Source organism: Bufo bufo, chromosome 4 (genome assembly GCF_905171765.1).
Source record: "Bufo bufo chromosome 4, aBufBuf1.1, whole genome shotgun sequence".
Classification (NCBI taxonomy): Eukaryota; Metazoa; Chordata; class Amphibia; order Anura; family Bufonidae; genus Bufo; species Bufo bufo.
In genome coordinates, this window is record NC_053392.1 from 553,196,646 (window position 1) to 553,332,868 (window position 136,223).

At 43.0% G+C, this 136,223-nt stretch overlaps 1 protein-coding gene across 2 annotated transcripts; it reads left to right on the plus strand.

Annotated features, from left to right (window-relative positions):
- The first annotated feature begins 26,665 nt into the window (after window positions 1-26,665).
- Window positions 26,666-116,165, plus strand: SERTAD2 (SERTA domain containing 2). Of its 2 annotated transcripts, none has more exons than XR_005778516.1 (2): window positions 26,666-26,908; window positions 28,115-28,719. XR_005778516.1 is itself a non-coding variant. In XM_040430116.1 (2 exons), exon 2 carries the CDS (start codon window positions 108,930-108,932, stop codon window positions 109,872-109,874), a length of 945 nt encoding a protein of 314 aa, XP_040286050.1. In that variant the 5' UTR covers window positions 26,666-26,908; window positions 108,926-108,929; the 3' UTR covers window positions 109,875-116,165. The 2 variants fall into 2 exon arrangements, 1 of the variants encoding a protein (XP_040286050.1); XM_040430116.1 differs by lacking the exon at window positions 28,115-28,719 and adding an exon at window positions 108,926-116,165.
- The last annotated feature ends 20,058 nt before the right edge of the window (window positions 116,166-136,223 follow it).

Here is a 136,223-nt window from a genome sequence, read left to right on the forward strand (position 1 = left end):
ACCATTCATTTCAATGGTTCCGCAAAAAAACGGAATGTACTCCGTATGCATTCCGTTTCCGTATTTCCATTTTTCCGTTCCGTTTAAAGATAGAACATGTCCTAATTTTGCCCGCAAATCACATTCCATGGCTCTATTCAAGTCAATGGGTCCGCAAAAAAACGGAACACATACGGAAATGCATCCGTATGTCTTCCGTTTCTGTTCGGTTTTTTGCGGAACCATCTATTGAAAATGTTATGCCCAGCCCAATTTTATCTATGTAATTACTGTATACTGTATATGCCATACGGAAAAACGGAACAGAAACGGAAACACAACGGAAACAAAAAACGGAAAAACTGATCCGTGAAAAATGGACCGCAAAACACTGAAAAAGCCATACGGTCGTGTGCAGGAGGCCTAATAATGTATATAGTGGTCTCACAGTACAAGGATAATAAATACAGTGATGTAACACTAAAATGGATGTGATGTCACAGTATAGTATTCATACACATAGTGACATCACAGTAGATGGATTATACAGTGATGTCAGTACAGAAATAATACACACAGTGATGTCACAGTACAAGGATAATAAACAGTGATGTCACAATACAGTATTCATACACATAGTGATGTCACAGCAGATGGATTATACGGTGATGTCACAGTACAGTGATAATACACCCAGTGATGTCACAGTACAAGGATAATAAACAGTGAGGTCAAGGTAATGGGATAATACACAGTGATATTACAGAACAGGTGTAATACACACAGTGATGTCACAGTACAGTAATAGAAAACACAGTGATGTCACATATATTTACACATACAAATAATTCAGCCTACAGAGGAGGCCACTGATTGGCTCGATGTAATGTCATCATGCAGCCAAGTAAACAAAGTACCAGAACCGCAGTGCTGTGATATCTTTTAATAATTTATCTCATTTCCATCCCCTTGAGCAAATTTTGCCCATTCTTGGAAAAAAATGATTTGTACGCACAAGACACAGAATAAAGCCCCCATGCAGCATATTAGTTTTGCAGGTTTTGCAGTCTGCTAATCGCGCATATGCATTTTTTGCGGACCCGTTGACTTGAATGGGTCCACAGTTCAAATTTTGCAGACATGGAATATCATTGTGCTTTCTGCAACTGTATGTCCGTTCTGCAAAACTATATCCACATAATGTGGACCACAGACCACTTGTAAACAATAGGTCTGCAAAGAAAATGTGGACAGCACATGGATTGCATCCATTTTTTGTGGATCTACGATTTGTGGACCGCAAAACAGATATAATCATGTGCATGGGACCAGGAGTGCACCACTAATGAGGCGAGGTGAGGCAATTGCCTTAGGCAACACCAGGTGGGGGCAAGAAGGGGGCAAGAAGGGGGCAGCGGAAGGGGGATTATCTGTTTCTGCAGTATAGTATTGGGAAGCACAGTGGGCACAGTATGTGATGCTGTTTTGTAGCTCTCTATGTAATGTTTTCCAAATATGTCTTTAAGGGCTTATGCACATGGCCATTGCCCGGCCGTGGCCGTATTGCGGGCCTCTTACAGCGGGTCCGCAATACACGGGCACCGGCCGTGTGCACACCGCATCACGGCTGCGGACCCGTTCACTTGAAAGGGTCCGCAATCCGTGAGATGCAGTGCGGTGCGGAACGAAGGCACGGATCGGAAGCCCACGGAAGCACTACGGAGTGCTTCTGTCGGTTTTCTGTCTGTGCCTTCGCACCGCAAAAAAAAAGTAGTGCATGCACTACTCTTTTGCGGTGCGGGCCGTTGGATGTGGATCGTGAACCCCATTCAAGTGAATGGGTCCGCGATCCGCATGCGGCAGCCCCACGGTCGGTGCCACAGCACGGGCCCAGCCGGCACACGGTTGTGTGCATGAGCCCTAACAGTAGGGCTGGAGGGAAGGGGTTAGGTTAAGAACTTGGCATTGGGGCGTTGGGGCGCCGTTTCCGTTTTCGCCTCAGGGAGCAGAAAGGCTAGGTGCACCCCTGCATGGGGCTTAACATAAAGAAAAACAGTGCCTAATGTATATAATCAATGTATATTATCTTTAGGCTTGTATTAAAAGTATGTGTACGTAATATGTGTACATCATAGCAGCCCCATAAGAGTGTATCTATGTGATTACAAAGAAACCCCAGGAACTGCCTGCATACTGTACATTATCACTGTGTTAAGCAATCATAATATACAGCTGCCGGTTTATTTCTTTTTTGACTTACAGAATTTTTATAAAACCGGAGCTGTCTGCATTTGCACCTCCTGTCCTTCGCTCGAGGTGGCTGTCCCCGCTGAATTCCATGCTGACATCACCTTGGACACTGTTGCTGCTAAAGCATCAGCAAATGTAGCTGACTTGGTCAGTAAATACCTGTGCTGCAACACACTCTGATAATGACATAAGAACTTGGTTGCAAGTGATGTATGTAGACGAAAGGGGGACCCATGGCAAGAATCAAATTGGAGTCCCCCATTATGGTACAGGGAGTATAGTCATGTCCAAGAAAAAATACATACGGAGCAAGTGAATACATAAATTCTTGTGATGTCATAGTACAGGGATATTAAAAAGTGTGATGTTGCAGCATGTGGATAATGTGATGACATCACCATGCCCTCCCTGCATGATGACGTAGTGACGTCATCACGCAGCGCACGTGAGAATTGGCACGGTTTGTTTTCAATCAAGAAGGACGCAACAGCCTCGCCACTATCAAATGGATGAGGTGAGTTTGTATTTTTCTGTTTTAACCCCTGATTAACCCCCTGATAGGCTGAATGTGACTCTCAGACGCTGCGACCAACAATGAATGCGGCATCTGATGGGTTAAATCTCCATTCCCCGTCATTGCGCCCACTCCATACAATGGAATGAGATTCATTACAAAGTAAGGCCTCTTTCACACGACCATTTTTTTTCCCGTTTACGAGCCGTTTTTTGGGTTCCGTATATGGTCCGTATACGGAACCATTCATTTCAATGGGTCCGCAAAAAAAACAAAACGGAATGTACTCCGTATGCATTCCGTTTCCGTATATTTCAGTTTTTTCCGTTCCGTTGAAAGATAGAACATGTGCTATTATTGCCCGCAAATCACGTTCCGTGGCTACATTCAAGTCAATGGGTCCGCAAAAAAAAAAACTGAACACATACGGATATGCATCCCTATGTCTTCTGTATCCGTTCAGTTTTTGCGGAACCATCTATTAAGAATTTTTGTAATGTAATTACTGTATACTGTATATGCCATACGGAAAAACAGAACGGACAAACTGAACAGAAACGGAAACACAACGGAAACAAAAAACGGAACAACGGATCCGTGGAAAACTGACCGCAAAACACTGAAAAAGCCATACGGTCGTGTGAAAGAGGCCTAAGGGTACTTTCACACTATCGTTTTTCATTTCCGGCGCTGAGTACCGTCCTAGGGGCTCAAATCCGGAAAAGAACTGATCAGTTTTATCCCCATGCATTCTGAATGGAGAACAATCCGTTCAGGATGCATCAGGATGCATCCAGTTCAGTCTTTTTTACTGATCAGGCTTTTCAGCAAACCGTAGCATGTTGTATTTTTACCTCCGGGCAAAAATCCGGAACACTTTGACTGAACGCTGGATTCTGCATTTTTCCCATTGACTTGCATTAATGCCGGATCCGGCTCCGTGTGTTCCGTCAAAACTGATCCATTTTTTCCAATGCATTTTTTCATTGTGATCAGAATCCTGATCAGGATTCAAATGTAATCCGTTTTCGCACGTTTTTCTATTACACTTTGATTCTCAAATTGGGGTGAATAAGCTGTCTATAACTACTCTTATTGGGGTGTCCATCTTAATTCATAGATAAGCAATTCCATTAGGCCTTGATTCTCAAATTGGGGTGAATAAGCTGTGCAATTTAACTGTTATTGGGGTGTCCACCTTGTTAAATAGATAAGCAATTCTATTCTGCCTTGATTCTCAAATTGGAGTGAATAAGCTGTCTAATACTATTATTATTGGGGTGTCCACCTTGTTTAATAGATAAGCAATTCCATTAGGAAATTAATGGTTGTTTAATAGATAAGAAATTCCATTAGGTCTTGATTCTCAAATTGGGGTGAATAAGCTATCTAAAATACTGCTGTTATTGGGGTGTCCACATTGACATTGAATACATTATTTTACATATACTGTTACTGTACAGTATGTCCAATAAAGAGGTGTCAGGGCCCTCCAAAGGAACGGGCAGTGGCAAAAATGTTGCTGGAGCCGGCAGAAGTAGCAGCAGAAGAAGGGGGGGGGGGGTGGTAGCAGCAGCTGCAACAACAGGCCAAAGCTGCCACTGTCATCCATCGGTCGTGTTTTGATCAATCCCGCTGTCCTGGAATGGTTGACTTGGTATCAACTGATATCAGACACCCACAGCCAGGAGTCGCTGGGTTCCTCTGACACCACACTTAGTTGGCAAATTCTGTTCCCTCACCTGTCCTGAACCTGACCCTTTCCTTTGCTGCTCCTTCTGCCAGGCAAGTGATGTATGCCGCTGGCTCTTCTCCGCTTTTCAGTGAGGACAGTCAGCAGCTACTGCACAGGCCAGTTTGGAGGAGAGCTCCACTGCTTCCTCCTGTAGGCGTGCAAGTAGCGACAATGACGGTCAGGGACGCAGCCATGAGACTGGTGAGGGTGACATAAGTGAGGAGCAGACAATAGTGGATGATGATGTAGCCAATCGCACGTGGGAGCCGGGTGAAGAGGGGGCTTCATCATCATCAGGGGGTGAGTGTGGCAGCTTGCCCATGAGACAGCGGCAGAGTGGCAGGGTGCGTCTGAGCCAGCAGGTTGCAAGCGTAGATGTGAGCCAGCAGGGTAGCAGCAGTTTGAGATCTGGAGCCAAACTTGCCCAAGGTAGACGGTCTGCTACTCAAGAGCCTACCTGTCACGGAAACAACTAGCGGTACACGGCTTCATAGAGGCAGCAGCAGGCGTTCATCAAGCAGTGGTGTGGGCAAAATGCCATACGTCAGCGTGGCCGTATGTAGGATCTGTGGGCAGAAGGTGATTTCAGCCAGGGTGTCAATGTTGGCACAACAGCCCTGCGTCAACACATGGAGTGGCCTAAGAAAGTGGCCTGCGAAAACCACGGCGCTAATGTAGTGGTACAGCCTGATGCATCTTCCAGCGGGCGGCACCCCTTCTCCAGCAGTCAGGGCTTCACCACCGCAGCAGAAGGGAGCTGTGTTTTCTTCCAATCGTCTACTGGTCCTGATGATCCTCCTACTCCTCGTTAAATGTTTTACCAGCAATTGCTCATAAGGCGATTGCAAAAAGACAACAGTAGACGTGCACTCATTCAATAACGCAAAAGCTAAACATGCTACTGCCCAAGTTGCTGGTACTACAGTCCCTCCCTTTCCATGTGGTTGACTCTGCACATTTCCGATAACTGATGAATTGTCCCAACCCGTCACTACTTCTCTAAAAAAGCTGTACCAGCCCTGCATACGTACGTAGAATAGAAAGCAAGCCAGTCCTTGAGCCTGTCGGTGTCTGGTACAGTTCATGGAAGTGCCGACGTGTGGAGATGTAACTATGGTCAAGGACAATATATGTCCTTTACGGCCCACTGGGTAAATGTGGTTCCTGCCCAGGCACACAGCAACTTGGCCAGGTGATAGTATTGCCGTCTCCGTGGTCTCATGCTGTGATTCTGATGCCAATATCCTCCTCCTGACTATTCATCCTCCACTTTTTCCTTAGCCACTACTGTAGGCAGATTTCGGAGTGGTCCTCCAGCATTCCACCTATGCAGAGCATGGCGCTGTCACGCTGTTCTGCACCTGGTCAGCCTGGGCATACGCCGTCACACGGGGAGGAACTGCTCCACGTCATCAACCAAGAAATTGAATCCTGGCTGTCTCCTCACCAACTTAAGATCGGAACCATGGTCACCGATAATGGGAAGAACATTCTGTTAGTGTTGCATCAAGGGGGACTGACCCGTGCGCCCTGCAAGGAGCACCTCTTGACTGAAGAAACAACCGAGCAGCAGGACATGGAACAGAACTTGAACCAGCAGGTGATGGCATACTTGGACTGCACCCAGATTCAAGATCGTCTGCACTACTGGAAAGCCAAACTTGATTTGTGGCTGCAACTGGCCAAGTTTGCCCTAGACAAGCTTTCCTTCTCGGCCAGTAGTGTGGCATCAGAGCGGATGTTTAGTGCAACGGGGGGCATAGTTACCCCAAAGAGAACTCATCTTTCAACACAAAATGTTGAGAGATATGAGATTAACCTTTATAAAGATGAATCAGGAGTGGATCAGCTAGGATTTCCAAACACGGTGCCTGATGGAACAGGCTAGATCATTCTGGCAATAATGTTATGACTGCAGTGCACTGCCACACCAGAACATTGTGAAAAATTGTCCGTTACTTCTGGTCACGTACTTCCACCACTATTCTGATGCTGTGTGTGTCCTCATCCGTAGTTCCGTTCCGCGGCCCCACAAAAAATATAGAGCATGTCCTATTCTTGTCCACATCTTTCTATGATAGCGGCCGCCATGTGTGGTCTGCAAATTGTGGAACGCACACAGCTTTTTATTCATTAACAGCATTTACCATATGGGATAAATACATTTATATTTTAATAGTATGGGAGTTTTGGAACATACAGCGATGCCTATGATGTTTATTTTTTATTATTTATTGTTATTATGAGAAAATTAATAGATTAGATTTGAATTGCTATATTTTTAATTTTTTTATATTTCCAAAAACTTTTTTTCTTAAACTTTTTTAAGTCCTCCTAGGGGACTTGAACATGTGATCTTCAGACTGCTTCTCCTTTCGACTGCTAGCGGGCAGAAGTTGTTAAGCAGGCAGAAGAAAGTAAAAATGGCAATACCTATGAAGGACACTAGTGAACTAAAAATGATTTCTCAGGGACCCTCCAGCAAGGGAAAGTGCCTTAAGTATCCCTGGGTAGCCAGCAAGTGATATGGGAAGAATAGGATGCTTGCTGGCCCTTTAAAAGCAACCAGCAGTCTGCAAGGTGGAACAGAGCTACTCTGACAGCCTGGCCCGCCAGGAAGAAGGAGACAGAGGCCGGGCCAGGAGCCACAGGGCTGGTGAGCAAAGTGGCTGTAATATTGCTGCATTCAAAGACACAGAACATTTATATTTTTCCATTGATGGCGCTGTGTGAGGGCTTGCTTTTTGTATGATCTTAGTTTTTATTAGTACCATAGAATAGCAAGTTTCGGATTTTATTTTTTAAACAATATTAAACATATGGCATAAAAATTTGATAATTTTACTCTAGCAGTGTAAAAACATAAACAAAAAAGTCCACTGCTAATATCAGGGGTCCACAGGGGTGAAAATGGGGGTAACCCATTTAAGTATATATATTTTATTTTGCAATTCTTTAATGTAAATAAATTTGTTTGCTACTAAATAGATTTTTTATTTTTTTTTCACTAGATTTTTTAAAGGCGTTTTCTGGGTGTTTAATATTTATGACCTATCCTCAGGTGGTGGCTCGGGCTCAAGATCTGTGCTTGTGCAATCAATTGCAGGTGCAAACTGTATTATACAACTGGCATACTTCTCTTACTGCTGGGATTGGAATTAACCTTGGTATATGCTGACTGGTGCATCTATTGCTTAGAGAGAGGAAGGGGAATCCCTCCCTTACCCCATTGGCTAGTGCCGAGGGTCAGCTATAGTACCTGAGGCCTAATGATGGTCGAATAGGCATTATGTCAGTTTTTACAGTGATTGACATAATACATAGCAATACAAACGTATTGCAGCGTATTACACGGGCGACCAGAAGATAACATGTTCTCTAGTATACAATCCAAATAGTAGCAGTCGGCACTCCGTTTAGTTAGATGGCGTGGTGCACGTGTCCAGGGTTGGCGTCCTGCAATATATCATTGAAGAAAGAACAGGTACTTCACGTATGGCTTATTCTTTTATTGTAGACAGAAACATAGAATGTGTCGGCAGATAAGAACCATTTGGCCCATCTAGTCTGCCCAATATACTGAATACTATGAATAGCCCCTGGCCCTATCTTATATGAAGGATGGCCTTATGCCTATCCCATGCATGCTTAAACTCCTTCACTGTATTTGCAGCTACCACTTCTGCAGGAAGGCTATTCCATGCATCCACTACTCTCTCAGTAAAGTAATACTTCCTGATATTACTTGTAAACCTTTGCCCCTCTAATTTAAAACTATGTCCTCTTGTAGCAGTTTTTCTTCTTTTAAATATTCTCTCCTCTTTTACCTTGTTGTTTCCCTTTATGTATTTAAAAGTTTCTATCATATCCCCTCTGTCTCGTCTTTCTTCCAAGCTATACATGTTAAGGTCCTTTAATCTTTCCTGGTAAGTTTTATCCTGCAATCCATGTATTAGTTTAGTAGCTCTTCTCTGAACTCTCTCCAAAGTATTAATATTCTTCTGGAGATATGGTCTCCAGTACTGCGCACAATACTCCAAATTAGGTCTCACTAGTGCTCTGTAGAGCGGCATGAGCATTTCCCTCTTTCTACTAGTAATGCCTCTCCCTATACACCCAAGCATTCTGCTAGCATTTCCTGCTGCTCTATGACATTGTCTGCCTACCTTTAAGTCTTCTGAAATAATGACCCCTAAATCCCTTTCCTCAGATAATGAGGTTAGGACTGTATCACTGATTTTATATTCTGCTCTTGGGTTTTTACGCCCTAGGTGAATTATCTTGCACTTATCAACATAAAATTTTAGTTGCCAGATTTTTGAGCATTTCTCTAGTTTTCCTATATCCTTTTCTATTTGGTGTATCCATCCAGGAACATCAACCCTGTTACAAATCTTTGTGTCATCAGCAAAAAGACACACCTTACCATTGAGGCCTTCTGCAATTTCGCTGATAAAGATATTAAACAATATGGGTCTCAGACCATGGTCTGAATTTACCCCATTGACTACAACCCTCTGTTGTCTGTCCCTCAGCCACTGCCTAATCCATTCAACAATATGGGAGTCCAAGCTCAAAGACTACAGTTTATTGATAAGCCTTCTATGTGGGCCAGTATCAAAAGCCTTACTAAAGTCTAGATGAATGATGTCTACTGCACCTCCGCCATCTATAATTTTAGTCACCCAATCAAAGAAATCAATAAGATTAGTTTGACATGCTCTCCCTGAAGTAAACCCATGCTGTTTTTCATCTTTCAATCCATGGGATTTTAGATGTTCCACAATCCTCTCCTTAAGTATGGTTTCCATTAATTTCCCCACTATTGATGTCAGGCTTACTGGCCTATAGTTGCATGATTCCTCCCTACTACCTTTCTTGTGAATGGGCACAACATTTGCTAATTTCCAATCTTTTGGGACGACTCCTGTTACCAGTGATTGGTTAAATAAATCTGTTAATGGTTTTGTTAGTACACAGTTAAGCTCTTTAAATAGCTTTGGGTGTATTCCATCAGGCCCCTGTGACTTATTTGTATTAATTTTAGACAGCTGACCTAGAACCTCTTCCTCTGTAAAGACACATGCATCAAAAGATTCATTAGTCTTTGTCCCTAACTGAGGTCCTTTTCCTTCATTTCCCTTTGTAAAAACTGAACAGAAGTATTCATTGAGGCAGTCAGCTAGTTCTTTATCTTCTTGCATATACCTTCCTTCTTTTGTTTTTAATTTGGTAATTCCTTGTTTTAGTTTCCTTTTTTTCATTTATGTATCTGAAGAATGTCTTATCACCTTCTTTCACTGACTGAGTTAATTTCTCTTCTGCCTGTGCTTTAGAAGCTCTTATAACTTGCTTGGCCTCTCTGTGCCTAATCTTATAAATTTCCCTGTCATCCTAGTTTTTTATTTTTTATATAATTACTAAATGCTATCTTTTTGTTTTTAATGATTTTGGCCACTTCTGCTGAGTACCACAGTGGTCTCTTCCTATTTTTGCTTTTACTGACAAGCCTAATGCAATTATCTGTTGCCTTTAATAGTGCCACTTTTAAGTAGTCCCATTTCTCCTGGACTCCATTGAAACTGTTCCAATCTCATAGGGACTCATATGCCACTAATCTAATTTTAGAAAAGTCAGTTTTTCTAAAATCTAAAACTTTTGTTTTTGTGTGGTGTGACTCAGTCACTGTGCTTATAGTAAACCACACTGACTGGTGATCACTAGATCCCAAGCTTTCCTCTACAGTAATATCAGATACCAAATTCCCATTTGTGAATACTAAATATAAAATGGTCTCCTTCAGGGTTGGCTCCTCAACTACTTGCTGTAGAGATAATCCCAATAGGGAATTTAAAATATCTGTACTCGTGGCAGAACTAGCTATTTTGGTTTTCCAGTTTATATCAGGAAGATTAAAGGCTCCCATAATGATAACTTCCACTTTTAATGTCATTTTAGCTATTTCCTCAACTAGTAGATCATCTAATTCTTTGACTTGGCCAGGTGCTCTATATATCACACCTACATGAGTTACCTTATGATTATCAAGCTGCAACGTAACCCAAACTGACTTTAAATTGGTCTCGCTAACTTGTATTAGATTAGATTTTATGCTATCTTTCACATACAGGGCCACCCCTCCCCCTTTCTTGCCTTCTCAGTCTTTCCTTTATAGAGAGAACCCTGGTATTGTTATATCCCAGTCATTACGCTCAATGAACCATGTCTCAGTAACAGCCACTAAATCTATATTCTCAGATGCCATTATAGACTCAAGTTCAATGATCTTATTCCCTAAACTGCAAGCATTTGTAGACAAGACACTGAGCTTGTCATTTCTTAACCTATGTGCTACTGGCATCTTCTGGCCTTGTTCCGGGGGGCAGTCAGACTGCAGGATTATCACTCTTTTGCCCCCCTTTCCTAGTTTAAATGCTTCTTAGCAAATACTTTGAACTGTTCACTGATGACATTCGTTCCCTTGAGAGAAAGATGCAAACCGTCTTTCTTGTACAGTTCTTTTCCATTCCAAATAAAGCTAACATGAGACACAAAGCCAAACCCTTGGTTCAGACACCATTCACCAAGCCATACATTGAATTACTTAATGCGCATCTGCCTGTCATGCTGAAGGTTATGCACAGGCAAAACTGCAGAGAATGAAACAGTCGATGCAACCTCCCGTATATCATTACCAAGTGTGTGAAAAGTTTCCTTCAACTTTGAAACCTCATTGCAAGCCAGATCATTTGTCCCAAGATGGACAATAACATCCACCTCCCTTTCCTGCTTTGCTTGCATAACAATTATAAGGATACCTCGTCTGTCCCTGCTAGCGGTAGCACCAGGGAGACATCTCACAAAACAATTTTCCTCAAACTTCACACCTTTTATGATAGATTCGCCCACCAACAGCTGCTTACTATCAGTCCTCACCTTATCCTTTTTGTCTTTGGCTGCAGTCTTGCATACTTTAGGCATAGGAGATGATTGTTCCTCACTCACTGTGCCTGAGCCATCCTCCATGATGCTCTTGCGCTCTGAAAGTGCTGCAAATGAATTATGGAGAGCCACAGACTGTGGGACATGTCTTTTATCAACAACTCTCAGTCTACCAGAACCTGCAGTAACCCATCTTCCATTTCTAGGTGGCCTCTGTGGCAGGGGCATTGCAACGTTACCAGCCTGAGTTTGTTTAACAGTTAATTTACAAATCTCAGATTTCAAAAGTGCCATTTCCTTCGGCATTACGGAGAGCTGTCTACAGATCAGACAGCATCCAAACCTTCGAAGAGTGGAACATGAAAAAAAAGTACAACAATTACTGCACAGAACCAGGTCTGCCATTTTAAAGAGGGGAAAGATTTTAAACAAACAAATCTTACTTTTTTAGATTGTATCCACCTCCAGATTAGCTCTTGAGTATCTCCTGAATATCTCAAGTGCACTTAGAAATGCTGCACTTTGACAATGATGCAAGCTATATGACACATAAGACTGTATATATTATATTGTCACATAAGACTGTATAAATGGGACGCGTTTCGGCTCAGGCACAAGCCTTTTTTTAAACAGGTTTGAAAAAGGCTTGTGCCTGAGCCAAAACGCGTCACATTTATACAGTCTTATGTGAAAATAAAAGAATAAGCCATCCAACTCAGTGAAGTGCCGCTCCTTTCTTAAATGATGTTCTCTAGTGTGACATAGAAAAAATACATAAAAAAGGTTTGGCAAAATTAAAGGGGTTGCCTGAGTGTTTAACCCCTTAAGGACTCGGCCCTATTTCACCTTACGGACTTGGCAATTTTTAGCAAATCTGACCAGTGTCACTTTAAGTGCTGATAACTTTAAAACGCTTTGACTTATCCAGGCCATTCTGAGATAGTTTTTTCATTACATATTGTACTTCATGACGCTGGTAAAATGAAGTAAAAAAAATTCATTTTTATTTATAAAAGAATACCAAATTTACCAAAAATTTGTAAAAAATTGCGAATTTCCAAGTTTCAATTTCTCTACTTCTATAATACATAGTAATACCTCCAAAATAGTTATTACTTTACATTCCCCATATGCCTACTTCATGTTTGGATCATTTTGGGAATGATATTTTATTTTTTGGGGATGTTACAAGGCTTAGAAGTTTAGAAGCAAATCTTGAACTTTTTCAGAAATTTTCAAAAACCCAATTTTTAGGGACCAGTTCAGGTCTGAAGTCACTTTGTGAGGTTTATTTAATAGAAACCACCCAAAAATTACCCCATTCTATAAACTACACCCCTCAAGGTATTCAAAACTGATTTTACAAACTTTGTTAACCCTTTAGGTGTTCCACAAGAATTAATGGAATATAGAGATACAATTTAAAAATTTCACTTTTTTGGCAGATTTTCCATTTTAATAATTTTTTTCCAGTTACAAAGCAAGGGTTAACAGCCAAACCAAACTCAATATTTATGGCCCTGATTCTGTAGTTTACAGAAACACCCCATATAAGGTCGTAAACTACTGTACGGGCACACGGCACGGCGCAGAAGGAAATGAATGCCATACGGTTTTTGGAAGGCAGATTTTGCTGGACTGTTTTTTTTTGACACCATGTCCCATTTGAAGACCCCCTGATGCACCCCTAGAGTAGAAACTCCATAAAAGTGACCCCATCTAAGAAACTACACCCCTCAAGGTATTCAAAATTGATTTTACAAACGTCGCTAACGCTTTAGGTGTTGCACAAGAATTAATGGAAAATAGAGATACAATTTCAAAATTTCACTTTTTTGGCAAATTTTCCATTTTAATATTTTTTTTACTTTTACACAGCAAGGGTTAACAGCCAAACAAAACTCAATATTTATGGCCCTGATTCTGTATTCTACAGAAACTACTGTACGGGCACACGGCAGGGCGCAGAAGGAAAGGAATGCCCTACGGTTTTTGGAAGGCAGATTTTGCTGGACGCGTTTTTTTGACACCATGTCCCATTTGAAGCCCCGCTAATGCACCCCTAGAGTAGAAACTCCAAAAAAGTGGCCCCAATTTAGAAACTATGGGATAGGGTGGCAGTATTGTTGGTACTAGTTTAGGGTACATATGATTTTTTTTATACTTGTTGTGAGGCAAGATAACAAGAAAGAGCTGTTTTGGCACAGTTTTTATTTTTTGTTATTTACAACATTCATCTGACAGGTTAGATCATGTGATATTTTTATAAACCAGGTTGTCACGGATGCGGCGATACCTAATATGTATACTTTTTTTTATTTATGTAAGTTTTACACAATGATTTATTTTTTGAAGCAAACAAATCATGTTTTAGTGTTTCCATAGTCTGAGAGCCATAATTTTTTCAGTTTTTGGGCGATTACCTTGGGTAGGGTATGATTTTTGCGGGATGAGATGACGGTTTTATTGGCACTATTTTGGGGTGCGTGTGACTTTTTGATCGCTTGCTATTACACTTTTTGTGATGTAAGGTGACAAAAAATGGTTTATTTAGTACAGTTTTTATTTAAATTTTTTACGGTGTTCATCTGAGGGGTTAGGTCATGTGATATTTTTATGGAGCCGGTCGATACGGACGCAGCGATACATAATATGTATACCTTTTTTTTATTTATGTAAGTTTTACACAATAATAACATTTTTGAAACAAAAAAAAAATCATGTTTTAGTGTCTCCATATTCTGAGAGCCATAATTTTTTTCAGTTTTTGGGCGATTATCTTAGGTAGGGTCTAATTTTTTGCGGGATGAGATGACGGTTTGATTGGCACTATTTTGGGGTGCATATGACTTTTTGATCGCTTGCTATTACACTTTTTGTGATGTAAGGTGACATAAAATGGTTTATTTAGCACAGTTTTTCTTTTTTCTTTTTACGGTGTTAATCTGAGGGGTTAGGTCATGTGATATTTTTATAGAGCCGGTCGATACGAACGCGGCGATACTAAATATGTATATTTATGTAAATTTTACACAATAACAGCTTTTTTAAAACAAAAAAAATCATGTTTTAGTGTCTCCATATTCTGAGCCATAGTTTTTTTATTTTTTGGGCGATTGTCTCAGGTAGGGGCTCATTTTTTGCGGGATGAGGTGACGGTTACATTGGTACTATTTTGGTGGGCAAACGCCTTTTTGATCGCTTGCTGTTGTACTTTTTGTGATGTAAGGTGACAAAAAATTTTTTATTTAGCACAGTTTTAATTTTTTTATTTTTACGGTGTTTATCTGAGGAGTTAGGTCATGTGATATGTTTATAGAGCCAGTTGATATGGACATGGCGATACCTAATATGTATACTTTTTTTTCCCTATTTTTTACCAATTTTTTTTTACTTTATTTGGGGAAAATGACGTTTTTGTTTATTTTTACTTGAAACTTTTAATTTTTGGGGGGAAAACTTAATTTTTTCAACTTTTTTTTCACTTAATTTTTTGTCCCACTTTGGGACTTGAACTTTTGGGGGTATAATCCTTTACAATGCATTCCAATACTTCTGTATTGGAATGCATTGTCTGTATGCGTAATACTGTGTGTATTACTCATACAGCTTCCGGCCTGTTAGATCCAGGGGGCTGGATCTCACAGGCACGTCACAGGAAGGCAGCGGCGATGCCTCAGGAAGGCATTGCGCTGCCTTCCATGCCATCGGGTCCCCCCTACAGCCCCATGGGGACCCGATGGCACCACCGCCGCCGCACCAGGTAAAAGCCGCAAACCGCAGGTCTGAATTGACCTGCGGTTTGCAGGGATCGCCGACACAGGGGGGATCACGGGACCCCCCCGCGTATTTAGCCAAGGTGCCTGCTCAACAATTTGAGCAGGCACCGGGTTCCGATCACCACCCGTTCCGATCGGAACTATACATGACGTACCGGTACGTCATGGGTCCTTAAGGACTCGGGAACCTAAGGGGTTAATAATGATGACCTTTCCTCAGAATAGGTCATCCATATCAGATCGGCAGAGGTCCAACACCTGACACCCCCACCATCAATTGTTTGAAGAGGCCAAAGTGCTGGTACGGTAGCTTACAAAGCACAGAGCTATCCACTAGATAACAGCTGTGCTTGGTGTTGCAGCTCAGCCCCATTCACTTGAATGGGACTTAGCTGCGCCTAGGCAACAAGACTGATGAACGCAATGTCAATGGCCTAGGAAGAGGCTGCCACACTCACTGGAGTGCCACGGTCTCTTCAAAAAGCTGATTGGCAGTGGTGCCAGGAGTAGGACACCTGCCTATCTGATATCGATGACCTATCCTGAGGAAAGGTCATCATTATTAAACACTCAGACAGCCTGACACCCAGCACTCCCACCGATCAGCTGTAGGAAGGGAAGGTGCACGCAGTGCGCATGTGCCGTCTCCCTTCTCTCTTCCTGCTCGCTGCTACTATATCTATGGCAAGCAGGAAGAGAAAAAAGAGGCGGCACGTGCCGTCATAAAGCCGGAGAACCGCTTTAATAATATGGCACAGGGCAGGAAGGGATTTTTATTTTTATTTCCACTACTGTGGATGGGGGTTTGTGTGGAATTGCAGATATTGAATGTTTTCTATGTTTTCCTTTTCTTTGTAATGTTCGTTACTTGTAATGTGATTATAATTATTAGTAGTGTTGAGCGAATCAAAGTATCTGAAGTGGACTTCGATCCGAATTTCAGGATAAATTCGATTTGCTGTGAAGTCGAATTTCCTCGTGCTTCGTGGTAACAAATCAATTTCCTGAAATGGCATAAAAAAAAACATACTTACCTCATCCGTTTAAGCATAAAGAGGCCGCCGCCGCCATCTTGATTGAAGATCTAGCACAAAATCTTGTGGGCATTGACGTTTGAAGTCACCACACCGGCCAGCATGATAACGTCATGGCACAGTGCGAGATTTCGCGTGGGATCTTTAATCAAGATGTCTGTGGATGAGGTGAGTATTATTATTTTTTTACCCCTGAAAGGCCTCCATTCTTACATAAGATGTAGCGATCAGCGATAGACGTGGCATCTGAGGGTTTCAATGACGGGGGGGGGGGGGGGGGCGCAGGCGCCATTCCCCATCATTGCGCACACTACTTACAAAGAAATGTACTTAGTGGCAAAGTTATTTGTCACAAAGCAAATTTCTTTGTGAAATTCGGCGAAGCAGCCGAATCGAAGTTTTCATAACTTTGCTCATCACTAGCCTTTTTATATATTTAATTCAGTCTTGTTAATTTAAATCAGTTAACTTGATGTTTCTGTTGCTTTTTTATCTTTTTTCCCTTTTTCCCTCTCAAGTAGGGTGGTTTCTGGGTGGGTTGGGTACAATATCTGTATTAGGCTTCTTTCACATCTGCTTTAGACCTTTATGGATCCGGCATAGCTTCGCTGTTTGCCGTATGGGAAAAATATTTTTAAATTTTAATAGTATGGGCATTGATGTGTATTTTTTTATTGTTTAAATTTTTTTTACATTTTGGGGAACGGGGGTGATTTGAATTTTTACATTTTTTACATGATTTAAAAAGTAGCTCCTTTTCTGATGACACATTCCCTTTAAAAATTGTTTTATCAGCTGTGGCTACGAAAAAATTAATTTAAGCATTCTGGAACTGATTAGTACCATTTATTATTTTTTTTTTACAGGTATTTTCAGAATTTATATTGCCACCCACCAGCCTAAGGCCTCATGCACATGGCTGTATTACAGCTTTACACAAGTTGTACAAATCCATACCATGGCACAGAAAGCTATGGACCTAGACCGTACGTCTCTCTGTGCACCTCTAGTTTTTTATATAGAGGTATTTTCTCTAGGCCTAGGGGATACTCTAGGGCAGGCATGCTCAACCTGCGGCCCTCCAGCTGTTGTAAAACTACAACTCCCACAATGCCCTGCTGTAGTCTGATAGATGTAGGCTGTTCGGGCATGCTGGGAGTTGTAGTTTTGCAACAGCTGGAGGGCCGCTGGTTGAGTATGCCTGCTCTAGGCAATATGTCTAGGGAAGAATTAATATGGTGCCATAGGAGGCATCATACGGGACATCCTAAAACATTTAATGTGAAAATAGCTTAATGTACAATAATGTGCCTAAACCTTAATCAATTGCCTTGAAACGTTGCACAACCTAAGATCTCAGCTTCCCAAATCTATCCTGGAAGTTTCACGGATTTCAGTTAACCACAAGGCAAATGAGTGACTTCAAAAGGGTTCTGCAGGTTTTTTAAACTGATGATCATCAGCATGGATAGATCATCAGCATCTGATCGGTGGGGTCCGACACCCGGGACCCCCGCCGATCAGCTGTTTGAGAAGGCAGCGGCGCTGGCAGCAGCACCGCAGCCATATCATTGTTTACCGCAGGCCCAGTGATGTCACGACTAGTATCAATGGCCTGGGTGGGGCTAAGCTCTGTTAACTTGAATGGAGCTTAGCCCCGCCCAGGCCATTGATACTAGTCGTGACGTGACTGGGCCTGCGGTAAACAGCGAGAAGGCCGTGGCGCTACTGCCATCGCTGCTGCCTTCTCAAACAGCTGATCGACAGGGGTCCCGGGTGTCGGACCCCCACCGATCAGATGCTGATGATCTATCCAGAGGATAGATCATCAGTTTAAAAAAACTGCAGAACCCCTTTAAGCTTGGTTTTTGGGGAGCTTAATGTGGCTTAACGTACAAAAAACAACTTAGATGTTAAACAATTTCCACCAAACTTCCCATCCTACTAGATTCTTTCTATGCCAACATATTCTGAAAATTTGGGGTCATTTGATAAAACATACCAAAAGTTATTCACATTAAACTATTTTATTCCTTTTCGAAAACATTTAGCTTAATGTAAAAAGAGCTCAATGTACCATAATGTGCCTAAACCTCAATCAATTGCCTTGAAACTTCGTACAACCTAAGTTCCCATCTTCCCAAACTTATCCTGGAAGTTTCATGGATTTTGGCTACCCACAAGGCAAATTAATGACATTAAGGTTGTTTTTTGGGTCGCTTAATGTGGCTTAACGTACAAAAAACAACTTAGATGTTAACCAATTTCCCCCAAACATCCTATCCTACTAGAGTCTCTCTATGCCAACATATTCTGAAGATTTTGGGTCATTTGATAAAACATACCAAAAGTTATTCACATTAAACTATTTTATTCCTTGACTGGACGTGGTCACACATTTTAATGTAATCCCGCCCAGTTTTTTGGCGGTGGAATGTGTGACCGCCACTAGGTCAAGCATTCCAACACTTTGTGAGCTGTTCCAGGGGAAGATCGCTATTGCAAATTGTATGTGCAGGAGAACTGATCTGCCCTTGAACAGCTGTTTGGTTCTGAAATTTCCACAACCCACTTTTTAAGGACCAGTTCAGGTCTGAAGTCACTTTGTGAGGCTTACATAATAGAAACCACCCAAAAATTACCCCATTTTAGAAACTACACCCCTCAAGGTATTCAAGACTGATTTTACTAACTTTGTTAACCCTTTAGGTGTTCCGCAAGAATTTATGGAAAATGTAAATTTCAGAATTTCACTTTTTTGGCAGATTTTCCATTTTAAGTCCTCTTTCACACTACCGTTTTTTTTTCCGTTTTGCGGTCCGTTTTTTGCGGTCCGTATACGGTCCGTATACGGAACCATTCATTTCAATGGTTCCGCAAAAAAAAAACGGAATGTGTTCCGTATGCATTCCGTTTCCGTATTTCCGTTTTTTCGTTCCGTTGAAAGATAGAACATGTCCTATATTTGGCTGCAAATCACGTTCCGTGGCTCCATTAAAGTCAATGGGTCCGCAAAAAAAACGGAACACATACGGAAATGCATCCGTATGTGTTCCGTTTCCGTTCCGTTTTTTTCTGAACCATCTATTGAAAATGTTATGCCCAGCCCAATTTTCTCTATGTAATTACTGTATACTGTATATGCCATACGGAAAAACGGAACGGAAAAACGGAACCGAAACAGAAACACAACGGAAACAAAAAACGGAAAAACGGATCCGTGAAAAACGGAATGCAAAACACTGAAATGGACATACTGTAGTGTGAAAGAGGCCTAATCAATTTTTTGCCACTAACAAAGCAAGGGTTAACAGCCAAAAAAACTCAATATTTATTGCCCTGATTCAGTAGTTTACAGAAACATACTATATGTGGTCATAAACTGCTGTACAGGCACACGGCATTGCACAGAAGGAAAGGAACGCTATATGGTTTTTGGAAAGCAGATTTCACTGGGATAATTTTAACCTGCCATGTCACATTTGAAGACCCCCTAATGCACCCCTAGAGTAGAAACTCCAAAAAAGTGACCCCATTTTAGAAACTACACCCCTCAAGGTATACAAAACTGATTTTACAAACTTTGTTATCCCTTTAGGTGTTCAACAAGAATTAATGGAAAATAGATATGAAATTTCTGAATTTGACTTTTTTGGCAGATTTTCCATTTTAATCCATTTTTTCCAGTTACAAAGCAAGGGTTAACAGCCAAACAAAACTCAATATTTATGGCCCTGATTCTGTAGTTTACAGAAACACCCCATATATGGTCGTAAACTGCTGTACGGGCACACAGCATTGCGCAGAATGAAAGGAATGCCATATGGTTTTTGGAAGGCAGATTTTGCTGGACTGGTTTTTTGACACCATGTCCCATTTGAAGCCCCCCTGATGCGCCCCTAGAGTAGAAATTTCAAAAAAGTGACCACATTTTGGAAACTACGGGATAAGTTGGCAGTTTTGTTGGTACTATTTTAGGGTATATGTGATTTTTGGTTGCTCTATATTACACTTTTTGTGAGGCAAGGTAACAAAAAATAGCTGTTTTGGCACTGTTTTTTTCTTTTTAGTTATTTACAACATTCATCTGACAGGTTAAATCATGTGGTATTTTTATAGAGCAGGTTTTTATGGATGCAAAAATACCAAATATGATCTTTTTGTGTCTCCACATTCTGAAAGCCGTAGTTTTATTTATTTTTTTGGCGACTGCCTTGTGTAGGGGCTAATTTTTTTCGGGATGAGATGACGGTTTGATTGGTACTATTATAGGGTGCATATTACTTTTTTATTGCTTGCTATTGCACTTTTTGTGATGTAAGGTGACAAAAAATGACTTTTATATTTATTTTTTTATTTTACGGTATTAACCTGAGGGGTTAGGTCATGTGATATTTTTATAGAGTTATTATGGACACAGCGATACCTAATATATATACTTTTATTTATGTTAGTTTTACACATTGATATCATTTTTTAAACAAAAAAATCATGTTTTAGTGTCTCCATAGTCTGAGAGCCATAGTTTTTTCAGTTTTTAGGCGATTGTCTTAGGTAGCGTATCAGTTTTGCGGGATGAGATGATGGTTTGATTGGCACTATTTTGGGGTGCCTATGACTTTTTGATCGCTTGCTACTACACTTTTTTTTACGGTATTCACCTGAGGGGTTAGGTCATGTGATATTTTTATAGAGCAGGTTATTACGGACGCGGCGATACTTGATATGTCAACTTTTTTTTATTTATGTAAGTTTTACACAATAATATCATTTTTGAAACAAAAAAAAATCATGTTTTAGTATCTCCATAGTCTGAGAGCAATAGTTTTTTCAGTTTTTTGGCGATTGTCTTAGGTAGGGTCTCATTTTTGAGGGATGAGATGACGGTTTGATTGGCACTATTTTGGGGTGCATATGACTTTTTGATCGCTTGCTATTACACTTTTTGTGATGTAAGGTGACAAAAATGGCTTTTTTGACACCGTTTTTTACTTTATTTTTACGGCATTCACCTGAGGGGTTAGGTCATGTGATATTTTTATAGAGCAGGTTCTTACAGACACGGCGATACCTAATATGTTTACTTATTTTTACTTATGTAAGTTTTACACAATAATACATATTCTGAAGATTTTGGGTCATTTGAGAAAATATACTAAAAGTTATTCACATTAAACTATTTTATTCCAATCCTAAAACATTTAATGTGAACAGCCTAATGTAAAGAGAGCTTAAAGAGGACCTTTCATCGGTCCAAACATTGTAAGATAACTATCAGGCTGTGTAGAGCGGCGCCCCTGGGATCTCACTGCACTTACTATTATTCTGGGGCTCCATTCTCCCGCTTTGTCCCCCGGTATTTTCGCTGACTTGGTTATACTGGGAGGAGTCTGCCCTTTTTCTCCCTAGACGTTCCTTCTCCCAGGCTGTAGGTCTTTTTTCTCCCTGGCCATGACGCTCTGCGTTGTGATTGGACAGCGCTACAGCCAGGGAGAAGGAACGCCCAGGGAGGAACAGGGCAGACTCCTCCTAGTATAACCAAGTCAGCGAAAATACCGGGGGACATAGCGGGAGAACGGAGCAGCGCCCCGGAATAATAGTAAGTGCAGCCACTCTACACAGCCTGATAGTTATCTTACAATGTTTGGACCGATGAAAGGTCCTCTTTAAGCTCTTTTTACATTAAGCTGTTCACATTAAATGTTTTAGGATTGGAATAAAATAGTTTAATGTGAATAACTTTTAGTATGTTTTCTCAAATGACCCAAAATCTTTAGAATATGTTGGCATAGAGAGAATCTAGCAGGATGGGGAGTTTGGGGGAAATCGGTTAACATCTAAGTTGTTTTTTGTACGTTAAGCCACATTAAGCTCCCCAAAAAACAAGCTTAATGTCACTCATTTGCCTTGTGGGTAGCCAAAATCCATGAAACTTCCAGGATAGGTTTGGGAAGCTGAGATCTTAGGTTGCGCAAAGTTTCAAGGCAATTGATTGAGGTTTAGACACATTATGGTACATTAAGCTACATTAAGCCATTTTCACATTGAACGATCATACAGCGAACACATTCACTATCCCAATAACCTACACAACCTACTTCAGTTTCAAGGATACAATTTTTTTTTTTTTTTGTTATTAGCGCACTGGGCAGTATTTGTATAGTTCAAAAATCACTGACAACCCTGCTCAGTACAGGGGCCTTGTACTGTACAGGACGGGGAATAATTGGATCCTGCAAGTAGCAAACAGAAGAATTTATTTGATTCAGTGCTTGGCACAAGATATGCAATTCATATTTGAAGCTATATTTGCACTGCAAAAGTTCTGTGATGGGACTGGACCCCACAACAGAAGATGCATGTATGTTCACACATGACTGAAAATACTGTGGAATAATCTGCTGCTGTTTTTGACACAGTTCCATGGACAAAAAAGACAACGGGCACATCAAAAAATTGTCAAGGGTGAAATCCGCATCGGAGATCTGCAGCATATATTGCACGACTGCACGCTTCAAATCCGCACTGCAGGTCAGTTTACACTGTGTTTTTAATTTTTTTACATTGATGAAATTTCTTAAAATATCGTATCCACTTTGCAGCATTTTGTCACTTGTGTACGTAGCCTTATACCTTTTGTATTGCTTTGGGTAAAAACCACATGAATTCCAGAATAAATCTACAAAAGAAAGGACGAGCTGTAGATCTGAAAATAAGCAAGTAAAGATGAGCAAAACGATTTAAATTTGTGATACGTTTCCAGAAAAAAATTCTGATTCTGGAGAACCCAAAATGTTTGCGATTCGTTACAAATTGATAAAAACTGCAGCCACTATTTTACAGGTCAGAAGAAAGAGAAGAAGTCATCTGCCACCCAAAACTAGATAATTTGTGGACATTCTCTCAGTTCAGTGTGTTTGTGACCACTCACTATCATCCATTTACCTATAGGGACATACCGTATGTCACTGTCACTTTGTCGATACTAATGCTGTCTTGGAGTTAAAGAGGTTGAAAGGGATTGGATTCAGTCCAGAGTATCATACTTGAATTTTCAAGGGAAATGGGGCACTTTCAATTCGCATCAAATTTATTCAGAACCAAATCAAATTTGGCAACCAATTCATGTGAATTTGACCCAAAATAAATTTCAAGAAAGGCAGCAAGCCTTCAGATCTGCCCCTATTTTTTCTGCTGCATGTGAACTACATGTATTGTAAAGTACGTTGTATTAGTGTGAAAAAAGCAACAAATACGCCACATGCAAACATGACATAAAGAGATTTTCTAGAGGGTATTCTTAATACAGAATATTTTGCATAATGCTACAATATCTCATGACATTTTTACCAGTGGGGGCAGGCTTGGACTGACCCACAGGGGAACAGGTGCATCCCCCGATGAGCCCCTGAGCAAGATGGGCCCCTAGTGCCCCATCCTTGCATACGTAGCGCATGATACAGTAGACTGACTGCACTACAAATAGGCAGCATACAGCATCTCAACCTACCCCTATTAATATGAAAAACTGGGTAAATTTATTTAGCTAACTGCCCAGTTTATTATTGTAGATGCATCAAGTAGCTGAGATGACTTCTAGATCTCGATGACTTCTAGATATAGAGGCAAGCCGGCCAGGGTTGACTTCCTGAAGAGAAGGAGAGCGAAGGGGCTTCCCCGGGGTAGCAGCAAGGCCCAATCATCAGCACTAGGGATGAGCGAATGAACTTCGGATGAAACATGCGAAGTTGATTCGCTTAAAACTTCGTTCCGATACTGTACGGAGCAGGAGATCCGTACAGTATTAAAAGGTATTGGCTCCGATGATCCGAAGTTATTACTTTGCGGGTAATAACTTCAGAAATGAATTTGTACTGTAAAAAAATATTTCCCGAACTCGGGTTCGGTTCCAAGGTACCACTTCGCAAAGTAATAACTTCGGCTCATCGGAGCCAATACATTCTAATACTGTACAGAGCTACTGCTCCGTACAGTATTGGAACAAAGTTTTATGCGAATCGACTTCAGATGTTTCAGCACACATCCTTAGTTAGATTTAGGTATACACCACAATATCATAACTCCAGGTTCCCTAATATCATACTCCCCCTCAATTATGGATGCATGAGTCCCCAGGGACCTGCTTTCTAGAAGTCGCTGCAGGGACCTTCATAGTCATAGTCATCTTGCATGTAGCTGTACAGTGGGCCCCCTGAATGAACTTTACTGGTGGGCCCTAGTCATCCCAGTCCAACACTGAGCAGGGTTCCAACAACTAGGACCCCCACTGATCTGGTAATGGCCCAGCAGAGCTCCCCACAACCAGTTTTGAATAGGGTTGTGCTGCAGTCCCTGCCCATCAGGTGCCCACTATGCTGGGAATGCCTTCATTCTCACGATTGTTCTCCCCCCCCCCCCCCCAATGAATAGTCATGGTGCATCCTAGGAACATCTCATCATTACTATGATACGGACCCCAAGGGGTTGTCTGCTTTTTACTATTGATGACCTATTCTTAGGATAGGTCATCAATATCAGATTGGAAGGGGTTCGACTCCCTATCAGCTGTTCGAAGAAAAGACAGCTCTCGTATGAGCGCTGCCTTCTCAGCTATGTTTACCTGCTCAGCGCAACAATTGCAGTGGTGAGCACTGTGATTACAAGTATGACGTCCCCATTCACTTCTATGGGACGGCTCCGGGGGATAGGTCATCAATAGTAAAAAGTGGACAACCCCTTTTAGACTACCTGCACACGTGTGCGGGCTGTCTTGTAGAAATTCTGCACCAATTTCCGTCCAAGTTTTTGTGCATTTCCACACCAAAAGCCGTTGTGGTTTTTGGTGTGGATTTGATGCGGTTTTGCTGCAGAACTCACCCCTGCATTTGAAAGCGTGAATCCGCACAAAACTGTACAAAATTGACAGGTTGCAGATTTCAAAAGTCAATTTCCTGCAGTTTTTTCTGCATGAGAATCCACGCAGAAAAACTGTGCGTAATCTGTGCGTAGTCTGTCATATACAATCGAAGGCTGCCATATGGGGCCTCCGTAAGAGACTTAATTGCTTCTAGCATGCGGAATCCATCAGAATTTTTTTTTTTATTAGGGTTCTTGCAAATTGCGCTCCCCAAAGCACGGGCCCCAACCGTGTGGTTCCCCAGATGGATGCAGACCCATTCAACCTGAATGTGTCCCTGATCGGTCCGCACCGGAAAAAAAATAGAACTTTTTTTTTGCGGTGCGGAGGCACGGACAGAAAACCACGGAAGCACTCCATAGTGCTTCCCTGGGGTTCCGTGCCTCCGTTCCGCACTTTCCGGATTGTGGATCCATTCAAGTGAATGGGTCTGCATCCGTGATACGGTGCAGAAACGTCCGGTGCCCGTATATTGCGCACCCGCAGTACGGGTCCGGCTGGCACGCGTTTGTGTGCATGAGCCCTTAAAACAAAAGAGGCATAACGCAACGCTATGAAGGTCACCCCTGCAATCCACCTAAAGCGTGATTCACATGACGAATTTTTCTGTCCCTGTCCTATCCGTGTGCCCTGAGAGGACGCGCACAATGGTCAATGGTCAGCGCTGAGAAGCTCGCAGCTCGCGCTATTCTTGTCCATCTACTGAGTCTCCTTCATTTAAAAAAAAATAGATAAAAACACAGACTCACGTAGACGCATCCACATGGAATGACATACGCCCGTTGTTTGGTGACATAAATCAGGGTGACTGTCTGAATAAGGGGCCCCTAACACATCTGGCTGGCCCCTTATTAAAGTCACACAAGCCGTGACGGACCCTGGGATTTACAATAGAAAATACAACCCCCCTCCCCTCCAAATTTCTCATTAGAATGGCTATTTTTTTTCACCTAGCCCATGACAGTGATGGGGTATAATGAGAACACCGTGTATTGGGCGAAGAGAACTGCACCTTACCCATGAATAATACAACAAGAATGAAGCTGCCTTCTCCCAAAATAACAGCAGTAGTGGATGAGGAGAAGTTGCTGAAGCAAAAATAAACCTCACCATTTCTTATCCCCCCCCCCCATACATTGCAGCAGATGAGGGAGAGGGAGATTTGACAGGTCAGCATGGAGGGTGCACCTCTGTATGCAGCACTCTCACACTGCCTTGCAGCAGATTTGCATTAACATATCTTCATCTCTTGGGACAAAGACACATGTAAGTGATATGTGAGAGGCCTCCCCTCAGCCATTGGACAGTCCCTCCAAGTGGGGCATGTGCTAGGCTGTGGCTGGGAGCTGCTACTTTCTAGCCTCCTAGTCTAGAGCTGCAGATCAGAGGCTGAAGGGAGGAGGAGGAGGAGGGGGAGGGGAAGGGAGACAACACAAGGAGGGAGGGTGACAAGAGAGAGCAGCTATGAGGAGGGAGTTCTGCCAGGGACATAGGAGGAGCTTTGACGTGAGCTACAGGGCAAGGAGCTTGCAAGAGCTTTTACTTCACGTCATATTGTTTCATGGCAAGTGCTGGGAGCACAGGCAGCCTCACAGCCAGTGGCTTCTTCTCCTCCTCTCCCTCCCCACCTCCTCCATTGTATCATGCAGAAAGCACTGGCTTCATAATCGTGCAGCACCAGCGACCTATGGATCTGCTGCTGGATTAGGTGACAGTGGCCATCCTGATGCTTTTAGACCTCAGGCGCAACTGCATGTGGTAAGTTCCCAAGTCATTTCATACCTGGTCTGGCTGCTTTTTTTTTTTTTTTTATTCTTTTTATTTTTTAGGAGGGATCTGAGCAAACTCCTGTGGGTGCAACCCCCTGGCACAGGCTGGGTGCAGGAGATCGGTAAAGTTCCATCACTTGCCTTTTTGGCTACATTTGGGAGGTTTGAGTTTGTTGCAAGTGTTTGGTGGAGCTGTTACATTGGTTCTTTCTGTGTTATAGCTGTACTTTACTGGAAGTCCTTATATAATTATCCATTATGTGTACTGTGGAGGGGGGGCATGGGAAATAAGATCCAAATATTGACATTTACATAAATAAATAAACAAACAGAGCTTACTGTCAATCAAATATCTATAATATCTATCTAATATCTACATCTATCTAATATCTATATTTAATATCTATCTAATATCTATATTTAATATCTATCTCCAATATCTACATCTATCTAATATCTATATTTAATATCTATCTCCAATATCTACATCTATCTAATATCTGTTTAATATCTATCTTTAATATCTATATTTAATATCTGTCTAATATCTATATTTAATATCTAATATCTATCTATTATCTATATTTAATATCTAACTAATATCTATATTTAATAGATATATATACCGGTGTATATATAAAATCTCTCATCGTTGCTCCCACTGCATGATCAGGAAGCAGCAATCTAACATCCAGATGACCTGCTGTATGGGTGCCACATTCCTAAGGGAGACAATTCTCATTGAACGAAGCGAGAGGATTTTTGCAGTTGTCGTTGACAGACAAGACATAGGAAAATGTCAGATGACACCCTCGGTGGTAGCTGTGTGACCGTGTCAGCTATCCCGTGCTACTTTAGGCACTTCCCTTGAGTTACAGGGTTGACTCTCAACAATTTCTAGGTCCAGCTACTCCAGTCGGTTGTTAGACAGTTGCTAAAAGTTTCTCTTTCTAACATGCCTATTATACCCGTGGAGACTGATGTTTTTTATTTTTTTTCCCCTCTTTTTCAACTAGGCTTTTCCGTGTATTGCAGGCATCAGTGCATTAAGAGTTAATGCAGTGTCAGCTATGCACTTTGCAGCTGTAGGTGGACACAAGGGTTAATAAAGCGTACACCGTCTCCAGCTAAAGGCTGTATATTAACATAATCTTGAATTTTTTAAATCTATTTTATTTATTTTTTTCGCTTTCAGATGTGGAATTCTCCTTCCCTGGGTTTGTACATAGCAGGAAAAGCCATCCTTGTAGTGGTGTGTTTCATGTTTGGACGGCGGACAAGCCCCGGGTATCTGCAGCTGTAGACAGATGGCCAGAAATCCACAATGTGTTCCTGGACCTTTTGTCTCCAGTTAGGATTCTCTAGACAATCACCAGCGTGTAGGCTTCAGCAGTATGCCTCCATGTTTTCTTTTGCCTTCTTCTGAGTATCTTATGTATTTCTTAACTGTAGGGTCTGTCTTGGTAGTTATTTGTCAAAAGACTTTGCCGTCACCCCAGTATCTACATGTTTGAAGACCATAAAACAGGTGGGAATGTTGTTTAACTTGACGGAGCAAGTGTTTGAATTTTTCCATAGAACACTTTATTGAGAGAGATTATTGTACATTGATATCTTTTTGATTTACTCCGATTTTTTTTTTTTCTTTCCTTTTCTGTGGTTGTTTAGCTATATGTTAATTTGGAGGTTTATCTCATCCCCCAAACTTTGTGTGCAATCACAGTACAATGCGATGAGGATGTTTTTGGAATTAGTTATCGTCTCCTGTAAGATGCTTTCAATTCTTCAGCCCGGTGATTAATAAAAAGTCTTCAGGGCATCTTTTATCCATCTTTTAGACTTCATTGGTTTGTTTTATTAGTCTCCAGTTTGTTGAAAGAATGAGTGTAATGAACAATTTGAAATAGTTGTAAAGTTTTTCTTTTATTTTATTAACTGCGCATAAAATATGCTCTTTTTTTTGTATAGAGTCAGCATATATCTCAATACTGAACACAGATCGTATATTAGGCTTGGCAAATGGTACGTTAGGTCGCTTGTATGAATGATCTGACCATCAAGATGCCAGACTAAACTGGAAGATCAGGGACAAAGGGGGGAATTTAGCATTTTGCCCCCCTCCCGTTATCTGGCTTAAAAAAGTTGCAAACACAGGGATTGCAACTTTTAAACACCATTGCGTCTAAATCTAGGGCCAAGTGACGTTTCGCCACTCTTCAGGAAAGGGGGTGAGGGGGTCGAGGCTTGTGGGCCTAGCACATTTATCTTGTTTTCGCTAGTTTTCTGGCGTAAATGAAGAAATAAATCTAAGGCAGTCCGAATCCTAGAGATGCAGTCACTGATGCTTATACATACAAGTTCTCTTAGGCTTCTTTCACATTAGCGGTAGGATTGTCCGGCAGGCTGTTCCAACACCTAACGCTAGTACACTTGTTCTGCCGGAAGTCCGCCCCGGCCCCATTCAATATGATGGGGACGGGTTGGAGATGCGGCCGCAGCCTGTCAAACATGGCAAGAGGCGGCCGGACAAAAACCGCAGCACGCTGCCGGACAAAAACCGCAGCACGCTGCCGGACAAAAACTGCCGCACGCTGCCGGAACTATGATTGTTGCTAGTTATGGCGTGTGTCCTAGTGTCAATTCACACTGCATTTGCAGGTTACCTTGGAGGTATACAACAGGTATACTTCTGATGTATGACATTGTGTAGTCATACTTTGGCACACGTCGCCCTTAGGCCGGGGTCACACGTGACTGATTAGCTGCGGATTTGCTGTTGCGGATTTTTGTGCAGCAAATTCGACAGCTTTGTACTGTTTCAGAATTCTCATCCACGTGCTGCGTAAAAAAAAAAAAATAATGCAGCAGAAAAACTGCGGTTATGAAATGCGCAACATGTCAATTTATCCAGCGGATTTCGATTGCAGATTTCACCCTTCTCAATGGAGAGGGTAAAATCTGGTGGTTTTTCCGCAGTGAAAAACGCATGTAATACATGCGGTTTTGCTGTAGTTTTTTGTGCTGTTTTATCTACTGGATTTTCCATCACGTAGGTTCCTGGCCTTAGGCTTCTACATTGAACACTTTGCAGTGCTAATGCATGTGACGCATGCGCCAGGAACTTTCCTGACTCGTATGGCAAACACATACTGCAGTGCAAATGTAGGCTAAAGGCCAATTTACATGGGCTGACTGAGCAAGCAATTATCAGGAAGGAACCATTCATTCCCAGTAACTGCCTTCTCATCATAGAAGTTGAGAGCTACATTTACATGCAGCAATCGCCTCCAGTGTATGGGAACCAGGGATTGCTCCTCCCCATACAGATTCATTGTTTCTGGGCAGCAGATCCCTGTTTACACAGCACAATCTGCTGCAAAGAATTGATGATTTTGGTGCCCACAACAATAATGCTTTCACCTGTTTGCGTGTTCCTCGACTGATTGGCAGCACTTTTAGGGTGCCCTTACACATTGCAGAATGTTCTGCAACAAAATCCGTAACATAAAGACATCCCCTATGTTAACCTATGTGGATAAAAAGTGTCAATACCTGTATTCTTTTCCGCTGCAGGATATTATTCTCGTAACGCAATAGAATGCACACAAATGTTTTGTTGCGGATTTCACGTAGCTGAATGTCTTCATTCATTTCAATGGAGATGTAATCCGCACAGAAATCCGTGACATAAATCACAAAGAAAATACCCATCTTGTTCCGTTGTGGAACAATCTGTAATATAATCCACAGCGTAAACCGCAACTTTATAAAATCTGCACCTGTGGATTTAGTTGCAGAAAACTCTGCCATGTGTGTGGGCTTCCTTAGGCTACTTTCCGGTTTTGGGATCCGGCAGAGGATTGCAAAAACGCTTCAGTTCAATTTAATACATCCAGATGCATCCGTTCCGTTTGGATGCGGTTGTATTAAATCGAAACTGAACAAACCGGATCCGGCACAAAAAAACATCGTAAGTCAATGGTGCCGGATCAGTTTTTTTTGGGATAAAAAAAAAACAGATCCGGCACCATTGACTTACATAGTTTTTAGTGCTGGATCCAGTTCATTCAGTTCTGCAGAGCGGACACAAAACTGCAGCTTGCATTGGTTTTGTGTCCGGTCAAAATCTGAACAAACCGGGGTTTTGAACCCCATTGACAATTAATGGGGACAACACAGAAGCATTTTGCCCCGGTTTTGAGCCTTACATGGGCCGAATATTCCAAATTTGACAATTGTCTTAACCAATATTTTTGGCTTTGTAGGGTGAATAGTTTATAAAAAGTGCAATCGCGAATTCCCCCGCCCGATTTGTTTAAGTCTGAAGATAGTTGTTTCTTTAGTGCGTGGAGCTATGTGAGAATTTACTTGGATACAGAACCTTTTCTGTTCTTGGATGTCTGACACTTGGGAATGACCAGCTCATTCCGAGGTAAATTTCATGACTAGGAGTGTTTAGCTCAAAACGTAGAAGTGGGAATAAAGATGGAGTATTATACCGTTCTTATTCTGGATATTCAACCTTCTCCGATCCTGGGCTGTGCACACTTTATACTGTAGAGATTTGTGTATCAGCTGCACATGGAATAGACAGTTAGGCTACTTTCACACTAGCGTTTTTGCTGGATCCGGCAGGGTTTAGCAAAAACGATTCCGTTACTGATAATACAACCGTCTGCATCTGTTATGAATGGATCCGGTTGTATTATCTTTAACTTTGCCAAGACGGATCCGTCATGAACTCCATTGAAAGTCTCATGGAGGACGGATTCGTTTTTCTATTTGTGGCAGATTGTGTCAGAGAAAACGGATCCGTCCCCATTGACTTGCATTGGGGGTCATGCCGGATCCGTCTTGCTCCGCATCCCCAGGACGGAAAGCAAAATACAACATGTTGCGGTTTGCTCTCTGGTCTGGGAACACAACTAAACGGAATAGAATGCATTTTGGAGCATTCCGTTCTGTTCAGTTACGTTTTGTCCCCGTTGATAATGAATGGGGACAAAATGGAAGCGTTTTTTTCCGGTACTGAGCCCCTAAGACGGATCTCAATACCGGAAAACTAAAACTCTAGTGTGAAAGTAGCCTTTAGTTGTGTGTTGCTGACACAAGAAAACATGTAGTAGATGGAAAACATTTTATTTGATTTCCTTCTCCATAAAGTAGGAACTGCAACTTAGTTTATTTTTTATGTAAACATAGAAAATGATCTGTATAAAGATTTTATAATGTGCCGTTACACCAGTGCTTTAGCTCTCCTCCATTGTCAAGTTGTAATAATTCAGTCTTAGCTTCTGAGAAAGTTGCCTTACCACCTATATAGCCGCTATGAACACAGCTCCTATAGCTCTCCTAACCCCCCTGAATAGCAAATGTACACTGCTCAAAAAAATAAAGGGAACACTTAAACAACACAATGTAACTCCAAGTCACTGAGTGACAATCAATTTCACATGCTGTTGTGCAAATGGGATAGACAACAGGTGGAAATTATAGGCAATTAGTAAGACACCCCCAATAAATGAGTGGTTCTGCAGGTGGTGACCACAGACCACTTCTCAGTTCCTATGCTTCCTGGCTAATGTTTGGGTCACTTTTGAATGCTGGCGGTGCTTTCACTCTAGTGGTAGCATGAGACGGAGTCTACAACCCACACAAGTGGCTCAGGTAGTGCAGCTTATCCAGGATGGCACATCAATGCGAGCTGTGGCAGGAAGGTTTGCTGTGTCTGTCAGCGTAGTGTCCAGAGCATGGAGGCGCTACCAGGAGACAGGCCAGTACATCAGGAGACGTGGAGGAGGCCGTAGGAGGGCAACAACCCAGCAGCAGGACCGCTACCTCCGCCTTTGTGCAAGGAGGAACAGGAGGAGCACTGCCAGAGCCCTTCAAAATGACCTCCAGCAGGCCACAAATGTGCATGTGTCTGCTCAAACGGTCAGAAACAGACTCCATGAGGGTGATATGAGGGCCCGACGTCCACAGATGGGGGTTGTGCTTACAGCCCAACACCGTGCAGGACGTTTGGCATTTGCCAGAGAACACCAAGATTGGCAAATTCACCACTGGCGCCCTGTGCTCTTCACAGATGAAAGCAGGTTCACACTGAGCACATGTGACAGACGTGACAGAGTCTGGAGACGCCGTGGAGAACGTTCTGCTGCCTGCAACATCCTCCAGCATGACCGGTTTGGCATTGGGTCAGTAATGGTGTGGGGTGGCATTTCTTTGGAGGGCCGCACAGCCCTCCATGTGCTCGCCAGAGGTAGCCTGACTGCCAATAGGTACCGAGATGAGATCCTCAGACCCCTTGTGAGACCATATGCTGGTGCGGTTGGTCCTGGGTTCCTCCTAATGCAAGACAATGCCAGACCTTATGTGGCTGGAGTGTGTCAGCAGTTCCTGCAAGACGAAGGCATTGATGCTATGGACTGGCCCGCTCGTTCCCCAGACCTGAATCCAATTGAGCACATCTGGGACATCATGTCTCGCTCTATTCACCAACGTCACGTTGCACCACAGACTGTCCAGGAGTTGGCAGATGCTTTAGTCCAGGTCTGGGAGGAGATCCCTCAGGAGACCGTCTGCCACCTTATCAGGAGCATGCACAGGCGTTGTAGGGAGGTCATACAGGCACGTGGAGGCCACACACACTACTGAGCCTCATTTTGACTTGTTTTAAGGACATTACATCAAAGTTGGATCAGCCTGTAGTGTGTTTTTCCACTTTAATTTTGAGTGTGACTCCAAATCCAGACCTCCATGGGTTGAAAAATTTGATTTCTATTTTTTTATTTTTGTGTGATTTTGTTGTCAGCACATTCAACTATGTAAAGAACAAAGTATTTCAGAAGAATATTTAATTAACTCAGATCTAGGATGTGTTTTTTTTGTGTTCCCTTTATTTTTTTGTGCAGTGTACATCTTCTGATATACCCCATGAGTATGAAATGGTGACCGTGAGAGCTGTCATTCAGAAGTTCTGGAAAGTTGAATAGGGCTGACGTGCGCCTAGGTCATGTGACCGATGAGCGTGACACTACTGGCCTAGGAGAAGCTGTGAGAAGGCCACGGCGCTCACAGGAGTGCAGGTGCCTCCTCAAATAGCTGACCAGTCATCAGTTAAAATGTCTCAAAAAACCTCTTTCATTTCTATGGGACTGCTGATTACAGCACTCGGCGGTCTCTAATGGTCCCAGGAAAGTGAATGGAGTGGTGGTCACACATGCACACCACTGCTCTATTCACACAGGGAACTTAGAGGCCCCCCTTCTGTCCTGTGAATAGGTGATAAATGTTGTCAATAGGAAAACCCCTTCAATAATGTAATCTAAGATCCGGCCATCAATATTTATATTCCAGAAAACCGCTTTAACAGCTTGTCACCTCCGACGGGGTTTGTCACCTCAGCCACTGAATGGCAAATTTACCTTATAATACAACAGCACAGCAGTGGGATTTTTGTGTATCGGGAAAATGGTTCCTTTTTTTCCCTTAATGACTGGAGATATCATTTTGGAAACGTTTCAACTTAAAAAAAAAAACTTTCGCTATTTGAGGTTGTCCAGCTGTCAGTCCATAATTCACATAGGCTGGATGTTTTATATCAGCCTCATTCTCTCTGCGAACGATGCTGCTCAGTAATGCCATATTTGCGGCCTGTGAAAAAGTTGGAAAGTACTTCAAAAACAGCTGGCTTGGCAAAGAAAACCCGTCATCGTTAGAATGAAGTGCTCGCAACGTAGCAGCGACCATATGTATAATTCATACACTTAAAAGGGAAGAGACCATGCAAAATTCTATAGAATTATATAATCTGTAATACTACCGCTACCGTCCTAGTAATGTTTTCTGCAACAAATGACATTAGTTAACAATGCAAAGTTTTCCTTACTGATCCTATTGCCAGTTTGGAAAAAACAACATTCTGGTCTAGAACAGACTCAAAACGGCACGCGGAACTAGGGCCTCATGCACACGACTGTAGTTTCGGTCTACGTCCAATCTGCATTTCTTGCGGATCGGATGCGGACCCGTTCATTTTAGTGGGGCCCGCAAAAAATGACAGCTCTCCATATGCTGTCCGCGTCTGTATGTCTGTTCCGAGGCCCCGCAAAAAAAATAGAACATGTCCTATTCTTGTCCGTTTTGCAGGACGCACACAGCCAGCGTCTGTGTTTTGCACACTGCAAAAACACATACCGTCGCGTGCATGAGGCTTAAGGCTAGATTTACTTCTGCGGCTGGAGCTCTCTGGTTCGGGCATTGCCAGTCGGTACCGCAATGCCTGCCGGCCCCATTATGTATAATGGATCCAGTAGAGATCCAGCCGCTACCCTGCAAAAATGCTGGGATTCAGCCGGAAATAAAAACACTATGCCGGAACAGCCTGCTGGAAGGTGGAACTTTATATGTGAAAGTCTTATGTGGTATTAAAACAGGAACTGATAAATGTACTAATATATGTAATCTAATAAATGTAAAATAACACTGCAACACAAAAAAACCTGCCATGCGTGGCACTAAGGAAGGTTATATAACTTCCCATTTCAGAGATGACTTATTATCACGTTGAAGAGCCTCTACTATACCTGGGCCTAGAGTACGACCACGTGATCACACATACTAGTAAGGGTACCACCACGCTGTGGCGAGTACCGCGCAACCGTACGGCTGCAGCAGGCTTTAATTAAGCTAATGAAGACCGCACGGTTTGGTCTGTATTTTTAATGGCCATATGACACCTTAAGTCGGTCTGCACTGTTAATGGCCGCACGCTACTAAACAGGTCTCGTTAATTTAATTAAGGCCTGTGCGGAGCATGGTACCCAACTGCAGCACTGTAGCGGTACGACTGTGCCGTATGGCTGTAACGTTATTCTGGACACCAGGGTATTTTAATTATTACAGTATTTTGGCCCCCTTCCTTAATCTCAGAAACACTCCTACAGTGGTCTGGAAATAGAAGCACATGGACAGGTAGCTGCGTAACACATGAGCCCTCATCACCTTGGGTGAAAAGTGCATGCAAGTCAATACAAAGCTGCTGTAAAAGAATATTCCCATCCATAGAATATACCATAAATGGCACCTCTGGGACCAGTACCGACCTCCGATCTCCCTGTTCTGCCTAGCTAAGCAGCCTGGTGCCACTGCCACCAGGAGGAGAATGAATGGAGAAGTAGCCGTCCATGTCCCTCTCCATTCACGCCTATGGGAGTTACAAAAACAGCCAAGCAAAATTTTAAGTGTGTGCTTGCATAAGCCTCAAAAAATCTCCTAACTAAATCCTTTATGGCGAATCCACTCGGAAAAGCTGAGCTGATTACCAGCCTGATAGTTTGGATTACATCATAGTAAATCACGTTGGAGCCCCTACTACCCTGCACTTTAGGGTAAATGGAATATCTGCTGATTGTCATATCGTCACTGGCATGAATCTTGGCAGAAGGCTGTTCAGTCTGTCCGAGGTTGCCAGGATTCCTTTTCTCAAATGGAATGATGTCACTACCTTTTTCAGACCTATTACATCACGTTCTTCTATCGCTGCCTGTGAGTTAGGCTGGTCCGATGCTGTAATGGAATGCTTGTATTTGTAGTTCCACCGCAGCTGGAAAGCTTTAGCACTAGACAATCTCCTTGGACCACATTTCAGTTTGCACATCCCAGACCTGGGCCAGCTCCAGGTCTGTGTGGGCCATAGGTGACAGCGTGAAAGTGGGACACCTGGTTCCCCTGCCGATCAGCTGTTTGAGATGGCACCGGTGCTCACGCTAGCACTGTGGTCTTCTCTTTGCTCACCAAGCACATTGCCATTCAGTTGATAGCAGCCGTGCTTGGTATCGCAGCTTTGTCCCATTCACTTAAATTGCGCCAAGGTCATGTGACCAATGAACGTGATGTCATATGGCCTAGGGAAAGCTCTGAGAAGGTCACGGCGCCACTGTTATCCACGGTGCCATCTCAAAGAGATGATTGGCGGGGGCCCCGTTGTCTGATCCCCACTGATCAGATACTGATGACCTTTCCCTATGGAAATCCCTTCCGATAACCAAGATCACGGTGATCATATCAGGATTTTTTTCTCCTGTAGCTCACACAATGATCAGATCCACCAGATATATCCCTACAGTTGACCACTAAAATCTGACTATTCTGGCCAGATCATGGTACTTCAAATGTGTTGAGACAAATTATTCAAAGGGTTAAAGGAACGCCACATTTGATGCCATCTACTGCTCTGTGTTATCAGCCATTTCAGGCTGGCAAAGGACTGACTGTAGAGTTCTTCAATGGTTTGATAATCTTGTACTTTCATAAGATTATTTAATGGTCCTTCTGTAAATTTAAAGTAAGCCATGCCGAATGGTCGATGATGATGCGAATTTGCTTGCGGCTGGTATGATAAAAAACTTTGCAGATTGTGTAGCAACATTGCAGATTGAATATTTCGTAGAAATATATTTTATTTCAATCCTAATCCGTGTATACTTTAAGGATATTTAATGTGCAAGTGACCTCTGAGCCTGGTAAGGCGAGCTTTCATTGTAGGACTAGCCTGGGTGTCATTAATGGAGGACATGCATGGTCACATTGTATGGCAGATTATAAATAATGGCTGCAGTGATTCTTTGCAGCTCTGCCGCTCTGTTTTCTGTGTGCTGGACACAAGAGGCGATGGCTCCAGTTGCAACAGCACTTGGCAATAGAGAGAGAAGAGCGTAGTAGAGAAAACTGGCTCATTACCGAGTCCAAAGATCGCAAGCTGCACTTCACCGGGAGCCAGAAGAAAAGGGGCAAGGTCCATTTAAATGTAGACCGGCTGCCTGCATTATGTGCAGTATCCAGTGCACCGTGCTCTCCCTCTGGGCTGTCTGTAACACTTTGCTTGCCAGAAGATCTAGAATTTCCTTTCACTGTATGTCTCCTAGTGTTAAAGGGAGAGCTCATTTACTCAGTTGCTTTGGTACTTTTATTAAATGGAATAAATGCTGCAGACCAGAATGGACTGGTGGCCATTGTACACTGCAGTTCATTCTCAGTGGGAGCAGCTATTATAGAAATGGTGCCTTTTCTCCTACAGAATGGCCATGGCTGTAATGCCAGTATATGGGGTCACACTGATGGGCTCATTGGTGTACCATGGCTGGTCCCAAATTGCGCTGGTTGTGGGGAGCATGACATAGATGACAGCTGCACATGATACGTGGTGTACACTGCATTCAGTCTGTGCATATGGCCAGAGTTGTATGAAGAAGAGTTCCTCTACACATCAAATGTTTGCAGCGCGACAGCTGTGATAGCATGAAGCTGATGGAAAGTAGCTTGACATTTTCACCAGTTGTTGAGTAACTCATTGGTTAACAGCGAGAGGGAACCACACTACTAGGCTGGAGAAGAGCTCTGACCAAAACGTGTCTACCTTACCTTGTGAATCCCTGATGACGTAAAGTTCATTTATTAAATGCAAGAAGGACTATAGTGCGTTTCCCTCTCTCTGGTCTTTTGGCAATACTGACCAGAATTAGCTCATAGTACCTAGTAACAAGCTCAGTATGTGGCCATTAAATACTTCTGGAGGAGTACCTCAAACTTATTCTTGAAAGTTGCAACATGCATCTTGAGGCACGGTGTATTTGTGCACCCAGGAAAAGTTGAGGAGCAATGAGAAGAGAGTGAGAGAATTTATCTTGGAAGAGGTTTCCCACTGTGGACAATAAGATCTGGTTCAACCACTGGGCCCCCCATCACTTGTGAGGATTGGAGAGCCTTGGAACTCTTCCTGGCAGAGAATTGGCTATACTTGCATGATCACTTTCCATTATAGACTCTGCGAGATGTCTTCTCTTGACTTGTATTTTTCTTTATGCCTCATTCTCTATAAATGGGGAATGACCAGGCGTACACAGTCCCTTCACTGTGACAAACACTGACCAGGAACTCCCATCATAGAGATTGCGGGGTCCCAGAGGTGACTTCTCCACCATCTTCATACCTTAGCAAGTTCTCAGTGATATCTCATCACTCACATTGATGGTCTTTGTAGTTTAGCTGCACTGCACCTGCTAATGGCAAACCGCTTGCCTTCCAGACATGGCTGTCGCAGGGGTTATGTATTATTTAGATTGCAGTCATCGTGGTTGCCACAAACCACCAGACCTTGAGTTACTCCTGTCTTGGTTAAAGGGAATCTGTCACCAGTGATCTCCCTATCAAAATGTTTGCATAGACACATAGCTGTGGTTCACCTCATTCAAATGCCGTTATGATACTTTGTCTTTATATGTAAATTAGGCCTTTGGTGCATTGAGGGTGTCACCGTTGCTCTTGTTTCACCAAAGCTCCACTCCTTTCTGTGGCCAGCCTCTCCTTTACTGCTTTGATTGACAGGGCATGGTAATGGGGGAAGGGGCTGGCCAAAGAAAGGAGTGGAACTTGGGTGCAACAAGAGCAATGGCGATGCCCTCATTAAGAAAAAGTATCATAACTCGGGAACGGCGTCCCAGATCATCAAAAGAAAAACAGCATTTTAATCAGGTGAAGCACAGCTATGTGTCTATGCAAACATTTGGAGAGGTAAATCGATTTGGCAAACGTGAGACTTGCTGTATGGAAATTATTGCTACGGAACTTATTATAATGTCTATTAAAATAATATATTCTGGAACCCACCATTAAAAAGGATTGCTGTGGCTTAGCTCAATGCGTTGCCGCTTATCTGATAAGTGAATATTCCCTGTTTGACTACAGTAAATGCTTTTGGTCCATGATTAATAGAGGCCCAACGTGATAAATTATGAAACATTCCGGATTATCAGACAGCCATAGGAAAAAAAATGTAAATCTTACCTATAACTAACTGGTGACTTATAATTTGATTCTGTGTCTTTAGGAGATTCCAGATTACCTTGGAGTTTTATGATTTCCAGGCAAAGCTATGTCACCTGAAATCTGTTCCTCAAGTGAGGTCGTGATTTCTGGATATGATTATTGTCAGGGCATCTTTCTATGAATGAATATCTGTAACCTGTTGGGGGTTCTTGAGAACTGGAGGTGAGAACAGCTGCTGTAGATATCCTTAAAGGGCATCTGTCAGCAGATTTGTACCTATGACACTGGCTGACCTGTTACATGTGCGCTTGGCAGCTGAAGACATCTGTGTTGGTCCCATGTTCCTATGTGCCCGCATTGCTGAGAGAAATTATGTTTTAATATATGCAAATGAGCAATGGGGGCGTTACCATTACACCTAGAGGCTCTGCTCTCTCTGCAACTGCTGCGTCCTCTGCACTTTGACAGGGCTAGGCAGTGACCATGTCATCACCCCTTGCCCTCTAGGTGTAATAGTAACGCCCCCGTTGCTCCCAGAAGATCATTTTCCAATATTAAAACATAATGTTTCTCAGCAATGCCTGCACATGTGAATATGGGACCAACACAGATGTCTTCAGCTGCCGAGCGCACATGTAACAGGTCAGCCAGTGTCATAGGTACAAATCTGCTGACAGATGCCCCTTAAATGAGACTTATGCTTCATTTCTCTTGAGCTTCTTCTGCAGCCCCTATAGGTGCCCTGAAAAACTATTACCGGTAATTTCCTGTGATCTAGAGTTTCAATGAAATGCCGGATCACTCTGCTGCAAGTGTGAAAGTAGCCTTAGACAAACAACATATCATCTGGTGACTGCGTCTTGCGTACCGTGTTAGATCAGGACTCCCCTTTTTTGCATATGATGCAGGGAAGTTTCCTGGAGTGTTTGCTAACCACTGAGGTTAGTCCCACTCCGAGTATGGACCTGTCATATACTAGTAAATGTAGATTACAGACCATTCTGCTCAGGATGTAAGATGCCTTTCTTGGCTAGTTTGCAGGTGATTCATTTGGGGAAGAACAAATAACTGATTCATAAGTGTGAGTCACGTGTTTATTACTGGAGATGCACACCCCTGCCTCTTACTGTAATTAAATGGTGAAATTCTGCAGTGTTTTTAGGTGGCCATTGTTGGATCCTGAGATTTCATGTTCCTTTTCCACTATTGTAGCTGCGCTAGCAGTAAGGAGCCGGCAGCCAGCTCAAGGAGGAGGACTGTTACTTCTCCTTCCAGTAAGTACATCATGTTCTCTCTCTGCTATCTGTAGTCACAGACTGCGACTTTCAGGGAGACTGAGGACACCCCAAAATAGAACTGGGTCACAAGTCTATAGTTAATCTTTGCTTATGTGTTAGTGAATAGCAGTTACACAGCACTCCGCTTATATACCCTAATAATATATTAAAGGCAAACCCACATTTTTTTAACCCGCTATGTGAAAAAATTCCAATCTGCGGCCAGCTTCTTAGACAGCAGAATGATACATAGTGTTTTGGGAACATTCTGTATAATTTGCCATTTGTTGATCTAAACCTCTGCCCATTTTTGGGATTAGGAGTCCAGTGGGCGGCCCTGCTCAGTCTCTGTGTAGAAACTCATACAGGGAATGTTGTCAGTCATTGACACAGACCGCCCACTGGACTCCTTAGACCCAAATTAGCGGTTTTAGGTCAATAAATGGCAAGTTATACTGAATCTTTTTACACAATACTAAATATCAATCTGCTCAGCTCCTCCTGCTCTATGTTCAACATGACAGGTCCCTTTTATGTAGGAGCAGAGTTTGGTTAATAGCAAGAAATTGACATTTCTTACGGCTTCTCTTTAGCAAACTACGGCTGCTGTTTGCAGAGCCTGCATTCTGTTGACAGTGGGAGGAGGGCGCACGGAGCAGATATGAATATGTTGTAAATCCCGGGGCAATCCTGCTTTTGCACTTGGGAAATGATGCGTGTTTAAATTTTGGTCCAAGTGCTGATCTGGGGGATTCCGCTGATGCAAGGTGAGACATGACTTATTTGCGTGATTCTCACATGTATATGTGACATGTTTGTGTGGCAATCCATGTAAACCCCTCCACCACTTGTTCATGGATCCAGTGTAATACTGAAATCTTAAATTAAGCACGTTTTATGATGTCACCTGCTGTAGAAGGGCAGAGTGACATGCGCAAGCTTTGTTGTGATAAATTCTTTACACTGAATGGGGTTGTTTTAGCTGCAGGCTCATGGATTTCGGGAAGCTGGGTTCAGGTGAATGGGACAGTTGCAGAAACGTCTGGATCTGCTGCGTGTAAATATACCCGTTAGGAAAAGGCGGTGCACAAGTGAATTGCCCGTCAAGGGTGTATGTGTTGGAGGTGCAGTCCCATCTAGGCCCTAATGCTACATGTGAGAATAAGTAGAAGATGTTACTTGGAAGAGGGCTCTAGTTTATGTTTACTTTTTATTTTATTTATTTTATGCACTTATATAGCGTTGCTATATTTCACATCACGCTGTCCCCAATGGGGCTCACAATCTATATTCCCAACCAGTATGTTTTTGGGAGGAAATCAGAGAACCCAGAGGAAACCCCCTGCAAACATAGGGAGAACATACAAACTCCACGCAGATGTCGTCCTTGGTCAGATTTGAACCCAGGAACCCAGCACTGCAAGACACCAGTGCTAACCACTGAGCCACCATGCTGTGATAGGCGTACACACTGTGGCTCCTAAAACCATGACTGTAGTCATTAGCACCCACCACTGACCTGACTCCTGCACTGGTGCCCCAGTACACCTAGGATAGTGGGGCGGATTTACAAAGGCCTTCACCCCTCAGTAACTTCCATCAGTGACTATGAGCCAAAACCAGGTGCGGGTCAGAAACACAGAACAAGTGCAACTCTTTGCATTACACCTTATCTCTGTGTAGGCTCCACTCATGGTTTTGGATAACAATCACTGACTGTGTGAAGAAGGCCTAAAGCCTCCTGCACACGACCGTATGGTTTTGCGGTCCGTTTTAAACTGATCCGTTTTTCCGATTTTTGTTTCAGTAGTGTTTCCATTTCCGTTCCGTTTGTGATCTGTTTTTTGCGGATCGGAAACGGAAGCATACAATAATGTTTAAACAGTAAGTACGTTGAAAAATTGAGCTGGACATTACATTTTCAATAAATGGTTCCGCAAAAACGGAACGGATACGGAAGACATAGGGATTCAGTTTTTTTTTGTGGACCCTTTTGACTTGAATGGAGCAACGGAACGTGATTTGCGGGCAATAATAGGACATGTTCTATGATTGAACGGAAATATGGAAACGGAAGGCATACGGAGTACCTTCCGTTTTTTGTGTGGATCCATCTAAATGAATGGGTCCGTATACGGAATGCAAAAAACAGAACGTAAATGGAAAAAAAATGTTTGTGTGCAGGAGGCCTTAGCCTGTAGATGGTGTACACTTAGGAAGGCTGTCTGGACATGCACCAGAATAATCGCAGTAGGTTCTGCTGGATGATAAATGTGGTGCACAGCTAGTCTCTTTTGGTTCCATAAAGCCGTACCCCTCTTCCAGTAAGCCATGCACTTTTTTTTGTACTAGGTGGAGAAACTTTCTCTAAACCTAGATGCACCAAATTGTAGGTGCACTCACCTGGGCCCTCTGACTTGTATAATGTTCAGACCCACACATAGTGGGAGTAGTTCCGTGGTCATCCCCATTGGGTGTACTGTAATTCCAATCACTTTCAAGGTGTTAGTGCTCATGCACATGGCAAATCTCAGATCTGCAAAACACAGATCCCGGGGGCGAGTGCATTCCACCATTCATTTTTTTAACTTCTGTAGAAATCTCTTACCCTTGTCCGCAAAACAGACAAAAGGACAATTTGAATATTATATATTTTTTTTTAATGAATGGGTCTGCATTCAATTTGCAAAAATCAAATGCGGACAGAAACTACATTTGTGGGCATGAAGCCTTAGGCCTCTTTCACACGGGCGTGTGCGCCGCGTGCTTATGCTGCGGCCCGCAAAATGCTGGCAGCAATGCACGAGCACAGTCCGTGGGGCAGCCGCAGCGGAATGGGTCCGCGATCCGGCCGTTCCGCAAAAAGATAGGACATGTTCTATCTTTTTGCGGAACGGAAGTACGGGACGAAACCCCACTGAAGCACTCCGTAGTGCTTCCGTATGGTTCCGTTCCGTGCTTCCGTTCCGCACCATTCCGCATCTCCGGATTTGCGGACCCATTCAAGTGAATGGGTCCGCATCCGTGATGCGGAATGCCCACGGAACGGCACCCATGTATTGCCTATCCGCAAATGCGGTCCGCAAGACGGCGACGGGGCGCACATGCCCGTGTGAAAGAGGCCTTATACAGTAGTTTGCCCTGCACACACCACTCTTGATAGAAGTAATATGGCAGCTGTACTACTTTTTAGATACTGTTGCATATGTCATTTTTCATGCACTTTTCCCATCTCTTAGCCTCACCAGATATACTAGCGCCTCCGATGTTGGTGTCTCTGAATTCATCTGATCAGGTTAGCATATCCTTGATCATTATTCATAGATTTCACGCTGGCCCCTGGCTGTAGGTTTTTCTGTGAGCATGTGCATGTCTATAGTCTGAAAATGATCAGAATCTGGCAAGTGCAGGGAAATATTGCCATGCTCCTGGATAATGTACTGCACAGTTTGCTCCGGTATGCTTTATGTTGCTATCTCAGCCTGGGGAATATCAGGAAAAGTAACGGCACTGGATAATGTGTAGACCTGGCTATACCAGACAATGGACACCAGAATAGACTGCCCTTCAGAGGGGACAAGTGAACAGGGCTGCCCGTTCAGTCATTACGGCTGCTCTAAAATACTAAAGCGGACAGGTTGGGGTAGTATAAAGGTGCATTCTTGGGGCGTCTTCTTCTCATAGTTGTCATCTCTTTGTCCTGACGGGCAGAGTGCCTGATCTCATGGCCAGTGGCTTTGATGCGTTCGCAATTGCGTACAGGATCACAACGATCAGAATACCCACATATGAATGTAACTTATTGTACCTAAACTTTACAAAAATGTTATTAAAACCTATTCTAAGGCCTCATGCACAGGACCGTATCTGTTTTCTTATCCGCAAAATACAGATGCGCTCAGTGTGCTATCCGCTTTTTTTGCGGACTCGTTGATTTCAGTGGGTCTGTACTCTGCCTTTTGCAGACAGTCTATTTTTTTTTTTGGGCGGAATGGATATACGGATACAGAAAGCAATCAGATGGTCCGTATGTCCATTTTGCAAAAAGACAGAACATGTCATGTACTGTACTTGACCACAAAATGTGGACCACGGATTCGTTGAAGTCAAAGGACCACAAAATACATGCGGTCGTGTGCATGAGGCCTAAATTTAATTTTAAAATTTTTTGTAATATACTTTATACTTTATCATTTTATATTTTTTTATTTTTTACTTGCTAAATAGGCATATGATGTTCAGGCGTCCGTACACTCACACACAACTGACACGTCAAGACGGGGGAAAAAAGAACGGACAAGGACAAAAAATAAGTTTGTGTGCATGAGCCCTAAGTGTGGGTATACCTGTGGTACCCTGAATGTGGCTATCCATTACGCAGGCCCCGTTTATGTTACGATAGCAGCATTTTATCTACCGTAACGTTTCTTTCTTAAAAATGTGGTTGTCATGGTAAGCATTGCTGCCTCTTATACTCTAGCACAGGGGTCAGCAACCTCTGGCACTCCAGCTGTTGTGAAAATACATTTCCCAGCATGCTCCATTCGTTTCTATGAGAGTTCTTGGAAGAGCAGAGCAAGTATGCATGCTGGGAGTTGTAGTTTAAAAACGGCTGGAGTGTCGGAGGTTGCCTACCCTTGTCTATATACACTCCCTTTGTTCAACTGGATTTACTACCTTAATCCCCATAAAATAATTGTCGATTAATTTGCAGCCAGTAAGACCTCGTCCACTTTTCCGTGTCAGTGACACGTCCGTGGAAAAAAAAAAGCGTACGTTTTTCATCCGTGAAGATGTCCATGAAGGATCCATGGTTGGTCCGTGTTTACTGACCCACGGTCAGTAAAAAGATACTGAAATGTGAACAGACCCATTTAAATCAATGGGTACGTGTGCTGTCCTTGGAAAATGCATACGTCAGTGAAAAGCGGAAATGTGGACGAGGCCTAAGATTGGTGTGCCTGTGGTTGTGAGTGATTTGTTAGGCTATGTTCACACTGGCGTCATAGCTTCCATTTATAACAACTGCTGTTCTGGACCCCAATGACTTATAATGGGGTCCATCAAGGTTTCCATTGTTTTGACAGCAAGAATAGCATTTAATGCTGCGCCGTTTTTGCTATGAAAGTGGCGCCAAATGGAGGCCCTGGTGTGCCAATGTACATAGCGCCTTCGCACCACAATATTACATTTAAAGTGAATAAATACACAGTCTCTGGGCCATCAATATCTGATTGGTGGGGATCCGACTCCCGGCATTCCCAACGATCGGCTGTTTGAAGCGGCTGCAGTCATCCAGTGAGCGCTGCGGCCTCTTCCTAGGTAAATTGCATCATGTTCATTGCCTATGTGCAGCTCGGCGAATGGGCCTGGGTTGCAATACCAAGCACGGCCACTATGCCATGTACGGTGCTGTGTTTAATATACTGAGAGGAGGCTGCGGCAGATGGGCAGGAATGTCGGGAGTCAGAGCCCCACCAATCTGATGTTGATGACCCCTTTAAATGCTATGATTTGATATCTTAATAAAATATTCATTTTTCTCATTTGAATGCCTGATTTTTCACTTTCTTGGGGCCCTATATAGTCCGCTATGGTCATCACCCTGCTGGGGAATCTGAATCTTAACATTTTCACCTGTCTTAGCGTTGTCCTCAGCGTTTCTTTCTCATTCAGCAAGCTGCAGCAGTATAGGAACCCCAGTGACTGGAAGTGACCTCTGCAGATCACTGTGGGCGGACGCTGGAAAACTGTGGACGCTACTTCTTTCTCTCTCTCTTTCTATTTCACTATCCCTCTCGTTTTCTGGAGTGCGACACAAGCTTGCCACAGCAGGTCTGACTAGTTTTAATTACCTTCAGGGAGATTTGCAAAGAGTTGCTAGGCTGAAGTATTTCTACCTACTCCATAGAGAAAAAAACACCATCTCTTTCTTAGGCCTCATGCATACGACCATTTTTGTGGTCCGCATCCGATCTGCATTTTTTGCGGCTCAGGTGCGGACCCATTCACTTCAATGGGGCCGCAAAAGACTCCAAAAAAAATATAACATGTCCTAATCGTGTCCGTTTTGCGGACAAGAATAGGCATTTATACAATGGACCTCCCGTTCCGTAAATTGCGGAAGGCACATGGGCGGCTTCCGTTTTTTGCGGATCTGCATTTTACAGTCGTGTGCATGAGGCCTTAGGCTGCAGACCTGGTATATTTTATATTACAAAAGATCGTAAGAGAATTCAATCTAAGATAATTTTATTACGGGTGATCACACACAAATGTAATAATCAGCAAAGGCGTGCGGCTTCGTTGCCTGTCTGCCCGATTTCTCATATCCGATGCATAAGAGGTTACTACTCTTAGGGAAGGGCGCCATCACACAGTGTTTTGGGGCTCTTTTTTGTCTTTTAAAAAATGCCATGAAGTTCATGCATTTCAAGATTTAAATTATTATTTTTTTTTTTTTGGGGGGGGGGGGATTTTTCAGACTTTAATATATATATGCAGTACAGACCAAAAGTTTGGACACACCTTCTCATTCAAAGAGGTTTTTTTTATTTTCATGACTATGAAGGCATCAAAACTATGAATTAACACATGTGGAATTATATACATAACAAACAAGTGTGAAACAACTGAAAATATGTCATATTCTAGGTTCTTCAAAGTAGCCACCTTTTGCTTTGATTACTGCTTTGCACACTCTTGGCATTCTCTTGATGAGCTTCAAGAGGTAGTCCCCTGAAATGATCTTCCAACAGTCTTGAAGGAGTTCCCAGAGATGCTTAGCACTTGTTGGCCCTTTTGCCTTCACTCTGCGGACCAGCTAACCCCAAACCATGTCGATTGGTTTCAGGTTCGGTGACTGTGGAGGCCAGGTCATCTGGCGCAGCACTCCATCACTCTCCTTCATGGTCAAATAGCCCTTACTGACTGACTGACCTTCATTTCTTAAAGTAATGATGGCCACTCGTTTTTCTTTACTTAGCTGCTTTTTTCTTGCCATAATACAAATTCTAACAGTCTATTCAGTAGGACTAGCAGCTGTGTATCCACCTGACTTCTCCTCAACGCCACTGATGGTCCCAACCCCATTTACAAGGCAAGAAATCCCACTTATTAAACCTGACAGGGCACACCTGTGAAGTGAAAACCATTTCAGGGGACTACCTCTTGAAGCTCATCAAGAGAATGCCAAGAGTGTGCAAAGCAGTAATCAAAGCAAAAGGTGGCTACTTTGAAGAACCTAGAATATGACATATTTTCAGTTGTTTCACACTTGTTTGCTATGAATATAATTCCACATGTGTTAATTCATAGTTTTGATGCCTTCAGTGTGAATCTACAATTTTCATAGTCATGAAAATAAAGAAAACTCTTTGAATGAGAAGGTGTGTCCAAACTTTTGGTCTGTACTGTGTGTATATATATATATATATATATATATATATTTGGCTCATACACACGGCTGTGCCCGTATTGCGGCCTGCAAACAGCGGGGTCCACAATTTACGGGCATCGGCCGTTTGTTCACCACATTACAGATGCAGATCAATTTCGTGGGGTTTCTGTCCGTGCCTCCGCACCACAAAAAAGTAATGCATGCACCCCACTTTTTTGTGGTGTGGACCGCCAGATGTGGATTGCGGACCCCATTCAAGTGATCCGCATAAGGTGGCCCTGCGGTCAGTGCCCATGCATTGCGGCAATTTGCAGGACACAGCACGAACCCCGCCGGCCCTCATTCGTGTGCATGAGCCCAAATAGAGAGAGAAAGATGGGAAAACGCCTGGAAAAAAAAAACTCCAAACCTAGAGCATTCAGTGATTTGGAAAAAAATGGCAATGGACCAAAAATCACTAGGAAACGGTGTTAGAACACCACTGCAAAAAAAGCATAGCTTGTAGGGCGTTTTATACTTTCCCACTGGCTAGCTTGTGACCTCTGGCCACGGTGGGTTTTACTTAAAAAAACAAATAAAAAAAATAAAAGTAGAATGAAGAGAAATAATATCTTTTGGACCTAAATGGCTTCAGTTCTCATTATATATTTATATATTAGTCTACATGTTATGTGCTGTGCAATCATAAAGGCCTCATGCACACGGCCGTATGAATTTAGCGGTCCGCAAACGGCAGACACTGACGGCATATCCTAACAAACGTGCCATCAATGTCCCAGATGGGAATTCCCCTTTTAAAGATAGCAATTTTTAATTACATAAAAGTACACCTCAAGGACTTATGGACTTAAAATATGTGGAATAAAATATAATACCATGTAAAACTTTTTTTTTTAAACGTTATTATTATTTTTTTTACCCCTTCAAGGAACCCACCTTCTGATGCAGCCATCACTGTCCCTCGTGTGCTCCATTGTCTCATTGCAGTACAGTGCTCTCCTATTACAGAGAACTACAAAGCGGGTGTAATCAAACACACTCACCTCTGTGTCCGCAGCACGGGGCAGCTAAGTGTCCGTTTAACTACCTTCTACCTTTCCTTCTTCCAATCACCCATATCATCGTATGAGGAACAGTAGATTTTTTTATTTTATTTTTTTAGTGCCTAAGAAATGGATTGTCGAAATGTATGTACGTACATCTCATTCATTCTGTCTTGCTTCATTGATACGTACATACCCTATTCACACAGAGCAGTCTTATGGATAAAATACGCAGAAGTTGATGGAGTGTAAAAGGTGTTTAAGACAATTTTTTTCTTATTTTTAGGCCCCATTCACATGACCGTATTTTTGCTCTGCATCCGATCCACGTTTTTTGTGGAAGGGACGGAGACCCATTCATTTCAAAAGGGTTGCAAAAAATGCAGGCAGCACACCATGTGCTGTCCATATCCGTATGTGGTTCCGCAAAAAAAAAAAAACGGATACAACACGGACGTCATACGGACATCATCTATATTTTTGGCGGATCTGTGAATTCTCCCTTAGGCCTAGTTCACACGAACGTATGGATTTTAGAGCTTTTTGCAGTCCGTTATTCACGGATCCGTTGTTCAGTTTTTTGTTTCCGTTGTGTTTCCGTTTCTGTTGCGTTTTTCCATTCCGTTTTTCCATATGGCATATACAGTATACAGTAATTACATAGAAAAAATTGGGCTGAGCATAACATTTTCAATAGATGGTTCTGCAAAAAACGGAACGGATACGGAAGACATACGGATGCATTTCCGTATGTGTTCTGTTTTTTTTGCGGACCCATTGACTTGAATGGAGCCACGGAACGTGATTTGCGGGCAATAATAGGACATGTTCTATCTTTCAAAGGAACGGAAATACAGAAACTGAATGCATACGGAGTACATTCCATTTTTTTTGCGGAACCATTGAAATGAATGGTACCGTATACAAAACACAAAAAAATTGCCCGTTTAGTTTTCTTTCTTCTCAGATTTAGGCTACATGCACACGATCGTATGTGTTTTGCAGTCCGCAAAAAAAACGGATGACGACCCGTATGGCATCAGTTTTTTTTGCGGATCCGTTTATTTTGCGGATCCATTGTAATAATGCCTATCCTTGTCCGCAAACTAGAAAAAAATAGGACATGCACTATTTTTTTTGCGGAGCAACGGAACGGACATACTGATGCGGACAGCACACGGTGTGCTGTCCGCGTTTTTTGCGGACCCATTGAAATGAATGGGTCCGCATCCTATCCGCAAAAAAAACGGATCGGACACAGAAACAAAATACGGTCGTGTGCATGAGGCCTTACTTTCTGAAAGACCAGTGGCTGCATAGGTTCAGTGATTCTGTGATAGTCTGCTCTGTATGTATAGATGCGCGGTCAGATCACGCCTGCACAAGTCATATTTTTAAGAGCCGTATGGTGTTTTGCCATCCCGCCATTTTATCTCTACATCACTGAATTAGTCATATTTTCCCTAAAAACTAAAATAAAATAAAAAATACTGCATTCATGAAAGGGAAATTGGGCGTCTGTCAGCAGGATCAACCTTATGAAACCAGTCATAATGCCTGACCCTGCCTGATCCTGCTGATTAACAACATAAAGTATATTTCTTCGCCCAATCCGTGTTTCTATTAAGTCTTTCTTGCAAATTAGGGCTTAAGTGCACAAGGGAGGGCCCTAGCCACTCAGCGTCTTAAAGGGGTTCTCCCACCCATTACCAGCGGTGACCGATCCTAAGGATAGGCGATCACTATCTGATTGGCAGCAGTCCGATAGCTCGTACCCCCGCCGATCAGCTGTTCTTAACTACCAGTACACAGCTCCGGCAGTTGTGCAGCGGCCAGGGCTCATTATGGCGGTAATTCTCCCATTAAAGTGGAGGTGAGCAGGGATGTGGAGTGTCAGAGGATAGCTCGTCACTTGTGAAGGCTTGGACCTCCCCTTTAAGTCCACCATGCTTCTTCCCTGGGCCCCCCCCCCCCCTCGTCTACCTAGATGCCTGGCCATCGGGGGAAGAAATGTATGTTCTTAATCAGCAGGGTCAGCCCTACCAGGTATTATGGCTGGTTTAGGCCCCATTCACACGACTGTATTTTTGGTCTGCATCTGATCTGCGGTTTTTGAGGTTTTGAGGATTGGATGCAAACCCATTCATTTCAATAGGCCGCAAAAATAAAAAATCACAGAAAACGATAAAAAAAAAATCCTGCACGATGTAATGAATGAATATGCGGATGTGCATGGCTACATTTATAAAAGAAAAATCTGGCAGGCGGGCGCAAATGTGTTTTGATCAAAAATATATTGGCTGAGAGTCTGAGATTTTATTATTAGAGTGAGGGCTTAGTCCATACATCATTTTTGCATCTATTGTGCATTAGAGGCCGCAAAAATTGCGGACAGCACACCGTGTAATGTCCGCATCCGTATAGAAGTTCCAGAGTCCCGCAAACAAGATAGAATATGTCCGATCCTTGTCCATTTTGCGGAAAAGAATAGGTATTGTTACAATGAGTCTGGATGCAACACGGACGTCACCGTCACGCAGGCGTCATCTGTATTTTTTGAGGATATGTGTTTTTGCGGACCACAAAATGCATACCATAAGCTTGATCCTGCTGACAGATGCCCTTTCACCAAATTTATTTATGTATTTAATCTGTCTGTCTGTCTATTGTGATTTACATGGGTTTACACAGCCTTTCTACTGAACGCTACAGACTTTCATAAGCTACTTTATCACTAGCGGAACAACCTTCCGGTTCCGTACTAACGCTTACTAAAGCATGCTGCGGTATTTGTCTGGCAGCCTCTCGGCATGTTCGCGGTGCTGCGGCCGCATCTAACGCCCGTCCCCATTATAGTGAATGGGGACGGGATTCCAGCAGCACACCTGTGCAAGCGTTAGTATGGATCCAGCACTCTGTTCCCCTGCCGGACAAACTAACGCTATTGTGAAAGTAGCCTTGGCCCTTCTGCACACAAACGTGTGCGCCCTGTGGCCGTGCTGCGGGCCGCAATGCACGAACACCAACCGTGGGGCAGCCGCAGCAGAACGGAAGTACGGGATGAAACCCCACGGAAGCTCTCCGTAGTGCTTCCGTAGGGTTCCGTTCTTCCGTTCTGCACCATTCCGCATCTCCGGATTTGCGGACCCATTCAAGTTAATGGCTCCTCATCCGTGATGCGGAATGCCCACGGAACGGCGCCCGTGTATTGCAGATGCGCACAATACAGCCACAGAGCGCACACGTTCGTGTGAAAGAGGCCTTATTAGACCTTCAAGACTCGCAGGATTTTTTTTTAAAGGGACAAGAGTGGTGAGAAATTGCAAAAAGTTAGAAATTTTTGTGCAAACATTTGTGACTTCTGTAAACCAGAAAATTGGCATACAGCCAATGATAAATTCCCCCATTATTTTATAGAATTATGTACATTTTACTTTGTTTATTCTTTTAAACTTCTTACTTGACCATCCGATAATCCAGAATGTACTAATCCGGAGACCGTGGATAGATGTTTTAAAAGTAATTATTTATGTATTTGAGATAATAAATAAAGAAAGTATTACACTAGATAGATAGCAGAGTCTGGGCTCTTTACTGAAGGTTGTTTACCCTTTCAAGTGAATTTGATGTACTTTTCTTGGTCCATTTGATCATCCAGAATATTTGCTAATCCAATTCCTGTTGACATCTATGGTACTAGATAAAAGTAATTATATTGTATACATATCATCCTTGATTATTTATGAAGCGTGAATGTTTTCTGTGGTACAATACAGCTGTAAACATACTAGTAATAATGTACAGTAGGAGACAGTCCTGCACGTATGAGCTTGCAATCTACGTTTATCTATAGCACAGAGACAACATGAGCCCTGCTGTGTTCCCCATAGTGTGAACTGCCCTACATACACCACTATGGTGCACATATGAGAATAAAAATATTTTCGCCCCTTTCCAAAGCTTTTAAGAACGCGGCGCACATCTGCCAATTCCTGCTTAAGCCAAATAAAAATAGGAAATATCAATAGTTCTTTCTTCTTTAGGAATTTTTGTAAAGGCAAGAACAAGGCGACTTTGTATTTAGTGTTTGGCTGTATGTACATTTCGGAGAACATTTAAGCTTTTTAAAAGTGTACCCTTCCCCTGCAGACAGTCATTTTTTGGGGTCGTCCCAGTACACTGCAGTACACTTTCATCCACTTATTAAACTACATTGGTGACGTTGGGGACCACTTTTCAGTGTGATAATTCAATATTTCCTTTAGGAATATTTGTAAAGCCAACATAATGACTGCTTTCCCACATTCAGGTGTGGGGCTGAGAGTGATCTGGGACCCTGAGCATTTAGGCTCCATTCACACGTCCGCAAAATGTGTCCGCATCCTTTCCGCAATTTTGCGGAAAGGGTGCGGACCCATTCATTCTCTATGGGGACGGAATGGATGCGGACAGCACACAGTGTGCTGTCTGCAGCCGCATCTGCGGAGCGCGGCCCCGATTTTGGGTCCGCAGCTCTGCAAAAAGATAGAGCATGTCCTATTCTTGTCCACAGCTTGCGGACAAGAATAGGCATTTCTATAGGGGGTGACGGGCTGGTGTGTTGCGGACCCGCAATTTGCGGGTCCGCAACACACCACGGACGTGTGAATTAAGCCTTAAGGTCATAAGCTCCAACTCAGCCACCCTTATTGTTCCTTTGAATTAATTTTTTGCAGGCCCGGAGAGCAATGTCATTGGGCCATTGTCATCGGCACTGCCCTTGCAGACATAAGTTACAGGAGGAGAACCTAGTTTTGCACCAGGTCCCATGGACATCAATTGACTCTTCAGCATAAATGCAAAGTCCTAATGTCACATTGCACACGCACTATTTATGAGGTTACATGGCATTGCATGCATACTTGCGATGTGAGGTTTCCATGATTTTACAATTGCATAAAATCCTGCAGTCTTACCATTATTGCTTGTATCTCTTAGGCTTCGTTTACATCACCGTTCAGCCTTTCCGTTTAGGAGCAGGAGAATGGAAAAGACGGCACATAACTGAGCCTAACGGAACCTAAGGACCCCCATAGACTATAATGTGATCCGTTAGGTTTCCGCTCAGAGGACAAAAGTCCTGCATGCACAACTTTTGACTCCGCTCCAAAATCATCTTCCGAGCGGAAACCTAACGGACCCCATTATAGTCTATGGGGTCCTTAGGTTCCGTTCGGCTCAGTTATGTGCCAAATCCGTCCTAAACGGAGCAGGAGAACGGAACGGATGAACGGTGATGTGAACAAAGCCTTAGACGTGACCATAAAAAGATGCAGAGTAGAGGTAAATATATGACAGTTTTTATCAGTTCCAATGTGTAGATTCCCCCTTGCGCCAACAAAACCGCTCTAACCTGTCAATGCTTGGTCTCCCCTCTCTGTAGTTGTCTTGTGGTGGCTGGCACCAAAGGGGTCATTAACAAAGATCCATCCTGTACTCCCCCTATGCACTGCATCATAAACTAGGCGCACATTCAGCAGTACGTGCAGCTGGCGGAAAAACTAGGCCAGCCCATTACTGGAATAGATTTTCGCCAACATTTACGCCTGTTTCCAGGCCCAGCCCCCAGCACACTCCTCACTACACCCTCTATACTCCTTTGTGCAAATGACCGTGCAACACAATATTGTCACACAGGCATTCGAAAGTGGCTAAAAGGGGATCATGTGATTTTATTTTATTTTTTGCAGCAAAAACATTTTTACACCTAAAATCATCATAAATGACCAAGACTTTAGCTGCAGATCCTTTAAAGGGACTCCTTATGTAAAAAAACTGCCACTTATTTCTTCTTTAAAATCTCAGACAGTACAGTGGCTACATGAGAACCATGCTTTTTCCGGTCCATTGAATTTGTTTTTACCATATCGAGAGAGGAGTCGTGTGCTGCTTTTTAATGATCTATAAGGCTCCTTTCAGACAAGCTAGTGTCACGCTCCAGACTGGCAGTGAAGCACCCGTCCTGACCTCCCAGCACTGATGGGGTCGTATTGCATTATATGGATTTATGATGCTATGTAACCCTTAGAGGTCTGGAATGTATTGTATAACACTGACAACATTATGTCAGTGTTATCTAATACATTCCAGAACTGAAAGGGCTGTTTCACATGAGCGAGTCCATTGCGGGAATCACGCTCCGTGTGAGAGTGTGATCCTCCGCTCTGGACTTGCAGGAGCGCACGGCATTATCACGGAGCGTGATTCCCGGAATGGACTCGCTCGTGTAAAACAGCCCTAAGGGTTTCATAGCATCATAAAATAAATATAATGCAATGCGACCCAGTCAGTGCTGGGAGGTCAGGATGGGAGCTGCCTTATACTGACGCTGCCAGTACGATGCGTGGAACTCGCTCGTCTGAAAGGGGCCTAGGTGAAGGTGTGAGTGTACTTATAGGACCGGAAGAAGTGCAGTGGTGCACAGAGACCAAAGTGGTGCATGTCTCTGTGGTTGAAAACCACGGATTTGTGAACAAACACATTAAAATCAATAGGTTTCCTTTTTCCATGGATAGCACACGTCCATGATTCACTGAAGTGTTAACAAGGCCTTAAAGGGGTGGTTCATTTTTTTTGTTACTTTTTAAAGTTTCGACCCCACCTGTGGAACTTGCTCTCCACCGCTCCATCCTGGCTCACTTCTTTGGTCTTCTGGTCCCTGTCTATAAATTTCCAGATTGATGGGGTCCTATGCACTGCTGCAGTCAGTGAGTGGCATCAGTGGTGACATGTCCCCAAGTATCACATAACCCAGCAGTGATGTGCCACTTGGGGACAAGTCACCATTCATTGGCTGCAGTGGCACACAAGACCTTGTCCATCTGGAAGTTTACAAGCGGGCATCAGAAGACCAGTGAAGGGAGTCTGGGAGCTGGAGCAGAGCAACGCGGAGCAGATGAATAGGGATTTTTCCACAGGTACAGCAGGCTGGGGTTGCAATTAAAAAAGTAAAGCTGTACAACCCCTTTAAAGCCTCATTCACACGTCCGTGCTCAAATCCGTGAGCAGGGGGTCAGTGGTGCATCCGTGAAGCTGTCCGTGGAGCATCCAGGTTGGGTCTGTGTGTCCGTTTTTTGCTGTCTGTGTTGCATTCTTGTTTCACTGACACTGAACAGCTGAAAAATAATTTTCAAAGCATCTCTTCCTAATGATCCGTGAAACACGGATGGCATCCTTGTTGCATCCGTGGTTTCCACTGACCCATAGACTATAATGGACGTGATAGATCCGTGAACACGGACAAAATAGAGCATGCATCTGTGCTAAAAACACTGACCCACGGACCGTGCTAAAACACTGGTGTCTGAATACACACATTAAAATGAATAGGGACGTTTACTGTCCGTGGAGAACACGTACAGCACACGTCCGTGAAACACTGATGTATGAATGATATATCTTGTGAGATGGGGGCTCTATGGATCTGACCTGTTTTTTTCAGCACATCCCACAGATGCTCAATTGGATTGAGATCTTGGGATTTTGGAGGCCAAGTCAACTCTCCAAACTTTTTCATGTTCCTCAAACCATTTCTGAACCGTATTTGCAGTGTGGCAGGTGTATTATCCTTCTGATGGAGGCCAATGCTTTTGAGAAATACTGTAGCCATGGTGAGACGTACTTGGTCTGTAACAATGTTTAGTAAGGCGGTATGTGTGAAAGTAACATCCACATGTATGTCAGGACCCAAGGTTTCCCAGAAGAACATTGCCTATTCCATCACACTGCCTCTGCCGGCTTGCCACCTAACCCTTGGGCATCCTAATGCTATTTGTTCCCCCATCGACAAGCTAGCCTTCGCTTGCCATGTGCATTAGTGATCATTGGGCGTTCCTTGCACCTACCATCCCACGAGAAATGCCATTTTGGAGACGCTCTGACCCACTCATCTAGACATCAGAATTTGGCTCTTATAATGTCTTATTTCGTTACACTTGCCCATTTCTCCTGCTTCCATCACATCAGCTTCAGGAACTGACTGTTTACCTGCTGCCTGGTGTTACTTACTTCACCTGTCCACGGTTTTAATGTTACGTCTGATGGGTGTGTATATAATTTTTTACTGTTCCAGGTGACAGCAATGACACCGTATATAACTCCAGTAGCCGATATAGTGTGTAATATAAAATAATGCTATGAATAATGGAAGTGCTATCTAGGTGGAGCTCTTCCGATGCATGTACGGCGTACAGTCAAGTAGAAGGCATTTAAAGCAACATCACCTGTTCTACAGGAAGTGATTGTTAGTGCACAGAGGATAAAAATAACCTGACTTCAGACTTATAATTATAGTCTATGAGCTTTCTGTTGTAAACCATGCAATGCCATAGAGCATGTCAACCTAAAAGCAAAAATATCACTGTAATTAATTGCTGATTTTCCTTCCCTGCTGTTTTTTTTTTTTTTTAACATCTTTATTCATTTTTTTGTTTTATAATAACAAATCGGCAAAAACAACGTAACAATGTTCAACCGTTCTGTTGTTAAAGGGGTTGTGCAGTGACTAAAGGGGTTTTCTGAGACTTCAGTATGTGATCAGTGGGGGTCTGACACCCAGGACCCTCCGCTGATCAGCTTTTTGAGAAGGCACCGTCACTCGCAGTAGTGCCACGGCCTTCTTGTAGCTTGGCCTAGGTCAGTGATGTCACTTTCATTGGTCACATGGCCTAGGCACAGCTCAGCCTCATTGAAGTGAATGGGGAGGGACTGCGATTCCAACCACAGCCCCAGCCACTATACAATGTACGGCACTGAGCCTGGTGAGCTGCGAGAAGGCCGCAAAGGGTTACGAGAGCGGCGGTACTTTCTCAAAAAGATGATTGGCGGGGGTCTTAGGTGTGTCACCCCCACAACCAGATATTGATGACCTATCCAGAGGGTATAAATGTCTCAGAAAACTTCTTTAAATAGTGATGACCTATCTAATATCAGATCAGCAGGGGTCTAACTTCTGGCACACTTGCCGATCATCTCATGCACTCGGCCGTAAGTGTTTTGCGGTCCAATTGCATGCCACCCCTTTTTGTTTTCCCTGCAGAAATGTCCTATTCTTGTGCTGTCCGCATCTTTTGTGACCCCATTATAATGAATGGGTCCGCATCCAATCCGCAAAAAACGTGGAGCAGATGTGGACTTAAACTATGGCCGCGTGTATGAGCCCTTAGGGTCCATTCACACGTCTGTAATTTGGGTCCGCATTCGTGCCGCAATTTGCGGACCTATTAACTTTCAATGGGGCTGGAACGGATTCGAATCCGCATTTTTCGGGATCCGCATTTTCGGGATCCGCATCCATTTTTTTGGGATCCGCAGTTCCATTCCTGAAAAAAATAGCGGACCAGAAAAGGCATTTTCTTTTATAGTGTCTGTGATGTGTGGTCCGCAGATTGCGGATCGCACATTGCAGGTGTCTGTATTTTGCGGATCCGCAATTTTGCTGCAGTAGGGGCAGAAATGACACCCATATTGGTTGTCACTCAGTTTTTATATAGATACAATTAAAGGCTATGTACACCTTTTGGGGCAATTTTTTTTTATTACTGCATTATACTTATTTTGAACTAAAAATATAATTGGTCTTTATTAAAAATATGGCATTCATTTTTCTGTACAGAGCTGACATGCTCTATTAGCATCCTCTGGATTTTCTGTCTTTTCCATCAGACCAGGAGCAGATGGACTCCTTATCTCTGCTCTCTGACACTATAAACACTTATTATAGCTCAGTTCATATCTTACTGATAAGAATTAGTTTAAATGAGTGTTTATGACCTCTTGGTAGTTTAGAGATAAGGTTTATTAGATCACAGGTACAAAGTGAAAATGAAAGTAGCAGTCACACAGCTAGAAAAACAGTCCTTTGTGACAGAACAGCTCAATATTTTTAATAAAGACCAAGTAAAAAAAAAGATTTTTAGCCAGAAATTCATAACATGCAGTCATAAAAAAAATTCCCTCCGAAGGTGTACATAGCCTTCAAAGGGGTTGCCCGGGTTCAGAGCTGAACCCGGACATCCCTCCATTTTCACCCCGGCAGCCCCCCTGACATGAGCATCGGAGCAGTTCATGCTCCGATGCTCTCCTTTGCCCTGCGCTAAATTGCACAGGGCAAAGGCATTTTTAGGAGTTCCGGTGACGTACCGGGGCTCTCCATGGGGCTGACAGGAACCCCGGTGACATCACCGGCACTGATGGGCAGGATTTAGCTCCGCCCGGCAGTGTGTTATTGAAAACAAAAAAGCCTGTGCCCTGTGCGATTTAGCGCAGGGCACGGGAGCGCATTGGAGCATGAGATGCTCCGATGCCAGACTCAGGGGGCTGCCTGGGTGAAAAAAAGGGTATGTCCGGGTTCAGCTCTGAACCCGGACAACCCCTTTGGGTAACTGATAAAAAGAATTGGAAAGGGGTTCTCTGGCCTTCAGCTAACCCGTCGAGAGCACTTTCAGCAGTACTTACTCTTTGGTTACTCCACCGATTCCGCGATCCCATCTTGGGTCACGGGATCTGACGTTGCGACTAGATGTGCTCCTCTTTCTTCCTGTTCAGCTGCATAATATACATGCTGCCAAACAGGAAGAAACAGGAGCACATCTGGTGGTGATGTCAGATTAGGAGCCCACAGGCAGTCAGGCAGTCAGTCCAGCCAGGATGGCAGAATCACGGAGCGAAAGTGTATTCTGTCCACAGGTTAGCAGAAAGGACCATTTTAAGTACAGGCCTGGAAAACCCTTTGAATTAAAAGGGTGCAGATTAAAAATGCAGGGGTCATACACCCAGTAGTATTACTGCTCAGTTTTAGGCCTCTTGCACACAACCATATACGTATTTTGATTCGCAAAACATGGATCCGCAAAATACGGATACCCTCAATGTGCATTCCTCATTTTTCACACTCCCATCAATAGAAATGCCTATTTGCGCCCGCAAAACGGTCCAGAATAGGACATGTTCTATAATTTGCAGAACGGCCACACAGATCCGCAAAAAATGGAGATGGGTGCATAGCTCCATAGGGATTAATAGGTCACTGTGCTATCCTCAAAAAATACGGATAGCACACTGAAGAAAAATAAGGTCATGTGCAAGAGCCCTTCTGCAGACCAGTCCAGGCCGTAGAGGTACAGGGGGGCCTCTATCCTGCATCTCCAGTTTTATGTAAAGGCATATAAACGTTTTTTTTCTGCCAGACTGCACAAAAATCCTGGAAAAATTGTGTTGTGCGCCATTGGACAGGTATTGTCCCCTAGTAGCATTGCTTCAAGAGGAGCATATCTCAGTATATACTGCTAATCAGCCCATGCACAGGGCCCTGCTGTGAGCACGAGACAAAGCCTTGTCTGTTTTCTGTGTCCAGTTTTGGAAACATTGACATACATACGGTAGGTGCGAATTCTAATAGCAACACTCATATTCTGCACGCTTACATCCGGCCCACTTACGTTGGTGCAGAGCAGCTTTTTGTGCTTGCTAATGCTTTCAGCAGCTGTCTCCCCTAGCGTCTGGTCACTATTTGCAGAGAAAATCTTCCTGCGAGTCAGAGGACTTCCTTCCTCTTTCGCCCACTTTCCTCCGTCTCTTCTGCAAACTATGCAGTATTCATCTGGAAGTGCACAATTTGTGAGCTTTTTTTGTTGTTGCATTAATATTCCTCTTATATGGTGATGCAAACATTTGCATGTAAAGAGATTATTAAATAGGATGCTCAATTGTACCCCACTGGAATATAACTGAAGTACCACTATGCTTTGGCACATGTAGAAGTAATAGAGCATCAGATAATATATCTACACTGAACAAAAATATAAATGCAACACTTTCAGTTTTTCTCCCATTTTGCATGAGCTGAACTCAAAGATCTGAAACATTTTCTACATACACAAAAGACCCATTACTCTCAAATATTGTTCACAAATCTGTCTAAATCTGTGTTAGTGAGCACTTCTCCTTTGCCGAGATAATCCATCCCACCTCACAGATCTGGCACATCAAGGTGCTGACTAGACAGCATGAATATTTCACAGGTGTGCCTTAGACTGCCCACAATAAAAGGCCACTCTGAAATGTGCACAGTTTTGCCTTACCGGGGGGTGTATCTGGTGTGGCCACCATTTGCCTCACGCAGTGCAATACATCTCCGTCGCATAGAGTTGATCAGGTTGTGATTGTGGCCTGTGGAGTGTTGGTCCGCTCTTCAATAGCTGTGCGAAGTTGCAGAATATTGTCAAGAACTGGAACACACTGTCGTATACGCCGATCCAGAGCATCCCAAACATACTCAATGGGTGACATGTCCGGTGAGTATGCTGGCCATGCAAGAACTGGGATGTTTTCAGCTTCCAGGAATTGTGTACAGATCCTTGCAATATGGGGCCGTGCATTATCATGCTGCAACATGAGGTGATGGTCGTGGATGAATGGCACAACAATGGGCCTCAGGATCTCATCACAGTATCTCTGTGCATTCAAAATGCCATCAATAAAATGCACCTGTGTTCGTTGTCCATAACATACGCCTGCCCATTCCATAACCCCACCGCCACCATGGGCCACTAGATCCACAACGTTGACGTCAGCAAAATGCTCCCCCACACGACGCCACACACTCTGTCTGCCATCTGCCCTGAACAGTGAAAACCGGGACTCATCCGTGAACAGAACGCCTCTCCAACGTGCCAGACGCCATTGAATGTGAGCATTTGCCCACTCAAGTCGGTTACGACGACGAACTGCAGTCAGGTCCAGACCCCGATGAGGACGATGAGCATGCAGATGAGCTTCGCTGAGACGGTTTCTGACCGTTTGTGCAGAAATTCTTTGGTTATGCAAACCGATTGTTGCTGCAGCTGTCCGGGTGGCTGGTCTCAGACGATCATGAAGGTGAACATGCTGGATGTGGAGGTCCTGGGCTGGTGTGGTTACACGTGGTCTGCGGTTGTGAGGCCGGTTGGATGTACTGCCAAATTCTCTGAAACGTCTTTGGAGACGGCTTATGGTAGAGAAATAAGCATTCATTGCACGGACAACAGCTCTGGTAGACATTCCTGCAGTCAGCATGCCAATTGCACGCTCCCTCAAACGATGCGACATCTGTGGCATTGTGCTGTGTGATCAAACTGCACATTTCAGAGTGGTCTTTTATTGTGGGCAGTCTAAGGCACACCTGTGCAATATTCATGCTGTCTAATCAGCACCTTGATATGCCACACCTGTGAGGTGGGATGGATTATCTCGGCAAAGGAGAAGTGCTCACTAACACAGATTTAGACAGATTTGTGAACAATATTTGAGAGTAATGGGTCTTTTGTGTATGTAGAAAATGTTTCAGATCTTTGAGTTCAGCTCATGCAAAATGGGAGCAAAACCGAAAGTGTTGCGTTTATATTTTTTTTCTGTGTAGATACTAATCATAACTAAGCAATACTTAGTTTCACCTTATTCATACCTTTTAAGATCTCTGCTTGCTGTCAGTAAACATGTAGAACTAATAGGGCATCAGATAATATAACTAGATACTAATCATAACAACTAAACAATACTTTGTTTAAACTTATTCACCCTTTTCAAGATATCTGCTTGCTGTCAGTAATTGTAAACATTCCTCTTTATATTCAGAGGCTGAAAACCTGTCCAGAGTATGTCCAGCTGGCGCAGGTGAGAAGCTTGTTACGAGAGAGAGAGCTCTAATACAGTTAAAGGGGGTGTCTAAGATTAAAAAATTTTTAATTGGAGAAGAGCAGAAAACTGTTAGGAAAAAAAAGGTTCCCATTGGTCCATCAGCGATGACATCACATTCATCATTCACGTTACCGCTACAGCCAAACACTGGCCTTGGCAGTTACATGTCCATGACTGTTGAGGCCAGTGATTGGCTGCAGTGGTCACCTGAATTATGTATGTGACTTCAACGTTGCAGGAGCAGCAGGGACAAAAGCACTAGCGGGGACCAAAGCAGCAGTGACTTTTAAAGGGGTTGTCTCATCTTATACATTGGTGGCACATCGCTAGGATATGCCACCAATGTCAGACTCTGGGACCTGCACCTATCCCCAAAAGTTAAGGAGAGTACACCGCACAGGCGTGGCATGCTCTTCTTTCATTTCTATGGGAATTCCAAAAATATCTGAGCAAGCACGCTTGGCTATTTTCGAAAGTCCCACTGAAATGAATGGAGCGTGCACCGCGCAAGTCATGTACTTATGTCATAGGACATTATCAGTCCAGGTTTTCAACTGCTAGATGTAAACCATGTGTTTCAGTTCTCTGACGGCAAGCAGAGATCTTGAGGAATTGAAACAGAAACTTTTCATTCATGCCATAATTATTCTCTCTGTGCATGAAGCAGACAATACCTTTTAAAAAAACAATAGAGAGTATCGCTGAGCTGCAGGGAATTTCACGTTGCTTGGATGTTTTAAAAAAATAGGGAACAAAGATAGTGGAGGGGATGCCCACTGTTACCAGTCTGGTTGTGGCATTCATTTACAAACCTACCTTAAAGGGATATTTATTATAAATCCATTATTGTGGTCCGTTGATACAAGCAAGCAGCTCATTAATATGACTGTACTAAAATTGTTGCCCAGGGTAGCTTTTGGAAAAAATGCACAGCCTTATGTACACAATACATGGCTGCTTACATGCGTGTAGTGATGTCTCGTGACCACATCATCCAGTGGTTGCAGTGCATACACACTGGCCATACAGTATATGGCCTTAGGCCTCATGCACACGACAGTATTTTTTTTGTGGTGCGCAAAAAGCTGTTCCGTGATCCGTTTCCGTTTTTGTTTCCGTGCCTTCCTTGATTTTTGGAGGATCACCAGACATGAAAAGTGAAAAGAAAAATCTAAGTCAAGTTTGCCTTGCAAATGATAGGAAAAAAACGGACGCGGATGACAATCGTGTGTGCCTCCATGTTTTTTCACAGACCCATTGACTTGAATAGGTCCGCAAACCGTTGTCCGTGAAAAAAATAGGACAGGTCATATTTTTTGGACGGACTGGAAACACGGATCACGGACGCGGATGACAAACGGTGCATTATCCGAGTTTTCAACTGACCCATTGAAAGTCAATGGGTCCACAGAAAATCACGGAAAACGGAACAACGGACACGGAACACAAAAACGGTCGTGTGCATGAGGCCTTACTCACACGGCAGTGATTTCTATCAGTGATTCTGAGCCAAAACCAGGTGCGGCTCTAAACACAGAACAGGTGCAGATCTTTCCCTTATACCTCATGTCTGTGGAGGCTCCAATCCTGGTTTTGGCTCACAATCACTGACGTGTGAATGAGGCCTATCTATGTATATTTATATGGGTGTATACAGTGGGGCCTGAATTTGTATGGAAACCACGGGGAATTTGAACTTTCTACAGCACAGCAATTTCTAGTTAGAATGGAAATTGACCAGAAACTAAGGGGGTCATTTATTAAGCTGAAATATGCTATTATTAGGCGTATTTCAGGTCCAGCTCGGAAGCGGTCTTACATTTAGAACTGGCCAAGGGGCCGACGCCTCTTCGTCTAAAACGCCAGTTTTAATAAATGTGCCCCTCAATCTGCAGCAAAATCTGTAATAAATACATGACAAAATCTGTACTTTTTTTGCGGATTTGTCGAAGATTTCACCCAGTGCATTCCAAAGGGTAGAATCCGCAATATAAAGTGAAGTGCTGCAGATTAAAAGTCCTCACCGCATGTGGTTTCACCAAAGGATTAGGTCCTATGTAATAAAATGTTTTGTCCTGTTGCAGACAGTACACAGCAGGGAGGCTCCTGCTCCAGCCAGCTGTCCTAAAGGAGGAGGGAGGACATGGATGTCCTCTTGAGACACAGAGATTTCTTTATATATTTCTCAGTTTACAATGTAAGGCCCCCTGCACACGAACGTGTGCTTCCCGTTGCCGTATTGCGGACCCGCAATACACGGGTGCCGTTCCGTGGGCATTCTGCATCACGGATGCGGACCCATTCACTTGAATGGGTCCGCAAATCCGGAGATGCGGAATGGAAGCACGGAACTGAACCCTACAGAAGCACTACAGAGTGCTTCCGTGGGATTTCGTCCCGTACTTCCGTTTCGCAAAAAGATAGGACATGTCCTATCTTTTTGCGGAACGGCTGGATCGCGGACCCATTAAAGTGAATGGGTCCGCGATCCGCTGCGGCTGCCCCACGGACTGTGTTCGTGCATTGCGGCCCGCATTTTGCGGGCTGTAGCACGACCACAGGGTGCACACGTTCGTGTGCAGGGGGCCTAACACACAGGACCAAAGGCAAGGAGGAGATGATGGGAAGAAGTGTTTTTTGTCTTTTTGTGTGTGCTTAGTACATTAGTAGATCTGCACTTGCAGATTGGTGGGAACTCGAGGGTCCAACCCCCGGAAACCACCACCATTTCCTGGAACACATGGCCACATGGCACTCTGGAGTATCGCGGCTCCTGTATTCTTCTATGCACAGTAGATAGGTACTAAAACTTGGTCCCATTTACTTGAATAGGCCTGAGCTTCAGATCCCTACAGTGTGCCTGGGCAGAAGCAGTACCATACTACGGTAGGAAAGAGCTGAAGGCGCCCGCACCAATCAGCAACGTCTTAGGCCCCTTTCACACGAGGGAGTTTTTCGCGTGGGTGCAATGCGTGGCGTGAACGCATAGCACCCGCACTGAATGCTAACCCATTCATTTCAATGGGTCTGTGTACATGAGCGTTTGTTTTTTTTACGCATCAGTTCTGCGTTGCGTGAAAAACGCAGCATGTTTTATATTCTGCGTTTTTCACAGAGCCCTGGCCCCATAGGAGTGAATGGGGCTTCAGTGAAAAACGCTTTGCATCCGGAAGCAAGCGCGGGTGCAATGCGTTTTTAACTGATGTTTGCCTAGAGATGTTTGTAAACCTTCCGTTTTTTATCATGCGCGTGAAAAACTCATCGAAATGCATTGCACTCGCGTGGAAAAAACGGAAGAACTGAACGCAATCGCAAACAAAACTGACTGAACTTGCTTGCAAAATGGTGCGAGTTTCATTGAACGCACCCTGATCGCATCCGGACCTAATCTGCCACACTCGTGTGAAAGAGGCCTTACCCTTTTTGATGGAACAATGCTTCTTTAAAATTAGCATAATGCATTTCATAAATGTGGAATTATCTTATATCACTTTGCATACAGTAACAAGTAATTTAGGTGACCCTGTCTTACTATTTTGGCAAAAATTGTTGAAACCAGATCATCGGTTAACAAAAATAGAAACTCATTGCCGCACATGTGTGAAAGCAGCTGTTTACCTTGTCAGAATGTTGATCCTGGTTTACTACCCTTATGTATCGTTTTTCTCCCTAAAGATAACTTGTTTTTCCCAATACATTGCTGAACGTAAACTAAAAATCCAAAAAAAGACATATGCAGAAATCCGGGCCAAAACACGCAGTCTTTGTATTATTCTACTATCTTACCAATTATTTGTTTTACCTGCTTCCATTTCTTTCTTTTTAGGGGCTGTTCACATCTCATTTTGGCTGTACATCAGGCGGATAAGTTTAGACATACAATACAAAAAGTATACAAACGTATCCAATTTTGTGGTTATCAATCCTTTTTTATGTTTGTGTTTGTTTTTTTAACAAAACACGTACACTCACCTAAAGAATTATTAGGAACACCATACTAATACGGTGTTGGACCCCCTTTTGCCTTCAGAACTGCCTTAATTCTACGTGGCATTGATTCAACAAGGTGCTGATAGCATTCTTTAGAAATGTTGGCCCATATTGATAGGATAGCATCTTGCAGTTGATGGAGATTGGAGGGATGCACATCCAGGGCATGAAGCTCCCGTTCCACCACATCCCAAAGATGCTCTATTGGGTTGAGATCTGGTGACTGTGGGGGCCATTTTAGTACAGCGAACTCATTGTCATGTTCAAGAAACCAATTTGAAATGATTCGAGCTTTGTGACATGGTGCATTATCCTGCTGGAAGTAGCCATCAGAGGATGGATACATGTTCTCATTCTGTTTACGCCAAATTCGGACTCTACCATTTGAATGTCTCAACAGAAATCGAGACTCATCAGACCAGGCAACATTTTTCCAGTCTTCAACAGTCCAATTTTGGTGAGCTCGTGCAAATTGTAGCCTCTTTTTCCTATTTGTAGTGGAGATGAGTGGTACCCGGTGGGGTCTTCTGCTGTTGTAGTCCATCCGCCTCAAGGTTGTGCATGTTGTGGCTTCACAAATGCTTTGCTGCATACCTCGGTTGTAACGAGTGGTTATTTCAGTCTACGTTGCTCTTCTATCAGCTTGAATCAGTCGGCCCATTCTCCTCTGACCTCTAGCATCCACAAGGCATTTTTGCCCACAGGACTGCCGGATACTGGATGTTTTTCCCTTTTCACACCATTCTTTGTAAACCCTAGAAATGGTTGTGCGTGAAAATCCCAGTAACTGAGCAGATTGTGAAATACTCAGACCGGCCCGTCTGGCACCAACAACCATGCCACGCTCAAAATTGCATAAATCACCTTTCTTTCCCATTCTGACATTCAGTTTGGAGTTCAGGAGATTGTCTTGACCAGGATCACCCCACCTTAATCTACTTTCTTGCGCAGCCCGGCATCTCTTCTGTCTTCATTTTAGCTGTGTGCAGAAAAAGGACCTGTGGTGACGTCACTCCGGTCATCACATGATCCATCACCATGGTAAAAGATCATGTGACGGACCATGTGATGACCGTTCTAGGGGCTCTATACCGGATAAAAACTGATCAGTTTTATCCCCATGCATTCTGAATGGAGAGCAATCCGTTCAGGATATATCAGGATGTCTTCAGTTCAGTCTTTTTGACATTTCAGGATGGAGATAATACCGCAGCATGCTACGGTTTTATCTCCGGCCAAAAAAACTGAACACTTGACTGATTACCGGATCCGGCATTTTTTTCCATAGGAATGTATTGGTGCCGGAATGCCGGATCCGTCCTTCCGGTCTACGCATGCGCAGACAGAAAAGAATTAGAAAAAAAATAAATGCCGGATCCGTTTTTCCAGATGACACTGGAAAGACTGATCCGGCATTTCAATGCATTTGTAAGACAGATCAGGATCCTGATCAGTCTTACAAATGCCATCAGTTGGCATACATTTTGACGGATCCGGCAGGCAGTTCCGGCGACGGAACTGCTTGCCGGATCACTCTGCCGCAAGTGTGAAAGTACCCTTAAGGCAACCTGCACATGTTGCAGAATAAGTGCATTTTTTACAAGCGGATTCACATGCAGAAAAACAACAGCGTCATTTCTTCCGTGCAGAAATTGACCTGCTGTGTGGATTTCGAAATCTGCGGCATGTCAATTATGTTTCCAATGGAAAGGTAAGATCTGCACCAAAAACCTCAATTAATACGTGTGGATTTAGGTGCAGAAATCTCCATATGGAGATCCGGCAGGCTGCTCTGGCACAGAGTAGCCTGTCACATTCTCGACTTCACCGCCAGATCCTCATTGACTGTAATGAGGTCCGGAAGTGATCGTTTTGTGCCTCCGGCAGCCGTCATTAGCGCTGGATCAGGCAGCTGAATCTCTGTAAAATGTGAACAAGGCCTTACCCGCACACGTGTGCAGGTACCCTAAAAGTGAATGGGAGTCACAGGCACCACCAAGTAAAATGGGCAGAGATAGCTATGGCAGCTTGCCTCTGTATGTGAAGAGTTGTTGCCCATGGTGTCATTCTTCTCCTCCCTCCAGTGCTACTCGATGTGAAACAAGTTTTGGTAAAAGTTTTTGAAGCAGGAACATTTCCAGACTGCAAGGCAAATTTTAGCAAAGCTTCACCATCTTATCATCCGTTTGAGGCCAATGTGGGGGAGTCCTCTACAAACTGATTTATATCTGAAGGCTTTTACTTGTGTTTCCTAGGCCGGGTGTGGCATCAGAAAGTAGTACATTTTCTTAACTTTTTTTTTTTCTGTTCCATTATACTTTTTCCCCCCAGATATTTGGGTACCTGTTCTCAGTCACACTGTGGGCTACAAGCCTGTAACAGGACTCTGTTATTGACATGATTCCCCGTTGATGAAAACGCCCACTTCAGTCTGGTAAACTGTGTGACAGGACATGTGCTTATCTATGTCTGTCTCCGAAGCACGGTATGAGAGAGTTCTCCTTTCTACAAGTAACCATACCTCTCTCAGAACAAACTTAAAACCGTTTATTTTCTCAGTCCTCGCCGTGACGTCATAGGAAGCTTTTCGTCTGTTCTTCGCTTAAGCTTCCAGAACTTATCCAGGGATTTCACAAAACCAGATGTGGTGATCCAACATGTGCAAGGCCGGGTTTACATGGGTGATTGCCCTCTGCCCCATGACAAGTGGGACATCTAGATAACTATTACGTTTTTCGTGTAGAGCAAAGAAGTTTTACCAAAAGGGGATAAGACATCTTGCTGCCCCCTATTTTATCGGAATTACTTTTGATCTGCTACTATACTAGTGACCCGAAAACTGGTCCGAAGAAATGTTCTTGTTGGTCAGAGGATTCTGATCTTTATGACCATTTGGTGACTATGGTTGCATGTGTGACCACAGCCAAGTCATAGACATGGTCTTGTTCTCCACAGGGTACTCTGCTTTACTTCCACACTCCAGAGATATACTTCTTGGTCTATTGGCCTCCTATGAAGAGGCTCTTGTGTGTACAGTATGCTTATGTTCCTGAGATAAGGAAATACGATTGTGGGTCCCACTGGGGACAGGGCCTGAATTCATTCTGTGTGTAGAGCTGTAGAGTACGTTATCCAAAAAACCAGCGAAATAAATAGACATGTTAAAATCGCCTTTGCATTTGCATACATGTGTTGACATGGACTAAAATCACACAGCCCATGTTGAAGACCTTATTGCTGTTCAGTTGGTGCAAAGTCACCCATTTAGTCTTCCTGTTTTTTTGTATTTTTTTTTTGCCTTTTTAAATCTTCTGGTATTTTAGTGGCATTCTTAATTTAGCGTAATTGTGTACTTTGTTATTCTCTTATTTAAAGCGGTGGCCTTATAGTAGGCCGTATGCACAGCATAAGGATTCATGCACATGGCCGTTAGTGTTTTGTGGTCTGCAAAACACGGATCCCGGCTGAGTGCATATCACCATTTATTTTTTAACTTCTGTAGAAATGTCCTATCCTTGTCCTCGAAACGGACAAGAAAACGACATGTTCTATCTTTTTTGAAGGGCCGCGGAACGGAGGTGCAGATGTTGACAGTACACCGTGTGCTGTCCGCATCTTATAAAGCCCCATTGAAATTAATGGGTCCGCATCCAATCCACCCCAAAAAAATCGGATGCGGATCAAACATACGGTCATGTGCATGATCCCTAATGCTGAGGCTTCACTGCTCTGGACTCCACTCTATGGGGGGTAATTTGACAGGCTCTGTACTCCAGTCTTCTGTCTTCAATGGGCGTGTTTGGTCCGCATCACGGTCCAAAGTAATGTATGTCTCCATGATTTTTCCGCTGGCCCGCGGTCAGTAGAAAACCACGGATGTGTGACAAACACATTAAAATCAATGAGTATTATATGTGCTGAAAAATGGAAATGTGAACGAGGCCTGAGTCTGATGGGAAGAGTCTCCTGCTCTGGCTGACTCAGCCCATCCATGTATTGCATGGTCAGTCATGTATTTAAATGGCCTCCATGTAATATTTTATGTCCCTTGCTGCGACCTTTCCTGAAGCCAAACAAACTTTCCCCCTGGAGATGACGGGTGGTCACTGGGGGGGTCCCGAACCAGTTAGAGAAGTGGTTGTCTTCATGAGGCAATATGAGAGGTTTAGTAATTTTATATAGATGGCTTTCAAATAAGACAAGAACTGATGTTGGACCCAGGAGACATATGATCCTGGTTAACTAGCAGATAACCTGTCTTTGTTGCCCATGGTAACCAATCAGAGCTCAGCTTTTAATATTTACAGATCAGTTTAAGAAATGAAAGCAGTGCTGTGATTGGTTGCTATGGGCAACTAAGATGTACTGTTAGCCTTAATAAAAAGGCCCTACAGTATCATTTTGTTTATACATGTCCAGTCTGTAGTACCACGGCATTTGAGGAGCAGATGCCATATGGGCATAATATAGAGAATCTATCACAAAGATTTGCCAGCCCCTTACCCTCCCTATAAGCTGGCAGTGCCCCTTAACACACAGCGGATCAGCAGCCTGTGCCATACTAGTTAGGGCTTATGCACACGAACATATTTTTCTGATCTGCGTTTTTTTCGGGTCGGATATAGATCCATTTTTCTTCAGCGGGTCAGCAAAAGATGCCGACGGCACAATGTCCGCATCTATATGTCCACCACGGCCCTCAAAAAAATAGAACATGTCCTATTCTTATTCGTATTACGGACAAGGATAGGACAGTTCTATGGAGGGTCGGACATTTGCATGAGCGCTTAGGATGTATGCACGATACAATAATGCCAAAATGAAAAACCAATTCTTGAGGACATTTTACAGTAAATTGGAATTTCCCTTCCACTACTACTTGCTTTTGCCCTGCACGCTGGTGTCTTTAAGTTTCCTGTACCAAAATTGTTCCAGCGGAAATGGCTTTGATGCCCATAGCAACCAATTTGTTTTATTTTCCCTGGTTGCTATACGAAATAAGGCGAACTGTTCTCTCTACATAGGATCAATTGTCTCCATTTGCTGACCTGTCTGAGAGGGTAAATTACACTGGGGCAGTTTTACTAATCCTGTAGATGGCGCTGGGACCCCCACTGATCATGAGAACAGGGACCCTGTACCCTGTGGAGCCCCCTTGAAATGGACGGAGTGGGTGGTCGGAAAAGCGTGCCGCTGCTTCATTCATTTCTATGGCAGCGCCAGAGATAGCAGAGGACAGCCCTCCTACTGCTGGGCCCCCCATCCATCTGATGGTTGTTATATGTAACTTGTTAGAAACGGAATACCCCTTTAAAGCCCTGATACACGTCAGTGTATTGTTGGCTGAACCCACCGTTCTATGTGTGTGGAGAGCTCCCGACTACCCCGGGCCGAATATGTGTATGGGGAGTCGGGAGAAATGGCTGACAAACACAGAATGTGTATAGCCGCCCATAGGCGTCTTTTTTGCCATGGAACTTTGGCACGGACACCGATACTCAAATATTGCCAACGGCTGCGTTGTCTCTGCAGTGGTGAGGATTGCGGAGTGACAGCTTAAAGCCACAGCCGTGCCGAGAAGGGACATGTCTGTTCTCGGTGCTTCCACGGCTTGAAGCCACCACTCTCCAATCCTCAGCGCTGCCTCCCATTGAAATGTATGGGAGGCAGAAAGAATGCGGCTGCTGGCAGGATTTTGCCAAAATTTTCGGTGTGGCTGTCTTTGGCAAAATTCCTATTTGAATAGCCCCTTAGACCGGCTGCCTTAGACCTGCACCAGATTTATCACAGGGGATGAGGCTGGATGATGTGTTGTAGGGACAGACACTTTTCTCTGACTCTGTACCAACTATTGGTTGGCTTAGGCCTCTTGCACACGACCGTATGTATTTTGCAGTCCGCAAAAAATACGGATGACATCCGTGTGCATTCCGTATTTTGCGGAACGGAACAGTTGGCCCTTCATAGAACAGTCCTATCCTTGTCCGTAATGCAGACAATAATAGGACATGTTCTATTTTTTTGCGGAACAGAAATACGGATATACGGCAACGGAATGCACACAGAGTAACTTCCTTTTTTTTCCCCGGACCCATTGAAGTGAATGGTTCCGCATATGGCCCACAAAAAAGACGGAACGGACACGGAAAGAAAATACGTTCGTGTGCAAGAGGCCTTAGGCCTCTTGCACACAAACGTATTTTATTTTCGTTCCGTTTTTGCGGTTTCCACTTGCAGTCCGTATGCGGAACCATTCATTTCAATGGTTCCGCAAAAAAAACTGAATGTACTCCGTGTGCATTCCATTTCCGTATATCCGTTCCGCTAAAAGATAGAAACTTGTCCTATTATTGTCCACATAATGGACAAGGATAGTACTGTTCTATTAGGGGCCAAAATTCCGTATTTCTTGCAGATCCGTTTTTTGCGGACCGCAAAATACATACGGTCGTGTGCAAGAGGCCTTAGTTTGAGTCAGAATATTACGTCAGAATTGTGGCACAATTTGGGCGATAAATGTTGCATATTAGTTCACGCCCTTTCTGCGAAGCGACACACTTTTTCATTAATTTACACCCCCTTATCCGTCTAGGCACAGATAATTTCTCTAAATCTAAATTAGCAGAGTTGCACAACATTTGAGCCATGTATACGGGGCATGTACAGCGGCACGCAAAGGTTTAGGCACTTCACGTTTATCCATATACTATCGCCATATGGTACCGTATGAGATACTTGCTTCTAGGGTACTTTCACACTAGCGTTTTTGTTTTCCGGTATTGAGTTCCGTCCTAGGGGCTCAATACCGGAAAAAAACTGATCAGTTTTATCCTAATGCATTCTGAATGGTGAGCAAACCGTTCAGGATGCATCAGTTCAGTCCCTCTTACGTTTTTAGGCATGCTGCAGTTTTCTCTCCGGCCAAAAATCCTGAACATTTGCCGGAATGCTGGATTCCATTGAAATGCATTAATGCCGGATCCGACCCCAAGTGTTCCGGCAAAACGGATCCGGTTTTGCGGTCTGCGCATGCGCAGACCTTTAAAAATGCAACAAAAAAAAATATACCGGATCCGTTTTTCCGGATGACAACCGGAGAGACGGATCTGGTATTGCAATGCATTTGTGATACAGATCCGCATCCGGATCTGTCTCACAAATGCATCAGTTTGCGTCCGGATTGCCGTAACGGCAGGCAGTTCCGGCGACGGAACTGCCTGCCGGAATCCTCTGCTGCAAGTATGAAAGTAGCCTTAGAAAATGCTCCTCTGTAAGTACTTGAAGACGCACAGAGGTTTATACGGACGCTGTATTGCAACACCATTCACATTGGAAAACTTGCACATACTCCCAATAAATCGTGTTCAGATTCATTTTATATCATTGCCTGGTCACAAATATGGGTTAAATCATTTAAATAGGACAGGCTGCCTAAAGTTTCACGCTCCATTGATATCTATAGGTAAAGTGCCAAGCAGAGAACAATAGAATGGCGGTAAATGAAAATATGACGGTGCGAGTAGCTGCATCGACTGACATGAGCACGGTTGGCGCTCAGGAACTAATAATATACCGACATAAAGAACATTATTGGAATGAGGCCTAATACCGCCCTCTAATACACCTAAACACTTGGGACAGTGGAATTGGACTCTTGCCATATCGAGAGACACTACAGCAAATTGCCGTTTCATTTATTTATCGTGCCCTTTAAGGCCATTTCTCAGGCTCCCATTAACCCCTTCAGCAGTGAACCGTCCGAATCGAAGTCCACGCGGATGGACTGGCGTGGGTTGGTGTGCGGTGTAAACCCAGTGTCTGAACCTTAATAAACAGCAAGAGCAGGCTCTGCCCTCTGGGCTCCAAATAGTACAGCATGCAACAAGGGAGAGGGACGCCAGCGCGAGGTGGAAACAGTAGTATCGGATTACAGTTTCAAAATATGGCTGAACACATTAGCTGTCTCTACGCTATTAACTCCATTTATAATTACATAGCTTATTTGTTAAAGAAGGTCTTGTCTTCCAATTAACATGGATGTCACTTCTGGGACTGAGCTACTAGGAAACATGTGGCGCTGCTTTAAATTCAGATAATTATACTTAATTCCTGAAAAGTTCTTTATAGACTTGCAGAATGTCCGCTGCACCGAGCGAGCGGCTTCTTCTTCTTGTTTGTTACGTCGCTGTTAGAATTTCTTCTTCATGCTGGATCAGTATTTGATGCAGCGTTTTATTTAATGCAGAATTTTTCCATTTTGGACCAGGGGATCTCTACCGTCTAGAATCCAGGGATGCTCAACCTGCGGCCCTCCAGCTGTTGTAAAACTACAACTCCCAGCATGCCCTCCTGTAGGCTGATAGCTGTAGGCTGTCCGGGCATGCTAGGAGTTGTAGTTTTACAACAGCTGGAGGGCCGCAGGTTGGGCATCCCTGGTAGAGAGTCCTGCAGTGCACATGTTAGAGGTTCTCCCTGCCTGCTGCTCTCTCTCTCTCTGGTTAATGACACCCTCCGCAACGTGTCTGGTATTCCGTATAATGAAATACGCCCTCTGCTGGATGCTGTAGTGTCTAGCACAAGGGATCATGTCATATGAGGATAGGGCGGACAATGACACAGCTTTCGTGCAGGTATTCCTGGTGTCAAGAACCTGAGGAATGTCAGATGTTGCTGCATCAGAGCTCCACCGGGTCAGGAAGGTTTCTGGAGTGTGATGTGGTAGAATATGCATCTTTGCCCAAATGATAAAACGTGGATGAGCTCAGAAGCAGAGGTGGGAAGTCTACTGTATGTGGAGATAGGAACTTTCTACCATAGGGCGATGGAGTCTTCTGCTCAACTGTGGACGTCACCCACAAATGGTCAAATATACACAATCGCCTACCTGTTTCCTCCCTCAGCCATACGTTTGAAAGGTATAGTGTAGACTGCTGTATTATTTTTCACAGTGCTTTAATTTAATTTTTTTTTTTACAACAGAATCCAAACATATGACATCCCAGGGGCGTAGCTATAGGGGGTGCAGAGGTCGCAGTCGATACCAGGCCCAGGAACCCGAGGGGGCCCAAAGACCCTTGTGGTACATAAGACGACACTGGTATTATAGAAAGTGCATGCAGGTCAAGTTACACCTCTGGCTGGAGGGAAGGAGTTAGGTCAAGAATTTGGCAGGGGGAAGGGGAGGTGACGTTTCAATTTTTGCCTCAGGCAGCACGAAGGCTATGTGCTCCCCTACCCCTGGCCACAAAGCACTGAAGGAAGGGGGCCAAAGCTGAACTCTTGCACCAGGGCCCATGAGCCTTTAGCTACGTCCCCGTGACATCTGTCTCCATATCTGTGAACATTTCTAATGTGGATAGTTAGATCTGCAATACCATAATGCTGCACAGAATACCACAGGGCAGCACAAGATACTGCAACCCCTGCTTCAACTATATCACTTTCCTGAGGTCAACAATACAGTTGAATTCAGTAGGGCACCTGTCCTATGAAACGAAGGCAGTGTGATATTCTGCTGGGAAACTTTGAGGCCTAGCATTCATGTGGATGTTTATTTGATACCTACCATCTACCTTAACATTGTTGCAGCCCAAGTATACCTACCTTATCAGGGCAGTGGTGCTCTCTAATGGTAATGTCCTCTTTCAGCAGAATAATGCTTCCTAACACGCTAAAATTGTTCAGGAATGGTTTGAGGAAATGATGAAGAATTCAAGCTGATGACCTCCAGATTCCTTAGATCTCAATCGCATTGAGCATCTGTGAGATGTGTTAGAAAGACAAGCCTGATCCATGGAGGACGTACCTCGCGCTTACAGGACCACTAGACACCTTCAGAGGTCTTGTGCGGTCCATTAATGGAAAGGTCAGAGATGTTTTGGCGGCACAAGGGGGATCTACACAATATTAGGCTGGTGTTTCATTGGTGCAGTGGTATATCATGCATAGAGCGCAATCATAGTTTTACTTATGTTGCTGTTGATTTATTGCGTCTATTACATCATAGACTATTATATATTGTTGAGTGTGAACATGTGGAGCTAATGAGAAAAAAAAGACAATATTAAAAACTGTAATCATGAAATTTAGTCTACATAGAAAATTGTGCTGCTATGCTGAATGCTCATGATGGACAGGTCTGACATTTGATAGAGGTCTCACTACTCCCTTCAGTAGAAGGCCTTGTTCACAATAGTATTTTTGATTCCTTCTTAAAAGAAGCGGATCCGTAAACCATTTGAGTGGGTTCCAAACTGGACTTGCTACTCTGATCGTTGTGCCCTTCTGATTTTAGGAGATACTAGGATTTCCAAGCTCTGTTAACAGGTTTTCTGTTGAAATCAATGGTACTGTAACGTAATGGTAAGGAAGGGTCTAACTTTACCACCATGAGCACATAGGCTCTGAAAAATTTCATTATGATACTTGCCAACATTATAGTTGGTAAATTTGGGGCATGTAAACTCCACCCCCAGAACCGCCTGGGCAGAGCATATGAAAGCCCCACCCATTGTCAGGACAGTCCCTGCAAATTTGGGACTGTTGGCAGTTAGATATTACAGCTGTATAACCTATACTTTAAATGCTAGGTGCAGAGTTTGTACAGTAAGTCCAATGTAAATACAGCTTAACCACCTCAGCCCCCAGTGCTTAAACACCCTGAAAGACCAGGCCACTTTTTACACTTCTGACCTACACTACTTTCACCGTTTATTGCTCGGTCATGCAACTTACCACCCAAATGAATTTTACCTCCTTTTCTTCTCACTAATAGAGCTTTCATTTGGTGGTATTTCATTGCTGCTGCCATTTTTACTTTTTTTGTTATTAATCGAAATTTAACTATTTTTTTGCAAAAAAATGAAATTTTTCACTTTCAGTTGCAAAATTTTGCAAAAAAAAACGAGATCCATATATAAATTTTGCTCAAAATTTATTGTTCTACATGTCTTTGATAAAAAAAAAATGTTTGGGTAAAAAAAAAAATGGTTTGGGTAAAAGTTATAGCGTTTACAAACTATGGTACAAAAATGTGAATTTCCGCTTTTTGAAGCAGCTCTGACTTTCTGAGCACCTGTCATGTTTCCTGAGGTTCTACAATGGCCAGACAGTACAAACACCCCACAAATGACCCCATTTCGGAAAGTACACACCCTAAGGTATTCGCTGATGGGCATAGTGAGTTCGAATAACTTTTTATTTTTTGTCACAAGTTAGCGGAAAATGATGATTTTTTTTTTTTTTTTTCTTACAAAGTCTCATATTCCACTAACTTGTGACAAAAAATAAAAACTTCAATGAACTCACTATGCCCATCAGCGAATACCTTGGGGTGTCTTCTTTCCAAAATGGGGTCACTTGTGGGGTAGTTATACTGCCCTGGCATTCTAGGGGCCCAAATGTGTGGTAAGGAGTTTGAAATCAAATTCTGTAAAAAATAACCAGTGAAATCCGAAAGGTGCTCTTTGGAATATGGGCCCCTTTGCCCACCTAGGCTGCAAAAAAGTGTCACACATCTGGTATCTCCGTATTCAGAAGAAGTTGGGGAATGTGTTTTGGGGTGTCATTTTACATATACCCATGCTGGGTGAGATAAATATCTTGGCCAAATGCCAACTTTGTATAAAAAAAATGGGAAAAGTTGTCTTTTGCCAAGATATTTCTCTCACCCAGCATGGGTATATGTAAAATGACACCCCAAAACACATTCCCCAACTTCTCCTGAATACGGAGATACCAGATGTGTGACACTTTTTTGCAGCCTAGGTGGGCAAAGGGGCCCATATTCCAAAGAGCACCTTTCGGATTTCACTGGTCATTTTTTACAGAATTTGATTTCAAACTCCTTACCACACATTTGGGCCCCTAGAATGCCAGGGCAGAATAACTACCCCACAAGTGACCCCATTTTGGAAAGAAGACACCCCAAGGTATTCGCTGATGGGCATAGTGAGTTCATGGAAGTTTTGATTTTTTGTCACAAGTTAGTGGAATATGAGACTTTGTAAGAAAAAAATAAATAAATAAATCATCATTTTCCACTAACTTGTGACAAAAAATAAAAAATTCTAGGAACTCGCCATGCCCCTCATGGAATACCTTAGGGTGTCTTCTTTCCAAAATGGGGTCACTTGTGGGGTAGTTATACTGCCCTGGCATTCTAGGGGCCCAAATATGTGGTAAGTAGGTAAATGACCTGTGAAATCCAAAAGGTGCTCTTTGGAATATGGGCCCCTTTGCCCACCTAGGCTGCAAAAAAGTGTCACACATCTGGTATCTCCGTATTCAGGAAAAGTTGGGGAATGTGTTTTGGGGTGTCATTTTACATATACCCATGCTGGGTGAGAGAAATATCTTGGCAAAAGACAACTTTTCCCATTTTTTTATACAAAGTTGGCATTTGACCAAGATATTTATCTCGCCAAGCATGGGTATATGTAAAATGACACCCCAAAACACATTCCCCAACTTCTCCTGAATACGGAGATACCACATGTGTGACACTTTTTTGCAGCCTAGGTGGGCAAAGGGGCCCAAATTCCTTTTAGGAGGGCATTTTTAGACATTTGGATACCAGACTTCTTCTCACGCTTTGGGGCCCCTAAAATGCCAGGGCAGTATAAATACCCCACAAGTGACCCCATTTTGGAAAGAAGACACCCCAAGGTATTCAATGAGGGGCATGGCGAGTTCATATAAAAAAAATTTTTTGGGCACAAGTTAGCGGAAATTGATATTTATTTATTTTTTCTCACAAAGTCTTCCTTTCCGCTAACTTGGGACAAAAATTTCAATCTTTCATGGACTCAATAAGCCCCTCAGCAAATACCTTGGGGTGTCTTCTTTCCAAATTGGGGTCATTTGTGGGGTGTTTGTACTGCCCTGGCATTTGAGGGTCTCCGCAATCATTACATGTATGCCCAGCATTAGGAGTTTCTGCTATTCTCCTTATATTGAGCATACGGTAATGAGATTTTTTTTTTCCGTTCAGCCTCTGGGCTGAAAGAAAAAAATGAACGGCACAGATTTTTTCATTCGCATCGATCAATGTGGATGAAAAAATCTCTGCCAAAAAAAGAAAAAGGAGGGGAAAGGCGTCTGCCAGGACATAGGAGCTCCGCCCAACATCCATACCCACTTAGCTCGTATGCCCTGGCAAACCCGATTTCTCCATTCACATCAATCGATGTGGATGAATAAATCATTGCCGGGATTTTTTTTTTTATATATACAAAGTGTTTGCCAAAGTATATGAACACCGCCACCTCCTCAGCTCATATGCCTCGGCAAACGTATCTTTTACTGCAGAGGAGAAATCTCGTCTTGCAGCGCCGCATACACCGACTTGCGTGTAATCTGACAGCAGCGCAATGCTTCTGTCCGAATGCACATCAGTGCTGCAGCTAGTCGATCGGTTGGTCCACCTGGAAGGTAAAAAAAAAAAAAAAAAAAAACAGGCCGCAACGCAATAAATTTATTAACTTCAGAACAGAACATATTAACTTTTTTTTAACTTTTTTAACTTTTTTACTTACCGGTAATTTTTTTTTTGTTTCGTTTTTTTTACCTTTATAGAACAAACCTCTCCTTCCCCATGGGACAATGTGCAAAGCGCAAATCGCCCAAAGATGTGGCGAAGTACGTTATGCACTTTATCCCAGGTGAAAGGAGAGGTTTGCAGCAGCTGTGAGTAAAAGGGCCCTAATAGCCCTGTGTGCCTGTCCTGTGAGATGCAATCCCTATGCTAGGTGTACCTGTGTGTGGTACTTCCGGAAACACTCTCCTAAGCATAGGGCAGGGTGGTCAGGGCAGTCAGGACAGAAATAGCGGGTGTCACGCCTTATTCCACTCCTGCTACAGACACAACATTTTTTTCGGGGTGGCGGTTGGGTTGAGGTACCAGCAACGACACTGGGGAAATGTCGCTCGTGTAGACGGCTAACTACACTGGTGGATGGGGCCACGGAACCTTCTGGATACAGGAGGTTCTCGATGATCTCTTCCTGGAATTTGAGGAAGGATCGTGTTCTCCCAGCCTTACTGTAGAGAACAAAACTATTATACAGCGCCAATTGAATTAAATATACAGACACCTTCTTATACCAGCGTCTGGTTCTGCGGGAAACTAAATAGGGAGCCAACATCTGGTCATTGAAGTCCACCCCTCCCATGAGCGCATTATAGTCGTGGACTGAGAGGGGCTTTTCAATGACACGGGTTGCCCTTTCAATTTGGATTGTCGTGTCTGCGTGAATGGAGGAGAGCATGTAAACGTCACGCTTGTCTCTCCATTTCACCGCGAGCAGTTCATTACACAAGGCAGCCCTCTCCCCCCTTGCAAGACGGGTGGTAACGAGCCGTTGGGGGAAGCCCACGCGACTAGTTCGCGCGGTGCCACAGGCGCAAATCCGTTCTAGAAACAAATGCCTAAAGAGGGCCACACTTGTGTAAAAATTGTCCACATAAAGATGGTACCCCTTGCCGAATAAGGGTGACACCAAGTCCCAGACTGTCTTCCCACTGCTCCCCAGGAAGTCAGGGCAACCGACCGGCTCCAGGGTCTGATCTTTTCCCTCATAGATCCGAAATTTGTGGGTATAGCCTGTGGCCCTTTCACAGAGCTTATACAATTTGACCCCATACCGGGCACGCTTGCTTGGGATGTATTGTTTGAAGCCAAGGCGCCCGGTAAAATGTATTGGGGACTCGTCTACGCAGATGTTTTGCTCAGGGGTATACAAATCTGCAAATTTCTGGTTGAAATGGTCTATGAGGGGCCGAATTTTGTGGAGCCGGTCAAAAGCTGGGTGGCCTCTGGGACGGGAGGTGGTGTTGTCGCTAAAATGCAGAAAACGCAGGATGGTCTCAAATCGTGTCCTGGACATAGCAGCAGAGAACATGGGCATGTGATGAATTGGGTTCGTGGACCAATATGACCGCAATTCATGCTTTTTTTGTCAGGCCCATGTTGAGGAGAAGGCCCAGAAAAATTTTAAGTTCGGAAACTTGGACTGGTTTCCACCGGAAAGGCTGGGCATAATAGCTTCCCGGGTTTGCGGTTATAAATTGTGTGGCATACCGGTTTGTCTCTGCCACGACTAAGTCCAAGAGCTCCGCAGTCAAGAACAGCTCAAAAAATCCCAGGGCCGAACCGATTTGAGCCATCTCAACCCGAACTCCAGACTGGGCGGTGAAAGGGGGAACTACAGGTGCGGCTGAAGTTGGTGACTGCCAATCAGGGTTTGCCAGCACCTCAGGGATTCTAGGGGCTCTACGGGCCTGTCTGCGCGGTGGCTGCGACGGGGTAACTACTGCACGTGCCACCGTACCAGCTTCAACTGCCCTTCTGGTGCTCGCTACTTCACCATGTTGTACGGCAGTGCTGGTACTAGGTCCAGGGAGGGCTGCGCTGCTGGTGTATGCCTCACCACGTGATCCGACAGCGACAGCCCCACTCTGCTGCTCTTGAAGCGGATCCTGCGTAACCTGTGGTCTAGCGACACGGGGCCTGGTACGCCTGGTGCTATCAGGGACCTCCACCTCCTCGTCCGAACTTTGGGTCAGAGAGCCACTGCTTTCTACAGGTTCATATTCTGACCCGCTAGATTCGTCAGATGAGGGTTCCCATTCCTCATCCGACTGGGTCAGAATCCTGTAGGCCTCTTCAGAAGAATACCCCCTGTTTGACATTTTGGACTACTAAATTTAGGCGTATTCCCTGAGACTACCCAAGAAAAAAAGCAAGCCTGTCTTACAAATGGGAGGCTAGCGAAGTACCAGAGGCCGCTGCGGTTGATAAAAAATATCAAAACTGATTTTTTTATCGCCGCAGTGCGTGTAAAGTGAATGTGCAGTGATCAAAAAATAATAATTTTTTGTCACTGCGGTGGGGCGGGCGTGGGTGAACGCACGTGTGGGCCACCGATCAGGCCTGATCGGGCAAACACTGCGTTTTGGGTGGAGGGCGAGCTAAGGTGACACTAATACAATTATAGATCTGACCGTGATCAGTTTTGATCACTTACAGATACTATAAAAGTACAAATGCTGATTAGCGATACGCTAATCAGCGAATAAAAGTGACTGCGGTGCGGTGGGGTGGGCGCTAACTGACGCTAACTACCTAACCAAGGGGCCTAAACTATCCCTAAAACCTAACAGCCAATACTAGTGAAAAAAAAAAAGTGACAGTTTACACTGATCACTTTTTGTCTTTCACTAGTGATTGACAGGGGCGATCAAAGGGGTGATCAAAGGGTTAATTGGGGTTCAGGGGGGTGATCTGGGGCTAAGGTGTAGTGTTTGGTGCTACTCACAGTTCAGTCTCCTCCTCTGCTGGATCCAACCGACGAAAAGGACCAGCAGAGGAGCAGAGAAGCCATATAACAGATCATATTTACTAATATGATCTGTTATCTGGCTTGTGATTTGATTTTTTTAAAAATCAGCAACCTGCCAGCGACGATCATTGGCTGGCAGGTTGCTGATGCAATTGTCCTCGAACTTTTGCCGGCCCGCGATGCGCATGCGTGGGCCGGCTGTGACCGAAATCTCGCGTCTCGCGAGAGGACACGCCGGCGCGTCCACTCGGAATGAAACAACCACCTCCAGGACGCGTCTGTGGGTACAGCGGTCCGGAGGTGGTTAAAGGGGTTGTGTCACTTCAGCAATTATTATGTAGAGAAAGTTAATACAAGGCGCTTACTAATGTATTGTGATTGTCCATGTTGCTTCCTTTGCTGGCTGGATTCATTTTCCCATCACATTACACACTGCTCGTTTCCATGGTTACGACCACACAGCAGTTCAGCAATGTGGCCATGCTTGCATACTGTACGATAAAAAAAAAAAAGCACCAGCCTATGTGTGCTCCCACAGTCCCGGTCACCATAGAGACCAGCGCTTTTTCCTATAGTGTGCAAGCACGACCACCGCTGATGGATTGCAGGGTGGTAGTAACTATGGAAACGAGCAGTGTATAATTTGATGGAAAAATAAATCCAGCCAGCAAAGGAAGCAATATGAAGAATCACAATACATTAGTAAGTGGCTTGTATTAACTTTCTCTACATGACCAATGTCACTTGCTGAAATGACACAACCCCTTTAAGCAAGGCCAACATTTTACTTATTTTATTGGATCTTTCCTTTCCTTAAGTGGCACTAAGGAACATACCGTAGCTAGGTTCAAGTCCATTTATGACTGTCCCAAATAAGGCTACTTTCACACTAACGTTTCTATTTTCCAGTATTGAGATCGTCATAGGATCTCAATACCGGAGAAAAATGCTTCGGTTTTGTTCCCATTCATTGTCAATGGGGACAAAACGTAACTGAACAGAACAGAATGCTCCAAAATGCATTCTGTTTCATTTGGTTGCGTTCGCATACCGGAGAGCAAACCGCAGCAAGCTGCTGTTTTCTTTCCGTCATGGGATGACAAGCAAAACGGATACGTCCCCATTGACTTGCAATGGAGTTCATGACGGATCCGTCTTGGCTATATAAGACATAATAATCTTGTTCCATGGTAGTCTTATGTCTTGGCGTATGTCACATGTGGATGTATCTGCGCGGCATCCTACAGGATTTTCTTTTTCTATAACATAGGAAGCTTGTATAAGCCCTGTGTGTAATCCCAGACCAAATGTTTTTGCCTGGAATTGAAGTACCATGTTACATATTAGCAATTCAAGCTTCTAGTCAAGCCAAAACTGACTAAGCATTTGCATCATGATGATCAACTCGGTCTGAAGGGCAAAGTTTCTACCTGTTCAGTTAAATGGAATCTGTCCCGATTTTTATGTGGCCCTATCTGCATAAGCTGTTTACAGAGACCCTGATTCGGATGCTGGGTCACCTATTTGTTTTCACCCAATCTTTTTTTTTATTTTTTTTATCCCTATTGAGCAAATCCAGCGCGAGTCAAGTCCGCTCAATGTAGTCCACAAGCTCAGGGTCCCATTTTCATGAGTTCCTGCCCCCCACCCCTCACCTCTCAATTACAGCGTTTTTACCTATGCACAGTATAGGAAGAGAGCTGTCCACCACCCGTGTGTGGATGGGAGCACCCACAACCCTCGAATGTTGGGACTCCAGTTTATGACTTGCGGATCTTAGGGTTCCTACTATAGCCACAAGACCCAGACCTCCCATGGTTTTGCTGAACGAACGTAAAGCACTCTAGGTTCAGTAGTAGCATGGATGTCAGGGTCTTGTGGCTGCATGTCAGACATTAAAGGGGTTGTCCAGTTTCAGGAGGAAACTTGACAAAACAGGATCTGCCCGTAATAAAAAGTGATCATCACTTACCTGGCAGATCCTGCACAGTTGCTCCAGTCCTCCCAGCTGGGAATAGTTTACCTGGCTCCAGCAGTGACATCACTTTGACGCCTATAGAGGCCAGTGATAGGCTGCAGCCGTTACATCATGTTGGCATGTTAACAGATCCCAGCTGGGAAAACCCAAGTGCCTGCACGGGATCTGACAGGTTAGTAATCATCACTTTATTAATGCAGGCAGATCTCCTTTGTTGCCTGGTATCCGCCACATACTAGTCAACCCCTTTAAACTGCATGTTAAACAAGCCAAGCTGAATAGGTCTAAGGGCCTCTTCCATTGCGCTTATACAATAATATTGGACCTATTTCAGGGCAAATTATAACCAACAAATGTACAAGTAATTGCATGCAATAATCTGAATTGCGTATGTCTGTGCACTTTTTCAGCCATTTGCTTTTTTTTACCCTAAAAAAAATCTCTATCTATACATGAAGAGAAACCCGTTCTTGGAAAATGACGACAACTTCATGAAAGTTTTTTTGCAAAGTGGAAAAAAAAGAAAGAAATTGACCTTTTGCCCATATGTACTCATGAATAGGCTCTTGTGCTCCCTTTTAAAGCGACGGCCCTGCTTATTAAACAACAGCCCTGGAACACTTCAGTCAGTCCGCACAGTATGTTCATTCAGACTCTGAAAAGAAAAATGGAGCTGGAATTTAAACCTAGTAATTAATTATAAAGGTAACATAGAATGTATTTTCTAGATAGAAGATCACTGCCATTAAGTATGGGATAAGCAGTCGGGAAAGCAGTGAGAATAGTAGTGATATGGGAATCATCGGGATAAGCAGCTGTATGAGATCATATCATAACATGGATATGCAGAATGCAGAGGGATACGTATCTGTAATGTCACCCCCAGTCCTTCGACCCTCTCTACCGCAGTTTCCCCCTGGAAAATTCAAGTTTCGTCTATTTGCTGGAAGTAGGTTGTTCATTATTTAGTTTTTTACTTATTTAACTCATTTAATCTTTATATCTAGTCATGATGAAGATTTACCGTACTACAGACAGTCAGGCGTCCCCATTCAGTTTGCATACTGTCAGCAGCACATCCCCCGGGAGATGTGCTGCTGACCAACAAGGATTTGTGTGCCCACATAAAAGATCTGATCAGCCGTTCTCGTTTTGTGGCTGATCGCTGCCCTGTTTACACGGGGCAATGATAGGGAATGAGCATATATACACTGCTCAAAAAAATAAAGGGAACACCAAAATAACACATCCTAGATCTGAATTAATTAAATATTCTTCTGAAATACTTTGTTCTTTACATAGTTGAATGTGCTGACAAAAAAAATCACACAAAAATAAAAAAATGGAAATCAAATTTTTCAACCCATGGAGGTCTGGATTTGGAGTCACACTCAAAATTAGGGTCCATTCACACGTCCGTTTTTTCTTTCCTGATCTGTTTCGTTTTATGCGGAACAGATCTGGACCAGTTCTGTACCCATTCATTTTCAATGGGTCCTGGAAAAAATGTGTGCTGTCCGTTTCCGTTCCGCATGTCCGAAAAAATATAAAACTTGTCCTATTCTTTTCCGCAAAAATCGGATCCTGGAACAATACAAAGTCAATGGATCCGCAAAAAACGGAAGACATTCGTATGTCATTACGTATATGTCATTCGTTTTATGCGGATTCCGTTCCTGGAAATTAAATGGCACCTGAGGTAACACATACCTAGACTTTTATTCACTTTTTTTTTTTTTTTTTAATTTTTCAAAGAAATCCAAACAACTTTATTTGCTTATTGAAATTTATACATGTTTCCGCTTTTTGCGGATCCGCAAAAAACAGATGACATACGGATGACATACGGAAACATTTTCAGGAACAACGGATCCGCAAAAAACGGACCGAAAATCGGGATATAGAAAAATACTGACTTGTGAATGTAGCCTTAAAGTGGAAAAACACACTACAGGCTGATCCAACTTTGATGTAATGTCCCTAAAACAAGTCAAAATGAGGCTCAGTAGTGTGTGTGGCCTCCACGTGCCTGTATGACCTCCCTACAACGCCTGTGCATGCTCCTGATGAGGTGGCGGACGGTCTCCTGAGGGATCTCCTCCCAGACCTGGACTAAAGCATCTGCCAACTCCTTGACAGTCTGTGGTGGATAGAGCGAGACATGATGTCCCAGATCTGCTCAATTAGATTCAGGTCTGGGGAACGGGCGGGCCAGTCCATAGCATCAATGCCTTCGTCTTGCAGGAACTGCTGACACACTTCAGCCACATGAGGTCTAGCATTGTCTTGCATTAGGAGGAACCCAGGGCCAACCGCACCAGCATATGGTCTCACAAGGAGTCTGAGGATCTCATCTCGGTACCTAATGGCAGTCAGGCTACCTCTGGCGAGCACATGGAGGGCTGTGCAGCCCTCCAAAGAAATGCCACCCCACACCATTACTGACCCAATGCCAAACTGGTCATGCTGGAGGATGTTGCAGGCAGCAGAACGTTCTCCACGGCGTCTCAAGACTCTGTCACGTCTGTCACATGTGCTCAGTGTGAACTTGCTTTCATCTGTGAAGAGCACAGGGCGCCAGTGGCGAATTTGCCAATCTTGGTGTTCTCTGGCAAATGCCAAACGTCCTGCACGGTGTTGGGCTGTAAGCACAACCCCCACCTGTGGACGTCGGGCCCTCATATCACCCTCATGGAGTCTGTTTCTGACCGTTTGAGCAGACACATGCACATTTGTGGACTGCTGGAGGTCATTTTGCAGGGCTCTGGCAGTGCTCCTCCTGTTCCTCCTTGCACAAAGGCAGAGGTAGCGGTCCTGCTGCTGGGTTGTTGCCCTCCTACGGCCTCCTCCACGTCTGATGATGTACTGGCCTGTCTCCTGGTAGCGCCTCCATGCTCTGGACACTACGCTGACAGACACAGCAAACCTTCTTGCCACAGCTCGCATTGATGTGCCATCCTGGATAAGCTGCACTACCTGAGCCACTTGTGTGGGTTGTAGACTCCGTCTCATGCTACCACTAGAGTGAAAGCACCGCCAGCATTCAAAAGTGACCAAAACATCAGCCAGGAAGCATAGGAACTGAGAAGTGGTCTGTGGTCACCACCTGCAGAACCTCTCCTTTATTGGGGGTGTCTTGCTAATTGCCTATAATTTCCACCTGTTGTCTATCTCATTTGCACAACAGCATGTGAAATTGATTGTCACTCAGTGTTGCTTCCTAAGTGGACAGTTTGATTTCACAGAAGTGTGATTGACTTGGAGTTACAATGTGTTGTTTAAGTGTTCCCTTTATTTTTTTGAGCAGTGTATATATAAACACTCATTTGGACAATCATTGCTTGATATAAAAGGGCACTTAGATTGTAAATTTTAGTTACATAGTTAATACGGTTGAAAAAAAGACATAAGTCCATCAAGTTCAACCAAGGAATAGGTGGGGATGCGAATCCTAAGTAAGTGAGATTCAGTTTTCTACACATTTTCATAAGCATTAATGTCATTTACTTTTAAGAATTCATCTAAACCCTTTTTAAAACTGTCCACTGTTCCTGCTGTGACCACGTCCTGAGGAAGTCTATTCCACAGATTCACAGTTCTTACAGCAAAGAAGTTTTGACGCTTCTGGAGTCTGAACTTTTTCTTCTCCAGTCGGAGGCAGTGCCCCCTTGTCTTTTGAGGGGATTTTACATGGAACAGTTTTTCATCATATTTGTTTGTACAGCCCATTCATATATTTGTATAAGTTAATCATGTCCCCCCTTATTAGACGTCTCTTCTCAAGACTAAATAAATTTACCGTATTTTTCGACCCATAAGACGCACGAAAGCTTGGGGGGAAAGGCCCCTGCATCTTATGGGGCGAATGCTGACATTTTTACTCCGCTAACACTGATACATCGCTGGCTGCTATGTATCAGCTGGGAGGGAGGAGGGGCTGGAGGCTGGCAACTCGCGGCTGGGCCCAGTGCAGTCACTGTACTCTATTACACGGGGCCCCGCACACACCAGTATTCATATGTAAACTGTAGGCAATCCATATGTAAACTGTAGGCAATCCATATGTATACTGCAAGGTAACACAATCCACGTAGTACTGGCTATGAAACGCCCGGACTAGCAGCCAGGCTGGCCAGTCACTTACTTCCCCCATAACAGTGCCATCCACAGATCCCCCCATAACAGTGCCATCCACAGATCCCCCCCATAACAGTGCCATCCACAGATCCCCCCCCATAACAGTGTCATCCACAGATCCCCCATAACAGTGCATCATCCACAGATCCCCCCATAATAGTATGAAAGTAGTGATGTGGAGTCGCACTCACCAGATCTTGCGGTCATCCGGAATGCAGCAGCCTGCCTGGAGCCCTAGATCCATAAAGGCTCCTATATATATATAGTCCAATAAATGATGATGGAGGCAGCACGTGTTTGATAAAGGCTATGTGTTAGCCGAAACGTAACAAAAATTTTTACACGTTGGTTCATGTAAGCAGCTCCCAATAAAGGGATTTTTTCACCAGACATGCTGCCTCCATCATCATTTATTGGACCCCCCATAATAGTGTCATCCACAGACCACCATTAGTTCAAAAGAACACCTTTTGGTTCAAATTTTTTCTTTTCTTATTTTCCTCCTCAAAAACCGAGGTGCGTCTTATGGGGCGAAAAGTAATTATTTTAATCTTTCTTCATAACTAAGACCCTCCATGCCCCTTATCAGTTTAAGTCACTCTCCTCTGTACTTTTCCAGTTCCAGGGCAACCTTTCTATGGGCTGGTGTCCAGAACTGAACTGCATATTCCAGATGAGGCCGCACCAACGCTTTGTAAAGTGGTAATATTACATCCCTGCCCCACGAGTCCATGCCTCGTTTAATGCATGACAATATCCTGGTAGCCTTAGAAGCAGCTGATTGATATTGTATGCTGTAATTTAATCTACAATCCACAAGGACACCCAAATCTTTCTCCATAAGTGACTCTGCCAGCGCTACATCACCTAGGACATATGATGCACGGAGATTATTACTACCAAGACGCATAACTTTACATTTATCCACATTTAACCTCATTTGCCAAGTAGATGCCAAATCACTCAGTGTTCAAGCCAGCTTGTATTTTATGGACATCTTCCATAGACTGCACAGTACTACACAGCTTAGTGTCATCTGAAAAAATAGAAATGGTGCTATTAATCCCGTCCTCGATATCATTAATAAATTAAATAATAGAGGACCCAGCACTGAATCTTGGGGTACACTACTTATAACCCAGGACCATTCTGAATAGGAATCATTGACCACAACTCTCTGGACACGGTCCTTCAGCCAGTTTTCAATCCAATTACAAACTATACTTTCCAATACCGTAAGAGTGACTGAATTGAAGATTTCCTGATGCATACCGAACGGATTGCTCTCCATTCAGAATGCATTAGGATAAAACTGATCAGTTTTTTTCTGGTATTGAGCCTCTAGGACGGAACTGAATACCGGAAAGGTATAACGCTAGTGTGAAAGTACCCTTAAGTCTGACAACTTCTGTCCTTGGTAAACCCATGTTGGTTATCACTTATAATATTATTTACAATCACATACTCCTGTATATAGTCCCTTAAGAGTCCTACAAACATTTTTCCCACAACAGAAGTTAAACTAACTGGTCTATAATTACCTGTGGAGGACCTAGATCCTTTTTTGAATATGGGCACCACATTTGCCCTGTACCAATCACTTGGCGCTGTACCAGTAACTAGAGAATCTTTAAAAATTATAAACAGGGCCACATAAATGATTGAACTGAGCTCTTTAAGAACTCTTGGGTGTGAGCCTTGTTCACATTTACCTTATTTAACTTGGCTTGGACTATATCTACAGTTAGTACATCCAGTAATATACTCAATTGGCTAACAGCCCCAGCACCACAGATATCAGCTCCTTTCTCTTCTTTTATATATACAGAGCTAAAAAAAAAACCATTTAGTAACTCTGACTTTTCCTCATCTTCAGTGACTAACCCCCCTTTACCATTATTTAGGGGACCTACCTGCTCAGACCTTGGTTTTTTAGCATTTATATATTTAAAGAATTTTTGGGCATTTGTTTTGCTCTCTTTTGCCACCTGCTGTATGTTTTGTATTTTTGCAAATTTTATCTCCTTTTTACAGATTTCGTTAAGCCCTTGTAAACTCATGTAGGCCATGAGTGCTACATTTCCTGCACTTATAGGGGGAATTTATTAAACCCCCCTACGGCAGTTTTCTGGCACCAAAAAGTTGCAAATTGACACAACGGTGCAACCTTTTGCGCCACGCTCGCTAGTTAAAAAAACAAAGGGGTGGAGAATGGGTAGAATGGACCTGGGTATTAATAAATTCTCCACCCTAAATCTTTATTATCTCATCATCTACATGAGCTCTGAACCCGGACAACCCCTTTAAACGAGCAACAATCAACATACTGTTTCATCGATCAGAAATCTACCCCTGTTAAAGGATCCGCAGGCTACCTGCACAGATTGTTCATGTGGATTTTCATGCGTTTCCACACCAAATCTGCACAAAAATCTGCATGTGTTACAGATTTCTTGGGGGATTTTACCCAATCTCGCACCCGCAATAAAAGCTTAGGCCTCATGCACACGACTGTTTACGTTTTGCGGTCCATCAACCTTTTTATAATACGGATGTGGTCCGTGTGCATGCCGCATTTTGTTGCTGACCCATTGACGTCAGTAGGTCCGCACATTGTGGACAAGTATAGGACATGTTCTAGCACTTGTGGACACACAAATGCGGAAAACACACGGAAGTCACCTGTATTTGCAGGTCTGCAGTTTGCAGTCCTGCGCCTAAGGCCTTAGACACACAACATTAAGATATTTTTTATCCTGACTCTTAGCAAAGATAGATTTAGTGGAACACTAAACGTGGTTGCAGAGATTTCTATGGCCTTTAGAGCCCTTTCTCTTCTGAAGCACATGGCTCTCAGGCTCGCCATTTCCTCTAGAACAGGTGGATTCTGCGTGGAGACAGCAAGTTGATGTAAGCACCTCCCGGGATTGTCTAGTCAGCTGCTTTTTGCTTCAGTTTAACTCTTGCTAACCTCTAGGTAATTTCCATCTGTATCACTCTACTGAAGAATTCTTTTTACGTATTCCATATTGAGGAGCGCTTCTCTGACCTGTTAGGTTTAGACTACATCTTGTCACATAGATTTATGAATCCATTTATTGGATGTATGTGTGGGGATTAATATCGCCAGAAACTGTAGGTGAGCTGGTGAATACTGTATTGATCAGTCTCTGCTGTTCATTCCAGGGATAAGTGCATTGTGACACTGGCTTGTAGTAATTGCATTAGGACCATTACTAAATAAGCATGCCGAGAAGGACCTGGAATAGGAGGGGGATGCAACGACTCCTGGACATTATATGTATTCTTTTATCCCAATGTTATTTGATGGTGTGCACATATGGCAGAATTTCAGGGGCATGTGGCCTACTAATGCTGTACTTTGGGTACTATGAAACCATTGGAGATGAGAGGACAAGCCCACGTTGGCTCTATTGTCTTTTCATTTTGGGCAGTGGAGACCTGCACACAGTTCTGCTCACTACTCATTCCACAGTCAGAGAGGTAACTTGAAGGTCCTTAGTCCCAGGAACCCAACTACCATGTGTAATTTCTAGTACCGGTCTCCTCATTTGGGACATGGGGATTTTGAGCCACCTCGTACTCCAGGGCCAATGTTCAAGCTACCCCTGCACCCACCACAGTTATACCCACGACCACAGTCTTCACACACAAGGGGGGGTCAAACATTTCCAAAGAAAGGCCTCCTTCTCCTTATGAGGGACACGTAGGGCATAAAAAGGCATTAAAGGAGTTTTCTAGGAGGATAGGTCAACAGTATCTGATCAGTGGGTGTCTGACTCCCAACACCTGATCAGTGGGGCTGCAGAGCTCCTGCGAGTGCTACAGCCCCTTCCTAGGCTTGTGACATCAAATCCGTCTTTCACATAGCCTTTCTGCTGCGCACTCCAATTCAAGTGAATGGGATTAAGCTGCAATACCAAGCATAGCCACTGTACAATGTATGGCGCTGTGCTTGGTAGGCTGTGAAGAGGCTCTTCCGAGTGCCGTGGTCTCTTTAAATAGCTGATTGGTGTGGGCGCCGGGAACAAAGCCTTCATTGATCTGATATTGATGACCTATTTTGGGGATAGAGTAATAGTAAAACCGCAGCACTCTCTTGTCTCTTAAATCCCTTTATTTCATCAAATTCATGCGACGTTTCGACCTGTACGGTCTTTTTCAACCCTTTCAAAGGCTTGAAAAAGACTGTACAGGTCGAAACGTCGCATGAATTTGATGAAATAAAGGGATTTAAGAGACAAGAGAGTGCTGCGGTTTTACTATTACTGGATACTTGGAGGGACGCTACGGACTGACGTTCAACACCGCGTGCACCACCACATCAAGGCCGGTATACCCTGAGTGCTGCTACAATACCTATCCTATTTTGGGGATAGGTCACCAGTATTTTAAGAGGTTTTTTTACCATGTCACTTGTCTTGGACCCGCTCCTATTTCCAGAACGGGGACCCCTGAACTAAAGGAGAGCTCACCACGCATGTACGGTGTCCTCTCCCTTCACTTCTATGGGACTCCCAAAAAAAGACGAGCGAGCACCCTCCGCTATGTCCGGAATTCCCATAGCAGTGGATGGAGAGCAAGCCATGCAAGCATGGCCCCCTCTCCTTTCACCGCGGTGAAAAAAATATAGGGGGTTGAGTCCGCACAACCTGCCTGCAGGTGCACATCACTATGGCGAAATACATACACAAACGGAAAATGCAAATGTGATCGCACACTGCATCTAGCACTCTGCCCTCCATGCTGGATGAGACATTGGTTTATATTTTGGCCAAAGCATAGTAAGCCACTCACCGCGTCAAGGTTGTCTTAATTGAGTGGTCCCTAACTCTTGTTCCTACCTGTTTATGGGCCATGACAGCCACACAAAGTCCAGGGAATGCAGGTCAGCATGCAAGCCAAGTACACTTTGCTTGTAACCCCGTCCGGTGCCATTACAGCTTTCATCGGATCCAGGGATGCAAGTACCAACATGCATGCTGAACCCACCATATACTTCTCCTGGAGCCAGATGGCTAATGGTAGGTTCTATATAAGCAGACTCAGTTTTATACTGACTTTAAAACCAGCCGAGGTGGGACTGCCGGAAACAGTCAAGCCAGTGCTCAGCTATTTTCCGAACTCAAAGAGGTGAATGGTGAATAGGCTGCGCTTGCATGGCTGCTCTCTCTTCTCTTTGGGGGCCCTGGTAGGTGGGATATGCCACAAATCTAGAAAACCACTTTAACCGAGGGTGTAGCTATAGGTGAAGCGGCTGCTTTGGGGCCCAAACTCAGAAAGGGCCACCCAGGAGGAGGGCTAAAAGATTTTATTGTCAGGGCCCCCTCAACCGTATTATACAATTACATTCTATACAAAGACACTGTGGGAAACGGACGGAGCGGCTGCTGGACCTCATCTGGGAGAGCGATCTTGACGAGCCACAGGAGTGGGTGTTGCAAAGAAGTTGCTGGGGGGAGGGGGGCGGCCTGTTCAAAAAATTTCTGTGGGGCCCATTCATTTTTGGTTACGCCACTGCCTTTAATTTCTAGAAGACCCCTTTAATGTTGCCTGCAGTTTGTGGGGCTATGGTCTGTAGGCCCTAATTCATCTAGGCTAATATACCATGGAGAAGTGGGGTGCAAAGAACCCAGAAGCCAGCGGCCTAAACATTCTGGTCTTTTTATATGAGAATTCAGACACAGTGCCATTTTTTCCTATACACTGATGCAGAGACTGTAACGATTTCCTATAGGTAAGTTGCTGTCTCGTGCCATTTCCTATAAGCGGGAGCTACCCTTACAGAGTAATTGCTGAGATTCTCATTGCCTACCCCTCCCACTACCATCTCTTCCAAGCAGCTACAGCATGTCAGATGTGCACTATTAGGTTTAGTAATGCATACTGTTACATGGTGTCACATACTATATGTATATTATACAGCTGTTATTTGTATTATAAATATATCGCTGTGGGGCATGCGTGCACCACCTGAACACTGCACAGTACTCCTTACTGTACTTTCAATGGATTCTTCACATTTGATTAGCTTTGAAAATGTAGGAGTCATGTGTAAAAGTGTGGCATCTTTCTAATATATCTTCAGCTCTGTTTTCATTGGAACCCATCAACAAGCAGGTTAGCTCCTAATTACAGAGATTTGTTTTATGATGGCTTTGGCCTGTCTAAATACCCAGGACAACATACAGTAGTAACTCATCAACATGCAAATAACTCTTATGTAATTCTTCTGATCAGCTAATGACTGGTTTCAGGAGTACTGACCGGATCAGGCCACAAAGTACAGTAAATAGAGACACACGCTAAAAATAGCAGATCTGTCAACAGCAGCTTGTTGGTGGATTTGAAGCAAGAAAAGTTCTATATTGTAAATAGAAATGAAACAAAAGTGAAAACTGCAGGAACAGGAAGGAAGGCGTATTACAAAGATGCAAGGTTTTGCATTTCTAGTATATCTTATAGGGGTTGTATCAATTCGTAATATATCTTTGTAGGGATCTTATTGAAATACAAAGCTCTAAATTCCCTGCATAGACACAATTTTGAAAGGTAACATTCTTGCTACCTGCAGCCACCACTAGGTGGTGCTTAGGAGGTAACTACCGTATTTAATGGTATATATTGAATGCGGGTATGGTCATCGATATTCTGTTACACATTTGCTTCCAGAAAACATGCAGCATATTGCGGTTCTAGCAAAATCTCATCCACGTGCTGTTGAAATATATATAAAAAAAGAAGCAAACTGACCTGAGCTCCAGATTTTAAAGTCACATTTCAGTTTAGGCTGTGATGATGTAACTCCTGTATGGACGTAGCCCAATAAAAACCATATTCTGTACGCACCTAAGTTTTCTCTACAGCAGGGATCAGCAACCTTCAGCACTCCAGATGCTGTGAAACTACAACTCACAGCATGCTAACATACTCTGCTGTTCTTCTAACTACCATAGAAGTGAATGGAGCACTCTGGGAGTTGTAGTTCCAGAACAGCTGGAGTGTCAGAGGGTGCTGATCTCTGCACTAGTGGCAGCGGGAGACAGTCAGGATATTGTCTTTTAAATTTATATTCATCCAGGGTATTTGGAGCTCTGATTGCATTGCAGATATTAGAAATTATTCGGCACTCATTGTGTAGTGATCGTTCTTGGTATTGCAGCTCATGCACTTGAATGAGACTGAGCCGTACAAAGCCCACGTGACCAATGGTAACAGGCCTAGGACATCTTAATACAGCTGATTGTCGAGGGTGCAGGATCTCCGACTCCCACCAATGAGATATTGATGACCTTGATCTTGATGATAGGTCATCAATATTCATGTCCTGGTCAACCCCTTTAAGGCCTGTTTCATACTGGCCTTGTTATTTTCCGGTATTGAGATCCGGCAAAGGATCTCAATACCAGAAAAAAGCTTGTCCGTTTAGTCCTCATGCATTCTGAAAGGAAAGAGATGTGTTCAGGATACAATATGCCACATGCTGCTCAGATGAGAACACATTGCTGGCGGCACGACGCTGGATGGAGATCTAAGTTGGGAGTATCAGTATCTTGTGTCGGATTATTGGGTTAACTGCATTGGATGATAGTGCTATCTGCACCAACTGAAGCAGCGCAGTCCCAAATTAACGCATAGGATACATCAGGATGTGTTCTATTCCGTAAGCATTCTGTTTTGTGACCGGACACAAAATGGGAAAAAATTGTTCCGTCACAGAAAACAATGTTCGTAGAAGCCTAAAAAAACGGATCCGTCACCCATTGACTTTGAATGTATTTAGTGACAGATCCAGTTGTATTTCCCTTTTGAATTCCCACAACCGCATCCTAACGGAATGGATGCTTCCTGATGTGCAAAATCAAATTGGATCCGTTTAATTCCGGTTTTGAGATCCTCTGCCGGATCTCAATACCGGAATTAACAACGCAAGTGTTAAAGCAGTCTAAGATGAATTTCTGTGGGTTCTCAACTTTCAGAGGACATAACTGAAAATGAATGAATCCTTTCTGTTTGATCTTGATTAGATAATCCTGGCTACGTTTTATTGGGATCCTAACCTTTACATGCTGAAGTCAGTCTGTTGAAAATCTTTATTCCTTAGTCTTAAGATCGCAAGGGGAGGCACGCTTCAGTGCAAATGGTAAATGACCATCCGCTCAAAATTTATAGGGCAAATAAACAGTATAAGGGAGCGTTAGTGAGAGAAACCTGGAGGAAAGGATGGAAAAAATAGTTTCCATGTAAAATGGCCCTTGATTGGAGGCCATTAAACACCAGTATAGTCCTGGCGCCACTTTATTTTCTGCTGAACTTCAGTAAAACACTTGACCTTTCTGTCTGACAGTTACAATGGTGTCGCTTTAGAGCGATGTGTCGTCTTCCGCAGTGATTATGCACACATGAATTGTTTTTCCATTATTTAATTTGCTTGAACAAGATGAACAGGATTAAATGATTGTCTCGTTATACATAATTCATACCACACCGCCATATACACTATACAGACAGGTCATTCACACCAATCACCTCTCCATTGGTGTCCATAGCCTCTTGCTAATTGGAGGGGTGTCTTCTCTAATTCATATCTGTGCAGTATAGTCCCAGAAGATAAATACAGCTGGGGTGGAATGGCCATACAGCCTACAGGGAAACTTCCCAGTGGGCCAATGCCTAGAAGGCCACCTGAGACCTCCTCAAGACAGCCAGCCAGGTAAGTTATCATCTGACGCGCCCCTCCTGACTCTTGAATTCAACTGTATTGCCCTCCTGAGGCAACTGGAGTAGGAGGACAGAAGGTGGCAGCTGGTGCTGGCCACCACAGAGGGGCAGTTACTGGGGAAGTATTTAGTTCTTCTGGGGCATTATTTTGTGATGCACTGTGGTATTGGGTTGTGCTGGGGTGGTATTATGTGCCACAATATGGTAATGCTTGCCCCACCTACTTGTGTTGGCCTTGCTTTCTCCCAGTTTGGGCCTGCGGACAACATTGGGCCACATTTAGTTATTTTTCTAGGGCCAGTTTAAGCTCCTGACTATAATGATCTATCATCACCGCGGTGGACACTTATTTATCACTCTATCCCTTCATTTTGTATTTGGGCTTTTGAAAATCCTTTACTTCATGGTTTCTACTATCTGTAAGCAGGAGCGGATTTGGCATTTCTGAGGCGCCAAGCAAAGTTATGGCAGGGGGCTCCTATCACACCACTAAGCTTTTCCTGGTAACACTGCTTAGCTCCACCCCATTACATTGCTAATATCATAATCCCGTATGTTCCCCCACATGGTATAATGCCACCTTACGTGCCCCTCACACAGTTTGGTGCCTCTCGCTTACCCCTAAAACAAAATATGGTGCTCCCCTTACACAACATAGTGTCTTCAAAATGAATACTCATGGCCATGTTGTTCACATCTGCCTTAGGCATTCCCTTCTTATGTTCTATCATAGCAACGGCAAAATGGGAAAGCAAGCCAAAAGACAGATCTGTCACATGACCGGCACCAAACGCACCCAATGGAAGCCACACTGACTACAAGGAGGTCCGTTCTATCATGGTGTCCATCATTATACTCTGCAAAATAGTGCAGAATGATACATTTATGATGGCGCCTGCAAGGAGCCTCCATTGCAGATTTTAATGAAGCCTCAAGGGTACCTCCTGTGCTGTAAAGTACCAGTAACTATAGGAATTAATGTATGCAATGTTTGATCTAATATTTGCTTTTATTCTAAGAAAAAAACCTGCTATATACTTATTGCAGTAGTTTAGCAGGCTCGTTGTTCTATATAGCAACGAAGAAAAGCCTCCAGATGTTAACCTGTCGGTGGTATGTCAGAAAGGCAGCATTTTGGCATTTGGCCCATGGAAATTTGTGGTTATGTCAAAGTAGACTTTTTTATTATGTGATTTGAAGGCTTGTATACTTTGAGACAATTTTTAATCTGGTAATTCCCAACTTCATTGCGAAAGTGGAGCCCATGCAAATTGTTTCCCCTCTTGGGGAACTTATACAGCTATCCCATCAATGCCGTAAAAGTGATCAGTGTTGTATTCTTGAGAACGCCTGACCACACAACCCTGGCTGAGGAAACCATCCTCGTCAAATATAATTTTAGGCACTCTCTTGCTGGTGAACTGTCAAACTCTATAGTATCTATCCATGCAAGAAAAAAAGATCCATTGTTTGATCATAGACTAGCCGTCATGATCGCTGCCTTTGGCATGCAGGGAACACAACGAATGTCTTCTATGTACCTCTAAAACATCTGCTTTGGTAAGCAGAATCCCTAATGTAGTCATTTGTGATATTCTTCATTGACTGAAAACCTTAAATGTTATTTAATCTCAAATAGTGTTAATAAACTGATCACACAGTGCGGCCCCTGCTGGGACCCCCAGTGGTCAGCTATAATCTGTGGCTGTTTAATTTCCCTGCAGCACTAAATATACAAAGTGCTCAGACAACCTTTACCACCGGGACTTCTTATATGAGCCTTCTCTAACCCACAAATGACAGTCCATTATATATTTTTTTGCATATTAGATTAATTTCCCTGCAGCGCCACCGCAGGGAAAATTAAGTATTATTACAGTGTTTATTCAAGTCTGTGGTCCAGAATTATGGCGCAATTTGCACAAAAGAAAAATAAAAAAAATGTACATATTGCACCACATTTATTAACTATTTGACACAAGGGGACATTGCATAGTGGAAAGGGAGTGTGGCTTCATGGGAAAAGGGTGTCTTTTTTTAAAGGGTCATTAACTTTTCAAAAAAGTTTTCGTATGTTGTAGAGACATGTCAAAAGTTTAGATCGGTGGGTGTCTGAGCGCTGAGACCCCCACCAATCCCTAGAACGAGGGGATAGAAGCGTGCTCTCACTGCAAGAGACGGGCTCAATAAAAAAGGCATGGGCCTGTCGATTCTGTCCTCAGCAGCGAAGAGAGAGAGCTACGCTATTCTCTCCCCTAGTTCTAAGGATCATGGGGGGGGTTTGAATGCTGAGACCCCCACTGATCTAAACGTTATTTTTTTTTGGTCCAAAGCATTTTTATTGGTATTTTTGCATTAAAGGGTTTCTATCACTTCGTATGACATAATTAGTTGTCAGACACTAGCGATCTGCTAGTGTCTGCTCTGGCCAACCATCCTACTATAATCACTTGTGGGGCAGCGGTTTTGCTAAAAAACTAACTTTTATAAATATGCTAATGAGCCTCTAGGTGCTATGTGGGCGTCATTAGCACCTAGAGGCTCCGTCTACCTTCATACACAGCCGCCGCCCAGCGCGTCCCTCCAGCCCGCCCATGTCCTCCTCCGTGTGACGCAGCGGACGAGTTCTCGCGCATGCGCCGTGCGCGGCTGTATTCGGCGCATTTGAGATCTCAGCTCGGAGCGGTCAGACATTCAATGCGCATGCGCCGAATACAGCCGCGCATGCGCATTGAATGTCTGACCGCTCCGAGCTGAGATCTCAAATGCGCCGAATACAGCCGCGCACGGCGCATGCGCGAGAACTCGTCCGCTGCGTCACACGGAGGATGACATGGGCGGGCTGGAGGGACGCGCTGGGCGGCGGCTGTGTATGAAGGTAGACGGAGCCTCTAGGTGCTAATGACGCCCACATAGCACCTAGAGGCTCATTAGCATATTTATAAAAGTTAGTTTTTTAGCAAAACCGCTGCCCCACAAGTGATTATAGTAGGATGGTTGGCCAGAGCAGACACTAGCAGATCGCTAGTGTCTGACAACTAATTATGTCATACGAAGTGATAGAAACCCTTTAAAAGCAACAGTACAAAACCTATAGTACACTGACTCCCACCCTTCCCTCCCTTCTCCGTGCAGTGTCCTCCTCTCCCACAGCAAACTTCTATACCTCCATCCCCTCAGAAGGCATCCACTCTACACTCAACCATTACACCCAAGGGTCATCTACTGGTGTTCCTTCCTCTCCGAGCAGAACTACAGTGGGATGCGAAAGTTTGGGCAACCTTGTTAATAGTCATGATTTTCCTGTATAAATAATTGGTTGTTACGATAAAAAATGTCAGTTAAATATATCATATAGGAGACACACGCAGCGATATTTGAGAAGTGAAATGAAGTTTATTGGATTTACACAAAGTGTGCTATAATTGTTTAAACAAAATTAGGCGGTGCATAAATTTGGGCACCACAAAAAAGAAATGAAATCAATATTTAGTAGATCCTCCTTTTGCAGAAATTACAGCCTCTAAACGCTTCCTGTAGGTTCCAATGAGAATCTGGATTCTGGTTGAAAGTATTTTGGACCATTCCTCTTTACAAAACATCTTTAGTTCATTCAGGTTTGATGGCTTCCGAGCATGGACAGCTCTCTTTAAGTCACACCACAGATTTTCAATTATATTCAGGTCTGGGGACTGAGATGGCCATTCCAGAACGTTGTACTTGTTCCTCTGCATAAATGCCTTAGTGGATTTTGAGCAGTGTTTAGGGTCGTTGTCTTGTTGAAAGATCCATCCCCGGCGCAGCTTCAGCTTTGTCACTGATTCCTGCACATTGGTCTCCAGAATCTGCTGATACTGAGTGGAATCCATGCGTCCCTCAACTTTGACAAGATTCCCAGTCCCTGCACTGGCCACACAGCCCCACAGCATGATGGAACCACCACCATATTTTACTGTAGGTAGCAGGTGTTTTTCTTGGAATGCTGTGTTCTTTTTCCTCCATGCATAACGCCCCTTGTTATGGCCAAATAACTCAATTTTAGTTTCATCAGTCCACAGCAACTTATTCCAAAATGAAGCTGGCTTGTCCAAATGTGCTCTAGCCCACCTCAAGCGGCACTTTTTGTGCTGTGGGCGGAGAAAAGGCTTCCTCTGCATCACTCTCGCATAGAGCATCTCCTTGTGTAAAGTGCGCCGAATGGTTGAACGATGCACAGTGACTCCATCTGCAACAAGATGGTGTTGTAGGTCTTTGGTGCTGGTCTGTGGGTTGACTCTGACTGTTCTCACCATTCGTCGCTTCTGTCTATCCGAGATTTTTCTTGGTCTGCCACTTCGAGCCTTAACTTGAACTGAGCCTGTGGTCTTCCATTTCCTCAATATGTTCCTAACTGTGGAAACAGACAGCTGAAATCTCTGAGACAGCTTTCTGTATCCTTCCCCTAAACCATGATGGTGAACAATCTTTGTCTTCAGGTCATTTGAGAGTTGTTTTGAGACCCCCATGTTTCTACTCTTCAGAGAAAATTAAAAGAGGAGGGAAACTTACAATTGACCCCCTTAAATACTCTTTCTCATAATTGGATTCACCTGTGTATGTAGGTCAGGGGTCACTGAGCTTACCAAGCCAATTTGAGTTCCAATAATTAGCTCTAAAGGTTTTGGAATCAATAAAATGACAACAGTGCCCAAATCTATGCACCTGCCTAATTTTGTTTAAACAATTATATCACACTTTCTGTGAATCCAATAAACTTCATTTCACTTCTCAAATATCACTGTGTGTGTCTCCTATATGATATATTTAACTGACATTTTTTATTGTAACAACCAACGATTTATACAGGAAAATCATGACGATTAACAAGGTTGCCCAAACTTTCGCATCCCACTGTAGATATTCTCATGGTATCCACTAGCCATATTCTCGTCAATTCCTGGAAGGCCGAACCAGAGTGTAGAATTCAAGTCTCCCATTGTTTCTGGAATTTAGTGAGTGTTCCCATTTTCAAATAAATCCCCCTTTCCGTGCCATCTGATTTATAACCAAGTTCCTGCTTGTTCGGACCGACAGATTGAATCCAGTACTTTGCAATCAGTTTCCTACTGGAGTACAGAAGATGCGGCTAGCATACTGTGTGCTGCCAGGCTCCACAAAAAAAATAGAACATGTTTTATTCTTGTCCGTTTTTCGGTCAAGGATAGGACATTTGTGTAGGAGTGAAAAAAAAATGGCAGCAGGCTCTCGGTTGGTATCCGTGTTTTGTGGATCTGCAATTTGCAGACTGCAAAAAATGGCTGCTAAAGCTGGCCGACATCCTGAAGCTGTTGGCCGAACGATCGAAAACTCTCTTTCCTGACTCCCTCATACATATACACGTCCAGTTCAACCAAGCGTGTATGTGTTAGCAGTGGGTAGAGAGGAGAAAGTTGCTACCAGATACTTGTGGCCACGGCTTTTTTTTCTGGGATAACCAAATTATCATGTGAAAATAGTCACTTCACCCAGTACTTCTCTCCCCCGACATTATCTGTTAGGCGGGAGTCTAGAGCTCCCCATACACATTAGGTTGTCAGCTGACAATGCGCTAATGTATATGGGAGCCCTAACTCTGTGGTTACCTCCCATACTTGCTGTGACCTTTTGCATTTGCTAAAGTATAGCAGTAGGCATTTTGCAGTTTAGGAGAAATTTGCATCCAGTGATTGTTGGACTGTGTAGCTATGAAAATATATAACCTTAATGTCACATTCTGAGATGTAAATGTGAAGCTATTGTGCATTAGGGCTAGAAAACACCGCTGTGCTGACTAGGACTGAATGTGTCCTTGATGGAGACTGTTATGTCTACTGAAGATACTAGTCTCTTCTTTACTCAACATTTCCTTTTTAACCTCGTACCTCCCAGATGTTTGTGCAGTAGTCACTCTTTAAAGCAAATTTCAATAGAAATGATTAAAGGGAGTGGAGCCAAGGGAATTAAAGGGCATCTGTCAGCAGTTTTGTACCTGTGACACTAGCTGACCTGTTAGATGTGCCTTTGGCAGCTGATGGCATCTGTGTTGGTCCCATGTTCATATGTGCCCGCATTGCTGAGAAAAATGCAAATGAGCCTCTAAGAGCAACGGGGGCGTTGCCATTACACCTAGAGGCTCCGCTCTCTCGGCAACTTTCACACCATCTCTACTTTGATTGACGGGGCCAGACAGTGGAAACATCATTCCTGGTCCTGTCAATCAAAGTGCAGATGACGTGGCAGTTGCAGAGAGAGCAGAGCCTCAAGGTGTAAAGACAACGCCCCCGTTGCTCTTAGAGGATCATTTCCATATATTAAAACCGCATTTTTCTCAGCAATGCGGGCACATATGAACATGGGACCAACACAGATGCCTTCAGCTGCCAAGTGCACATGTAACAGGTCAGCCAGTGTCCTAGGTACAAATGTGATGATAGATGCCAGGCACAATACCTTGTGGGGCTAGCTCCTCTAAATGCCATGATACCTTTAAGGGTACTTTCACACTTGCGGCAGAGGAACTGCCTGCCGGATCCGTCAAAACTTATGCAAACTGATAGCATTTGTCAGACGGATCAGGATCTTGATCCGTATGACAAATGCATTGAAATGCCGGATCCGTCTCTCCGGTGTCATCTGGAAAAACGGATCCGGCATTTATTTATTTTTTCCAATTTTTTTGCGGTCTGAGCATGCGCAGACAGCAATGCCGGATCTGTTTTGCCGAAACACTCAGGCATCAATGCATTTCAATAGGAAAAAATGTGCAAGTGTCCCAGAATTTTGGACGGAGCATGCTGCGGTATTATCTCCGTTCTGAAAAGGCAAAAAGACTGAACTGAAAACATCCTGATGCATCCTGAACGGAATGCTCTCCATTCAGAATGCATTAGGATAAAACTGATCAGTTCTTTTCCGGTATTGAGCCCCTAGGACGGAACTCAATGCCGGAAAAGAATAACGCTAGTGTGAAAGTACCCCTACTTGGCAATCTGTGGCTTCATTCTGGAGAAAAAGTACTTTGAATCCATATGCAAGTGCACCGAGGGCCTAAGCCACTCTGTGCACCCTTGCTCCTCCACCTTGCTCTGCCACCCATTCCTCTCCTTGACTGACAGCACCGATGGCTATGCAGGAACCCACTGATGACCAAAAATCTACAGCAATCTAATAAAGTTGATTGTTACGGAAGAGACAGTAAAACTGTTGCTAGACAATGTGGTATAAAGCTTAGAACCACAACTTCCGAACGCCAGAAAATTGTCTTTATTGTTAGTTTATATTTTAGTAGAATAGTTGTCGGGTTGATTTACAAATAACCTTTAAAGAGGACCTTTCACCGATTATTACACTATGAACTAACTATACAGACATGTAGAGCGGCGCCCGGGGATCTCACTGCACTTACTATTATCCCCGGGCGCCGCTCCGTTCTCCCGCTATGCCCTCCGGTATCTCCGTTCACTAAGTTATGGTAGGCGGAGTCTGCCCTTGTTCTGCTGTAGCGCTGGCCAATCGCATTGCAGAGCTCACAGCCTGGGAGAAAATAACCTCCCAGGCTGTGAGCTCTGCGCTGTGATTGGCCAGCGCTAGAGCAGAACAAGGGCAGACTCCGCCTACCATAACTTAGTGATTGGAATCTCCGCCTACTATAACTTAGTGAGCGGAGATACCGGAGGGCATAGCGGGAGAACGGAGCGGCGCCCAGGGATAATAGTAAGTGCAGTGAGATCCCCGGGCGCCGCTCTACATGTCTGTATACTTAGTTCATAGTGTAATAATCGGTGAAAGGTCCTCTTTAAGACCTTATTAATATGTTCCGTATGTGCTCACGGTTTGTATAGATGGAGGAGGGACCCCAAGAATAATTTCTTCTTATTGGACCAAGAAACCCCAGTCACACACTGGTTGCAGGGTCGCCAACCAGAATTTTTCTTTTTTTCTGGACAACTTATCCCAAAATCATGGACAGCCAACGTTTTTTACGGACAAATTGGAAAACCATAATGAATGATAAAGATAAGTAATACACGTCTATAGCTCAATAACACCTCATTACCAGCATTTACTGTGAGGTGTGAAATGATAATTAGCCTCAAAATAATCTAGTCAAGTACCACCAGCCTCAAAAAAATCACGGACACATCTTTTTTTATTTTAGTTTTTTCAGACACAGAATAAAAGTTGTCTCTTTTTACGGACTGTCCAGAAATTGGACAACCCTGACTGGTTGTATATGGGTAATATAAAGGCATATGGGACAGTGGAAACAAACCTCTATCTGCGGTGTTCAGTCCTTACATATTCGTCTCTCTTAGTGAAGTAGATGCCATTTCACTTGTGAACGCAAGGACCGCCTCTGCAGCTAATCTTTTTGAAAATTCTCTGGGGACAGACTAGTGAAGTGTCGGGATCACTGCTAAAGCTTTCACTGCAAGAGAGTGCCTTCCCATAACAGAAGTATGATTTAATGATCATCCGGTTAACGCCTTCTATACAAAAGATGTGTTAACCATAGACCTAATTGGGCACCGCTAACGTTTTTGCAGATGGTTGTCATTCCGTACAACATATCCCTCAGCTATAAAGTGCTGTTTCACTTTGACCTCACACTTTGTAACATAACATTGGGCGCTGTAAAGTTTTCAACGAAATCAACAATTGCTAAAGTGCGTGTTAATTGAGATGACTGCTATAGATGGGTGTTAGCTTTGTGGTAGACCACTTACTATTGTTATTGTTGTTTATAGGATTGCCCAAAGGGAGGCTTAGGCTACTTTCACACCTGCGTTCAGGTGTCCGCTCGTGATCTCCGTTTGAAGGGGCTCACAAGCGGCCCTGAACGCAGCCGTCCGGCCCTAATGCATTCTCAGTGGAGGCGGATCCACTCAAAATGCATCAGTCTGGCGGCGTTCAGCCTCCGCTCAGTGAGCGGACACCTGAACGCTGCTTGCAGCGTTCGGGTGTCCGCCTGGCCGTGCGGAGGCGAGCGGATCCGTCCAGACTTATAATGGAAGTCAATGGGGACGGATCCGCTTGAAGATGACACTATATGGCTCAATCTTCAAGCAGATCCGTCCCCCATTGACTTTCAATGTAAAGTCTGAACGGATCCGCTCAGGCTACTTTCACATTTAGAAATTTTTCTAAGTTATAATGCAGACGGATCCGTTCTGAACGGATGCAAACGTCTGCATTATAGGAGCGGATCCGTCTGTGCAGACACCAGACGGACCCGCTCCAAACGCTAGTGTGAAAGTAGCCTTAAAGGGGTATTCCCATCTCAGACAATGGGGGCATATTGCTAGGATATGCCCCCATTGTCTGATAGGTGCGGGTCGCACCTACATTGAGAACAGACCCCTGAAGATTGTGGAGGGTGCACTGCGCATGCGCAGCCTCCCTCCATTCATTTCTATGGGGCTGCTGAAAATAGTCGAGCTTCCGGCAACCCCATAGAAATGAATGGGAGCATTGGCCGGAACAGCGCAGTGCACTCCCATACAATCCTATGGGGAGAGGGCTTGGCGGTGGCCGGACCCCGGAAAACCTAGGTTCATCCAGCCACCACCTTTCCTGCTCCGTTCTCAGTGAAGGTGCGGGTCCCGATGATGACCTCAGACAAGACGGCCCTAAGCAGACATTTTGCACATAGGCACCATTGCAGACTTGGTTCAAATCATAGAACAATAATGCCTGCTACCAAAGTGTATTGAACAACTCATCCAGATCTAAGCATTTAAAGGGGTTCTTCCATGAAAAATGTAAAAAATGAAAAACTTGCACAGTCTAGAACATGACAATCTCTTTCTAACAAAGATAGAACCAGCCCTGTAGTACCTCACATGGATCCAGAGATCTCACCATTCATTGCTCCTTTTTCTCTGCTAGATTTATTTCAGCATGGCAACTCAAGGGGCGTGTCCTTTCTGCTGCAGTTGGTGGCAGTTGAAGAATAGAACTGAGCACGTGCTTCCATCTCAGTTAGCAGGACAGAGAAAATAGAAAAAGAGCAAACAGCAGGTGGCGCTATACAGATACATTTTATTGAATATCTCAGTAGCTATAATACATTTTTTATTACGTGCAATTACAAAAGTAATCAAATCCAGGTGCTGGTTTAAAAATTATAGAATATGTTTCACGGGAAAACGCCTTTAACTATTATGACTTTTACCATGTTTTATCATGTGCTATATTGGGCTCCTGTCGTGTTTTCTTTGATCCTGTGTATGGACCCCTAGTAATTTTACCACAAAAAAATACAACACTGGTTTGTTTTAATGCACTGCATGTATTAGAGGGCCACTTTCGCACAAGAACTGAGGGTACAGTCGCACCTACATGTTTTTAATACAGTTTTTAAAGCTAAAATCAGGAGTGGACCATAAAAGATTTTAGTTGCCGCTTCAAAAACTGCATAAAAAACCTGATTGTGTGGCGATACCAATATAGGTAATATTTCCGACAAATTAATTTTTAAATTGATAGTGTGTACATAAGAAAGACACCCCTTGACGTTTCCATGACTTTTTATCTTTTAGATATATGTTGGCTAAACCGGGAAAGCGAAAGTTTGACGAGCATGAAGATGGGCTGGAAGGCAAAGTGGTGTCTCCAACAGATGGGCCATCAAAAGTTTCCTACACTTTACAGCGCCAGACTATCTTCAACATTTCCCTTATGAAACTCTACAACCACAGGCCGCTGACGGAGCCAAGCTTGCAGAAAACAGTTTTAATTAATAACATGTTGAGACGGATACAGGAGGAGCTAAAACAAGAAGGCAGCTTGAAGCCTGTTTTTATTAGCACTTCGCAGTCTTCTGATCTTCTTTGTGACACGTACCAGGAGGCTCAGCCTGCATTCAGCCATCTCAACTCCCAGCCTCTTCAGCCCACTGACATTTTAAGCACTACACCACTAGAGTCTTGCCTCACTCCTGCCTCTCTGCTTGAGGAGGACACATATTGCACTTCCCAAACAGTCCAGCAGAATATTTCTAGCAGCAAATTAACACCACCGCCTCCACCTCCTCTTGTCCAGCCAGTAAAAGACAGTTTTTCCTCAGCATTGGATGAAATTGAGGAGCTGTGTCCATCATCTACCTCTATAGAGGCAGCTGCAGAAGCAGCCGTGCATCTAAAAGATGAACCTGTTGCAGCAGGAACCCTTAAGCCTGAGGGAACACAAGAGAATAGAACAAGTGAGCCAAAACTAATGGATTCTCTTCCAGGGAATTTTGAATTAACAACCTCTACCGGCTTTCTTACAGACCTAACTTTGGATGACATCCTTTTTTCTGACATTGATACGTCCATGTACGATTTTGACCCTTGCACATCCAATACCGGAGCAGCCTCTAAAATGGCACCTGATGAACTTCTCAAAACTTTGTCTCCTTATAGCAACCAACCGGTAACCCCAAATCAACCTTTTAAGATGGACCTCACAGAATTAGATCACATAATGGAGGTTTTGGTGGGTTCCTAAAAGTACTCTGCATAATCCTTATCTCCTTACCCCACAGATTCACAGCACTGTGCATGTATACTTTTGCCTTTTTTTTGAAAAAACAAAGAAAAAAAAAGGATCCTGTTTATCTATTGCATTACGCTGTATTGGAGTGCCTTCTGTATGACCACTTTGGAGATACTTTATAAGTTTGTCTCCAGGGATGGTCGTACCACAGTCCACTGAAGATTTCATACAAACTCTCAAGTGACAACTTAAACATCAATTTAAGTTGTCCGCGTATAAGCACAAGAATTACGTTGGGGAACGCTGTAAATTGCATGTGCATAACTGTCTATTTTTTCAATAAGGTTTATTGCAAGAGGTAAATTTTATTATTTAAGTAATCGAAACCCCTCTTTTTAGCATTTTAGGTTGGGAGGAAAAATTGGAGGCATTAATTACTGCTTTTTTCAGTAAGAATTGCATATATCTGGCTGCTTGGATCCCCCTTGCCCAAATGTTTTTTATATTTTTGTACAGATTCTGTCATTTATTATATTGTTTTTTTTAGAAAAGGAAAAAAAGAGAAAAAATAAGCTGAAACAAGTGCAGCAATGTTTCAAGCGACAAAGTAATTTTGATAGGATTTGCGTATGAATTTCCTCCCCAATTGAAATGTACAATATTAGTCCATACCTTTTATATCTAGGTTCTACAGTCCAGGGCAAATTTTTTAAAATAACTTACCATCCAGCTATATTTAAAAGGAAATGGGGTACCTTCCCATCGAGGTGCGAAAATGACAACTAATTGGCAAATGATCTGCTCACCCTACGAAAAGTATTATTTTCTAATTTCAATTTCTTGGCTGGATCACAGGCTTCCTCTGATTTCTCAAATCTCTTAACATGGTCCCTGCTAATATTATGACTGTTCAACTTGCATAGATGTATTAAGTTAAAATGTTGCTCCTTAAAGTGAACAAAAAGTTTCATTTTTCAACAAGGACGTCCGTCTACTCGAGGACCATTGTCACCAATACACTCTTGACAACCGTTTTGGTGGCAAAAACAATGTTGGCAGTACATTTTATTAAATTACTAGGAAACTGACAATTTTTATGGCATTTATGTAGAACAGGGATCAGCAACCTCCGACATTTCAGCTGTGGGGAATCTACAACTCCCAGCATGCACACTTACTTGGCGGTTCTCAGGACTCCTATAGAAGAGAAGGGAGCTTGCTGGGAGTCGTAGTTTCACCAGTACTGGAGTGCCAGAGGTTGCTGAGCCCTGATGAAGAAGCCCTCATGATGCACAAGTGTGGTCCTGCTATTAAAGGCGTTGTCTGCTTTGGACAATCCCTTTTGTTAGAAGGGTCCCTTGACAATATGTCGATCACATAGTGTACCACTGCTGAATCCACAAGCTTTAATTTCTGGGCCAACTGGGCAATAAGGGTTTTCTTTCCCTACAGCTCCACCACATTGGAAATTAAAGGGTTTATCAAGATTTTCTAAATGAATGGCCTACCCTTAGGATAGACCATCAATATTAGATCAATGGCAGTCTGACTCTCAGCATCCCCATGACCATCTGCTTGAAGGGGCACCTTCATTGTTTACATGGAGTTTTACACTGTTCCGTACTGCACATGACATACTTTTCGTATGAGCTGTGCTTGGTATCGTCAGGGGTGCTGAGAGTCAACCCCCACAATCTAAGGATAGGCTGTCAATTTTCAAAACCTGGATAACCCCTTAAGGCATTACACAGTGTCCATCCAAATCAGTGGGATGTCTGTGTACTGCAGGACAGTCCTCCACAGTGCTAGATGCTCTTTGGACCTGCTCTCGACTCTGACCAAGAGATGGTTTTTCCTTACTGGACAACCCCTTTAATACTGTGTGTAGATAACCAGATCAACATTATCTAAGTGAAGAAAGACCAATGGACAAGTGTTAAATTTAGTAAATGAAGGCACCGATTGCCTGCTTGCAACTGTTATTACCGCCCATTTGCTGTCATGTCTCACGTGTCCAGCTCCCTAGTACACAATACAAATCACGACACTGTAATAACTTGCCTTGATCCTGAAAAGCCTGAACAACAAAATTATGTGGGGAAATTCAGCCATGTCCTCCATGTGTACATTTTTTTTCCCATCAGACATGTGCCTTTCCATTCATATCCAAAGTGTACAGATATGTTAACAGGAACACAACCCAAGCTTTTACCAGGCAAGTATGCCCTGAAGTAGGACCAAAGACCATCTGTAGTTCTGAAATGGTGTGCACCCTCTTTAATAGTAAACAAGTTTGACCTAAAATTTTGTCCCACAATGTTTGCAACTTGCCATCGTTGACGTTTTATCAGTGTTTTATTAATGCATACATTTTCATGGTACGTGAGCTCAGATAGAAGCATGGCCTATTACTAAAGCTGCCCATAGACAGAGATGTTGTGACGTCTATGGTGACTGGCAGCCTCCAATGTCTGGTCAGAGGAAACAGGAGTTATACAAGTTAATTTCACCGTTCAGATTCTTTTGTTTCCCCTTCAAAACAGCCTGTTGAAAGGTAGTGATACCCCACGGGGAGATCCAGTTCACAGTAAAGAGCAAATGAGGCTAAATAGCTGCCTTCAGTTAATAAAATGTCCATCTAGCCGACCAGTATTGGTATGTTTATGGTGAAATTCTCATGTCTATGGCCAGCTTTAGTGTGATTGGATTCCCTTGTTATATTAAATTAATATTAATTTGAATCCTTCCATACAGCAGATAAATATACGGAAGACACAGAGGATAACTGCCTTATCCCTTTAATCATAATACCGTATCTTCTTCAACTAATATCCTTTTAATAACTCCGATCGGAAATGACCACTTCAAATCATATATTTTATTCCCTGTATAAGGTTCAAAGCAGTATGTTTATGCCTACCAAAATATGACAGATGTTAATGGGGTTGTCCATGGGGCAAAATATTTGGTAAAGTCTTCAGATTTATAAAAATATTTTTTGTTAAATCGATAATCCCCCTGCCGCCCCCATTCCGATTACCTGGTCCTCACTGGTCTCTCCTTCCTATTCCACTCTCAACACACAGGAAGTGCCCACTCAGCCAATCACTGGTTGTAGCAGTCACCCGCCTCAACCAACCACAATTTTCTGGGTCGTCTTTCCTGGTAATTCCAGCTTGTCGAGAATGGATCAGTGTGGAGAGACTAGTGGGCACCTGGTAAGCCACTGAACGGGAGCGTTGGAGGATCAGCGAGAGTCGTTATTGATCCTTTTATTCTTTTGTTAAACCAATCTGAACACTTTACTAAAAATTTTGCTCTGCTGGAAATCTCCTTTATTGAGGTTCTCCATGATTGAGATGTAACAACTCAAAGTTGTGAAATATGAAAGCTACAGCTGTGATTTTTTTGGGGGGGAAGATATTATTTGTACCAAAGTTGGAGCTGTCCACTAAAGGGCAGTTTTCTCTTGAGATGAGTCTGTTTCTAAGTTCTCCTCTTCCCCAAGGCAGTGATTACTTTACTTTCAAATTGTGGAGAACATATATAATGCAAATTCTTCCATAGACAAGTCTAGGGGGGTGTTTATTTTATTTTTTTTATCAAACTTTATGGGGGAGATTTATCATTTTTCTGTCTGTGCCAGTTTTCTGCTGCTCTCGTCATTTTCCCAAAAAGGGGGCATGACGAGGATGGAGAGGGAGCAGGGCCAGTCGGCCCGGCACATTTATCTTCATTTATCTTCAGATACCTGGTGCAAATGATGACAGAAAGCTACAGCAGCCCTGCTGTAGAATTCGTTCAGGCGTACGGACTGCCAGAGGATGCGCCTAATTTAAGAAGAGGCGTGTGCTCCATTGTAAATTAGTCGCATCCTCCGGCAGAGCAGGAGATTTCAAAGACCGGCGTAAAACACCATTCTTTAATAAATCTCTCCCTTCGAGTTTTCATTGACATATAAACACCCCAAGCTACCTCATAAGAACCATTTTGTAGGGAACCCCTTCCATATTTATTTTGATTTTAATAAATCCGTCTTCACTATGCTTCATTCACATTTGTTGTAGGGGAAAGAGGGGGCGCAGAAAAACTTAAGTGGGCAACGTTTTCATATTTGGTGAAACATAAGAAAAAGACGTGATGTATGTTGTATAAATAGCAAATGTTCAAATGCCATTCTACCTAACAGATATTGTCTGAACCATGAATTACCCATAACTGGGTTTTGTATGCAATTTTTATAGAGTTAATTGTCCTTCTTCACTTTAAAAAAAAGGGCCAAAATGGGCTTACGTGATCAAAAACTTTCTGCTTTTTGTTCCCACCAAATCTGTCAGGTGACTCTGCCTGCTCATACGAAAGAGAATGGCGGTGCACTTGAACAGGATAACAGGAAAATGCTGTAAGAACCCACTGAAAATAAGAATCCTACTGGTTGCTACGTGATAACGCTTTCTGTATCACACACCTTTTTGACACACTATTACCATTACAGTACATGTCTTGCCTTCATTTGGGTCACTTTGCTTGCAGCATACTTTTTTTTCTATTGTACATGAGAATACTCAAACCTTGTCTGTGAGCAGGAAGTAGTCAAATCTTTTAATATTTCATGGGATTGTCGAGAGTGACATCATCACTTGTCTTTGCTTTTCCAATGCTTTTATATCAGTTTGTTGTATATTTGTTTGACTCTTACCAATACTATGTGTAAAAAAAATGTTCATGGCTTTCTTTAATTTATCCTTTTCTATTTAATTTTGAAAACTGTGTCTTCTTGAGGTGGAGGCGAGTCAAAAATATCATTTGTCAGCCATCTTGAATGGGCCACCTTTTTAATACAAGATCTTAAGGGGGCCATACACCTTATATAGCTGTCACCTAGAGCAGTGTTCCTCAACTCCAGTCCTCAGGGCCCACCTGCCGGTCATGTTTTCAAGATTTCCTTGGTATTGAGCAGGTGATATACCGTAATTGGTGTCAATGCATAAGGACTTACCACAGGTATTCATTCTGTGGGATATTCTCAATTCATGACCAGTAGGTGAGCCCTGAGGACTGGAGTTGGGGGAACACTGACCTAGAGTCTCCCATACATCTATTATTCCTGCAACCCTCCCCATACACATGCGCGCTTAAATTCCTCTGCTTATCTCCAGTGGATTGGGCATGTTGACATCCAGAATGCCTTATCGTTCTTTTCCCCAACTTCTGACAACATTAATCTAATGTGTATGGGCACCTTTATATTCTTGTATCAAAAACGGATGACATTTTTGACCTGGTGTTATAAGAGTGTTGCCGAAAACAAGAAATGTCTCCAGACCTTTCTCTAGACTCTGTGCAGTATTTCTTTGCTTTCTGTATGGTACTTTTAGCTGTTAACTACAGATTGCAACCTACTATTTTATATGTGCATTGCTTCATTAGAAATTACTTTTATATTAATTTATTTAAAAAAAATTAAATTATGTTTTTTATGTCATCTGGCAATTATAAAGCGGTCTCTGCTCACTTCTTGCCGTCGATCAGCTTGGGTTTGTCTATGATAGGCACTTTAAAGCACCACACTGACAACTTTTACAAAGGAGTCTACGAGATGGCAATGGGGGGGTCTATGATTGTGAAAGGCTTGTATTAAAGTTTGCTTGATAATTCTATAGATATATATGTGTGCACAGGAAATGTGAATTTACTCTGCTTCAAATGATTTGCTAAGCAAAACATATAGATTTCTTTTAAGTTTTATTTATTTTATAGCATGTATGATTTAATTATATCAAGGGACGTATTGGACATTACAGAACGTGTTTACAAAACGGGCAACACCATGCTGAAATATGTAAATGTTTCATGAGGAAGATGCGTTTAATATTCTAACTGCTTTTGTATTTTTTTTTGTCCTACTGAGGAAGGTAGCCATTTCGTATAGATAAAGTATTTTTTAAAGTGAGCTTAAATAGTGATAAAAAAAAAAAAAAAAGAATTTCAGTAGAATGAAATTACTTTATTTTATAATTTATAATATTTATTATTTTCTGAATTATTTAACAATGCAGTCTCCAGAGGAAAGCAATTGTCATGAACTGGATAGGTGATCAGATCAACTTGAACTATTATATAAGTAAATTACCATTCCGTACTGTGTCTTCTGGATCACTCCCACTAGAGGCAGGAGACATACCACTAATAGAGCTGCAGTGAAAAAATAAAACATTTCTGTCAGGACTGGGGCTAGATTAAAGCTTACTAAATACTGATTTATGATAGAGTTCATTGGAATCAGTAAGCCCCGCTAGTGGTGACTGCAGGCAACCAGAATTGTATTATTTAATTATATTGTTCATTTCTGCATCATATCATATTTTCAAAAATTGCAAAAACTCCAAAAATACAAAATGGCTACACTTCTGATCTTTGGCAAATTATAAGCACTATTACCATTTTGTTTTTGTTTTGTTTTTATTTATTAAATTTGATTTATTGTTTAGCATACCTACTATTTTCTGAAAACTTGTATGCCACATACATGAATCCAATCCTTCAAGAGCATGTATACATTTTAAGTAAACCTATTTTGGGAGAAAAGAATCAGTTTATGGTTAAAACTGTAGAAGAAAGATCTTGTACACACTCACGTGCAATGATATGACAAGAACTGAGCAGAGCCGATCAGCTGTGATTTTGAAGTGATGTTTCCCTAAGTTATTATACCTGTTTTATTTTATTTTTTTCTGTTTTTTCTTTTTGTAAATATATTTATTTTATTGTGAAGCTAACATCTGGATTGTAACATGTACAGAATGTATGGTAGGAATGTACTCTGTTTAGGAATGTACATCCATTTCAAAAGTGGGTGTGAGGGAAGGATAGGAAAATGTCTGCCATACCCCTCGGTAGGTGTAGAGCTGAAAAAAAAAATCCAGTTTTGTGTTCCAGTATCTGAAGTCCAGAATTAAAATGAAAAAACATGGCTGCTGTCAAAGAACAGCATCACACCCGTCCTCTTTAGTTCGATGGAGCTGATCTGCAATACCAGACACAACCCAAGGACTAATGTGGTGCTGTTTTTGAAAGAAAGCCATCATGACTTTGTGATCCAGGAAAACTCTTGTCAGTTCAGGCTACTTTCACACTTGTGCTTTCCCTTTCCACTATTGAGATCCATCATAGGATCTCAATAGCGGGGGAAAACGCTTCAGTTTTGTCCCCATTCATTGTCAATGGGGACAAAACTTAACTGAATGAAACTAAATGCACCAGAATGTATTCCTTTCCATTTGGTTGCGTCCCCATCGCGGACAGAATAACGATGCAGCAGCGTTTTTCTGTCCGCTATGTGCTGCGGAGCAAGACGACTCCGTCATGACTCATGATAATAGAAAACGGATACGTCCCCCATTGACTTTTAATGGTGTTCATGCTATGCTATGTTAAAGATAATACAACCGGATCCATTCATAACGGATACAGACGGTTGTATTATCGTGACGGAAGCGTTTTTGATGATCCATGAGGGATCCAGCAAAAACTCTGGTGTGAAAGTAGCCTTATTCTTGTTATTTCAGTTTTAGTAGCTTATTTAAAATAATTGACATTTTAGAAGTATTACATGTCTTCCAACTTGATCAACACTACCTTTGCCATTAAAATTGCAAATAGGCTCCCCTGCCCTCCCCCTCCTTCATATGGTGCTTTTTGTACACATGGCTTCCCGCTATCACATAGTTCATCCTGTGTTTTATGCTGTAGACACATTATTATAGCCATGGTATCCCTAGAGGAAATATTTGTTTCAGCATTCAGTCTAACTTTATTCCTTTTAAATAAGTTCTCTACCTAAATGTGTTAAAGAAAATCCCTGTTACCGGTAATAATGCAGGCTGACATTGGGAATGCCACTGCTTGACTACAGCCAATCTTCCTTCTGCTTAGTGTGTAGGGCCGCCTGCCTCTAATCACTCAGGCTTAATGGTCACTGAATGGGGCACATAGGTCAGAGAAGGAGACTTTCCAGTGCCATGTGTCTGTCTTTTAATGCGGTAGTAATTTGATTTTTATATAATAGATTTAGATGGAGTACCACTCTAGTTATCCTGAAACACAAACGACTTTATGTTCTTGAAGCTCCCGGGCCCCAGTGCAAAATCTGTAACAGCCCCTTGTCTACCATTTTCCTATATATAACACTGTTGTCATCTTATGTGGCAGAGGGACCTTAGGCTCCAGGGCTCGGGTGTGACTGCTACTGTTTCCTTGTTGCAGTTAACTTTTTTTTAATTTTTTTTTATACACAACACCCAACTTTTCAGTGAATTTGTATCTTACTAATATTGCATGAAAACTAGACAAATTATAATCGTTTTAGTCTTACATGTCATAAACAATAATTTATTTGATATTTTTTCTATTCACAGACACATTAACATAATTTTTTTTTTCAATCGAGTACAGAGAACTTAGCATAATATGTGGCTGCGTAGTTTCCATTTGCAGTAGAAATTTAGATTTATGATGACAGGCAGACTACATAAGCTTAACAAGTAAAAGTGTTTTCATCACCTACTCGCACCCCAGGCATCCATCTTGTAGAATGGCCATTTTACAGCTCAGTCCATCAGTAGACTAGCAACCACTAACTTTGCCTATGCACCTTGCATTTGAGAACTGTAGGTGTCCTGCTGAAACCTAAAGTATGTTGTAGTGTTAATCTATGATGTCAAAATATTGTAATACATTTCTATAGGTGGATGTACATGATGTAGGAAACAAACCAATGTTGTGCCTTCCCTCTATAGGGGTTTAGTTATATTTCCACAACCACTGACATATAATAATCTAAAAGTTTATGAGTTTGTAGGGCATTATTATATATAAATTAGTATTATTATATATAATGATTAAATTACCACAACATGAATGAGAGTAAGGCGTTGTCCTGTTACAAAGGTTGTCCACTTTTCTCATTATATTGATGACCTATCCTCAGGATAGGTCATCAATATCAGATCGGCATTGCACTGACTCCCGAACCTCCCTCCGATCAGCTGTTGGAAGAGAAAGCAGCGCTCGTACGAGCACTGCCTTCTCTTCACTGTTTACCTCTAATTGTTTATCTGCTCACTGTCGCAACTGCAGTGGTGAGCAGGTGTAATTGCAACTAAGCTGTCCCATTCCCTTCCATGGGAGGACCCCTTCCTATTCACTGCTCACTTAGTTGTAATTACAATGCTCATGGCTGCAGTTTCGATGACGAGCAGATAAACAGTGAAGGCAGCTCTCATATAAGCACTGCTTTCTATTCAAACAGCTAATCAAGAGGCATGCTGGGAGTCGGTGCCTTGCCGATCTGATATTGGTGACCTATCCTGAGGTTAGGTCATCAATATAAAAAAACAGACAACTCCTTTAGGCTGGCCATAGTTGGCCAAAGTTGATTTGATGTAAAGGGTCCTCCGGACCCTCCCCGACGGAAGAAAAGGATCGGGCTGTTGGATTTAAACAGCTTGATCCTTTTGTTCTCAGGAAGATAGACCGCTTCCTTTCTCCCCTCATCCTGCTCAGAACATTTGCATGCTCGGTTAAACTGAACAGGCATGTTTATGGGGGAGGGAGGAGGGGACGGGAAAGATAGCTTTAGACCAAGGCTGGCCAGCATGCGGCTCTCCAGCTGTTGTAAAACGACAATTCTTACCATGCCCTGCTGTAGGCTGATAGCTGTAGCCTGGGAGCTGGGAGTTGTAGTTTTGCAACAGCTGGAGAGTCGCAGGTTGGCCATCCCTGCTTTAGACCAAACGAGCATCCTAAAGGCTATGGCTTGCCTTACTCTGCTGTTTACTAGAAACAGCTCCACTCTTGTCCTTGGGCTGTGTCTGTTATTGCAGTTCACCCCTTTAAAGCTGAGCTAACTTGGCCTCCTTTATTGTTTTGCACTTGCACATCCCTCAATAAACAAACACCTAAAATGAATTCCCAGGAGTTTTTCCATTATAATAAGTGCTTTTCGAATACTGGAACACAAAACTTCACTTTTTATGCAAATTTTATAATTTTTGTCTTTGCAGAAAAATGTGCATTTTTTTAAAATAATTGGGCAATACATGAAATGTCCACCGTCTAAACAAAGGCCGCATTTTCCTCCTGCAGACCTTACAGCTGTGCCTTTTCTATGCAATACGACAGACACGTCTAATATCAAATTACTGTATTCACTTGTAGGTATGGGCTGTAAAGCAAAACAATTGGGCAACTGTACATGGAAATGAGCAGTCTTTTTGTAGTTTTATATTATACAATAAACATTTAAAAGAAAAGTTTTGCAAGTTGTATTCTTCTTCTTCTTACCTAGTTGTTTGTGTTATTGATGCCCAGAACAAGGCAATCTTCTGTTGGAGGCCACATTGCTCGATTATACTTTTTGGTTGGTAAGGAATTTTAAAACAGAGACTTTTTTTCCCCATTACTCTGGATCAACATAGTAGGATTATAGGTTGGACTTGATAGACCTGTGTCCTTTTTCAACTCTATCAACTATGTTATAAAATGGCAACAATAACATTTAAAGCTGTTGTTAGCGTTAGAAAATGTATTGCAAAAGTCCGTCTTCAAATAATAAAAAAAACTTATACCCACCATTACAAAGCTACTTTTCTGATCCTCCTCGCTGCTGCAGCATTGATGTCATGTTTTGGCTGTAGTAAAGATGTGCCCGTATACCGCACATGACACGTATAAAGCATGAGACCACTGACGGCAGTGATTGTCCACAGTGGTTATGTGCAGTATACAGGCATGTCATTACAGCAATCATGAAAATAAAGCCTGTCAGGCAGGATTGTTGCGTAAGAGCTGGAACTAGGGTGGTTTGGAACAATGAGTAATATATATATTTTATCAGCGCCCTACAAAAAAAAAAAAGTTTGAACTTTGACAGCCCCTATAAAAATGTCCCTATATACATTGCCTGCAAAATATATGAAATATATATATATGAAATATATGCACCCGTAACCACCCATCTTTTCTAATGCTGTTTTTAATTAGTGCAGTGTATACTGTAGCTGGAGCCCACTTTCCTTGAATTCACTGAGGCCGGTTGGCACAAGGAGAGAAGTTACTATGGAGTAGAGTCCTATCTAAAATAAGGTCACCTTGCCGTGGTGGATGGGACAAATGATTTTGATCATACTGTATATACCGTATAGTGTGTAAAAGTTGTAGGCAGGTGTGGACAAAATGCTGCAAAGTAAGAATGCTTTCAAAAACAGAACTTGACCATAAACTTAGATAAAATATGGACGAACCCCAAAGAATGCATATGAGCAGGATAGGCTTTGTACAGACACTGAACCAGCAATGGTTATTGGGAGATGTGAGGCCAGAGCTGGGACACATTTTTGGAATAGACATACATTTTTGTAATGAAAAGTAATTCCGTAAAAAAAAAAATACTGCAGAAACGGGATGCAACATGAAGTCCATAGAGTTGCATTGATGATTTCCATATACATGGTGTATCAGTCAGATTAATCCTATTAGTTAATTATTAATGGCCACGCAGTTTTACGGCCATTAACAATGGTTCTAATTAATTTGATCCTTCAGTTCCATTCACCTGAATGGATGTTCACTGATCTTTTAAGTCATCCAATGTGAGATGAAGTGAGTCAATATGGGTATCAATGTAGTATGCCCTCTACTGGGGACTTTATATTCTGTCTTGCACACTCTTTATCGATAGCACTGTGGTTATGGTTTCAGAATTTATAGCCAGCCCTGCATTTAGAAGGCTTGCAGCTCTATGTCATAGCGGCTGCTACTAACATTGTAACTGTGGCTCAGTACTGGTAAGAAATGACTGGAGATACAGTCCTGATCAAAAGTTTAAGACCACTTGAAAAATGGCAAAAAATCATATTTAGCATGGCTGGATCTTAACAAGGTTCCAAGTAGAGCTTCAACATGCAACAAGAAGAAATGGGAGTGAGACAAAAAAAATTTTGAGCATTCAATTTAATGAAAATAACAAATAAACTGAAACAGGCTGTTTTTCAGCTGATCAAAAGTTTAGGACCACACCCCAAAACACAAATCCAACTTCCAAACATGAACTCAGTAATGAGTAGCTCCGCCGTTATTGTTTATCACTTCCAAAATTTGTTTCGGCATGCTTGATGCAAGTGTTTCCATGAGGTGAGTGGGAACATTTCTCCAAGTGGTGAAGACGGCCGTACGAAGGCCATCTACTGTCTGGAACTGTTGTCCATTTTTGTAAACTTCCCTTGCCATCCATCCCCAAAGGTTCTCAATTGGATTTAGATCAGGGGAACACGCAGGATGGGCCAAAAGAGTGATGTTATTCTCCTGGAAGAAGTCCCTTGTCCTGCGGACATTGTGTACTGTAGCGTTGTCCTGTTGAAAAACCCAGTCGTTACCACACAGACGAGGGCCCTCAGTCATGAGGAATGCTCTCTGCAACATCTGGACATAGCCAGCGGCCGTTTGACGCCCCTGCACTTCCTGAAGCTCCATTGTTCCACTGAAGGAAAAAGCACCCCAGACCATTATGGCGCCCCCTCCACTGTGGAGCGTAGAAAACATCTCAGGTGGGATCTGCTTGTCATGCCAGTAACGTTGGAAACCATCAGGACCATCAAGGTTACATATTTTCTCATGAGAGAATAAAACTTTCTTCCACCTTTGAATGTCCCATGTTTGGTGCTCTCTTGCAAAGTCCAAACGAGCAGTTCTGTGGCGTTCAAGGAGACGAGGTCTTTGAAGACGTTTTTTGTTTTTGAAGCCCTTCAGTCTCAGATGCCGTCTGATGGTTATGGGGCTGCAGTCAGCACCAGTAAGGGCCTTAATTTGGGTCGAGGATCGTCCAGTGTCTTGACTGACATCCAATTGTATCCTCTGGCTCAGTGCTGATGACATTTTTTGGGGTCTTCCACTTTTTTGTTCCATAACCCTCAGGATCATTTAAGAAATTCCAAATGACTGTCTTACTGCGTCCCACCTCAGCAGCGATGGCGCGCTGTGAGAGACCCTGCTTATGCAGTTCAACAACCCGACCTCGTTCAAAAAGGGAGAGTTTTTTTGCCATTGCCATCACAACGTGTGACAACCTGACAGAAAATGACAATGAATCCACATCTTTGCACAGATTTGGCCTTTTAAAGGCATGTGGTCCTAAAATTTGGATCAGCTGAAAAACAGCCTGTTTCAGTTTAATCGTTATTTTCAATTAATTGAATGCTCAAAAAATGTTTTGTCTCGCTCCCATTTCTTTTTGTTGCATGTTGAAGCTCTACTTGGAACCTTGTTAAGATCCAACAATGTAAAATATGATTTTTTGCCATTTTTTTTTAGATTAAATTTTTTATTGAGTTTTTCAAATAAGTAGATAAAAATGCGATACAAAAGGTAACAAATTGCAATGTCATGCAATGCCTTATACATTGTAGAGTAATCTCCAGACAAAGGAGGTAACAAGGTATAATTTCCCATGCGTAAAGGCAGTAAGAACATGTGGCAACACATGAGCAAAAAAAAAAAAATCACATTGTTTACATGAAGCAGAGAAGGCTATATGAATCTAAGCCTAATAAGCATGTACATAACAAAAAAGAAAGGGAAAAAACAAACATAGGGGAGCACAGAACAGTAGGACACAGACAAAGAGGAAAGGCATAGGGGAAGGAGAGGGTAGGGGAGTGCGGGATTATAGACTGGCATTACGGAACTCATCTGATCCTCGGAAAGTTTCCCAAGGGCCCCAGGTTTGAACGAATCGAGAGGTGTCCTGAGGAGAAACGCAGATGAGATCTTCCATCCGCTGATGTAGGGCAATTTCTTCAAACCATTCCTCCGGGGAGGGAGGCGTAGGTGATTTCCAATGGCGAGGGACGACCGTTTTAGCAGCCTGTAACATATACTTAAGGAGCGAAACCTTAAAAGCAGGGATGGTCAGATCGAAGATAAACAACAAAAGTGCTTCAGGAGCGTTGGGAATGGGTATTCCCGTCACTACCCGCACAATACGGTGCACAAAGTTCCAGTAAGGTCGCAGGATGGTGCAATTCCACCAAATGTGTAGCAAGGTGCCTTCGTCAGTACAGCACCTCCAACAGCAATCCGAAGCAGATGGAAACCATCTGTGGAGCACAGACGGCACTCTGTACCACCTGGAGAGGACTTTATAATTCGTCTCCTGCGCCTTAGTGGAAATTACTGCTTTATGAGAAAGAAGAAAAGCCCGTTTCCATTGAGATGGGGTGAGGTCATTGCCCAGATCACGATTCCAGGCGTGGCAGAAGGAGGGGAGCTGGTCAGAGGTCTGGAGAACAAGCAAATTGTAAATGGTGGAAATGTCCCTGAAGACAGCAGAGGGGGCAAGACACATTTGTTCAAACACCGTAAGGCTTTTGCCATTTTTTAAGTGGTCTTAAACTTTTGATCAGGACTGTATGTAGGACACAGATTGAGAAACGCAAAATGTGCCAGTGCTCCTGGAATGGATCACCTGCTAATTCACAAGATCATGTTTTGGAATGTCTTTGACATCAATTTTTAAGTAAAGTCTTAAATAAAACACAGATTTGCTTGGCTGTAAACCATACTGAATGGAAAAAGGTTCTATTTAAAGGGATAGCAGGAAAGGATTTATAACCATGCGCCCCAGGAACGAAGAACTTGGAAAACCTCTGGTCAATTCATTCAAGCCCTCATAAACTGTTCATATTTTAGCTCTTACCAAATAATGCCTGTGTGTGTAAGACATGCAAGCATCTTCTGTTTTGTGCAAGTACCTGTCAGAAGGCTCAACCCTATTAAATGAGCTGATGGAGTAAAATGATACTTGCCCTGTGAAAATTGGTTGGGGTGTTCTTGAGGGAAAAAAAACTTTTGTTCATTATGAAAATGAGATCTTCAGTGCACCAAGGAGTGTGGCCAGCACCCACAGGCTTGCTCTGGACAACTGAAGCAACAATAGCCCACTGCTGCAGCAGTCTGTGTGGTAGAAGGAGGCCACATGACTCATAACTCTATTGAAAGAACACTTTTCCAGGCACTGGCAATCTTGGATGAGAACTTATAACCCAGTACATGTGGGATATTCATCCTAGTACTATTTGGAAAAGTCCAGAGCCTTGCTAGGATCTCAAAAGATCTAAAGCCAAAGTTTCGATGCATATGTGCCAAATTCTAGACCTTTCCCTCCCCTCTTCCCCCAGTTTTTTTCTTGCTGGATGGATATTGCATTTTAAATTGCATTCAGTGCCACCAAACAAAAAGGCAAATACAGAGCTACATACCTATTATACCAGTGACTTACAGGTGACGTCTCCTCTGATTGCAGACGTTCTCTTTCCTCATCTTCTCCAGTTGGCCCAGACCACCATAATGACTACTTCTAACCAAATCTCCTCTCTGCAGAGTTTGCCACACAGACATCTTTGGTTTCTCATTTTCCCAATACCCTCCCTATCTTCTCAACAAATTCCCTATTCTGGTGACCCAACATTTTCATTCTGCTGCTAACACTAAAATTGTGCCTGCTGTGCTCTCAATTGCTACCAAATACTGTCCTGCAGAAATAATAGTGCAATAAAGGTGCCCTGAAACTACTAGTATCACATATATAATATCCTTTCAGTAAGTATTGCAATAATAATCTTTATATAGCGCCACTGTTTTCCCGCAGCGCTATACAAATCAAAATGGACCTCACAGGATTACAGACTAATATACAAATCAAACAGTAGGAGTGAGGGCCCTGCTCGCAAGAGCTTACAACCTATGAGGAAATTTTGGTGACACAATAGGTAAAATTGATTGCTTTATAAAATGGTCCAGCCATCATTAGAGTAGCGCAGATGGAGCCTCATGAGCCGATGCATTGAGTGTGGGGATTACTGTTGGATAAAGTCTGAGAGCTAAATGGGGAAGAGTCAGCTTAGGGAATACGATCAACCTGCCTAAAAAAATATGTTTTTAAGGCACTATTTAAAGCTAAGAAAGTTGAAAATGAACCTGACTGTCTGGGGCAGTGCATACGTGAGAGCTTGGGCAGCTCGAGAAAAGTCGTGAAGACGGTGCCAACTCTTCCATTGTAGAAGATTATTGATTGCCGTTGGTTTTCTGAACATTCTTTTAGCAGCCTTACTTACACCGCAGCACAGAGGACACTGCTTCGCTTAGGATAGGAGTATGTGACAGCATCATTTACTGTGCTGTACCCCACAGTTTTTGTTACTTTGGAGCCTAAGTACATTATTGGCTCCTAGGTCTAGGGCCCCCGGATAGCGGCTCATCAATACTGCTTGTGGGAGGCTTTACCCTTTTCAGTGGGTAGGCACAGTGGATATACTGGACCAGCAGTGAAATCACCCCGTAAACATTGGGGAGTCTCTATGCTCAGCATTCGTATGCAGTTTATATTATGCGGATATTGGGACAGGTGGCTATTACTATACACACCTGACCATGACCGCTAATTCAGTGTGGGAATGTACCTGTCACAATACACTGTGTAATAAACCAATATACACTGCGTGCAGAATTATTAGGCAAATGAGTATTTTGACCACATCATCCTCTTTATGCATGTTGTCTTACTCCAAGCTGTATAGGCTCGAAAGCCTACTACCAATTAAGCATATTAGGTGATGTGCATCTCTGTAATGAGAAGGGGTGTGGTCTAATGACATCAACACCCTATATTAGGTGTGCATAATTATTAGGCAACTTCCTTTCCTTTGGCAAAATGGGTCAAAAGAAGGACTTGACAGGCTCAGAAAAGTCAAAAATAGTGAGATATCTTGCAGAGGGATGCAGCACTCTTAAAATTGCAAAGCTTCTGAAGCGTAATCATCGAACAATCAAGCGTTTCATTCAAAATAGTCAACAGGGTTGCAAGAAGCGTGTGGAAAAACCAAGGCGCAAAATAACTGCCCATGAACTGAGAAAAGTCAAGCGTGCAGCTGCTAAGATGCCACTTGCCACCAGTTTGGCCATATTTCAGAGCTGCAACATCACTGGAGTGCCCAAAAGCACAAGGTGTGCAATACTCAGAGACATAGCCAAGGTAAGAAAGGCTGAAAGACGACCACCACTGAACAAGACACACAAGCTGAAACGTCAAGACTGGGCCAAGAAATATCTCAAGACTGATTTTTCTAAGGTTTTATGGACTGATGAAATGAGAGTGAGTCTTGATGGGCCAGATGGATGGGCCCGTGGCTGGATTGGTAAAGGGCAGAGAGCTCCAGTCCGACTCAGACGCCAGCAAGGTGGAGGTGGAGTACTGGTTTGGGCTGGTATCATCAAAGATGAGCTTGTGGGGCCTTTTCGGGTTGAGGATGGAGTCAAACTCAACTCCCAGTCCTACTGCCAGTTTCTGGAAGGCACCTTCTTCAAGCAGTGGTACAGGAAGAAGTCTGCATCCTTCAAGAAAAACATGATTTTCATGCAGGACAATGCTCCATCACACGCGTCCAAGTACTCCACAGCGTGGCTGGCAAGAAAGGGTATAAAAGAAGAAAATCTAATGACATGGCCTTCTTGTTCACATGATCTGAACCCCATTGAGAACCTGTGGTCCATCATCAAATGTGAGATTTACAAGGAGGGAAAACAGTACACCTCTCTGAACAGTGTCTGGGAGGCTGTGGTTGCTGCTGCACGCAATGTTGATGGTGAACAGATCAAAACACTGACAGAATCAATGGATGGCAGGCTTTTGAGTGTCCTTGCAAAGAAAGGTGGCTATATTGGTCACTGATTTGTTTTTGTTTTGTTTTTGAATGTCAGAAATGTATATTTGTGAATGTTGAGATGTTATATTGGTTTCACTGGTAAAAATAAATAATTGAAATGGGTATATATTTGTTTTTTGTTAAGTTGCCTAATAATTATGCACAGTAATAGTCACCTGCACACACAGATATCCCCCTAAAATAGCTAAAACTAAAAACAAACTAAAAACTACTTCCAAAAATATTCAGCTTTGATATTAATGAGTTTTTTGGGTTCATTGAGAACATGGTTGTTGTTCAATAATAAAATTAATCCTCAAAAATACAACTTGCTTAATAATTCTGCACTCCCTGTATATTACGCAATTGGGGGTATTTCCAAACACAGTAATCCCTCAGCAGTGTTGTGACGGTGGTATTGGAAATTAGGTAATATTTGCTGTATATCGCATCTTCCATAACATCCCACTATTGCCTGTCCCTGTAATAAGAGAAACAATTGTTCTGCCCTTTTTACACTAGAATTCGATATTTCTCCAAAGGACTATGGGACTTTTGGGACCAAGGAAGGGAGGGGGGGATAGGGGGGGGATTGTTTTGTATTTTTTCTGTTGTTGGGGAAAAAAAATAAAATAATCTTTCAATAAAAATAATCTGATTAAAAAAGAATTTCTAATAAAGATTTATTATTTTATTTTAACCCCTTAAGGACTCGACCCTATTTAACCTTCTGGACTTGGCAATTTTTTGCAAATCTGACCAGTGTCACTTTAAGTGCTGATAACTTTAAAACGCTTTGACTTATCCAGGCCATTCTGAGAATGTTTTTTCGTCACAAATTGTACTTCATGACACTGGTAAAATGAAGTAAAAAAAAATCATTTTTATTTATAAAAAAATACCAAATTTACCAAGAAAATGTAAAAAATTGCAAATTTCCAAGTTTAAATTTCTCTACTTCTATAATACATAGTAATACAACCAAAAATAGTTATTACTTTACATTCCCTATATGTCTACTTCATGTTTGGATCATTTTGGGAATGATATTTTATTTTGGGGGATGTTACAAGGCTTAGAAGTTTAGAAGCAAATCTTGAAATTTTTCTGAAATTTTCAAAAACCGAATTTTTAGGGACCAGTTCAGGTCTGAAGTCACTTTGCGAGGCTTACATAATAGAAACCTCCCAAAAATGACCCCATTCTATACCCCTCAAGGTATTCAAAACAGATTTTACAAACTTTGTTAACCCTTTAGGTGTTCCACAAAACCAAACTCAATATTTATGGCCCTGATTCTGTAGTTTACAGAAACACCCCATATGTGGTTGTAAACTACTGTACGGGCACACGGCATTGCGCAGAAGGAAAGGAATGCCATACGGTTTTTGGAAGGCAGATTTTGCTGGACTGGTTTTTTTGACACCATGTCCCGTTTGAAGCCCCCCTGATGCACCCCTATAGTAGAAACTCCATAAAAGTGACCCCCATCTAAGAAACTACACCGCTCAAGGTATTTAAAACTGATTTTATAAACGTTGTTAACCCTTTAGGTGTTCCACAAGAATTAATTGAAAATAGAGATACAATTTCAAAATATCACTTTTTTGGCAGATTTTCCATTTTAATATTTTTTTTACTTTTACAAAGCAAGGGTTAACAGCCAAACAAAACTCAATATTTATAGCCCTGATTCTGTAGTTTACAGAAACACCCCATATGTGGTCGTAAACTACTGTACAGGCACACGGCAGGGCGCAGAAGGAAAGGAATGCCATACGGTTTTTGGAAGGCAGATTTTGCTGGACTGGTTTTTTGACACCATGTCCCATTTGAAGCCCCCCTGATGCAACCCTAGAGTAGAAACTCCATAAAAGTGACCCCATCTAAGAAACTACACCCCTCAAGGTATTCAAAACAGATTTTACAAATGTCGTTAACCCTTTAGGTGTTCCACAAGAGTTATTGGCAAATAGAGATGAAATTTCAGAATTTCAATTTCTTTGCAAATTTTCCATTTTAATGCATTTTTCCCAGTAACAAATCAAGGGTTAACAGCCAAACAAAACTCAATATTTATGGCCCTGATTCTGTAGTTTACAGAAACACCCCATATGTGGTCGTAAACACCTGTACGGGCACACGGCAGGGCGCAGAAGGAAAGGAATGCCATACGGTTTTTGGAAGGCAGGTTTTGCTGGACAGTTTTTTTTTACACCATGTCCCATTTGAAGCTCCCCTGATGCACCCCTAGAGAAGAAACTCCAAAAAAGTGGCCCCATTTTAGAAACTACGGGATAGGGTGGCAGTATTGTTGGTACTAGTTTAGGGTACATATGATTTTTGGTTGCTCTATATTACACTTTTTGTGAGGCAAGATAACAAGAAATAGCTGTTTTGGCACAGTTTTTTTTTTTATTATTTACAACATTCATCTGACAGGTTAGATCATGTGATATTTTTATAGACCAGGTTGTCAAGGATGCGGCGATACATAATATGTATACTTTTTTTTTATTTATGTAAGTTTTACACAATGATTTCATTTTTGAAGCAAAAAAAAATCATGTTTTAGTGTTTCCATAGTCTGAGAGCCATAATTTTTTCAGTTTTTGGGCGATTACCTTGGGTAGGGTATGATTTTTGCGGGATGAGATGACGGTTTTATTGGCACTATTTTGGGGTGTGTGTGACTTTTTGATCGCTTGCTATTACACTTCTTGTGATGTAAGGTGACAAAAAATCGTTTATTTAGCACAGTTTTTATTAAAAAAAAATTACGGTGTTCATCTGAGGGGTTAGGTCATGTGATATTTTTATAGAGCCGGTCGATACGGAAGCAGTGATACCTAATATGTATACTTTTTTTTTTATTTATGTAAGTTTTACACAATAATATAATTTTTGAAACAAAAAAAAAAATCATGTTTTAGTGTCTCCATATTCTGAGATCCATAGTTTTTTCAGTTTTTGGGCGATTAACTTAGGTAGGGTCTCATTTTTTGCGGGATGAGATGACGGTTTGATTGGCACTATTTTGGGGTGCATATGATTTTTTGATCACTTGCTATTACACTTTTTGTGATGTAAGGTGACAAAAAATTGTTTATTTAGCACAGTTTTTATTTTTTATTTTTTACGGTGTTCATCTGAGGAGTTAGGTCATGTGATATTTTTATAGAGCCGGTTGATACGAACGCGGTGATACCAAATATGTATACTTTTTTATTTATTTATGTAAGTTTTACACAATAACAGCTTTTTTAAAACAAAAAAAATGATGTTTTAGTGTCTCCATATTCTGAGCCATAGTTTTTTATTTTTTGGGCGATTGTCTCAGGTAGGGGCTCATTTTTTGAGGGATGAGGTGACTGTTAGATTGGTGGGCAAACACCTTTTTGATCGCTTGCTGTTGTACTTTTTGTGATGTAAGGTGACAAAAAAATTGTTTATTTAGCACAGTTTTTATTTTTTATTTTTTACGGTGTTTATCTGAGGGGTTAGGTCATGTGATATGTTTATAGAGCCGGTCGATACGGACGCGGCGATACCTAATATGTATACTTTTTTTCCCCCTATTTTTTACCAATTTTTTTTTTACTTTATTTGGGGAAAATTATGTTTTTGTTTATTTTTACTTGAAACTTTTAATTTTTTGGGGGGAAAACTTTATTTTTTCAACCGGGCGGCGGTGATCGGAACAACACATGACGTACTGGTACGTCATGGGTCCTTAAGGACTCGGGAACCATGCCGTACCGATATGTCATGGGTCCCTAAGGGGTTAAACCGCTTATCAGGCAGTGATACAGGATATTTACAAAGGCACAGCACTGTGGAGAGCTTTGTGGGTGAGGAGTTTGAGATGGGCAACTAGTGAAGTGATTGGCACAGGCTAGAGGCATCAGTGTAGCGGGTGGACAGATAGATGAGCCAGGCTGCTGCATTTACACTAAAGGGAAGACAGTTTAATGAGGGGGAGACCGATTAGTAATGAGTTACAGTACTCAAGATGAAGCAACAACAAGAATTTTAGCCATTTACACCCAGTGGCGACTCTAGGATCAATATATAGGGGGGGCACAAAGATACCACAGTCAAAAATGGGGGGGCAAAAACAAATTAAGTATAAATAAGATTACAAAATACCAGAGAATTGCGGTATGCAGGGATACATTTATAATAAAACTATTTACTTACAAAAGAAGCCATTCAGTTGTCTGCGGTGCCGTCCTCTTCTTGCTTCTGCGGATTCTTTCCCCTTCTTTCTGTCTCTCATCAGTGCGCAGTCGCATTGTTATGGTGGATCTGTGGAAGACACACTGTTATGGGGGCATCTGTGGAAGACTGTTATTATGCCTCTTATTAGCCCCCATTATGCCTCTCATTAGCCCCCATATCAGCCCTTATGCCTCATTAGCCCCCATATGCTGCCTCTCATCATTAGCCCCCATATGCCTCTCATCATTAGCCCCCATATGCCTCTCACCATTAGCCCCCATATGCCTCTCATCATTAGCCCCCATATGCCTCTCATCATTAGCCCCCATATGCCTCTCATCATTAGCCCCCCATATGCCTCTCATCATTAGCCCCCCATATGCCTCTCATCATGAGCCCCCCAAATGCCTCTCATCATTAGCCCCCCATATGCCTCATCATTAGCCCCCCAAATGCCTCTCATCATTAGCCCCCCAAATGCCTCTCATCATTAGCCCCCCAAATGCCTCTCATCATTAGCCCCCAAATGCCTCTCATCATTAGCCCCCCAAATGCCTCTCATCATTAGCCCCCCATATGCCTCTCATCATTAGCCCCCTAAATGCCTCTCATCATTAGCCCCCCAAATGCCTCTCATCATTAGCCCCCCAAATGCCTCTCATCATTAGCCCCCTTATGCCTCTCATCATTAGCCCCCCAAATGCCTCTCATCATTAGCCCCCCAAATGCCTCTCATCATTAGCCCCCTTATGCCTCTCATCATTAGCCCCCCAAATGCCTCTCATAATTAGCCCCCCAAATGCCTCTCATCATTAGCCCCCGTATGCCTCTCATCATTAGCCCCCTTATGCCTCTAATCATTAGCCCCCCCAAATGCCTCTAATCATTAGCCCCCCATATGCCTCTCATCATTAGCCCCCCAAATGCCTCTCATCATTAGCCCTGGCCCCCCATATGCCTCTCATCATTAGCCCCGGCCCCCCATATGCCTCTCATCATTAGCCCCCCTTATGCCCCCAGCAGCCACATAGTTTATAAAATAAAAAATCACTTACCTCTCCTGCTCCTGGACGCCGCCTGCCTCTCCTCAGTCGACTGTGCTCTGAACTGGCGCGCACAGCGTGAGGTCACAGAGCGCCCTCACGCTGTGCGCAGCCCTGCACAGCCGAAAGCCGAGGACCAGGAAGTGGTGAGTACAGAGCGTTCACCACTTCCTGGTCTCTCTGTTCTAAAGAGCGCTTCCATAATGGAAGCGCTCAGTAGTATTCACGTGGGGGAATCAGCGGGGGGGCAACCGGAGGGGGTAAAGGACAACAGAGGGGGGGAGATTGCCCCCCTCGCCCCCCACTAGCGACGCCACTATTTACACCATGAGAAAAGGGCAGATTCTGGAGATGTTCTTGAGATGCAGATGACAAAAGCGTTCCAGTGATTCAATATGGAAAGCAAAAGAAAGATCCCAGTCAAACATAATCTAAGACAGAGGGTGTGCTGCCCACGAGTTATGATCATACCACAGGCTGAAATTGAAATATACGATTTAGGTAGGTTAGTAGATGGGGGAAAGACGTCTAGTTTTTGAGAGTTTCATGATGGACATGATGTTAGAGACAGTTGCCAGACAATCACTGGTGTTCTATAGGAGTGATGTCAGGGAAGAGGTATATAGTTGGATGTCATCAGCATAGATAGTACTGAAAACCAAATCTACTAATGGTCTGCCTGATGGGGGCTATGTAGAGAAAAAAGAGGAGAGGGCCTAGAACTGAACCCTGAGGAACTCCAATATTAAGAGGATGAAGAGAAGAAGTAGAGCCAGCAAACGATAAACTGAAGGAGCAGCCAGAGAGATAGGAAGAAAACCAAGAGAGAGCAGTGTCCTTAATGCCAGTAGTGCCAGTAGGAGTAAAGCATGGGGAGGGTCTCAATGCAGATATGGAGTTGTTCGGGTTTTTGTGAGTTTTAGCGCGGTGTCCCTTTCACCGATGAGGAACCCTGGTAATTTTAAAGCCAGGGTTCTGTCCTTAGTGAAGGGAACCCGCCCCATACCATCTCTCCCATCCCTGACAATTTCCATATACTTAATTCTACTATAAATATGAAAAGGTCTCTATAATAAAAACTGCAGGAAAATCGCAAGATTAACATTGATGTATTTTTATGGTTTTATTCTTCAGAGTAAGTAAATACACATGTATAATCAAGTATGGGTATCTTTAGTAAAGGAAGTTTGTCCTATCTCATCCTTTATTGTATTTCCATTTCAAATAAGAAAAAGAGCTCTATTTTCGAGATGCAGGGGTGAAAAGCCTCCTGGTTATATGGGATGATGGGACACACTTCCTTTGACTTGTAGACAAAAAAACGCACAAGTTTGTTAAAAACCGCATGGATATCGCAAGTAAAACGCATATGCGTTTTTTGTTTTATTTTTGTTATTTTTTGGTTATTTACCGTTTTGACTATTTTTTGACCACATGTGCAATGTAGTATGTGATCTAATCAACCCAATTTGAAGGGACTTAAGATCCTTGGAGTAAAATCCAATCCGGAGATTATTACAAATCCGAGAGGCGGAGTCTTTAGGATATATAATAGGTATTTTTGGCAGCAACATCATACCACTGATGAAGGAGCAAGTCTAATAAAGCTCCGAAACGCTTCTGGTTGCCATTGGAAAATACCTCATCATCTATAAGAAGATCGACTACAATATGCCGGCATAGATAATCTTTTCCATCAATCTCTGAAGCGATTATAACAACAAACTAACAAGAGCCTTCCACTCTACAGCGAATAGGGGAGAAAACATAGAAAATTCGATGTGATGACGCTGTGATTGCAAAACCTCTAATCGAGTTACACACCTGCGGTAATCTCACAAGACATATTGGGATCTCAGAGGTAAGCATACACCGACTGCTTTACACGTGGGACGCCACACAGCACGGACAAACACCCGGAGAAGACCATCTACCAGTGAGTACCGCATATATATACACGAAAGTTTAAAGTGGTAAAATCTAAATCTGTAGAGATCCTGAAAACAAATATGTTGGGATAATCCACGAAAAATCGCACGTATAATAATATTCAAGTCGCACTATCACCAATAGGACGAACATTACAAAAAATTGGACGTGACTTTTGTTTAGCAACCATCATTTAAGTCCAATATAGGATTCAAGTCCATCCTCAATACGGGAATAGGTTGCATCGATATTCCAAATGAATATGTATTGAGTAAAAATCGCAAATAATAATCGCAACATAATCGCAACAAAATCGGATAAACAGCATTATCACCCTGCTGCGATTATTATAGATTATCTGCACTGACATTCGAATAGTTCTATGCAGGACTTTGGTGGTTATATAAGCACAAACAGGTCAACTCTACGTATTTTTGGATTTTTGCGTATTTTGTTTTTAGTGTGAACAATTTTGTTTTTAGTGTGAACAATCGGCAATTGCACTTTTATTGTTTTATTATTAAAATGCTATCAGCGTGAAACAGATATTGAGTGCCGATCGATTTTTCTAATATATAACTTTTACACGTGATTGGAGGTATCATACCGATCAGAGCACCAACCATTATTTCTGGGTCAGTTGTGCCACTCTTTATACAGTCAGGTCCATAAATATTGGGACATCGACACAATTTTAAAATTTTTGGCTCTATACACCACCACAATGGATTTGAAATGAAACAAACAAGATGTGCTTTACCTGCAGACTGTCAGCTGTAATTTGAGGGTATTTACATCCAAATCAGGTGAACGGTGCAGGAATTACAGCAGTTTGCATATGTGCCTCCCACTTGTTAAGGGACCAAAAGTAATGGGACATAATAATAATCATAAAATCAAACTTTCACTTTTTAATACTTGGTTGCAAATCCTTTGCAGTCAATTACAGCCTGAAGTCTGGAACGCATAGACATCACCAGACGCTGGGTCTCATCCCTGGTGATGCTCTGCCAGGCCTCTATTGCAACTGTCTTCAGTTCCTGCTTGTTCTTGGGGCATTTTCCCTTCAGTTTTGTCTTCAGCAAGTGAAATGCATGCTCAATCGGATTCAGGTCCGGTGATTGACTTGGCCATTGCATAACATTCCACTTCTTTCCCTAAAAAACTCTCTGGTTGCTTTTGCAGTATGCTTTGGGTCATTGTCCATCTGCACTGTGAAGCGCCGTCCAATGAGTTCTGAAGCATTTGGCTGAATATGAGCAGATAATATTGCCCGAAACACTTCAGAATTCATCCTGCTGCTTTTGTCAGCAGTCACATCATCAATAAATACAAGAGAAGCAGTTCCATTGGCAGCCATACATGCCCACGCCATGACACTACCACCACCATGCTTCACTGATGAGGTGGTA

Excerpts from the sequence above, each read along its gene's own strand:
- SERTAD2 (XM_040430116.1), top strand. The coding sequence starts at position 108,930 with ATGTTGGCTAAACCGGGAAAGCGAAAGTTTGACGAGCATGAAGATGGG.